Genomic DNA, 137,179 nt, shown 5'->3' on the forward strand with positions numbered 1-137,179 from the left:
TGGGTCCCCAATCTGTACGTACATTGTACATACACCATATACCAAATTCCTTTATTAATATCTGTATCTAACGTGTATATGGTTTTTAAATGAGAATTTAATTAGATACTATTTTGTAGGAGTAACTTTATTTCGTGTTGAGTAAAAACATTTTCTATGTATGTACACCTGATACTTTAAATAATTATTTTTAACTTAGTAGTTACGTTTTAAGTGCTTTTTATATTGAGGAAAAGTACGTATCTTTGCATTATCTATTATGTCTGGGTTATATTTCATTTTGCTCAACCAACGCAACATGTTATACCTATATATGTAGAACAAGGCCATAAAAACTTATACACGCCTTAAAATGTCTGGAGTATTTTTTACGTTTATTTTTAAATAAAAATATATATTTTGATTAGATAATGGAAGTTTTATTTCGTTCTGTACTAAACACGTTAAAGAGAATAAAACTTTGGTTAATAGATTATTGACTCCTTTGTATTTCCAAGACTAAAAATAAGTCCGCTCCCATGAATGCATTGAAAGCAATGGCTTTCTAATTTATTAAATACTGAAAAAAAATTCTCTTTATAATGTCAATTAACTGTCTATTGTCTTTCTTTCTCTCTCCTGACACATTTACTGACTCATAACTAGTAGTAGATACTCATTAATAAAAAAATGCCTTGAAAGTGTGTGGTAATATCGTGTAGTAACTTTCGGTCCACTGCATGCATAAAAAAATCATTCAAATATAGGCTCTGCGACAAAAAAAAAGAAGTTTCATATTCTTTTTATTGTATTCTAAACAATATTCAATTCTAAATTTATTTAGGAAAATATGAAATTTACACTTTTTTTTTTTACTTCTTTTAGTTGACAACAACTTTACAATCTTGGTGATGCTCTTTTATTTGACTGTCATATTTGCATTTTTATTAAACCATTTATATCTATAAACAAATAAAAAAAATATTTTTCATACTTTTTAAAACACATATCTTCAATAATTGAACAAAATATTGAATTATATGTCAACATTGGCAAATATCTGAAGTTCATGCATTGAATAAGCATTGTTGACTTTAAACAGTCCTCTTAAAAGCTACATTGTATATTTATTCACATTTATAGAGACAGTGTAAGATTAAACTACTTTTAAATGTTAAATAATTACTTATGACATATAATACAAATTCAAATACAATTTAGATGTAATACCGTTTGAAGTGGGTCAGTACTTTGGTACCCATATAATATCAAAAGATGGGGAAGATTTTAAGCAACATATTAAATGGCTACCCATTTTTTTAAAACCATTTTATTACACCTATTTATAAAATACCAACGAATATAAAAATAGCAGAACTTTAATTACACAACTTAAATATTGATATCCATTATATTTTGTTTAATGAAAAAGACATGGTCATAATTTTTCAAATATATGTAATAATGTGTTCCTGTTTTTCGTTATTTTTACTATTCAATGGTTTCAAACGCTTAATGTCGAACATTAGGACAAACAATACCAATATTTTTCAAAAGGGATTTAAGGATTTCTAAAATCGTTTTTATATTAACTTTATTGTGCTTAGAACTTAAAGTATATTTGTTCGAATAATAAAACTGAAACATTGTCTTCCTAGGTTTGTAACTCCAAAAAGAGGAATGTAAGCAAGTGTAAAATTATATCAATTGATAACTGAAAGGCTGAACACTAATTAAAAAGTTGAAAATACTTTATGTTTCCAGTTTACCATTGAAATATTTAAAGAATAAATCTAGTTTTTGAAGGAATTTGTATTAAAAAAGTCAACTTATTAGCATGTCCGATTTTTTGTTTAGATCTCGTATAAATTGAAAGTTTTGGGAAGTAAATTATCTTTTTTGAAATGTAAGCTATTAATGTTATTACATAATTAATAGTGTATGTAAATACAGAAAAAGGCATTATGTTATTATTTTATTTCATTGAGAGAAAAAATAATACATCAACTAATCGCATAAGCCAATTCGATGCTTATTGACGAACTGACAGCTCACAAAAAATGCTTGGTAAATTGTCTTGTTAATGGGATACAACATCTAGTTACCATTTCAGATTATCAATATATTATAATACAAGTTCTATAAATCCGATATTAACTTATCAATATCATGTTATGGAACGACGAAGCTTAAAAGACAATTCGCTCGGGAGAAATTAATATCTAGAACTGAGCCTACGCAATTTTGAACACGGTCGTTTCTAGATAAGGAAATATACTTAATGTACCGGGTGGTCCATTTAAATACTAACACTTACTTATTCAATAATTAATTAAGGTTGAGTGATGGAAGTTAATTTATATTTAGATATATTAAAGCATAAGCAATTCGTTATAAAACAGAACACATTTGAACTCTCTAGCTTAGGTATAAGTCGAGAAAATGACACTTGAACGTGATTAATGAATTTTCATTCGCGCACAACAAGCAGTTGGGCGTCTCAAGGACCACCGTCAACGCCGTCAGCAATTCCAAAACGTTAGAAAGAACGAAGGGTTCCATCAAAAAGGCCCATTGGAACCGGAGGAGTTAAAGAAACCCGCTCAAAACGATCCCATCAAGTCCATGAGGGCCCATACAAGAGATCTCAGGGTTTTAACCAGACCTCCAGAGAGCTATCAAAAAAGTGAGAGTAATAAAATAACAAAGAAATTGTTATCTGTATATGATTTGCATAACAAAATATTTTAAAGCATTAAAAACATTCCTCAAAAAATATATATAGCAACACAAGGTCAAGTGTCGAATGTTATCCATTTGATAAACATTGAATTATATTTGCATTATAAGTATTATGTACGTTGAATTAGATTCAATAAATAAATATGTTGTGACAAATTTTTAATTGACAGCAATGTCATTTGATTGCTTTGAATTGTAAACTAATTTTAAGTTGAGTTATATAATACTATTTATTTTCTGTCTGCATCGCTCCTTTCAGAGAAATCAATATGTCTCAATAAGAATAAATTTCATACCGACCCAGTTCATTAAATTAAGGGTATACAAAGTAGCAGTGTTAAGAGTTTTTTTAACATATTTAAAACCAGTCAATGTTGCCCGTCACGTCCTAATCTTAGCTAGAGTAGAAAAGAAAGTCAATTGACTCAGCTTGCCCAATATACAAAAAGGCTTTTTTGACCACCCTAGACAATAAATAGGACATTATTTTATAACCTATATATGAGCCGTATCAGAAGTATGCACAAAATTAAATGCAATAAAATTGGCAAGAGAACTCCTAATTCAATTTTTTTTTAATCTTTGCAGGAATAGTAATTTATGTATAGGACAAATAAAAATAAAATTAGTATGCCAATTGTTGTACTGCAATTACTAAATTCAAGTTCAATACTAAATCTTATAATGATAGGGTTGAATGGAACATAAGGATTATATAACTTAAGAAAAGATAATTTTTTAGCCTTTTACTCCGAAAAAAAGGAGAGGATTATTACCACAACTTTTACAAAGGCTCATCATATTTTGTATACAATACGTGCCTCCGTGGCTTATGATATATCCTTTCTTTTAGCCGTTGTGAAACTTTACCTATATTTTATAGGCATTTTTTTTAAAAAAACTCTAACATTCAGTATTTTTGACAAGCTTTAATCTTATTTTTGCTCGATATTTAAACAATTTTTTATTCTATCCCTTTGATTCAATTTTAGTGCCTTTTTATTTTAGTGAACGTATACATAGATATACCAGGTGGGTTCAAATAGTAAGATGACTTTGTATTTTTAGGAAAATATATTAATTCATTCATCAATATTTATGTTGTTCCCTTCAAAGTTATTCCCCTCAGATACAATACACTTGTGCCATAGCTTTTTCCAATCCTTAAAACACATCTCATAAGTATAAGGCATAGCCTTGAGCTCTTCCAGCGATGCAGTCTTTATCTCTTCAATCGTTACAATTCTCCGTCCGTTCATATGTCTCTACAGTTTTGGGAACAGTCAAATTGGGTCAAATCAGTGGAATCAACTCTTAGGGAATTTAATCTGTCGTAGGGATAAGTTATATTATTAAAGGAAAATAATTCCCTACTCTTATCCCTACGTAGGAATAAATTATCTTTACTTTTTCTTTATCAACTAGGAATGTGAATCCCCACAGAACCTCGTAGAGTAAAAATACTTCATAATTCATAACTATGAGAGGGAAGTGTTTGAATTGAGTGGCTCCGTAGTTTTGGTTTAACGGTGATTTATATGGATATGTTCGACAGAACATTCGTATAATAGATCTTTATCCAGCCATTGTTTCAATGAATCCATATCTTCTCATTTTAATATCCTCGGAATACGCCTTGATTTTCAGGGATTCGGAGCAAAATCTTTGTCCCACTCATTGGCTCTAATCTCCTTTAATGGGTGGATCATTCAATGTGGATATACATTTTAACATAGATTCCAGATATAGTGACTTCCAATCTTGTAGATCATCACTTCAAAAATGCATCTGTCGATCAAGTTTTTTTTATGGAATCCTTTAATACTGATGAATTTCTATATAGAGCAAGAATAATCAAATAATTGACCCGATAAGGAACTCAGGGAGTTATCTTCCTCTATTCAAAACTACTTCATTGAAAATCCTGGGTATATTAATCATAAACTTACTTCTATTTTGTATTCTAGTCTTTTGAAGGAACCTTGATGTGTCTTTAATAAACATAACAAACAAATTACTCATCTCTAACACAATGATTAAGGGTATCAATTTCCTTTAGATGGCGGAACGTTTAATGGAAATATAAGTCATATTAGAGGAAAGAGTTTGAATTGAGTTACTCGGTAGTTCTAGTTTATCCATCATGTAAATGGATTTTTTTTTGGTAAATTAAAATATAGGTAAATGGATTTTTTTTTCGGTAAATTAAAATATAGGTATATGCAATTGCTCCATTACAAATTAACATCAAGCATCGTGATAGTGATTTCAAACCTGTCTCAAGAATAATTATACATGTATTCACTCCAGAGCTATTTTTATGTCCAATATAGGAACTATCTCCTACCTCAGCTATTTTAATAATAATAATTAAAGTTATTATATGAAAACCATATCTTAGTTTGGAAAAACTACTAATAGAAGACTTATATTTTTGAAAATTATTGATTATTAATTAAATTAAGCGTTTATAATTATACACATCATTAGATGCCCAAAGAAATTAAACTCTTCTGTTATTTTTATAGAAGATTTTATAAAGAATTAATAACACTAAAAGCTATCATCACGGATTGTATCGAGAGATTTACTTAACTTCCGTGTAACAGATTGTATTGTGATTTTGTTTTAGATCCATGGGAACTACATTCATTTGAAATGACGTTCTCCAAGCCAGAGAAACCATCGTCCATAATTGTAATGATAAACAGTGTAATATTAAGACGATATTTCTTATATTAAAAGTTCAAGATCCCCATGGATAATAATCGGCAATCTAAATTAATGGAATTTAACTCTGACTGACACTGAGGATGTGTTTAAAACCTTACCAATCAACTTTTTTCAATTAGTTAGCGTTGAAATAGTTGTACCCCTTCTGGTAGCTATTGTTCATCAAACCAAAATTAAGATTTAATATGCTAAACTGCCAATAAATGGTATATTTATGTATTTCTTTCTCTATAAGGCAACACATCTCACGCCAAAAGTAAATAACTTGAGGTAAAGAGAGGAAACTATGATTATAATTAATATTAATCAAAATCAAATGCAAAGCCGTGTGGTAACTTTGGGTTTCTAATAAATAAAAAGAATTGACACTGATGCTATTTTGAGAATGTTTAAAAATAATTTAAGAAGAGTATCTAATTAATATCAAAAAAAATTATTATATGAAGAATAGAAAACATAAACTTGGAATAGACAAAATTTATAGCAGCATACAATTTTAAGCCAATCAGAAAATAACAAATCTAAAAATAAATTTACTGAGTGAACCTGCCATCTATTTTCCTAAATATTTTATTCAACTAGACTCGAATAGAAACCTTTTATGACCAGAAATGTTAATAATTTTTATCAAATGATAATAAACTTATGTATATTTAAGAGGAAAAATTTAGATTAGCTTAGTTTATGAGCTTTTGAACATGAACTATAGCTTTCTTCTCTATTATTCGTATTTATCAATTAATGTTCAAGTTTGTTCATAAACTAGGTTTCTAATAAAATATCTTGAAAAAATAATATCTGGTACGTTCAGAATATGTTACTTCAAGTTTTAATTTATAGTTATTTAAATGAAATTTATAACGTCTTTTAATAATTATTCTATCTTAAAATCTATATTTTTTTATAATCATATGTATATTTTTAGGTTATTTTGATTCATTATAATTACACTAAGATTTCTTTTAACCTATTAATCAAGGCTTGAATAGTTTTAAAGGGTTCTATACAAAGGCTGCTTTCTATCTGATAAATATTTCCTTAGGCAAAGACATTCTATATCTTTAAAAAAATTGATACTTTTGATTATTCCATAATTAGAAATTTATATTTATATTTGCAAATATATATAATCATGTTGCATTATTTAAATTTATGCCAAAATTTATTCAAACAATCAATTGAAGCTAAAAAATGTAGGATTTAACTAAGTAATATATATATAATATATATTTTTAGATGTATGTATTAATATTTCAATAATGTTTAGTGGGTCTTATTAGAAATACAAATAGTAATCGTAAGAAAAAGCAAAGATAAACCGTGGCTTAGAAATTTTCTTCCTTGTCAGGATTTCAAAAAATGTATCTGTGCGTCAGTAAAAATATGATGGTCTAGATATATATAGTAATAAATAAAGGAGTAATTTCAATGCATTTTGTAGTTGGCAATCTGAGTAGGGTTTTTATTTTCCAGAGCTACTTTTAATCCTTAAAGAGAGATCGTAGGAGGACTACTCCACTTGCCCTCAAGTAAAAAGGAACAAGGCTTTTTGGACCACCAATTATCTAGCTAAAAAATAGAAACTTCAGCACATATTTTCTACGAGTGTAATTGTGTGAGTCCTTTGGTAAGAATGTGTGAAGAAAAATTAAAAGAAGAACTAGAAGTCTCAACGTCAGAGACCGATTGGGTAGTGGCCACCGATCCGAATCTTCTCAAGGCTTTTAATGTGGACGCCATCATCAGTATAGTGCAGGTTATAATATATTCTTGCAGAGTTATATAAAAAAACCACATCAACAAATTTGGAAGGTTTAATGGAATTTATTTTGAATCTTTTCAAAATCAACGTTTAACTCGTATCGTCGTTTTGGAGAGTATTACACCAAGATATTCTAAATATAACTACAGATAAATATTAAATAAAATTATTTCTGTTATTATTTAACTGTGAGAGACTTGCACAAACATAATCCTATTTCTCATTTTAATCCCATAAAATATTCCAAACATAGAATAATTTAAAAAAAAGCATAATGGATATAATTTATTTATAGTGTTTTGTACACCAATGTAAATGCTGTTGTACCATAAATTGCTTTCTAAATCTTACTTTTTCTGCAAAGAAACAAATCTTGTTTAGAACAAAATTACTCCCTCAAGTGCCTCTAACTTTTTTTTCTACCTCCATCCACTGGAATATATTACTTGTACAATAACTTTTATTCATTGTTAATTCAAAATTCAATTGCACCATCTATGTAATTCTCAAGGGGCCAGTAGCTCTCAAGCTATGATACCCGAGCTCAGTATAGTCAGTATATGTGTTGGAAAGTCATATGTATAAGGTTAAGTTTCTGGATATTATATTTATGTATGTCCACTTTGTTAGTTCTTAGTGTTTTTTTTTGTTTTTGTGGCAACAACTGTATTCAATTTGAAACCCACTGTATTTGTCTATCAATTGCAATTTTTGGGCAAAATACCTCAAGTAGAGTGAAACTCTTCTGTTTAATATATTTATTTAAAATGCAAATAATATTATAGTGAAAAATTCATTTACCAGATTAAGGCTTACACTCATAAATATTCATAAATCTAATTTTAAAGCATTAGCATCTCATAAAAAAATATTCATAAAATACTAACTGTATCAAAATCAAACAAAAAGACATACTTCAATTATGATATCAATTCCATTCAAAACAGAAAAAAAACCAAAAAAAAAAAAAAAAAAAAACCAGCCATTAAAATATCCATATGTAATAGTAATCTTAATTTCGAACACTCCTTAATAAAGGGATTCAGACACCGGTGAAGTCTCAATAATTAATTCATACAGATAAGTTTTAATAATTATTCATTAGAAATGCTGATTTTATGTCCAACTGCGACTCAATTATTTTGGATATTAGAAAAAATGGATATTATATTATATTATAATATATATTATATATTGTACTATTTTATTATAATATTAAATGGATAAAATATAGATATTAAAAAAATGGACTGGATGGTCCATTGAAATCTGAAAACTTACTAATTGAATAATTAATGAAGGTTCTGTGATTGAAAATGATTCATATTTCAATATATTAAAGCATAAACTATTTGTTACGAAACAGCCCTGAGCTCTCTAGCTTACGTACAAGTAGAAAAAATGACATTTGAACGTGATTTTCGAATTTCCATTCACGCACTCCAAACAGTTGGCATCTCCAGGACTACTATCTACGCCGTCAGCAAGTCCAAAACGTTGGAAAAGAAAAATGGGTTTGTCAACAAAAAAAACATCTCCTCTGTTGCAAGACTCTTTTGAGATTTTTGGAACTCTTTTTTGACATTTTTGGCCCCACTACAGCCCTGATGCTAACCCCCTCAATATGTCTAGGGGAAGGCCTAGAGTGTCCGTCATCCAAACACAAAGGTCCATAAAGCCACTTGTCATTTTCCATGGCAGAGGGCTACATCTGCTGCGGGTGCAAGGTATTAGGCCACCTGGAAGCCCTCACTGCCACTATGAGCGGCTACATTAACGATTAAGAGAGCACCATACATCTATTTATTGTAGTAATTGTGCTGAAATTCTATGGTTAATTAATAAATTGTATTTTGTAGAAGTTTCTAAAGTCAAAGTGTTTAGATTTTTATTGACCACTTGTTAGATAGAGTCGTCTAAATTAAAAAGTGGTACATACAACTCCTGATATTCTACTATGTTTCATATTACTAATTTTCATTAAATACTCCTCAAACAGTTAATTTAGATTTATTGCTAGTTTTCGAATATACAAGCAATATTTATTTTGGTGATGCTTTATTTACTTATTCATTTGGTTGAGTGGGGCAAATGGGTCTATTTTAGTTTTTTGACTTATTACTCTTCCGTTTCAAAAAATATAACATTTTTTTAAATTTAGCCTTCATTGTATGTTTTTTGGGTCAATATATGCTTTAATTTTTTTTTTCCAGAAATTAAAAAAATATATATATATTCTTTCAATAATAACACTTATCCCTACGACTGGCAGCACTGTAAAGGACGCTCTCGTGTTAGAAGTCCAAATAGGTTATACCAAAACGTTGAATATGAAGAAATTTTAAAAGATTAATATGCTTCGTAATAACCTGCATTATTCATTGAATTTATGTATTTTAAGTTATAAAATAGGCATAACAATTAGAAATGTCCAATTTTTTACCTATATGATGACTAAATGAGCTTCGCTTATAGATAAGATATACTTGAATAATGCAAAGAAAAGTAAATATACATGGATTCAAAAGGTATTCTTAGTTCTTACTTTAGACAGATGTAATACATATATTACAATAAATGAGATCCTTTAAACTCTTTTTGGTGATGAAAAAGAACATAAATTAGATACGTAGAAATGTGAACTTGTTTTCTTATATTAGCGGTCCATTTCTTGTTACCTTTATATAGAAAAAAATATGTATAATTTATTATCTCTGAACTATTATGTCCCATTTGTGAATGTCTTTGAAATATTTGTTAGTATAATGAGAAAAGATGTGAAAATGCACACGTTATTAAGAGTGAGACGATCCAATTGTACATTTTTTTTGTACAAGATACAACTGCTTAAAAATTCGTGTATTTTCATATTTCTATAGAATATAAGCACACAACTTGTAGTAGCATTCAATTAGGATTTGTAATAACAAGATTTCCTTGTTCAACCAAAGGACAGCTGAAACAAAAATGAGCTCGTTTTTGTATGTCTCTTTGCTTAAAAATGTCGGAATAACTACAAAAAATGCAATATCCTCTACGGCGGTGTCAGCGCCAAAAAAGCTGCATATCCCGATAGGACCTTTACCGGGACTGCTTAGAATATCAAGAGCTCCCTTACTAATACATATAGCCAAGAAAACTCAAAAATTATGCAGTAACAATATGGCTCGTCTCTAGCCCTGACCTGAACCCTCTCAACTAAGAAGTACCTATATCCAAATTTGGATTCTCTCTAAGCTACCATCGTGGTACGCTATGGGCACGGCCTTGTGATCAAGATCTGCAATATGGTCGCCAGTGTGTCGAGGCTGTTATTGTCCTCGTGAAGGAGGACATACTGAATAAAGAATATAGCCAAATATAGTATTTAAACATATCACAAGTGGTGATTCCATATAAATGACGTTATTCATAATTTAATTATGCTACTGCAAGTTTTGGGTCCCCATATTGTAGGCTTAGAGTAGAATAATGATAACAGTTTCTATGTAAAATCGGTCAAATAATTATAAATATCATCATTATATTAATAATCCACAATTCAGTTATTGATGGTGATGTGAAAATTGTCAAGTATACGCTATTAACTGGAAGATGTTAGTGCTTTATAGTGATCTCTCTCAGCAGATATGTCGTCCATCAAATATTTTTGTCACATCTTCTGTCTGTGACTTACTGTACCGTAATAAAAAAAGTTGGTATCGTCAAATACTATTTTTATTTTGCATTTTATTCCTCAAAAACAAGAAAATAACCAATAAAAGGGCCAAAAAAAAAAATGATCCTTCATGGATGTGTTTTGATTTGAAAATCTTTTAAATGTAAAAAAAAAACATTGATCGTGAACGTTACCAAAAATAATTTTACCAAGTTTCCCTATATATAATAAATAAACGCATAATAAAGTTCATATATATTATACATATAATCTAGTCCTTCTGAAAACGAGTTTTATCCATTTTCAAGACCAGCAAGTTCAATTATTATGTGAATTACCGTGTTCTACTATCAAGCTCTAAGCAAGAATTCGAGATATCAAAAATAAGAGATATATAAGTCATTGGGGAGATTATTTTTAGCGAAAAAAAAATGATTTAATGTTTTAATAATTTTTGTATACATAGATTATGAAAATAAAAATATGCTTAATAAGAATAAATCAACCCCAGAAATATTAGGTAAAATGTCGTATTTTTAGTAGTTTAATAGATGGTTTTCAGAGTTTAAAATTTGGCATAAATCAGCAACGAAAATATATTTCATAATGATATGTATGTCAGACATTTGTTTCAAAACATTATATTTGAATAATAAAATGACGATAAACATGAAAATAAATGTTCATAATACACAGCACTAAAATAAAATATTTATTTATTGCAAAAAATTAAACTTGAGTGATAAAAATGAAAAGAAACTTGAAAATACATCCGCGTAATACGCGGTACCAAAAGATAATATTTATTTATTGGAAGAATGTTTGGAACTAAAATACTCATACTATAAGACAAGTAAGATAAACATAATCAAAATATTGTTGCAAAATATAGGTTTCATCTATAATACTTAATAAAATAAAAATCCTGTTACAGGATTCAAATCGATAATTTTAAAGAAACATGTTTGGAACTAAAATACTGATTTTATGAGATAAGTAAGATAAAGATAATTAAAATATTGTTGCAAAATATATGTTTCATCTATAATACTTAATAAAATAAAAATCCTGTTACAGGATTCATATCGATAATTTTAAATAAACAATGTAATAATGTCATTTGACGTAACAGGGTTATTTTCTTGTTTAGAGGAATAAGATCCAAATTTCCAATTTTTGTAATTACGGTACAGCCTAATTTATATATATAAAAGACGGAAAAGTTTGCAGGCTCACATAATAAAAGGGAAAGATTTATGAATAGAAACTTGGAGTACAAAGGAAAAACTCATTCAAAGAGAGCCATAAAATTAATGAAATATACGAAGAAATCAAATTTATGAATTGAATGTGTTCAAAATTCAAGAACAATCTACAACTGACACATTGAATCCGATTAATACAAGATAAATACTCCTAATACATATGATCAGTACTTAGCATTTCTTAGAGCACCGGGAGAAGACAGGAGCTATTTATGTGGTACAACTGAATAAGACCTAAGTAACATCAGCTGCCTGTTATTTGGGATAAGTCTACTTTCAACACTTTGCTCTACAAAAAAACCAAGACATTTGATGATCATATAACAAAAGTCTTGCAAATATGTTATTAATTGACAGGTATTCCAGGACATCTCTGACCCTAAAATGACTGCAAACCTGAGTCCATAGAAAAATTAGTCGAGTCCGGACTATAATACTACATACATTTTTGTCATTACTTAACTTATGCAATGACTTTATTTCTTTTTAAATCTATCCGGAGGGCATTACTTGACAAGAAAAAGAATTTAAAAAGATTTACATCACTAAATTACTCTTCCTTTAATTATTTTTTATATGGTCATCATATTTTTACCATATCTTCAGGCATTTTATTTTAACATATTGTATGTTACGTGTTACACAAATGAATGCTATACTAGATTTATATATAGGATTTTTTATAGAGTAATAGCAATATATATATAATTCCTTCTCACAAATTTAGTTTAGTAGCAATATTGATTTATTTTTTAATACAGTATTTTTACAATTCTTTGATAATAAGTTATATTATATTAATAGAAAAAATAAATAAATACAAATAGGTAAACGATGGTGTTTTTAAGCATTAATACTCTTATATCAAACTCGATTAATTTTTGCATTAAAAATCATTTATTTAAAAATTACAAAAGCTTTTCAAGGATGAATATCTTTATTTACCAGCATTTCTTAAAGTGGGGGCTGAGGTACACAATGGAGTATTATTAAGGCTAATCTTTTAGGCTGGATGTTTTGTCTTGGAGACTTCCAAAAGGTTTCTAGAGTTATCTTCAAAGCAGACATCCCTATTATTTTATTTATTAATGACAATATTCATAGTGAATATCTTCTCATCACTTTAAAATATGATCCTACTTCCATTGTGTTTGATATCATTTATTATCCTCTTGAGCATTTCAAGCAGAAATCCATTTGATTTTGAGTTATCAAAGGCCATTCAACATATATCCCTCAAAGATCTCAATTGCTGAAATGTTTTTACACTTGAAATACTTTCATTCCACATTCTTACCTAACATCTATATATGATATGTCTTTATTGCATAAAGAGTGCAAATGAGATTTCCATTTGAACTAACGTGTGATTCAAATAAGCAATTAATTCATTAAACTCTAAATACCTGGAACAAAAAGCACATTACTTACCATGGAGATTGTATAATATATTTATTACCAAAGAATTACATATAAAAATGTAGCTAAATACAAATTATGAACTGAGTACTTTAAGTGTATAAAATTTTATTTAAGAAGAAATATATAAATATATATGACTCCCGGGGGAATTCCATGAATGGGCAACTTCTACAAATTGATTGACTAAATACTATAATTAAGACATTGATCTCATTAAACAGCAGGGTATGTTTGAAGAATACTCAATGGACCATTTAAATTTGTTATTAAACTGAAAATGTACTAAAATCCACAATTAACAAAATCTATATTTTGAGCTTGTGAAGACTACCAAGAATTATAAACAAGGTTTAACCTTTGATAGCATAATGAATACAAATTTAATTATCTAAGAATCTAATGAAGAATTACCAAAAATAGCACTGTGAACAAACAGACAGAAAAGTCTATAGAAAATGAAATGATAGGATCTATGATTAAAATGAAGTAAAGGCTTATTTAATATAACATAAATGGTAAGATCTTCTTTAAAGATCTGTAAAAAATCTCTTATATATCTGAAAAATTCACTATATTGAGAATTAAAAAAATAACTATATCAAATGATCCTCTACATCTTATAAGACATGCAACAAATGTTTTCCCTAAAATGTATTCGTGTCAAAGTTGCTGTGAAAGAGTCACATGCAATTTCTGTGAGTCCTCCCGATTTCAAAAGATTCATTCCTTAATAAAATTTAAAAAGGAAGGAGAATAGAAGGAAAGAGAGAAACAACAAATAGGTAAATATTCAGTCCCTATATCTGTAGAAAATTTATGACGTATATTATTACTTACAAAAAAGTTTAATTATCTGGGTACCTCAGGTTTTTCCATTGAATACTCTCAGAAGTTCGCCTTATTCTTCAGCACAATACTAGTATCATGCTTTGAAGAATTTTGTTAAAAGAATAAGTGACATTCTTTATTAACTCAGGTATATTAACGTTAATACATAAAAAAAGGAAGGGATGCAATTAGCTTAAAGAATTAACTACCAAAATCACTTTAACGCATCTTTTAAAATACTTAGGAGAACATTAAATCAAAGACTACTGACAAGCAGGATTCGTAAAAAATCAGGCACACTGATGATAACCGGAGCAGTATTTGAGACGCAATTATCGAATCCAATAGAAAAATAATAAATTATAACACAATTTTTAGACATTGAAAAAGCTTATGATAGCGTCTCACATAAATTTATCTAGGAACAAGTTATATTATATAAAATTCCTGGAAATTTGAAAAATATGATGTTATCTATGATGGGGACAACTATATCTACATCAACATTCCAGAAGTAAAACCAGGTATTAATTTTGTTGAAATTCTAATGTTAATTAATAAATTATATCTTGTTGAAGTTTAAAATTCAAAGTGTTCAGATTTTAATGAAGCACTCAGTATTTAAATGTATTGTATTATTTTACAAATTCTTGCTCTAAAATATATTATAGAAAGTTTAAAATGATTGGAAGCCATATAAGATAAAAGTAATTAAAAATTATTGTTTCAATCATGTTATTTTTTACTTTTAGATTGTTTTAACCCTATAGCAGTATACGTATTATATTGGATCCATGAGTTCTCAAATCGTCGATTTAAGCAGTTTGACAATTCTTCTAGATAGGAAAAAAGGAAAATTCATACTTATGACCTTAACATGTAACAGAAGTATTGCTTCATGGAGAAAAAAACTACAACCCCGTGTTTGTTGAAAAATTATTCTTTTTTTTTTATAAATATCAGCAAAAACATGTCAGTTCGTTAATTTGAATATTAAAAAAAATCTAAATTTCTACCCAATAAATCAAAAATCTTCGATTTTGACCAATCGAAAATAAAAAACTTTTCTAGTAAATGGAAAAGGATTCTAATTTCAAAAAGTCATAGAAATATAACCGCTGTTAAAGAAAAATATACAACTTAATATCATATAATAATTTGTAATAACCTTGTAGACGTTATAGGGTTAAAGAAAAATATACAACTTAATATCATATAATAATTTGTACAAAATACCCTTATATTAATCTGAGACTAAATAGGAGAGTTGATAGAACTTGAGATAATGAAAGACGGAGAATAACACGGAAGATCTTTAGCATGTATGTAACATCATTTTTTCTGCGGTCTAAAATCAACAAGCCTAGATTTGGCCGTTAAACCTATTTTAACAACCAAATTTTTAGGTTGAAATTGTGATTTAGAGCCATAGCAAATTGCTTGAATAGTCCCGGGCATTAAACATAGATGATTCTATCTTTATTCATCTCATTTTCAGTTTGTACCAATCTTCAAAAGAAAGCTGTGAAAATTCGATGACAATATTTTCTTTCGTTGGTGGGTTATTGTGTTAAGTGTGATACTACTTTTATCCTTCCCAAATAATGGATCAAAAACAGTTTTTGTTATAACTCAAACTGCTTTTAGATGGGACAAAATACCATTCAATCTAAGCAATGACCTGAAGTGATGATGTGAAGATATGTGCTCCTGAATTAAAGGTTCAGGTTGAAGAGATGCCTTGAACTGTCGACATTGTGTGCATGATTCAACTTTTTTCTTTATATCATATGTATATCCCGTGCAAAAAAACAGTTTGCCTTGCTTTTCATTTTATTTTTCCTTGGCGGCTTAAGTGTAGTTTCTTAAAGACATCGTCTATCAGTCTAGGAGATATAACAATCTGACATCCACGCAGGACTAAATTGTCATCCACAAAGAGTTCATACTTAATTGTTGAAAAAAATTGACGTAAGGATTTTCATATATTTTGATGTAAAACTTCGTATAGCTTCGACAAGTCTACATTAATTTATATCTATACCTTCTTTTTTTTTTTTTTGTGAAAATGACTTATAAACATATCATTGTCATGTTTTTTATTAGGAAGTCGTTGTAGTTCATCAGGACTCAAATTAGTATTAATGAATTCAATTGAGTTTAAAACGATTGTTCCACAATTAAATATGTAAACTGTGTCTTCATCATCCGGACCACTAATAGAATGACGAGTTAGTGCATCTGGAATACAGTGTTCCATTCAACTGTATGTAAATAATTAAGAATTTTAGTTTGGTAGTTAAAAACTCTCGGTTTATCAATAGCTCCAATGTGAATTTGAAAAGTAATTATTCAAGGGGCTTATGACCTGTTATAACTAAAAAATGTGGCATTCCTGCAATGTAAACATAACCTTTATGAATGGCCCAAAAATATGCTAAAAATTCAAGTTTGAGCATGGCATATTCCATTTCGGTTTGTTGAAGGTATTTACTACCGCATTGGATTACTTTTCATTCTTTAGAGTCGTATTGTTTTTGTAGAAGCACAAATCCACTTATCCTTCAAACATGAATTTGTAGGTGAGCTTCAGTGTTTGTATTAAACATGGTTAATAACTGGAAGAGATATGAACATTTTCTTGTTTATTTCAAAAGCTTTGGTATGGTCTGATAACCATTGGAATTCGTTTTTGACCTTGAGGAGGTCACAGGATAGGGAATATTTATCATATTTAGTTCAAGACAAAATCCACCAAGTTGATTTGTTAATCCCATAAATGACCTAAGGTCAGTTGGGGTGTAGGAATAGGGAATTCAGATATCGGTGAAGTTTTCTTAAAATCTGCTCTGATCGAGTTCTCTGAAATTTAATATTCAACAAGTTATTATTTTAACATATAAAACTGATGTAGACTCATTTTGTAGTAATCCATGTCTTGAATATATCTCCAACGTTTCACAAACTAGAGTGATGAATTTATTAAGCTTGGATTTTCCCATTTTCATATCATCAACAACCTTGTTAATGGCTAATCAATCAATGACAATATCTCCTTTATAGAGGAAGGAATCTCCTCTAAAAATAAATCTCAAGTGTAATATTATGAATTTTTATCTTCCGTAAGGAGTAATGAATGTTGTCAATTCTTGGGAATCGGAATGTAGAAGAATCTGCCAATTTACTTTTTCTAAATCTATTTAAGTTATATAAGGATCTTGCTTAATAAATCCAGAAATAGCTTCAGCAGGGATTTTTGTATGATATGACGGACGCAAGACTTGATAATTGAGTTTTGCTACATCCACACAAAATCTAATATTCGCATTTAAGTTGGGAACTTGACTATTGAGTGATACTACTGAATGAGAATATCTCCTTTTCTTTTTTTCAAAATCTTCTAAGGTGTACTTAACCTTGTCTCGGAGTGAATAAGGTATTTTACGAGTAGAATTAATATCAAGCAGCTTAGTATCACACTTCAGTGTGATATCTTCATTGTGCCCCCAACATATTGACCTTTCATAAGTTTAAGCTCATTAGTTTCATCAAAAACACAACTGTATACTAAATCTAATTTAATTTCTAGTAACTTAAATAGTTCTGAATCATCTGTGTGTGATGAGAAACTCTTGATCCGACCATGTTTTTCTGTCCAAAATGAGGGGTTGGCATTTTTTGGAAAATAAATTCACATTTTTGGACATAGGGCAAGCGAAATTATCATGTATCATATTGAAATTTTTATAGATCTTATGGTAAAAGTAAAAACCATTTTGACAAACAACAATCAGTGAAAAAGATTTTGGTTTATCAACACAGATATTTTGACAAAATGTCTACATTCATCTAAAGTTTGATTATTCACTGAAATTATGTCTTCCATTATTCTGGGCTTTAAATTAATTTTATTTTTTTAATAAATTATCTTCTGATATATTTCTATCCCCATCACAGAATTATCTGCCCCAGTATCTGGGACTTCAAAAGTTTTACTAATAAAGTTGTATCCGTCGAGGTTCATCACAATGCATTACCACGAACATCCAACCCTTTTGTCACTCCAGCGCTTAGAAAATTGCAAGAGTCTCCAATAATTTTCCATCAGAGGCTTCCAACGGATAAATTATAGTAAATTAGTGTCCTGGTCTATAATAGATTGATATTCAGTTTCTGTATATCTGGCTTTGATATATTTGATTCATTTAATGTATTAATTTTGAGGCTTTGAGTTCTACAAAATTTGTATAATTTCTTTGCTTCGAAATCTCTACGAAGTAAAACAATGTGTTATATGACTTGAAGAAAACCTTCCAATTTTCTGGGATTTGTCTCCTACGTTATGAATTTCTTAATATTGTCGAATATTGTTTCAAATCCGAGTGGAATGTGCATTCAAGCCTATCCTAGAGGTCTTGAATTTTTCATTTAACTCACAGGGATCATGGATAATTTCACATAAAGAGTTTATAGTAAAGTGGACAAATAACTAATAATATAGTAGTTCACTACATAGAGAAGAAAAAAACTAGTTAAGACTTAAGTGTATTTAATTGTTTATATTGATGAGTCCTTAATGGAAATAAATCTATCAGACTGAATTCCAAGGAATATTCAAGGGTTATTCGTTGATACTTCACAGATAAAGTTCGTTGCGGACCGACTGCACCATAGTATGATCGTATGTGAGAATTAATAAAGACAAAAGTATTAAAATAAAAACTACTTTATTATTTAATACTATCTTGTATGAAAAATAGAATAGGACTGAATAAGAAGAGGAAATGAAGCAGTTACTATTCTAAGACCAGCATATTAACTTGATCATTCTACACACTAGTGATTATGCTATATTTCGATGTTCTCTCTCTTCAAGAGTTAAAGAATAATGATAACAATCATATTTGTCAAATAAAAAAACAGTTATCTGATACCCAACCAAATTTTTAACGTTTTAAATCATATTTTCTACAACTCTAACAAGAAAATTCAAAACGACAACATTTGCTACAACTATCCCTTTTGTACTAAACATTACAATATTTCTAATTTATCATCAATGAGTGAGTTTTGAATATAAATAAATATTTAGCAACGGATAACAAAAGAATCAGGTCCTCAAACTTAATTCAAATTTAAAGAATTTAAAGAAAAAAATTGTATTACATTTTTACAAAAATATTGTTCCTCCAAAATTACTTTTGATCCTTAAAATCAATTTTTATAGAATATCTTGAAGAAAAGTGGACAAAAATCATGGATTTTTTTACAATAAGCTTCACATTATATTATACAATTATAACGTAAATTTTGTGGATGAAGTTTTATTGATGTTCCATAAAAAGAGCTTGTTGTAACTGCCCTAGATTTTCCCTAATTAATATATATACAAGGGAGCAAGCTCACCTACGTTATCTATAAAATATATACAAAAAAGATTAATAAAATTGCTTAAGTACCATAATAGAACAAAGTTAATTTTATAATATGCTAATGTACATTTTGATTTGATTTATTAAAAACAAGTGTTTTTAATCATCTCGCATGACGCATGACACAAAGTAAGTTTTTTTTTTAACTGACCAATAAAAGAATAGTTTTAATATATGTTGATCATATTTTCAGTGTATATAATTCTACTCACGATATAATCAGTGTGCTAATCTATATACTTTTGTAATATATTTTGTGTTTTTATGGAATAAAAATGCAATGATGGTAAGTTTAATTCTACCTATTTAGAACATTTTAATTTAATTAACATTTCAAAAAATATCAACTATATATATATATTTTTTTTTTACAAAAGTATATAATTATTTATCCGTCATGTACGCTTAAGTTTTGAAAAGAACAGATAATAAATTTAATCATCTTTCTGAACATAATACAAAATATTCACTATCAAATACAATGCAAAATAAAATAAATGAAGATTATGTTTCAATTTTCTTAAGTCTTTTTTTTTTTTTTTTTTTTTTTGGGGTTAACTTTTTATACTTTATGCATCAACATTCTAAACATTATAAATATATGAATCCACACATAAATCCATATTTAAATTGGATAACTTATGATATTTTTGTAATAATTCTCGAAGAAAAAGGCAATGATTCATGCATCAATTGTATTCCCTTTTTACTTTCTTTCAATGTGAGTTACTAAGTAAAATAATCAATATCTTCAATAGTTTATTAATAATTTGTTTGTTATTACTGCATGAATATTAAAGTTAGATTGCAAACAGTAAGCCTCTAGCCCCAACTAAAATTTTATAATGTTAAAAATGTAGAATAGTTAAGAGCAGAAGAAAATATATATTTGTCATTCCATACGAAATTTTTATGAAGAAAGGGATTTGAGAAAAAATTTGATATGGGATATTGTTGACAGTATCCCAGCTCGAATTTTGAATCTAAATCAAACTCAGAGTACTAAGGCTTTAAAAATGAATGCACTCAAATATTTTGATAAGTATTTGATAAGCAATATATCGTATCCAAAGCAATAATAGGCAATTAAAGTTCATCACAAAAAAGATGTGAGTAACTCACCAAAAATTATGTTATAAATTATTTTGACTTTTGTTATGGAAAAAATATTAAACCATGACTTTGTTTTTAACTATAAATTTTTCAAGGGATATGGTCTTTGATTTTTACCATATAAAGCCCTTATAAATTTAAAAAAAAAACTGTTGAGTAGAAAAGTTATGGAATAAGAAGTGCTGGTGTGATTGATAAAAGTCATAACTTCAGTTATATAGTATTTTTGGTACATTTATTATTTTTTTTTATGGAAAAGGTTTATGTTCAATTTAACTGTTTCCGTTCCAATACTGTTTCTTCCTGAAAATTGGTCATGAAATGACCAATATATATATATATATTAAGTATATTACTAATAAAAATAATATTGCCAAAGAAATAAATACCATGTATTTTATATTTACAAAAAAGACATCCAGAAAATATGTCTTTTAAAAATTAAAAAACAAGTTCAAATTTGTAGTCTTGAAGTATACTTTTTAGAACTTTACCCAAAAGTAATTCTTTTTCCACCGCCGAAGATCCTCCAAGACACAAACTTGAATAAAAAATAATTTCAATGCTATAAAATCAGAATATAAAACATTTATTCGCCAATATTGACGATTTTTGTTGTTGCATATTTAAAGAAATGAATAAATTATGTCAATCTCAATTATACAAAGCTGTGCTAAATAATATGATATTTTAATTTGCTTGTCTCTTATTTTTTATGCACATTCCACCAATAAGCATTTTTAATGCATCAACCTATGAAGGAAGGAAGATGCCTTCATTCGAATGAATTTGAAACTTTCTAATAAATGAGTGTCAAAGTTATTTGATGAAAATTTATTTGACATAAAAAACATTTTGTTTAAACTGTGGAGAGTAAACCCATTTTTAAAATAGTCAATTTTTGTCCGAAAAAATAATATATTGCTTATTAAATTGACATTATTTTGCAAGAATTGCTTGTGTGTTAAAAAATCTGACTGGGCTTGTAGCAAAAATCAAAAAAATAATAGTCGAGTAATTTGTTTAATTTAAGTATCATGGGAAAAATAAGGTCTTTTCCAAATGGGAAAATTCCATTTTTTCGCTCAAAGAACTAACCTTTTCTTTCTTTTTCTAATTCCATGTAAAACATATGTACATGAGTATATTTACTGATGAAAACTCACTCCATTTTTTAGCTCGTCCACTTTTTTTGGATTTGCTAATCTAAGGAATAAATGTTCTATGTCAATAGTGTTACGTCAGTCCGTATTTGTTTGTGCCAGTATTTGGACCGTTCCTTCAGTCCTTGGGACCTGTCCTTAAGAGTGCCTGTCCTTCATACTCTCAGTACTAGAACTGATTAAAAATAGAAGAAAAAAAAGTTGAGTGGCGTCATCAATGAACTGTATAAATTTTTGGAAATGAAATCCAGGACTGAATTGGACTGGACCGAGACTGAACAGGAATCGGTTTCAGTCTTCCGTCCTAAATAAGGACTGACACATCACTAGCTGTCGTTAATATTCATCTACTGAGTAGTGTACTTCATTTTCCACCTCATTCAATGCCTGATTTGAACATTCCTGTGTTTCATAAAGGAGGGAGAGTAACCTTCAAGATTTGTTGCAGAGTTATAATTGTAAGTACATGTTGGACTCAGAGTAGAATTGAGGATCGACATCGGAGTAATTCTTGCCAATGTTATTGTCTTTTTTTTTTATTCCTCGTCAAAACTAATATTAGCTGATCTAATGAAACATCTTAACAACTAGGTCATACTCTTCCAAAAAAAAAAATTATAATTGTCAGGGTTACAATATTGACTTTTGATTTTTTTTTTTTTTAAACATGCATAAAATACACACAATTTTCATCACTAGGTATATTCCCTTTACTGACGCATATTCTAACTTCTTATATTTGATGATTTGACAAGAAAATATTGATAATATAATTAGAATAATTCTCTAAAAAAATATAGAATCTTTATTCAAATCTTTCGCACGTTCAAAAAAAAAACAAAAAAAAAAAAACTGCATAATCATTTTATATTTTAATAATAACATGTAAACTTATTATTTTCAAATCTAGAAGAAAAAGTACACTAAAAGTCATGTGTCAGAACAAAGTTGTACGATAATATCACATATGTTACATAAAATTTGATTACTCATATAAAATAAATTATTTTTAAGCGACGTAACTCACTAGACAACGTGCTCAGAAGAAGTTATTCTCTTGAACTCACTGTATGAAGGTTCGATTCAAGATTGCTCCTACAGAAGGAAATGTACATTTTGACTATTAACTTCACAGACAATTTCTAGGTTAGATGGAGCAATTGTAATACTATCATGTTTACTAATACTTAGTCAGTGCTACTGGGCATATGATAAAAATAAAGGTGAAAAGATTTGCCTCAAAAATAATGATAATTGCTTATTATCCATTTTAATTATTGTATATGCATATCAATTATATTTAATTTTGTAATTTGTATTGTTGTTTAACAGTAAGGGAGTTCTTTGTTTTTATTTTTTAAAGTTTAACAAAAATAAATATTACTGGATATTATATATATTTTTATAAATACCTACTCCAAAAGTCAATTCCACTGTCGCTGACCCAGATGACATTATTTCATCTCTTCTGCAAGGCAGTGTACTTGGACTCGCACTCTTTTACGTTTACATTTACGGTCTAACGTGTAATTTTTCGGAAGATATATTCTTATACGCGGATGATAACAAAAAACATCTGCTCCGATTTAAACTCTGAAGGTGATATTTATTTCAAATTTCTGAACTGGAGTCTTACTTGGAGAATGCATATCAATGTTAATAAATGTATCATGCTTCCTTTTTCCAAAAAATAGTTCGTCTACCCAAATCATATGGGGGTGGATGATCAATTAGACTTAGGAAATTACATCTCTCGTGATCTGAGATTTAAGAATCACTACATTATAAGGACGGTCAATCGAAACTTGGGAATTATTAAAAGAAGGTTCAAAACTTGTTGCCCTTTGTTCATGGTAAAACTTTATAAACTGTTTATCCTCTTGATCTGAATGTTTCCTTTCGGACACTACCTTATTAAGTCCTTAGAAAAGGTTCAAACTAGATTTCTGTCCTTTTTTCCTTCATTGGGAGATAACGATGTTAATTTTAGAACTATCCAATAATGATTCTCCTCTCTTAGTACCTAGTGCTAGAGAGGGCGACGTTCCAACTGGTTTAGTAAACTACTAAAACTCCAACATCTCCCTCCTTAGTTCAAATTCTTTTGAACTCTCAGCGATCTTCGTAATTCATTGCATTTATGAATGTCGATCATCTTCTTAGGTTTACAGACTCCATATTTCACTCTCAAAAATCTCCGGTTTCTCCAAAATATTTTCTCAGACTCAAATCAGATGCGGTAGCATCTAATGACTCCTTTTACAAGAACTTCACCTACATCTGACCATCTTCTAATTCATTAATTTTGTACTTTTACATTATTTCCCACATCTAACTCAGGTAAGTATCTTGTATATAAATTGTAATAATATATTTCCTTTTCCCTACGTCTCTCCTCATCCACAGATTGGGTCCGGACCGTTGTATCATAACTTCTCAAATGTTCTGCTAGATCGTATTTGATTACCAAATAACATTTCATAATGTGATTTTCCATCAGTCTTCGGTGTATTTCTAAACTCAAGTAATCCTAGACAAAACTCTTCTGACACATAATTTCCATTTACTTTTTCTAATAGTGCCATCATTGACTTTACTACACTTTCAGTGTGCCGTTACTTTGAGGATACTGAGGAGATGATGGTCCCCATGTCATTTTCCATCTCGTCAAAAGTTCCTTAAATTCTTTAGAATTAAATTTTGGAGTTTAATCCATCCTTAACTTTGTAGGATTTCCAGACTCCGAAAATATCTTCCTCAACACTACAATTACATCCTTAGAATTAGGAACTCTCTTAAATTCTTCTAGGTATGGGTACCCCGATAGTCTCTCACCATTAACAATATAGTGTTTACCTTTACTCTCAAACAGGTCAGCAGATGCAATTTCGAACGGTCTTATTGGAGTCGGATCACACAAAAGTGATTCATTTGGTAAAGATGGTAACCTTTCTATACAGTTCCTACATAACTGTACCATTTCTTGAATTTCCATATTCATTCTCGGCCAATAAACCATTTTTCTTGCTCTTCTCTTTGTCTGTTCTATTCCTTGATATAAACAATGAAGCTTTTCTAAAATCTCTTTTCGTTTACCTTTTGGAATTATCAAACTATTTTTATATTGAACAAGGCCTCCCTCAGTGCTCAATTCAGGTAAAATTTTGATGTATGGTTTCACTCCATCTCTAATTACACTGTTTTCAATTGCATTTACTATGTCGATATACTCTTGATCTCTTAAAGACTCCTCACGAATATATTCTACGTATGGATCAACTAGTTTATCTTCTTCTTCTTATTGACTCATTTTAATCATTTAAACCCGTATTACTTCGTCTATTTGATAACCAACTTCTTCTTCAATATTTTCATTAACTTCTAGAGATGACACAAGTGCCCTTGATAATGTGTCGGGGATTTCATGATATTTTTCTTTCCTTCATTCTGCCCTAAATTGATACATGGAAAACTTAAGTTTATACCTGATCCATCTCGCATTTTCAACCATATCTATAGTGTAACTATTTAAAACAAGGATAAGAGTTATAACTGTAAATGTAGGTAATCCAGCCAAAAATATAGGGTACTTCTTAATTGCCCGCCAAATTCCCAAGCACTCTAATTTGATTATAGCATATCTAGTGTCTACATTAGACAAAAATCGAGATCCACATTGTTTTAACATTTTCACATATAATAACAGTTTCTTCTACTCGCACATTATTTAACACAAATGTTAGTTGTATTTTCCCCATAATTCTCAACTTCGACCCATGATAATTGTTCTTCAACAGTGTTTTCTAGCATTTTGGACCATAATCCCATACTTTTCAAATTATCAATACTGGCAACAGTTATTTCAGCCCCAGTATCCGGCACTGTTCTTATCTTTTTAACTTTTCTTTGTCTGTACGTTACTTCCAGGGATATCATTCTATCACCTACATTCTTCCTTACACTGCTAACTTTTACTACATTAGATTTGAAAAATACTCTCTTTGATTTACACATTAGTTTAAGATGACCTATTTTTTGACACTGATTACATTACTTCCCGTATGCAGGACATTTCTCTCCATTTCTTTGATTATTTATTCCACAATAAGAACATCTTTGCTTATTATCTGCTCCTTTTTATGATTAGTTTTTAAACTTGATATCTTGATATATTCGCTCCGGCAAATTGATATAACCTCTAAGAGTGACAACTCAAGTGATTTAGACAACAGGTATTTTTTTGTTTTTTCACTATTTATTCCAATTATAATTAGTGTTGATATCCAATCTTCAAATCCTTTAATCCAGCATTTTTTGCTTGGCAACATAAAGCCGTGTAAAATGAATCAAAGCACTCACCTTCACTCTGCTTCTTTCCCACTAACTTGACCCGTTCCAATGCTACATTAATTTCCTTCTTAGGGTAATTTTCAATTTGATCCAAGAATTTTCTCAATCCATTTTGATATACATGGTATACTCTATCTTATCTTTCCGGACAACACAATGACATAAAAATTGTCATTTCCTCTCATTCATTTGAATCTCCAAATCCAAGAGATAACACATAATTATCTCATAAAGTCTTCCAATTTACAAATTCTTTATATTCTATGTTTTCTTTATCCTGAGGTGGAGATTTTGTAAGTATTTCCTTTCTTGATTTATTTTTGTGACACTTTCTTCCTCCAAAGGTCGTTTTTCTATTCTGTCACAATTTTTACAACTAAATGCTTTAAACATTCTTTCCACCATTTCACGGTGATGTTCATCTCTTGAGATGGACTCTTCACGAGCTCGCTTTTGCTCTTCGATCAAGATCATCATCATTCTCCTCGTCGGATCATTCTTCTTATTTTCCTTCTAACATTTTGACCTTATCTATCAAACCTCGATGTTCTTCTTCTAATTCATCCTTCGTATGCATTCTTAAATGTTTCTGTTAACTCAATCTTCAAAACTGCGCCCTGTTATGCTTAGAACGATCCAATAATGATTATCCTGTACCAGTACCAAGTCCTAGAGAGGGCTACGTTCTAACTGGTTGAGTAAACTACTAAAGCCCCAACAAAGGACAACTATCAATGTAAAATCCAAAGATTTGGCCTCATTACTCTGTATCATAGACACCAAATATAGACATTTTCAAGCATAGTTTTTATTATACTGGGCCAATCGTTATTATTTAGTCATCTCTATGTATTACGTAAATTTTGAGAGGTTAAGAATCATTTTTTTACAACTTTCCTATGAGCAATGTTGTAGAACACATAATTGAGATAGTAGCGCTTCTGCAGATTAGAATGTTTTACGATTTACAATGTCTTCCATGAATGGAAGACATTGTAAATCGACATCCTCAAGGCCTATTCTGCTCCTGATGGCATTTTGGGACAATTCTGCGTGAAGGCGTGCTACTATCGTTTCTCTTCTCATACTGTGAGTTCATTGTGACGACTAGGACAATATTTTTCTGATCAATTAACAGCTAATTATGTGTTCTACAGTATTTTTCATAGGAATATTATAAAAAATAACCCTCAAAATTTGCACAATAAAGACAAAAATAAATATTAAGTATTTGAAGTACATGCGTTATTTAAGGCTTCTTGGTAAACAATATTTCATTAATTTGTAGTAGATTACAGGAAAAAATACAAATTACTTAGATTCCCCACTTGCACTATTCCAAATTATTACTTTGGAGGGAATATGTACAGCTTTAATCAATATTATCTAACTATATTATATAAATGTCATCTATTCCAAAGAATTCCAATATATGTACATTGTATATATATTGTAAAAGTGTAATATAGTTTTAAATATCTTATTATAAATGGTATGTATGATTATACACGGGGGGGACCCCACAAAAATCAACCCTTTTGAAATAAAATTTTTGTCGAATTTTGAAGACGTTATAATCTCTAAATGAAATATAGGCAGACATAAAAAAGTATACTATAAATATTCAGAGCTTTTTTTTTTTTTTTTCAATTAAAAAAATAGATTACTTTTTCTTTATAAGATATTCTGGCGTCAGAATATTCAGATCTACAAAGGAGAGTTAATTAGATTTATAATTATTCACTTTTTCATTTTCATTTCTTACACATTTTGGTTCATTAGTAAAATAAAGAGTAAAAAACGAATACAAGGTGTAACAACAAAATCCGGCGTTATTGATTTTAGGATTTTCCGGTAATATAATGGAAAAATTGAGCAATGTTTTTTATGGGGGAGTAAAATGTACATATAATATATTTAACTTAGTAGCCAAATCACCGGCATGGACAGGCCTATCATATTTTCAAAGGCAGAACGTAAATGCGCTGTTGTGATGATTTTGGGGAAGAACGATATGCATGGGCGTCCGCACATTATATTTTGAGGGGAGTTTGAATTATATAATTTTCTTACAAAAAATTAAAAATTTTTGGAAAGTACTTTCAAATATTAAATTTTTTGGGGAAATTTTTTCGACAATCTAAAGCTATACGATTAAATTTACTTTTTATAAAAAAAATCAAAAATCCACAATTGTTGCTAGAAAATTAAATTTTTGGAATTTTTTTTTCAAATTCAACAATTTTTTTAATAAAAATTTCAAATATTACATTTTTTGAAGAAAAATTTCCAAAATTAAATTTTGAATATTTTTTTTTTTTTTTTTCAAAAATTCCTAAGTATTCATAAAAAATTAAATTTTTGGGAAAAAAATTTGAAATTTAATATTAAAAATCGAATTAAACATTAATTTTTTTGTGAAATATCAAGTATATTCGAATTCAACCAATCAACTTTCACAACACTAATAAGAGACAACTATGAAGAAGTCAAAAGCCGACAAAAATGCATATTTACATGGTCATTTTGAATATTTATCATATTTTCATGCTATAAATAACAAAATATAGAGCTACAAATATATGATCTCAGAGGGTCATAATACTTGTTGTATTTGCAACCTGAACTGGTTTATTTATTTTCCAAAGTTTTCATCATTATTCTTTATTTCTTAAGGAAGGAATACCCAAGTATAAAGTGCATGTGCTCATGAATGACCAAGAGAAAGAATGATGATTTCTTCAGGAGTTATATAATTAAGTCCTGTTATGACTCGGAGTAGAATTGAAAATCGATATCCGAGTAATTTTTGCTTATGTCCTTGCTAGGAACGGAGTGGGATTTGTATATATTTCCTTCATCTCATAGCTGTTCAGCTAAGCTGCTCTCCTTTCACAGATAATTCAAATTGACTGATTTACAATGTTAATTTTTGGTATTTTTTAATAGCAATATGTCATTTTTTTACAACTCTTTTTTACAAACATTCACACGTACAACCAGTGCTGCCACTCGTAGGGACTTTAATCTGTCGTAGGGATAAGTTATATTATTATATTATTGAAGGAAAAGAATCCCTACACTTATCCCAAGGATATTTTATTTTTACTTTTTCTTTATTAACTACGAATGTGAATCCTCACGGAACCTCGTAGAGTAAAAATACTTAATAATTCATAGCATAACTATGAGAGGGAAGAGTTTGAATTAAGTGGCTCCGTAGTTTTGGTTTAACGGTGATGTTCGACAGAACATTCGTATAATAGATCTTTATCCAGCCATTGTTTCAATGAATCCATATCTTCTCATTTTAATATCCTCGGAATACGCCTTGATTTTCAGGGATTCGGAGCAAAATCTTTGTCTCACTTATTGGCTTTCATCTCCTTTAACGGGCGGATTATTCAATGAGGATATACATTTTAACATAGATTCCAGATATAGTGACTTCCAATCTTGTAGATCATCACTTCAAAAATGCATCTGTCGATCAAGTTTTTTTTATGGAATCCTTTTATACTGATGAATTTCTATATAGAGCAAGAATAATCAAATAATTGACCCGATAAGGAACTCAGGGAGTTATCTTCCTCTATTCAAAACTACTTCATTGAAAATCCTGGGTATATTAATCATAAACTTACTTCTATTTTGTATTCTAGTCTTTTGAAGGAACCTTGATGTGTCTTTAATAAACATAACAAACAAATTACTCATCTCTAACACAATGATTAAGGGTATCAATTTCCTTTAGATGGCGGAACGTTTAATGGAAATATAAGTCATATTAGAGGAAAGAGTTTGAATTGAGTTACTCGGTAGTTCTAGTTTATCCATCATGTAAATGGATTTTTTTTTGGTAAATTAAAATATAGGTAAATGGATTTTTTTTTCGGTAAATTAAAATATAGGTATATGCAATTGCTCCATTACAAATTAACATCAAGGATCGGGATAGTGATTTCAAACCTGTCTCAAGAATAATTATACATGTATTCACTCCAGAGCTATTTTTATGTCCAATATAGGAAATATCTCCTACCTCAGCTATTTTTAATAATAATAATTAAAGTTATTATATGACAACTATCTCTTAGTTTGGAAAAACTACCCCAACATTCTGCTCCCAGGACATCCATCCTCCCCCCTATTGACTTCTAAGACATGAATTCTCAAAGCTCACGTTAACAATTAATTCCCCTTTCCTCTTTGTACCCCTTTTGATTCGTTCTTTTAATTAATTAAAGTACCTGTTTATAATAAAAGGATCCGTAATTCTCAATCTTGAAATTGAAATTTAAATAATTCACACAGCGTACTTATAATATTCGTCCTGGCTATATTACTAGGGTAAATAGTCTTGATTCCTTTATATTTTCTATCTCTTCTACTCTAAATTATACATGTACATTAAAATAATTCTTAATTTTCTTTTCGAAATTTCTTTATCATGCTTAAATGTTTATCTAAATAAAATATATGAATTTACATATTATATTGTTTAAATCAAATTAGCAAAATAATTAATAAAGTATACCTCCGAATTCTTTAAATCAATATATCAATGAATTTACTTTTAAGTTTACCTTAGTGTTTTAAACATTACTACTTGCTTACTTGTGGAAGTAGACCACAAGTAATAAAGAAATATTTTTATAACCTCATTATGAGGTTATAGGTAAGGTATATTTACCCACCTTTTAAAAAATAGAGTAAGTTACTCCAACTAACACCACCATTAATTTTGTTATGTAGTTTAGTTTTGGAATGGATTTTTTTTTTAAACTAGGAAGTGACCTTTTAGTCTCGATAACAGTGATTTGGCTACATAGCCAGAAAGGACGAACGCAATGGAAATTTCCGTAAAAGTAACTTCATTATACTACTCTTCCATGATATATATAATTTTATTATAAGTGAAAATATCTTCTCGGCAAATTTTTGGGTTCTTTTTTCTGTCATAATGTCATGGATAAGCATGAGGCTTAATTTGAAATTATATTGATACAAAGAACAGATTCTTTTTAACATTGACATAAAAAAAGAATGGAATGAGTTCTAGAGATAATTCTAGCAAGTGGTAAAATTAAAGTAAGTCTTCAGTTTTATTATTGAATTAATGTTACTTGGAAGCGTTGAATTGACAATTTCAGCAATACTTATTGAAATCAATTACACAGTCCTCTAGGACAAAATATTGCTCTGTTTGAATGATAGCTTTCTTTTCACTTGATATCATAGCAGAAGTAGCGGCTTAGAAGCAAATCTTCGACGTTTACGTGCCTGAATGGAGCTATATTTTGAAAGATTTGCTAAAACAGCAACAGGCACCAAATAATGTTATTGAAGTTTGTTCTTCAATCCCTGTGGCTGTATCTTGTATTTTTGAACTCTTCATTTGTTAATACTCTCACAGACAAATCCCTATGCTAAAAAAAGAGTGAGCAAACCCTTGAATAATCAGAAGGTATATCGTCGTCTAAGAATAATTCTTAGCCAGGAACTTTTAGAAAATTCGTTCTGGGGGAAGGAATGAAGTGATCAGTAGAGATTCGTGAATCAGTTTCATAACCAAAATATAGCACTCACCCTGATTGAGGACTGTATTTTTTTCTTTTCCCGGAAAAAAAGTCATCCATCTTCCATTCACTTAGAATTCCGTGGTATTTTATTCAATGATATTAATATAATTTAAATATTCGGACATAAAAATATTAGTTTCTGTTTATACGTGCTGGCGTAATTCAAATATTGGAGCAATTTGTTTTCTAAACAAACACATTTATGTGGTAATGTATGCGTAGAGATATGTATGGATTTTTAGTTGGAGCCCTGCATGCAACCAGGATATTGTACAAAAGGATTTTTTTAAATAAAACGTTTAAATCGGTTACATTTGTATATACCGAGTGGTCCATTGAAATCTGAACACTTTGTAATTCAATAATTAATTAAGGTTGAGTGATTGAAATTAATTTATATTTTGATATATTAAAGCATAAGAAATAAATTATAAAACTAAAAAAACCTTAGCTCTCCAGCTTACGTACAAGTTGAGACTATGACACTTAAACATGATCAACGAATTTCCATTTTCACCCTCCAAGCAGTTGGGTGTCTCCAGAACCACCGTCTACGCCGTCAGCAAGTCCGAAACGATGGAGAAGAAGAAGGGCACTCTCAAAAAGGCCCAACTAAACGCGGAGAATTTAAAAAAAACAGTGAGGGGCAATCCCCTAAAGTGTATTAGGACCATGCAAGAGATCTTGTGGATTCACACCAGACTGTTTACAGAGCTATCAAAAAAGTGGGGGCAAAGAGCCTTGTAGAGAGGCCACTTTTGACACCAGCAATAAAATTCATCCATCTCCTCCATTTTAAGATTCTTTTGAATGATTCTTTTGAGTTCTTTTAAACTCTTTTTTGACACTTTTGGCCACCTATAGGCCTGATGTTAACTCCCTCGACTACACCTTTGAGTGCATGTGAAGAGAAAAGCATACAGTGTCTGTAATCCAAACACCGAGGACCTCAAAGCTGATGTCCGCTGGGACACCATGACAGAGGATTACATTTGCAGCGGGTGCCAGGTCTTTCACCCCCTCGTCCCATCATTTCCGCTCAGGCTGGCTATATTAACGATTAAGAAAGCTAGCTCAGACACATATCTATTTTTAATATTCTTTTAAATAATAATATTATTGTTAATTAATCAATCTTGTTGAAGTTTAAAATTCAAAGTGTTCAGATTTTAATGCACCACTCAGTATAGTATTGAAATACGTGTGCAAAAAATATATTAGAATCATTTGATGACGAAATTACTATAATATATATGTTATGAAAATGAAGAAGGGGGGGAACTGATTTAATATGGAGATATGAATATCGATAAACGGTCAATAAATACTTTTTAGCATAATCTGATTATGAAAGATAAAAAGAAAAGAACAAAAAATTATACTTTAAGTTACATGTATAGAATATTTTTTTAAATATAAATTTTCAAATAAATACATAATTTAAAAGAAATTGAATTGCATACGTACATGACACAAAGCAATTATAAATCTGTTAAATATGATTTACTTTGAAATATTGTATGTGTATTTTTACATCTTTTGAGCTTGACTATATTGAAACAAGTATTTGAAAATAAGGAAATTCTTAAATCAATGGCTAAATATCTATGTTATACTTTAGTATAGTTAGCCCAAAATGAAAGAAACGCAAAACTACCTATTTTACATTTTACATTCCAACCTGCTACAAGTGCCTTGAATGTCAAAAAGTGACTAAATATGAAAGGGGCACCGTCTAAGATGTATGTAATCCATTGAAGGCGAGTATGGGCTTTCTAATTCCTCATTTTGTTCACACAAAGCCAAAATCGGACTAGCCCCTTCCTGGTTAGGCTCAAGAGATCCATCAAGTCAAATCCGGACATCTCATGCTCAGAGAAGGTATATCAATTGAAAAATATTTTGGTTAGGGTCATAAAGAAAGACCTTGGCTTCAAGTCATACATCAGAGGAAGGTGTCACCGTCTTATCACGCAGATGAAGAACATCAGGATGCAAAGAGGCAAGAAACTCCACCAAATTTGTAAATCAAACATAAGCATCATAAAAATATTCAGTGATGAGTCAAACTTCACCTTGGACTCTGCCTAAAACCCAAGAAGGACCACTGTTAAACAAAGGACAGATGTAATGTTCCTCCTGTGATGAAAAACAACTTCCCGTCAAGATAATAGAGTTTGGCTTGATCACCAGTGAATAATGTCATACATATAATAAAGGCCTGTTTGCCCTTTATGTCTCGTTTACAGTTGGCAATCTATGCCGAGGGTGATCATATTCAATGATATAACATCTAACTGTTTAATTTAAATTTCATATCTAATACATTTTCTCTTAAAATATCATCAACTATTATTTAAACTTACTTGAAAATATTGTCTGAATACTTCTGACTACTCCTTTATATATACCCATAGATGTGTACACGCAGGATAGATGTGGTAACTTACATTTATAGATCACAAAAATACTTATTTATTAGGAACAACGACTTATAAGTCTTTGATCATACTCTAAATATTTTAAGTGGCAATATCACGATACTACTAGCAACAATATGTATTCAAGGGGGGGGGGGTGAGTAGGATGTTCTCTACATATTTTGATAGAAGACTGATTAGGAATGTCATTATATTATATGGTAAATTCTTCATACATATACTTACATAATATCTAATATGTAAATGACTTGATTTGGAAATAAAAATCTATTTGAACTAGCATTTAAACAAGATAAGGTTAAACATGTGCAGTGTGTGTACATATATTAATATATATATGTAGATAGCAATCCATGCAAAGTTCAAGAGCATCAAATACCAAATTCAATCGTCGAGTAGGATTGATCCATGTGAATGCAAAGTACAAGCGCCATAATCTTTCCGGCCGATACTTCGATTCAAACGAATTCTAAGCAGAAAGAAATAGACCAATCTGGCTAAAAGTTGATGTGTATTCTTCTAAAAGATGTTTCAAACTAAACATAACCTCAATAAGCTCCAGTAGTGTCATTTCTCGATCTTTGTACAGACTTTTCAAAAGACCGTCCTATATTACTCGATCCTTCAAAGCAAGAAATAGAATATACGTACAGTAGAACCTTGGACCTTGGCGGCACCAGTACTCAATATGTTCGGAGGAGTTTGACACAAAAGGTTTGTATAACTCTGCTTCTGAGCTGAAATACAACTTTGAAATTTGATTCAAAAAATAGTTTTTATTTCGATCACATGCCTCTAGATACCATTGTTTTTTTGGTTTTTTGAAGAGTTGATTAAAAAGTACAGTGCTTAACGTCAAGAACTACAAGAAGAGCAGTATAATATTTTGAGCAAGGAAAAAGATGAATTGAAGAAATAATCGACTTTTTCATAAATTATAGAAATATTGCTCAATTGGTAGAAAGTGGAACAATTTTTAAAAAGACAGACCTGTAGGGAAAATGGGTGACCAAACAGCAAATTTTCCGTGCATATTTTGTCTTTTTACATCCTGTACGGTGAGTTTTTTTGACAAATTAAAAAAAAATGTCTGCTTTTATGAAGGACAAATTCTCGACATACAGAGAAAATATATTCTAACTAAAGAAAGATAAAATAATAAAAAAATTTGCATTAAAGATGTAAAAGATCAGTCACTAAAAAAAATCAAAATGGTGTCACTAATAGAAACAAGATACATAATATATTCTCTATATAATAAATAATAATGATAATACTTGATTCTTAAATAGATTAATTTCAAAATATAAAAATCATATCCTCAATCAATTGCCATTTTTTTTAGTGATCAAAATATGGTCAATTTCTTCTTCTTTATTTAGTAATAAATTGTCTTCATTAGTTCATAGTTAATCTGATGAGTTTAAAAAATCCACGTTTTAAACTCTAATAAGGGACATGAGTACATAGTAACCAAATTGACAGCTTACAAACAGAGTTTATTTTCATTTTCAAGGAGTAATTTTGCAAACAAGTGAAAATATCCCATTTATAATAAGTTACATATCGTTTTGTTATAAGTATCTTTCATTTTAAAGATCTCCAATATGTACAACACACTATTTACCTAAATGTTGTATTTGAAAGCAACATGGCCTTTCATTGATAATGAAAAAGCTGTATTTATTTGTAGGGGATATTTAATTCTTGATATTACAATTAATGCATATTTTGTAACAAAGCAACTTGATGAATATACACATATAAATATGTGTATATTCATCATGTTCACTTTTTTTACACAGCTGATTCAAATTTATAAATGATATACATTTAGAAAGGTGTGCATGTATCTACATATAAATATATTTAAAAAAGTAATACAAATTTGAGTTTAAAATTAGTCATATGAACATATTTAATTCGTTACTTTCCTATATTCATATAATGTGTACGACTGATTTTCTTTAAGAAGATTTTGAAAGAAATTTAGTTAGTGATATTTTAACGGTGTTTTCTGAATAAATTATTTGCTAAAAAAGTAACTTTTATTGAGCTCATGAATCACTGTTATTTTTGAGGAAAAAGTGCTTCGAAACTACTAAAAATTAATGGATCATTACTTTTGAGCGTAAAAAGAACAAATATTTGTTTTATAGACAAAAATCTTACAAATCAAAAAATATATATTTACAATACAACTATAAGCCCTTGTTTCAAGGGCTTTTTTATTATGAGAAATTGAGCTTGCATTTACTAATTAATCCAATTGCAATGCTAACTTTTCATTTATTTTTGGGTATACCTAAAACCGTGCAATCTACATCCTATGCTTGAAACCCTTACCCAGTATTTTTTACATATCAAAATGTCATTGAAGTTTCGTGATTTATTGACTATGTTTGCTGACTATTTTTTAGAGTTTATTATATAAAAATATCTTACCCTATTTTTTTGCGTGAAATCATGCAAAAAAAAAAAGTAAAAAAGGAGTGGGGGGAATGAGGGATTTTCCTCCAACTAGTATGTAATATATTCTTTTTAAAAAGAGCCAAATAAAACAGTGCGTAGCGCTTTGAGAAACTCCTTGTTATAGTTAAAAAAATATTAGTAAAAGAGAAGGTTAGTCTACGTAGTAAGATGATACTGAAAGACTAGACTTGAAGAAGGAAGGAAGAAGAAAGTACTGAATGAGTCTTTCCTTCCTCATCAACCTGGAACGATAGCAACAACAATATTATTGGTAATCCACAAGGATGGTGTGAAAAATAGAACTAGGAAGATGTTTTTGAAATATTGGACAAATTCTAAATTTAAAAAAAACAAACATTTATAGAGAAAAAAAACAGGTCGGTAATTTCCACGTATTTCCTACATAATTTTTACGCGTTATATATGTACAATTCATTAGAGTATCGCAAAATTAAGTAAATATAAATCAAAGATCATTAATTTTAAAGAAACAAGATGACAGTATATGATTATAAATCAGAGTAATATTGATTAGAAATTGATCAAAATACTGATCTGTTTTTTAATTAATTCCAACAATATATTTTGAATTTAAATTAAATAATATTATACTGATATTTGAATTAAATAAAAGGAATATTAACTAAAAATCTCGGAAAATGTGTATAAATATATTTTTTCGATTTGGGACAAGAAAAGTAGGAGGATAATTTATTCTATTGTAACTGTTAACTTATTGTCCACATTTTGGAAATAAGATCTTATTTTTAATGCATATGAATTTTTGGTGTATTATAAAACTAGCCATTAGAGGGATAGATTTTTGATAGACAGTAATGTTTAAATCCTTTTATTTGGTGGTCCCATTTTGACATTCAATCATTCACTATTTTCTTTCATATGAAGGAAAAGAGAGTTTCTATTATTAGAAAACTTGGTTGCTTAATGTCCCAAAAATGCAACATCAACAATGCTTATTTTTACATGATAACGTAATCACATACTTACATCATCAATGATTAAAAGTTAAAGTGTGTCAAATTACATTCATAAAAAGTTAGAATTCAAATTTTTATACTTCACTCTAAACATCAATATTTTTAGTAATTGAATAAATTGAGGTTTCAAATTTAACAATAAATTGAGATCGAAATGAGATCCCATATTTTTGTAGTTTTTTTACGTTTTCGTAAATGCATCTTTTTTTATATATATTATACAGACCACAATTGTCCTATATCCATGACTTTTTGATGCAATTATTTTTCCCTATCTGGCGTTTAATTTACACTTCCTTGTTTGACTTCAGTCCTAGAACCCTCACTCTAGTATTCATAATAAAATGTAAAAAGTTAGGGTATTGAACTATAAGAAGATTTTATGAGGCTCTCTGATGACTCATCATTACATAGAAATTTGCCGTAACAAGTTAGAATCAAGTCAAAATCATGGATCAAAACAATTTTGGTAAACAAGTTATGGCATTTTCTAGAGCTACTTAATTCTAACAGAGTGGGATTTAATGTATATCAGCTATTAAATCAGCAAAAATATCAAATTTTTATTTCCCACATATAATATTTGCATTCTTTTAAAGCTTTTTAAACATTTGCTCAATAAATTTTTTGAGTAAAAAAACAGTCAAAATTCTACAAAAACGTCTGTTTTTACACATATTTATATGTTTAAAAGTCAAGTAATACAATAATATCATCTTTTAAAGGTAAACTTTACTTGACGTTGCTATAATTATTTCATCAAATATATTTAATTCCATTATTTCCATAATTATATTTGTATTCATTTCCTATTTTTAATTGTAAAAATCAACATTTAGAAAAACGTGTTTCTTTTGTTTTTCTAAAGAAAACAATATTAATTTTAGAACAAAACCTATAAAAAACAGAATTTCTTACTTTTACATTACTTTTATTTGAGTTATTATGTTATATCAAAGGGTCATTTTTTCTAAAAATACATTAAATAAGTCAAATTTATTAGGAATTTTTAATCTTTTTTTTTTTTTTAAATCAACGAAAATCGAAAAGACTTAAAAACCCTATTTTTTTATGTAAAAAATAATTACAGATTTTTTTTAAAGTTCAACTAGGTGGATGCTCAAACTTTTGAATTATTGTAAAAATAAAACTACCCTGATATACAAATAACTTTGTAGTAGGCACATATTATTGATAGTTTTCCCTGTGGATGGAGTTTAAATAATGTCTTATTATGTTTTAACAAATATACCTAGTAAAGTTATGAAATGATTATTGCAATCATGTAAATACCCTAGTCTTAATTGATATCAGTTTTTGTCAAGGTTATTTTATTAAAATTGACGAAAACTTATGTTATATGTATTGATTTGCATTAATTTTAATATCATATTTAAACTAATAGACTATAACACACTTAAATATTGAGCCGGCATAACTAATTAGAATTTCACACATATGCAATTATTATTATGATTTATTAGGTTTCTTCAAGGTTTTTCATTTCCTATGAAATTGTTGTTGAGGGGGATCCCAGGTTTTTTTATTTTTTTATTTCAGGGAAAGGTAAAAAATTTCAAATACTTTTTTAATTTTTATATTTCAAGAAAAATGAAGACATTTTAAACTAATCGTGCTTTTATATAGTGTTGCTCCTATTCTTATTTATTCGGTCTAGTCCATTCTAGCCTTAAGACCGATCCTAATAGCCCTTGGTACCGGTCTTGATATTACTTGGCACCAGTCCTTGTCATTCTGTCCTTATTTTCTCAAGATTGGATGATTGAATATAAAATGTAAGCAAATATTATTATCTTTGAAAAAAATGAATTAGTAGGTAGATTATTAATTTTTAGTCTCAAATCTATAAATAAGGTAATTAAAATTGAATCAAAAAATTTCAACACTCAGATTTTATACGACAAAAATAATGACAGACTCGTGATCATTGCATTAACTGCTCCTAAAATCAAGTGGTGTATAGAATTTAAAATATTTTGAAAAAACTAATTTTTGTTGACTTCTGTAATGAAAAGAGCTTCAGCTAGCCTGTGGTTAGTAAAAAAAACAATTGGGCTAGCGCAGAATGCCTTATATTTGTTTACTTAATGGCATACCATAAATACTGCATATACAGAGGCAATTTTGGGTTTAAAAGACAAACTTTGCAAAATAAATTTTTAGTTGGCTTTGATTAAGTATTCATTGTGTTTTCACAGAAAATATATGATTTTTTTGCATCCAAAATTTACATTATTTTAAAGCAAAAATACCTATAAAATAGTTATGAGCTAGTCAAAAAATGATCCTATAATTGTGGTATTCTGGGCTACTAAATTATTTACAGAGCTAAAAAAAATTAGCTATACTGTTGGGTAGTGACTAATTTCAACGACCGTCAAGGTTTGGTTGTATATGATTAATATTACCTATGAAATAGTTAAATGCGGGATTTACCGTAAGTGTAAAACCCCTAAAAACCCTGATAGATAAGTCCTAGTTTCTTCATCGACTGCATAATATATATTTTTTGCCAAAATCTGAATAACCATAGAATATTTCGATTTCAAATAAATGAATAAAAATAATCATTATAATAATCAAGTATAATAACTTTAAATGTCTAAAATAGTAAAATAGGGAAAAAAGAACTGAACAATAATTTGCTATCAGGTAAAATTATTTTGCAAAATAAAGCTATGTCCATTTAAGAGCAAATCACCTTATAACTTTTTTCTCTAATCAATTTTTTTAAGAATAAAATAACAAACTTTTTTATAAACAACTTCGTATAACAGCATTTTTATATAAACCATCCAAAACAGAGAAATTTCTATTTCTAGTAGACATAAATTTCAAAATATCAATATGAAAAATTCATCAAATTTGCAAATATGTGTGTTTTAACATATTTACACAATTCTGTCATAAATTTCCCCTCTATACCTCCCCCCATAAAATGGTACTATTCTAATCTGATATTGAAATTTATTTCTTTCAGACCCATTACATCATAACCAAATTGTCCCGCCAATGACGAAATTCCTCCAAAACTATGAGTTAATAATGTCATCATATTTATGTGCGACTTACAGCAAATCCCCTCTGTACTCCCATATGTAAGGACATGTGAACTGTCCTCGACGCAATTTTTGTTGTAAATATATTTTTAGCAGAATAATTATCGAAAAGTATCAAAATATCCGATACTTACTTTGTTAACGAAACTTGTACACAAATACTATAATAGTTACAACACTACCATGACGACTAAACTTATAGGAATTAGGTTCTTTCTTTCTTTTTTACAGAATAAAGATACTGCTTAGCTCTGAAATTTCTTAAAACTTTATATAAATTAGTCAGTTTATTTAATAGATATTTGTGTCTAAAGGCAGCAAAATTAAATATATTTTCTTCAAAAAAAAAGACCATGAAATTTTACAATATTTTCACTTCAATATCAATGAATTTATCAATTTTTCTTCAATTATACTGTAGATTCATTAATCCTTAATTTATTATTTATTTTTTTCGACACAAAATGATTTTATCAAGGGAAAAACGTTTAATAGAAGTAATATAACGGGGAAAAATTATATTAACTCATATTTTCATCCAGCATTCATTTTTGCTAAATTTATATATCCATATCTTTGGAATGAATGAACCTATTGATCTCAAATTTTCAAATACTTCATATCTTAGTAGCATCTACATTGATAAAAAATGCGTTTATTTTTCGTAGAACCTAATATTTATTCGTCGATATCAATATTTAAATTTACAATAAATACATAAATGGCCATAGATGTTTTTATTAGTTTTTGTAAAATGATATGAAACAATAATTCTTTTATTAAATAAAACAAAAAAAAAGTCAATTTTTAGATCAGATAGAGAGGAGATAGAGAGGAAGAAAGATATGGCTTTCTTTAATGCATCAGTCGGGATATAATCAAATGGTATAATAATAATCCTTATTATGGTTGAAATACAGCGTGGTTAATAACTAACTATCTGAAAGTATGACATATTGTAGAAAATCGGAAAGGAGAGCACATTTCTATTGAAAACAATCGCTGGAGACATCCAAATATTTTTTTTCGAGTGTACTCATATGTAGTTATTATAGTTGAGTAATTAATTGATTTTTCTTTTCATATATTAAATTGAGGCTTGGGCTTAATTATCTTTCTTATTTTTACAACAGTTGAGTTGAATAAAAAATTAATTATACTACTGTAAACAATTTCCTATAAATAAGTTCAGATAACTAAAAACACAATTACCTAAGGATTTTACTTAAATAAAAAAGTGCATCTAGAAAATGAAATAACTTATTAATAATTGTAAAAAATAGATGTGTCAACACTCCCTCTGATGAATATATTTCTTCAAGCATACATCCTTTTCGAATTGAGTGACTGGATGGAAAACTTTTTTAATATTTTGATAAATCTATTTATTTGTACATTATAAATTACAGTCAGAGTAAAGAATTACAATTAGTACTAATTGTTGGTAGAATTATTTTCCAACTCCATTTAAAACTCCACTACTCCTCCAATATGAATTATTCAGGATTTTCTTTAAATGAGTGTTATAAACGCATTTACCGGTCGTGATTATCATCAACTTAATTTGATTCATGTAACACATGGGATGAAAAGTCCCGGGCTTTATATATTGATGGCCTATTTTTTTTTTAAATCACTTCATTTTCAGTTAGTACCAACCTTCAAAAAACAGCTGTCAAAATTTCATGACAATTTGTGTTTTAGTTTGTGAGTTATTGTGCTAAATATGACACTTCTTTTGAGTACAATGGAAACAACGGATCAAAAGCAGTTTCTTCTTTGGATTTTACACTGCTTCTTAATGGAAAAAAATCTGTTCAAGCTAAGCAATGGCTTGAAAAGTGCTATGTGAACTTAGCCCCATAGAGCAATTAAAAGTTATAAATAAATATATTTTAAAAAGCCAATTTAAAACAGACAAAATGGTGTTTCTTTGTTAAGCCTTGTACTTTTCAGCCCATGTGTTAGTTTTTCTCAAGGAGTATTTTTACTATTATTAGAATCAATTATATAATTCTGAATATATTCCGACGAATTGTTCAGCAATAGTTATTTCTAAGATTTACATTATCCAATGACCCTACAGCATATTCACCAAAATATATTCCATATTCAATTAATAAACTTTATTGAAAAAAAAGGCCTTATTTTATGCATTAAATAAGTTGTAATTTAATTAAAATTGTACACATATTCTGTTAGACGTGCATTTTCAAATGGAATTTTTATTATAAAAAACAGTATATTTCGTTATAATGAGCTTATTGTCAGATTGGTATAATCGATGAATATGTTACTCTAACAAGCACTTCTTTTTTTCCTTCCTTTTTTTTTAAAGATTAATTGATTAAAATAGCTTTATTTATGACTTAAAGTAAATAAACCCAACAAAAAAATATTACAACTCTCTAAGACACTGAAAACACGATTATTTTACTTCAATTTCCTCTTTAATTTTCTTTACGGTTCTATTATACAAATCGCCCTTTTTTAACTAACTACGGCGGAAAGGAGGAAATGAAAAGGAGTCCATTTTCCATGTATAGAGTATTCCTTGGCTGAATGGTCAAATTTGAATTTATGAAAAAGAATGCATTTTTTAGATTAGACGACATTGGGGGATTTCAGCTCTAATTTTGAGCTCTTACATATATAATTTGACATTATGAAAGATGAAATGATTATGTTATCAAAACAGAGCTTGATAATAAAATTTTGTCTAAAATCAATTAAAGTAATAACTTAAATTACTCATTTGAATGGTACATGCATTTGGCTGGTATCTAATCATTTTTATGAAGAACTGAATAAGAGTTTGAGGATAAATATAAAGATATGTATGCAAAGTTGAAGAGCGAACATGATGTCTTGAAGGGACCTTTTGAGTATTAAATATATAAGATTCATTTATGTATTTTAAAAAGTACTTAATAATTATTTAGACTGGGATAGTTCTTTAAATACATTTGTAGAATCATTCTATTTTATGTATGTAAATTTTATGAGAATTGATGCATATAACTACATAAATATGTATGGAAAGAGAAAAAGCTATAAAGCTGCAATACTTGGCAAGTTTTTGATAAAATGAAGCGGATGTATTCTCCGGACATGTCTTCATTTATCAACCCCCTGATAGTTGAGGTTGTTGTAGCACATCATTTTTCGGATGATGTATTATTTTGGTGTTTGTTTTTATATATTACTCTGAAATTATGGATACTTTTATGATGATAGCTTAATTACGAATATTTATCTGCCTTCTTTCAATGTTTATAATAAATTACGAATGTACATTTTTCACAATTCACATTCATTTATAATTATACAAATTTAAGCAATTGGTGTGCAAAGAGAAAAGTCATCGAGTAATGTCGAACCCTCCTCCCGATTCGCTGGAACAATCCAACGAAATAATGAAGACAACAGCTTTTTTTGTGGAAGGAATAGCTCTTCTGCTTGTGGGAATTATAGGGATAGTTGGAAACATGGCGGCTGTTTGTGTCTTTTCTAGACAAAAAGTACAAAGAAACTTTCATTGTCTCATGATGGCACTTGCATTATTTGATATGAGCTATATCCTCGTATCCATCCTCGTCTTTAGTCTACCCCAATTCTCTGAAAATTACCACACCTCCGCTGGATATTTTTATCTACTCCCTTGGGCACTCCCCATTCTGCAGATTGGAATAACTGGAAGTATTTACTGCACTGTGGCAATTACTATTGAAAGATATTTCACCGTATGTCATCCCTTTTACCGTGTGAGCCACTCATGGCCTGCCGCCTACTATTTAACCCCAATATGTATTTTCACGCTCTTCTATAATATCCCAAAATTCTTTGAGCTCACTACTAAAGTTCCAGATGAAATCTTATCAGAGACTGATAATTCATCTCTTCAAGTCGTTGACTACGACACAGAGATCGTCATTCCAAATGATCCGAATGCCTACGGAATTAATCCCACAAAGCTAAGGCTCAACCCTTATTACGTACAAATATACTGTATGTGGCTAAACTTTATTCTCATGGGTATTGGACCTTTCCTTCTTCTCGTCATACTAAATAGTCTCACACTACGAAAGCTCACAACCATGGCACAAGAAACAAATTTCAGTTTCCGAACTTGTCACAATGGCCAATCCTCCAATGTTCACTCATATAAAAGGAAGGAAATCATTTTGGCCAAAGTCAGTCTAGCAATTGTGTTTGTCTTTTTTATTTGTCACTCTGTCAAATGGATACCCAACATTTATGAGCTGATTCAGGTAAGTGTATTTTTTTTGTACCATAATATGCACAGCAACCCTATATAAAACTCCATCCTTCAAATGCCTTGCTATTGAAAATAATCATTTTTATGTAGCTATGTGCCAAATATTATAAATATTCTTTAGACATGTAAATACATAATGTATGTACAATATATATACAGAAATTACTTCTATTTAGAGTGGGTAAAATTTAATGCAAATATCAATGGTTTTGTATATAGAACAAGGACTCCATTTGATAAGCACGAGGATGGTACAGACATGTGTTTGTATTTGTCCATTACAATTAACAATGGTCCTATTAAATAGAAATTAATCCATTTGAGCCTTAATCCATTTTTTGCAAATAGGTGTATGATTAGAAAATATATCGTCAGTAATTCCAATCATATTATAATGTTAGTAACGACTTATGAATGCGTTTAGAACGAAATTAGATTCGTTAATATGTTTACTAGATTTACATACTTTTCACTCAATTTAGAAAGTTGTTTTTTTTTTCTTTTTGTTTTACAGCTGAGGATTTAAAAGTAGCATATATATAATGTACATTGTACTCATAAATATGGGAGAAAAACTACATTCTGCATATTGTTCCATATTTTTATTAATATATCAAAAATAAATTTGTTGATTTTCTCCTTTCTCTGAATAAACATATTTAAACTGAAAATGGAAAAATGAGTTTTCAGGTGTACAGATTAGTATTCATTATATTCATGAAAAGTTAATTAGTTATAACCAAGGATTGAGGTTTCTGGAATTAAAATTAAAAAAAATTAAATTCAAGGAATATAGTTATTTGTTTTCCTTTCGTATAACATTAAAGTATACTTCACATTCAAAACCTATGTTAAATAGTATGAAATAAGAATAGTTAGATATGTATCTTTTATTTCATAAACACTGTTGTAAATCCTAAGCCTTTTTCTAGCATGCAAATTATTTTGTTATTACCAAATAAAGAGTGTTTTATAAAGTTTGCTAATGAATGACGGAGAGTAACACTGATCATTTCTTGGGGAGTTATACGTGTGATTCCTCTGAGTATCATTAATTTATTACGTTGCAACACATATCGACAACGTATCTTGACAATATTCGATATTATACATTGTTAGTTTGTTGTTAAAAGATACAAAAATTAGCAAAAAGGGGTCATTTGCAAAATAGTGACGAATAAATAACGTCTGACAACACTAGCTAATTTTACTTGGAAGAAAATTTGCCATTTTTAAGCCTCTTACATCGTACCAAATATTTTAATAATAGTTGAAGGAAAGGACATACAAATTTCTATTTTTATTCCTCAAAATACGTCTCTTGCAATGCAATATTCTACTATTGTAAAAATGGAATAAAGAAATCAATTATGGGGAAAATTCTCTATAAATTTAAAGTAGTAATTTCTTTCAAAATTCTATATTTTGAAGAATAAAAATCGTATAAAAGGGTTTAAAGAATTTTGGGAAAGTAATTTCTCGAAAATATAAAATTTATATGGTGGACAGAAGGGGATTTGGGATGAATGGACGGTTATTAATATTTGCCAACTAATCTGAAAAAACCAAAAAACTGACCACAAATATGTCCGATAAGAAAATTAATATAAATCTAACCCTATCAAAAGAGGATCGTTTCCAATATAACTTGAAATTAAATTATTCACACATTTACAAATAATATATAATTTCCGTATAAATAACTATTTATAAGTTTAGATCATATTCTGTAAAATTACAGATAAAATATAATGACAGTTAATTAGAGATCATCAAACGCATCAATACCAGAATCTTTAGACTTAATTAATTAACTATTCATGAATATAATGTAAGCTAATCTTTAGTTCAAAAAACTTCTTTTTTTTCCTTTTTATATTGACGCTCCCAATTATAGAAAAAGAATTTCTAGTTGGTAGATTTATCCAATATAACCCCTAAATTCCTATTCCCTATGTACTACGAGACAATTAAATATAACCCTATAATTAGTTTTTTTATTATATGTAATCCAAGCGTTTCTCTGAATAATACTTGGATTCAGGGTATAGAGCAACCTTTTTTACCTTATTATTTTGTGAAAATATTGTTGTTTAACCAGAATCCAAGTATTATTCCGAAAAACGCTTGAATTACATATAATTTAAAAAAATTACATGGATTGAAACAATTCCTAAAAAGTTCCAATCCATGAGGAAATAAAAATTTATTTGATTTCACTCTTCAATTTTTTTTATGAAATGCAACTTTAAAATAATTTAATTAGGAATTGAAAACAACATCCTATTCTACAAGGTGAACCCTAAATACTGTAAATATAACTTTTTTATTTCCATAATTAGAAATCTAAAATTTTGCATAAATGTTAGTGAAAATCATATCAATAATTGGCAAAAAAAAAAAGTATAAGTGGTCCTCTTTTTCAGAATCTACAGCCTTGAGGCTATACTCAAGGCATTACAGTAGGCACGGGCTATCTCCATAGCAATGTTTCCCAATTCCCTAATTAGGGGAGCTTTCAGTGCATTCAAATTAAGAGAAATTTCTTGCAGACATTGTCCTCCAAAATGAACCATATTTAAAATTGATCAGATTCCAATTCTATCGGTGTGGAGGGTAAAAATTGCTACTCTAAAAACTACGGAAATTAGTCTCATACCACATTTGCTTCATATGTAACATGAAAGAGTGATTAGCATTCTGCTGAGAGGTATAGATATATCTTACCCGAAATGAGAATTGCCACATGGCAGTAGACTTTTCTCCTAGATGATACCCACATACTTAATGCAGTTAATTTTGTCCCATTTAGGTTATACAGATAAGGTACACCTTACCAGAACTGCTGATGGGGACCTATACCATCAATGACTCTGGTTTTTGTATCCAATAGATCCTACAGGTTGAATTAGGCTTTTATGGACCAAAATCTGATCATTTAGTCAGATTTAGTAGAGCCTCAATAGAAAAAAGCTTAGCATCACCAAAACAAGTAGTCTAACATCAAAAAACATAGAAATGTCTTGTATCTCCTTACTTTCTTTTATCTCATATTTAAAAAATGACCAACAAATGTCTTAAGCAAACTTTGCAAATAATTAATCAATAATTTATCACGAATTTATTTAGAATGAGATTTGTAAGTATCTACGAGCTAGTTAAGTTTAATTTGAAGATATTTTTTATAGTATTTAGGGTCCACCTTGTACATATATATTATGTAAACATATATTGAATAACAAATATTAAATAAATTATGTATGAAAATTGTGAAGAAATTCACAATTTATTCAGAACTACGTAATATATGAACATCCATAGGTAAATGCAGATACTTGTTTCCTTTTTAAACAAGTTTTAACTTTCAAAGGGCAAAGAGTAAACAGAATGTCTCTTTTTTTTATTCAAAAAACAGATATTTATATAGCTGTTAGATCCCAGCAATAAATTTGATACGCTTGATACAAATCTAAACCTATTGAACATCCACCCACTTAGTTATTATGATTTAATAATCTCCATGTTATTCATATAGTATGTAAATGGTTTTGAAAAGGTTTGAAAATTTATAAATCAATTAATAAAGATTATGAATAGATTGATCTTACATATTAAAATAAGTATTAAAAGGTGTCAGAAATGGAAAATGTTACAATATAAAATATTTCAGTTTGTTGATGTGATAAAGCAATTAACATATTGACAAAATTTTGGTCACTATACTTCCTTTAATCTTTTTTAAACCAAGTATAATACTTCTTTTTGTAAACATTTTAAAAGTTTCTGATTAAATTTTTGATCGTTATTGATTTTTTTTTTTGTTGACTTTTTGTTAGGGCATATCTAAACTCAATATATTATTACAACCTCATATTAAAATTAACCAAAATCTGTCAAATGGCTCTAGTAAGTTTTTGAAAGACTTAAAGGGAAGCCAAAACTATTTTCTAATCTTTGGGCATACCGCATTCACTCTGTAAATGGGCATTATCATTGGGGTGTATCAAACGTCTTCCAGTATAGAAAAAGTGATCCAATCTTAATGTGCCCTCACCAAGGTGTACCTTTTCCTTCAAGAACAGATTGTGCAAAATTTCATATGTATTTATTAATCTCAAAAGGACACATCACCGTTAATTGAATAATAGTTTTGTAATTTAAGATAATTCAAGACTTTGACCTTATTCAATGCATTTTTAACCATTAATAGATAATTCCATTAATTTTCTATTTATATACTTTTTTATTAGAATTATTTTCCATTAATTCTTAACTAAATGCATTTTCTGAATATCGAAGATTCATAAGGAACTTGAAAGTTCTGATACATAGTTCCTTTGTAAGATTTTTCATCGTTCCATTCAGAAACAAGGATTTGAATAAATCTACTATTCCAAACGCTGAAAAAAAGAAGCATCTAACGTTGTTGATAAAATTTGATAAATTTATTTCAACAAATCCTTTTTGGATCGAAGGAAACTTTAGTTAACCAAAATATGGACCAATTTTTGTTTTTTTAAGTACATTAAATTATTGGTGGGAAAACACCGCTTTTCTTTTATAGTTACACTATCTGATAACAGTGTCAATGGAACAAGTTCCTCTGTCAAATAATAAAAGTGTGTCTTGAAGGCATCGAAAGTGCACAATAGATATCCCAAACAATTTTAAATTTTCATTTCCTGAAATAAACACAGGGAATCTGTCCCCTGTTTTGTTTTTTGATTTTAATAAGGTCATCATTTTCCCATTCCAGTGGACAGGTACAAATTGAGGAGTTTTCCGTTGTCAATTGATAATTGTTTTATGTGGTTTAGCCAGTGACTTTTCAGAACATCATGAGGTACAAATAGATTATGTAGCATCCTAGCACTTTGTAGTGGGATTATCTGCATGTAAATACTCAATGCTTCACTGCCTTTTTTTCTATCTTTTTCTTTTCTTTATAATTTTTGGAAAATATAGCAACTTTTGCTTTTCTACCTGCCATCATTGATGTTAAATCATTCTTGTCTTCTGTTGGAAAGCGTCATCTGCCCATAGAAGCTACGTCATATCCATAAACATGGAATAATTTTCTACATCCTAAGCTCAGCGTCCTTTATCTTCTGAATTGAATATATTATTCCATTTTCTTTCCAAGTTTTTTTTTTCTTTTTATGAATATGACGTTGACACTCTTATAACACTACATGACCATATATATATTTGACTTGTTCACTTATGATTTTGACAACTTGTATTAGACCTGATTGAGACTGGATGTATTTATTTTATCTGCCCTCATATATTTCGGGTTCATTAGCACAATTCTCATCGCAGGCAATTTAGAAACAGGCAAATGCAAATCATTTTCAAACAAAGCGTGTCCTATTCTTTAAACTAATGATAATTTGTTAGAATTCCTTGCTTATTAGAAAATAAATTTAATATATATAGTTACTTGTGATACACATGTCGGGTTTGTTTATTAAACATTCCATTATGATAAATAAATTAAATTAAGCCAATCCAAGGTACTCACCATTTGATTCGAGTCAAAAAATCATCGAATCATTTAGAGTCTATAATTGTTGGCGTCAATATAACACTACAATAAACATATGTGAATAAGTTGAATGATTTTTACCATTATTTCTTATACGGGTAAAATATGAATTCATAGTCTAAAACAGTAGTTTTTGAAAATAATATTCACTTTTGTAGACTATAAAGGATAGATTGTTCACAAATTAATCAATTATTATCAAACTGGAGATGTTTTATATATAGCATAAGATATCTCCAATTCCCCTCATATTTAAAGATTCATCATTGCATTATACAAATAATAAGATTTATCAAAACGTTCTTCAAAACGTCCGTAATTAATTGAATAATTTGTTAATAACTCAGAAACTAATCATCCCTAAAAAATTGAGTATAAGAAATATATAACAAATTAAAAATGAGTATAGAAGGTAGATCAAAAAAATAGTACACATAGAATATATCAATCACTGCAGCAGATAATCATCTCAAGGATGTAACAGGGGGTTAAAAGAATTTCCATTTCTAAATAAAGGTTTCTTTAATTTATGGTTGTTCCGAATATCGATCAAATGATAAATAAATGGAGAAAAAGTCATCTGACAAATGTTTATACTATGTCATGCTTTAATTAATGATAAAGAGCGCGCAAGTAACCTATCCCCGGGCATTTTTCAGACTATAAACATAAAAAAGCTATCATCAAATATTACTTTATTATTTATAAACTTTATAACTGAGTACGTAAACGTGTTTTTTTTATTATATAACGGTCTACTATCAAGGACAACTAAGAACAAACGACAAAAGTTTATTAAATCAATAGAAAGAAAGAGAGAGGAACAATACCCCACTACAGTAGCTGATTTCAGGGCACAATTTAAAAATATTTTGATGAAAACCTAACAAAGCTAAACTGGGGTGGTCATGCTATTAAAATAATACTAAATTTAGAAAGTAAGATTATCGAAAGAAATGCTAAAATATACTTACCAGATCTGGTCTTTGAACATATATGTATATATAATCAATAAATTAACAAAATGCTTAATTGAAATCATGGATACTTTTTTCATCTGACCTTAAAGTCAATACAAATGTGTTAAAGGACAAGGAGCCCTACCCTTATAAAGTTTTCAGTAGTTCTAAAATCTTATGACCTACCGGTAAAAGGAAAAAAAGAAATCAAAAATTGGCATGGTAATTATAAAGATTTGAAGAATATTTGAAGGGAATGACTGCTAAGCTTTCATGACGTTACATTCGATAAGTTTCAAACATTTTAAAGGGGAAGGAAGGAAAAAAATCCTAATCAGTATTCAGAAAGGACATGGACATAAATTACTCAGATGTCGATTCTCGATTCTACTCTGAGTCCAACAAGAACATACACTTACAACCCATCAATATTACTCTCCTTCCTTCTTGAACACTCGTGAATACTTTATACAAAAACTGTTCAAATTGCCAAGTTAATAAAAATTCAAACACACCTAAGGATTATAATTATATCTGTGAACAGATATTTTGTCTCTCAAAGTTACCATATTTTAAATTTTTCGTGACATTTTACTTGGCGTAATTTTTAAACTCTCTCTAATCCTTTATATACATAATATCGGACATATGATCGTCCATATAAATAGAAAAGTATATGCGTAGGCTTGGACTTCATCCATACTTAGAAAGGACAAGGTTTGTGCAAGACGGAAACATGGTATTAATCTAAACAGAGAGAGAGAAAAAAAAATGTTTAAAGATGACACGATAATTTGTTTTTGAATAATTTTAGTACCTATTTCAATTGAAATACAATTAATTCTTCACACAGCTGAGTTTTTATTACTACACGTCTTAAGGGCACGTCGATGGGATACCAGGTCTCTCCAATACCACGGAAAGTCCCATTTAATGCGGCAACCAGACTAACGTATACCACAAACACTGAGATATATTTTCACATATGAAACAATAAGAATTTATAAAAACAAAAGAGGACCCTAAAATAGCTTATTAGAATAGCAGCACAGCACCAAATTTAAAAACGTCATTAAAATAAGGGTTTTTTGAAGGTATCCATGAAGAGTAAGAAATATTTTTTATCCATGTTTTTATTGAACCCAGGTGTTCCATATATATTTCTCTTTTTCTATTTTCTAGTGCACAGCCCTCTTCCTATATGTTTGATTGGAGTCTCTGTCTTATCTCCACATAGTCTTAGCTTTCAGTTTCTTTACATACATGCTTCCTTAAGGGAATATGGCCTATAATGAAGTCAATTATAATTCTGGTAGATGATATTTTGTTTTTTTTAAAGTATCCACTCAAAACTAGTTCCCTCCAAATATAGTTTTGTCTATCACTATGTTTTGCTTTCTATCCAATCCTCTTTCCAAGTCTTCCTTATGTACTTATCAATCACAAATAATACTGAAGTTTTGGGAAGGCTACTTCAGATTCCTCAGGCATAATAGTTACCCCATTCTTGGGAAGGATATCAGCATAATCATTAATTGTGTAAATACAATGGTTTTCTATCTATGTTATAGTTAATTTTCTGTGTATATGGTTAGACATTGTGAATGAAAACAACTCCTTCGACTATTCCATATTTTTTCTTTCTCTAAGCTGTTAATGAAAAAAAATTATAAGTTAGTTTCTGCATAACAATACTTAATAATAGATCTCTGAAATACATACATGCCTTATTGTAATGATACACTACTTTATAATTATGTTGAAAAACATTGTAATTAAGAATTAAGGGGTTGTTGGAGAGTTTGGAAAATAAGATACATATTATGATATTTGAAATTTTTGTTTGCAATGACATTAATGCTAAAAATAGTAAAACAACCAGGGTTTGATTAAAGTATTATGATTTACACATAAATATAATTGTTTAGATATACAATCCATGATCTATTATTTTGCAACTAAAGTATTGTAAGAAGGATTTTTGAGCAATTGTAACTAAGATTATGCAACTTTTAAATATCACTTCCAAAGCCATTTATACTCGTATATACATAATGCTTTAATTTACTAGATATGGGAATATTGTATAAATTAAAGAAAACGTAAAAATCACCTCAATGAGAGAATGTCATAAAAATATGGTAATTTTGAGAGAACAGAAATGTCTTGAAACTGTAGTAATCCTTGCTCACTGATACGATGGAATTTTCAAATATGGCGAATAATTAATGAAAACATTATTACTTGCTCTTACCAATATATTTCTTTTTTTTTAATTTACATCCTGTGTGATTACATAGGTATATTTAACATTCAATTTAAATTTATATTATGAAATATAAGGATATATTTAGCTACTTCACTCTTATCAATATACAGGGTATGTGGAAAGTTCTGTTAAATGTGTATCATGTTGTACTAATTATATAAAATGTATATAATTATGGATTTAGATTGAAACAAGTTCAAAAACATATGGCATAACTTCCAAGCGAAATGGTCACCTTTAGCCCGAAGTCTCTCTGGAAAGGACTTGCGTGCTACACGCACCGTGTCTACGGGGCTGGAGTCCCAGGCAGCCACCAGTTTGGCCTTCAGTTCGTCTAAATTATTGCTGGGGGTCACAGAGGCTTGCTCTCAAGAATGGACAACATGGAGTAATCCATGACGTCTAGGTCGTGGCTGGAGGGGGCCACACTGTATTTTCTTTGAAACCACTCAAATTGCCTTCACACCACTGCTGTGTCTTTTTGGATGTGTGGCACTATCCTGCTGAAAGGTCTATGGCTCATTCTAGAAATGTTGTTGTGCCTAGGGAATAAGAATTCCTCCAGTATGGTGCTGATGTACTCCTTGGTGTTGATTTTCAAATCGGTTGTTACAAACACCAAGAGGGACTTCCCTGTCTTAGTCACAAACTCCCAAACCATCACAGACAGTGGGTTCTGCACTCAATTAACTCCATGGTCACCCAGCTCACCTTTTTTGGCCAGAATCCGATCATTATGGGGGTGAAACCCTATTCCACGGTGAAAATCTTCCCTTCACTGAACACAATTTTGGGAGCCGTGCTAGTTCTCCGCTTCTCAAGAATGGCATTGCTTCACTCAAGTCTTTTAGCCTTGAGCTTACTTGACAGGTGGTGTTGTCTCTTCCATCTGTAGGGGTACATCCCAAGGCCATCTTGGATAAGTTTATCATTGTTGTTGCACCTGTGTTGAAATCCATGGTCGTCTTGGTGAGTTTTCTCCTGGAATTTCTTGCAATCCTTGCCTTGACCGGGCGTCCTTTTTGACCTTGGTATACTCTTTGATTATACCCTTTCTCTTGGCTTCCATTGTGGTTAGCAAAACTGTTAGTTTTGATATAGTTTCTACCCTACTAGAGTTTAAACATAATATCTTACAACCTTACATATGTTTCTATGATATAAAATTCATTCAACAGGACTTTCCGTGGACCATGTATAACCAATGACGTATTTATTCATAACTAGTAGACTTTTCTGATGTATCTAGAATTAATTTATACTTAAAATATAAAATCAGATATCAAAGAATAAACATTCACAACACTCTTTCCATGGGTCATTGTGATATACAGTTCCATTATCTAATAATTACGTCACTATATCGATATATTGACTTTAATTAAAAGAGGGCATTTACTTAATATTGATTAGTTATGGTCTACCGCGTGCGTAATTGGAAAATAAAACATTGATACAAAAGTTATTTGTTTCCCCAATAAGGATTAAAATACAGTATAAATCATTATTTTGCATTAATAAATTATAATAGACATTATTCTAAAATAAAAAAACTTCTAAAGCTTCACTATGGAGCAAACAGAGAGAATATTATAAAAAAAGTTGTTTTTTCCTTTTTTTTTAAATATAAAAAAAGTATGAGCGCAAGGGGAAAATTTCAGAAAAAAAACTTGTAGCACTTTTTATAGGTTAAAAAATTGTCTTTCAAAATTATTTAATGGAAAATAACAAAGAATTTCCTCTTAGTTTCTAAATTGATTAATTAAAGACTTTTCGCTTTTTTTCATAATTTGATCAGGATGTGCAACCTAAAGATGAATTTTTGCATAGCCCATTTTCATACTATACACCAACTTTTCCGCACTAGCTGGAATCAACTTTTTACAAATCAAACCGCTTTACTGTGTAAACTTTGCTGTGTTTGCCGAAGTATTCTCAACCCAATCCAGTCCCTCGTCCAGGTAATCAACTTAGTCCTCAACATGTCAACGTAATCAGTAAGTTGAGCGAGTATCCTGTTTTGAACCAGATGGCTGGCTTTCCCAGTCCATTGGTTGAAACATATTCCAAGCTCATCACCGATACTTAGAACTTGTTAGTCATCCGGTTGCAGGCTTTCTCTCAATGACAATACCGGCATTAATGGCCCTCTTAATATTGTAAATATTGCTTGTTTACCTTAGTCAAGTTTTGGACATCTGTTGGAGTGTGTTTCGTTTGAAGTAGAGCAGAAATCTCGATTCTTTTGTCTCATTGTCAGGGCATTTTTCGATTGATCGTGTTAGTTTCTGGAGGGAGCGTCAATAAATACAGCTTGTTAGCTGATAAGATGAATTATTCAGTCATCTTATGTGGTTTTCCTATTCTTATTCATCTCTTTTATAAGTGTCGATATTTCTCATACGCACCCCATATATGTAATTACGTATATTTATTATCGATCCTATATCTGTATGTACATACATATTTATAGCTGATTTTAAAATACACATGTATAGATTTATATTAAGTGACATCTCTTTATATGAGTTTCTATTCCTTATATGACAATTTTTTAGGAAGAAATTAAACATATAATCCTTTTGATACATAAAATCAATCTAAGAAAAGGAATAACATACAAAAGCTAGAAAGTCAGTTTAGTTGTATAAATGGAATTATTTTCAGATGATCTTTTTAGAATAAAAGAATGTTATGTATATCTATATCTTAAATACAAAGTGTTTGTGCGTGGGAGGAAGGTGATTGTCCGGGAATCCCACTCAAACTAATGAATGGATTTTGCTGAAATTTTTGATGTAGGTTTTTAAGGCTCAATCAATGGCTCTGGTAAGAACTTTTTGGCTTTCAAGAGCATGGCAGGCTTTAAATAGCATTTTCAAAAAACGAACTTTTCGACTAAAAAACTTAATATTAAGCAAAAAACAAAGAACGTAAAATTTTAAGAATTATTCTCTCTACATGTTGATATGTATGTTTGCATACTTTTTTTAAGAAGATTATAAGGCTTAAAGAAGAAAAAAAGAAGAGAGAATAAGCAATATAATTTTTGGCTATAATATGAAAGAGAAGCGAACGTTTAATGTTTTTTCTTCACTAAACCTTATAATCACCTTAAAAAACGAACTGGTCAGAATTATTTATAATTTCTTAATGTCTGGAGCTACACAGGGCAAATATACTCTATCTCCTTTTAAAAAAGAGTGCAAAGATACATACCAATACTAACATGCAGCGAAAATAATCTTTAAAGTTTTTAAAAATTCTTTTTTTTTGTTTTATATAAAGCGGAAGAGTTCAGAATTAATTTTAATTTCTGTATGTATAATATGTACTTACATAAATAATATACATGTATGTGCATACTTATAAAAACTCTTAGTTTTTATAAGTATATGGTAATCACATTAAATAAAAAAACTTCGACTATAATAAGCATATTAAAAAAATTATGGGCCAATAAAAATATGGATGTACAAGTGATAGTAATAAATTTGCCTTCACAAGTTATTCATTTTAAAGTTTACTCTTAATGGAGTTTTACAATAAATACTATAAAAAGACTTGATAATTGCTCGATAAGTATTCATTAATTTATATTCTATTTTGTCACTTAGTTATATCATTTCTTCATCATAACGTTACTTCAGTAACACAAACAATTAGACTTAATTGTCAGTTGTAGATGTTTCTACCTCTTTTCCACCTATCAATGTTCTGAACGACTTTGATTTGTTGATCTCTAATTTGCTCTCACTAAACTGTGAACAATTCCGAACAATGATTAAATACTAAAATACTAGTGGGCTATAGAAATTTGGAATTTGTTTATTTATATATATTATAATTTTAGTTATGACAAATGGAAAATTATAAAGATACTAGCGGCAGTACTTGTCATTCCCGTAAATTATTAATAGGGCTCAACAAACACACATATTTTGCTTTCAAAATATGAAAGATAATTTCCTAACAAATCCTCAATGCCACTCACATGAGAACACTCAAACATAGTTACTAAATACTTAGTCAGTATAAGAATAAAAATATAATAATAATAAAGAGAAGATTTTTTTAACTTAAACTTTACATGAAGTACTTGCTTCTTTTTTTTTTTTAATGAGTCTTAATACGTGATGAAGAATCCCCTTGAAAAAATGAGAGTTCTGATCTACAATGTCAAATTTCGTATAGGTATGGGGAAGCAAACGTCAGAAGAAATAAGGGATTTGTAGTTGGTATGGGAAAAAATTGCTATAAAATACAGTCGTAAAATAGCGATGAAGAAAAAAAGAAAGCTCATAAATATTATTAAGCTAGGACAAGATAGTGGAAGTCGGAAATTAATTAATTTTCTCTTGAATGATAATTATCGTGAAACGAAATCAGAAGTTAAGAAAAAGTCGACCCAACCATTTAGGAAAGGATGCTATCTCGGGATAAAGTCCCTTTACCATTTTCATAGTTCAGGATATGAGATGAATTAATAGGACTCTGATGAAGTGTTCAAGTACGAAGAATTGTGCAGATGTCGAGACTGTGTATTAACTGCTAAGACCAAAAAGTGTATACTAAATAATGCTGCTTATATTTTTGTTGACCCTCCAGAATACATACTGTTGCCTGTTAGGCAAATTGAGAAGCACTTCTCAGAGGAAGAAATTGGTTATGCAATGAGAATATGTAGTAAAAAGGGTAAATCACTTGGCTTATCAGGATTTGGTTTTAAAAAATATCAACTTTATCCTGGTGATTTATTTGATGGGTTCCTTTCTATCATAGACAAATAATGTTTTACTGATTATAATACCCAAAAAAAAAAAAAAAAGGATAATAGATTCATTAAGAATTTGAGGCCACTCACACTTAAAAAAACTTTGTACAATGTACTTTCACATGTATTTGTATGAGAAATATTTAAAAGGACACTACAAGATACAGTCCATGGGTAACTTACATCGAGGATTTATGGAAGGTAGACGAATAGAACTTCACAATAAACAGCATTCAATAATTTTGCAAATTGTATCAAATCAATCAAATTGTTTCAAAATCATTGACTCTATCTCTCATCTTCACATTATAAAAACACTGATAACTGAGTTCATGATAAGAGCTGTGGCAACCATGCATGTAAACTCCAATACACATTATCGTTGAGGAAGCATAGTAAGATCTTTCTGAGCAGAACATGAATGCAATCATTGGGATCCTGTAGCGGCAATTATTTTAAAAGTTCCTGTGGATACCTTATTTTTACAGAAAAGGATAACGAGATGTTAAAAAAAAAACGATTAATGTCAAACCATGTATGTTTATGCAGATGACACTTGAGCAGTTATAGTGGCTGAAAAATCTTTAACAATTATTGAATTATTGAACTTCTGTCATGGATCGAGATTTTGTCGGGTCTGAAAAATGAAGTAGAAAAATCTGAGCTGATAACATGTAATGATTACATCTACTCAATATATACCCAACAGGGTGGAGCTTATTTTTTAAATTTCAGAAATATTGAACTGCGAGGGTCGCCAATTTTTCCTTTTAGACTAAAGACATCTTATAAAAATTTTCAACGATTTTAAAAAATAGTTCGAGAAAGCTCATTGGAAATTTTACGATTTTTTTTCAAAAGTGCGTGTTTTTATCCAAATATCATATAAACATTTTTTGTCACAACAAATCTAATGATACCAGAAATTTAGATAAAAATTTGCTATCAAAAATTTATTACAGTTTTTTCAACAACATTTTGTGTTCATTGGTGAAAAATAGCAAAGACTATCATAACTTATATTTCTTACTGCATATCCGTCTGATGCTCGTTAAAATAAATGAAATCCATATTAACAACTAATGTGTTCCAAGTTATTAACAATTGTTAACTTATTACTCGAAATAGAAAAATAAGAGCAAATTAGGATAAATTTTACCTTTTTCCGACTTTTTTTTCGAATAAAAAGACTTAATAAGCTAAAACAGTTTAATGATTCCTAATTGAGTATTGTGAAACTGAGCTTGGAGTTGGTCTCATTAAAAAATATTTTCGTGGTCAACTAACATCTGATGAATCTCCACTACAATTTCTCCTCTAAGTGTTCGAAGATGATGGAAGCTTATATAGCCTTGATTCAAGCAAAAAAAAAAAAAAATTATTTTATTTAATAACATATGTGCAATGAAATTACTATATCTTTACAACATTATATTCAAAATTTAGATGAATTATAAATTAGGAAAATATATGTAAGTTACATCATTGAAAAAAAATATTTTCTTTACGTTGAGATATTTCTAATGCTGACATCATAATAATCTTGCTTTAATATGATAATTTTTCAACTAAAACTACGCCAGAATAGTTTTAATTATAACTACTACGAAGATTTTGAATATACATATAAGATTAATTTAGATTATAAAGGCTTTTTTTATATACAAATGTTCAGTTAAGAGTCAAATTTGTGGTAATTTAACCTTCTATGTCTACTTCAAGCATTAAATTGACCATTGCTAATGATTTTGGAAACATAAATAGTAAATATGGATAATATTTATTTTAGGTGCAGACAGATAGACATATAACAAAAATGCAAGTAATGGGAATCTTTGCACTATTTGAACAATTTAGAACCCAACGTTTGTAAAAAAAATTATAGAATATTATCGATTGTAAATATATTTAACTAATTTTCTTGTGTTTCAGATTTGCTGTAACACCAAAGGTTTAGTTGAAAAACTTTTTTTTAAACTGTAAAATTTCAAAACTTTGAACACGTTCAACTACCTCTAAATATTTTTCAAACCCGTTCAAAATTAATATACGATGTCTTTCGCTTAAAAGAAAAAAATTGCGACCCTCGTAACCTAACACTTCTCAAGTTAAATAATAAGCTCCACCTTACCATAACGCATTCTAAATCAAGGATCAAGGTAATTGGAGTTGTTATTGGGAATGATTCAATGGACTACTATAAACAAGATATTATTTCGAAGATAAACTTAAATACCTACGTCTCATAGCTTTCATTTGGAATTCATATATAGTTCCAAAAGTAGCCCATCTTTTACGAATATGTGTGTTTCACAACAAAATATCCTCAGAAGTCAATAGTTCAGAGATGAAGTTCCTAAACCTTCAACACAAGAGAAATATTTCAATAAAAAGAGCTACTACTCCCAAAAGCCTGGGGAGGCATTGAGCAATAGATTTCAGAAGCTTTTGGAAATCTCTTTTGGCGGAAATATTTAAAAGGAAAATAATTTTGAAATCCTACGGTATCTTCCAAGTTTTTAAATCTCCCATATTTCAAATATGGGCTATGTTCAATAATAAGTTATATATGCTAGCTCAAATATTGGAATTCCCTCCTTAATACCGTGAGGGACACTTTTTATACCCTTTTATTCACGCTCCTCTCCATAAGATGTCAGTTTTATTCTTGGAATGTCTTCTTCAGTACATAAATGATATTTTACCTTCGATAACGTATAAAAAATTTCTAAAATGCAGAAGTTGAGACATTGTCAATATTATGCTTTAACCACGGAGTGGGATTTAAGACAACATTTTGCCTGAGATTAAAGTACCGATTATTACCGATGATTAAAAAAATTTTAAAGGGAAAAAACATACGTTTAACTGAAGGACAAGCTTGTAATAATTTTCAGAATCCATTATTAACTCCTCCTGAAAAATGGTTTTCTTACCATATAATTACGGGTACACAGGAAGTCTCAGATTTTTTAAGTAACGATACACTTTGCTACTTTTGTAGGGAAAAAAAGAAATAATATCGTACCTCTTTTATAAATATAAAGCACTATGGCCATATATTGGCAGTAGAACTAGGAGTCATATTTGGAAGACCATTAGAAAGGGAGGATTTTTGTCTTCACATCAAAAAGTAAGCTAAAAGTTTTTAGAAAAATGAAAATGAAAATTGGTAGATTTATTTTATAAGAGATTATTTAAAACAATTATGAGCTATGGTTTTGGTTTGTTTTGCTTTTTTGAATAATTTAATAGTTTATTTTTATTAATTTGATTTATAATTTTTATTTTGTTTTAGATATTTTTACTGTTAAGATATTGTTACTAACTGAGTACAATTAAAATTAGATATTAAATTTAATTGGAGACTTATGTTTTTTTAGGAGAAATACCAATAAGTTAGACAATTTTTTAGGAATAGTTCTAAAGTCGTTTATAATCGGCTAGCTAATAAATTCGAGGCCGAAGTATATATTTTGTAATTTTTAATAAGATATCATTATATACTAATACTAATTCAATATTTTTAAAGATTTAATCACTGTAATATATATAAAACGTCATCTGTATAATATAAAATGCGGGATAATATAAATTCAATTGCTCAAGTTTTATTCGCAGATGTAAATAATAGCCATACTTATTTATCATACAACCTGGAATAGTTTTTTTATTCATTACCAGGTGTAACGAAAAACTTATACACTTTCACTTCGTCAAGAACAATAAGCCATAGAAAATAAATACATTGAAATTGATTATTTTTATACTTTAAATAGAAGACGAAAAAAATAGATTCCCTCAATATAGCCTCTATTTGGTCCACAAACAGAATATAATCTCTTCTAGAAATCTTTACAGATAGTATAAATATTGGACATTCTAGCCCATTTCTCTATGCCTGTCTTCTACAGAGCATCAATAATTAGGTGGCAAGGTCTACCTACTTTCTTCTCAATTTGCGACACTCTGGCATAATACAGAGGGTTGAGATTCAGGCTAGGGGTTTTTTTTTAAAATTTTTGTTATATTTCAAATAAGCACCTTGTCCTCAAATAACTTCTGAGCCTTTTTTAAGGTGTAAAAATTTCACTTGTATATTATGGTTTTGGATACTTTCATTTTAAAATCATTGAAGATCCATGTATTGGCTGCATACTCTTCAGTAAGGTGGCCTTGACAGTCTCTTGCAAAAACATTGGGATCTTATTTAGACTTTCTGCTAGAGCCAGGATAGATAATCTTTCTCGGCTGCCATCCTCATTTTTAAATTAAAAACAGTGGCCCAAATTGTTCCTACCCATCTCTGTAGATGCAGTTCCTGCGTGGAAAAATGTTTCAATGCAATTTTTTGTAGCGTTCTTTGGACATTTTAAATCGGACAAACATTTTTATTCGATACAATATCCTGCTTATATGTATCCTCTTCAATTAATTTTACCCCTTCGTTAGTAAAATGAGAATTTTTATACCCCAAATTTGATAAAAATATAATTAATTAATCTTCAAAATTAATAAGTACTTATTTTCTACTCAAAATTTGTAAGAAATAATGAATAGTTCATAAGCATAAATAAAATTAAAATATCTTAATCTTGACAATAAAAATATATATCTTGTTAAGACCCCAAACTAATACTGTTACGATTAAATTTTATAGGAAAAGATATACTTTTTAGCAATGCCTTGAGCTCTTTCATTCAAACTTAAATAGTATAACTTTGCATCTCTGTTGATTTTGTATGGTGTAATATAATTTATTTTATTGTTGTAATAACCTTTTACACAAGTTTACTGTCTTGAAAAAAAGGGATGTTGACTAATGGATGGCTAAGAAAAAAAAATCATTTTACGAGTGTAATTTTTTCTCTCGTTATATCCTTTACCTAATGATGTGTACCTTAAAGGTTGCCGAATCATTGTGTAATTTTTAAATTACATATCTTTTCTTTTTCTACAATAAAAAGAATATTTTCATTCTTATATAATATTCCCCTTTCAAACAAGGTATTAAAATATGTTCTAGAAATTTATTTTGTATCCCATAAGCTTTTAAATTAGAGATAAATAGTATGAATTTAATTAAAAACCAATTAAGTACTTTGATAATACAGTCAAACCTAGGCTCACAGTCACTTGATTTAAGTGTGGTTCTCCTTAAGCAGTCATATCTAGTTCCCAAGCAGGAGTTTCATAAGTCATCATTAACATACTGGAAACTGAATCTGTCGGGAGTATCTCTGCAATCCCCAGCCAGAAGTCACGGAAATAATTACATAGCCTTTATTTAGGTTCATACACGAACCTACTTTTAACGGTCACTTTTTTAAACTTACATCGACCGTTGAGTACAAAATAAAGAGGGAGTGATCAGTTATAGACCCCTCTTCACGAATTATAATAAATCAAATATGCATGCATGTACACATAAATTAATTGGTCAAACTCCATTAAATATGACGTGCCGGTATGTATAAATGAAATAAACAGAAAATACAAGTGGTCACACGGACAATTTGAAGAATGATTGGAAGAACGGCAGCTTTGTTGTCATGACGTTTTAGTAGATCAGCTGGTAGAGGAAGAAAATAATCTTCAAATTCAATTCCTCATATAGCAAGGACATATAGGCTTGAATAACTCCATTTTCGATCTTCAATTTTACTCCGAGTAGAATAAGGACTTGCATTTATAACCCTTGTGCAAGCCTTAATTTTTACTCTTCATTTTTCATGAGCACATGCACTAGTTATTACTTCATACATATATGTTCTGTCTTCAAGAAATTGTCTTCATTGAAATCTGAACACTTCCTAATTCAATAATAAATGAAGGTTGAGTGATATAAATTAATTTATATTTTTATATATTAAACAATAAACAATTAGTTACAATTCAAAATAAATCTGAGCTCACTAGCTCGCTTACAAATGGAGAAAAGGACACTTAAAAGTTATCGACAAATTTCTATTTGTGCACTCCAACCAGTTGGAGTCTCCAGGACCACCGTCTACACCTTCAGCAAGTCCAAACGTTGGAGAGGAAAAAGGGCTCTGTCAAAAAGACCAAACTGGGCCCGGAGGAGTTAAAGAAAACAGCCCAGGCAAATCCCATCAATTCATGAGGACCCATGCAAGAGTTTTTGGAGTTTCACACCAGACTCAGAGAGCTATCAAAAAGTGGGTAGAAAGAGCCTTGTTAGGATAGAGAGGACACTATTGACACCAGCATTGAAAGAACCCTATTTTGTTCAATGCAAGGCTCTTTTGAACGAGACTTTTGAGTTCTTTTGAACTCTTTTTTGACCCTCTATAGCCCTAATCCCAATCCCCTCGACTACACCTTTTGTGCGTATATCGAAGGAAAGGCATGCAGTGTCACCCATCCAAATATCGAGTCCCTTTAAACCTACTTTCAATCATCACTGGGATACCAAGACAAAGGACTACATCCACAAAGGGTGCCAGGCATTCCACCGCCGCCTAAGAGCATTGCTGCTAAGGACAGCTATATTAATGATTAAGAGAGCTCATAGACACATCTATTTATAGTATTATTTTTGTTGAAACTATATTGTTTATTAATAAATTATATCTTTTGAAGTTATAAATTCAAATTGTTCAGATTTTAATAGACCACTTGGTATAATGACAAAAACTATCGAAAATAAAAAATTCAGTTACGATTATTAACTAGAAAAATCAATTCCCGCTTTCTAGGACATACTTTATACAACTTCATAAATGAGTGCGTTCCCCACAATTATGCCTTTCCTTCCCTCCCTCCCTATCTGAGAATGAATGTTATCCCAATACTGCCCAGACGTAAATTTTAACAATTTACAATTTTCAGTTTTCCTTGTTAGGCAGCTTATTACAGGTTTTGTTTTATGTATGTTGAAGGAAATATGAGGCAGATATAGTAAGATAGTTGATATCAATCAGACTTTATCTAAAAATTTATCAATTTTATATCAAGAAAAAAGTCAATTTTGTAGAGTAGGGTTTCTATTTTCTGATTTTATCTTTATCATATAGAAAAATAATTGAAAAATAATAGAAAAAAGTCTCATTTGAAATAATTGTTTTCTTGAAAAATAATCATATAACAAATGAAAATAAATTATACATAATTAATTCCCAAATGGCTTAATTTTCTATATATACCTAGGTGTTTTATAATAAGTAAAATGAATCATTTAGGTCATTTTAACCTTCCTTTTGAGAAACCCCAAAGGTTAAGTTGTAGTACTAATACTATTATTTTAAAAATTAGATAGTCATTCTATATGACTCGTGAAAATAGTTAACATGTAAAGTAACATACTCGTATGTAGTATTGATAATTTCATTTCATAATAAAGCCAACACTCTTAGTAATGTTGGATCAGTCTTCTTTTTAAAGCCCCTTTCAGTCTTTTTTTTTTATCAGTTCGATCATTTTTACCATTTAAAGGTCTTAAAGACATACACATCGGTTTTTCAGTACAACGGTCCTAGCTATATTTATATTCTCTTTACTCTTAGCTAGAATTGAAGAATATAAGAACTAAAAAAATAATGAATTATAGCTAGAACGTATAGTAATACGTTCTATTCACACCTCTTCTACAGGTATCTTATCTCTTTGAAAGAGGTAATGAATTATAATGAAACTTGAGCGACTAAAATGACGTAGTTAGTAGTAACTATGTTATTTCAGCTATTGTAGTTTCTACAAATAAACCCTAAAGACTGGTCCTTGGACTGACAAATTTTATTAGAAAGGGCTGATAGGCCTGCAGTCTTTTTAGTTTTTTATACCGATATAACATTAACTATTTGTAGTAAATTCATTGTAATACAGATGTATTAGATATAATTATTTGTACACTTTAAAATTGCTTAAGTTGTACTAGTAAGCATTAATGGAAGGAAAGAAATGTTACAATGAAAATAATAGAAGAATCAATGTACTGCCAATTATTTGCTACACGAGTATCAAAACTAATTAAAAAGTAACTTTGATTAATGAATTTTACATCACATTTATAAGATTTCTCATTAACGTTCCAAACTATTATAACACAAGTTTTTAAATTGTAAATAATTCATGAGAAATAAATGAAGGAGAAGGGATTACGTAAATTAATGTTGCCTAAGCATTATAAATATGCCACAAAGCAAAAACAACTAAATAAAATCCGTTAGTATACAAAATTCGGAAGACACTTATAAGTACACAACAAGAAAAGAAAAATAAACCTTGGGAATAAGAATAATACGTCATAAATAATGTTTATAAAATATTTTTTTATAAGATTTGTAATACCAGTACAATCCACCTTAACAGGTCTAAATATTTTGCTGATTTTGAATTAGCAACATGGGTGATGCTTGCTTTTATCCTTGGAGGAGCTTAGCCTAAAAAATTATTGATGGGATGAATAATTTTAAATCAAGGATTTACAGTACTTGGGATGAGGATAGTCGACACATTAAAAGTGTTGTTTTCGACTATTTAAAGACAAATTACTAAAATATAAGTATTCTGTGCCACATTATAAAGTTACAATGCCCACAGTTATATTACTCATAAATACATACTAACCATATAATTTTAATAGATCAAAATGAAAGGATATTAGAGATGAATAATTTGTAATTAACCAATGTTGTAATCAAATAATGCATTTTAAGACGAAGAAATTGTAACTCGTAAAATTTGGTTATACAAGTTTCAACTTGTAAATTATATATATATATGGCTAAAATGTTGGAGAGAAGGGAGCTAGTGACGTTATTGATTAGCACCATATTTCCATCCAGATCCAGGGTTGTCCAAAACTAACAAAGACATGCAGTATATCCTACAATAGTTAGAATTCAAAAAAGCTCATTGCAACTCATGTGCCTTTTCTTGGGATATATTTCGTTTTGAAAGTCAAAAAAAAATTCAAACCTTTCGTGAATTTTGATTCTGGGTCATTCAATCCCATTATTTTTATGGCTATAAATTTTTTTTAAGTTCGAACACTGGGGCAATCCATGAAAGTGTGTTTAAAAAAGCTTAAAGTGTTTTTGCAGTCATGACAAGGAGCGTTACATAAAGTATGAACAGTCGAGATTTGAAACTGAGCAGTACATTTTTTGTCACCACAAGTAAGGATCACAGTAAGGATCTCCCAATTTTTTTATACCAAGATGTCAGGAGGTCGAAATATTTTCTAAAATGTTCACATATTTCAGTATGATTATTCTTAAAGTCTATCGAATATAGCATTTTTTTTAAACGTGGAAAGAATTGGTTTTTAAGCAGTTTTCTAAGTGAAAAACAGAATTTACTGGATTCCCGGGTATTCAGACCGAATGCAACTGACATTATAAAATCATTTAAAAAAATCATACATTTTGTTCTATGGGCCCATTAAAGTTACGGTATCTTTTTGATTACGATTCCTCAAAGTATTAGTCTTGCCTTAATCCCTGATATGGTGATTTTGGTCAAACTACTATCTACACTACCAGTAATTACGGGGCAGTGTCAAATATAATGTTATAATGCGTACATATAACAGGTGAAGTAAAAAGTTCTGACCGTTTTTTCGCTTTATTTTGAATATAAAATTAACACAGTTAGGATTATCCGATTTACATGGTCCCAAACGATTCTCTGGATAATCTTCATTTCCTGGGAAATGGAATAGGTGCTCACACGCCAGTCCAACTCGACCATTTCCATTACTTTATCGGCATCTTCGACGTTAATAGAATCGTTGAATAATCTGTTTGCAGTTGCATTCGGTACTGCGTTTGGTTAATGAGCAGCACATTTTTCCCCACTTGCTCCACCTTTTCACCTTAGTAATATTGATACTGAAGAATGTATCGAATTTTATCTTTCTTTTTCATGCATTTTGGAATGCTGTAATACACAACTGGCTCCACCAAACACAAAGCTGTAAGTAAACTTTTTTACAGTGTACGTTTAATCTTTATGCATATTTTAAGCTTTTTTTGATAGAATGTATTGGTTTTCTGGTATAGCTCACTAAAAGCATCGAGCGAAAAATGCTCAAATTTTTTTATTTAACCTAATATTTAAAGGAAAATTAAATTAATAATCTTTTTGTACAAACACTTTTGAAAAGGTTTCAAATTTTCCCACTTGGATATTCATGTAACAAATCAAATATAGGATGTTCTATTTATTATTATTATATATTTTTTCAAAATGCTCTCAAGTACGATTTATGTTTATTTTTCGAGGGGAGGGGATTTACTTATAGCTGTCACTGGATATAACAATAGAACATTTTGTATGCTGTATGCAGACTTGAATTCAATAACCCATTGAAATGTTTTAGTCTCCTCCATTGAGGTTATTAATATATCTTCTCTTTTTAATAGCATTCTAAATTTCTATTATACAAAGCATACAAAAATACTCAATAAGTAGGTATAATAAGAAAAAACGAAACAATTGTCTAGACACTCTCTACTTATAAACATTCTAATTTAAAATTATTAGTCCGATATAGAGTTTCAGCTAGGTTATTGAATAAAAAAATAGAACATGACATGAACAAAAACCAAAACTAATAATCATATATATTTTTTTGATTTTTTATGACTTTGCTTAAAATAATAGGGGAAATAAAAAATTCTGAGCGTTTTTCTTTTTATTGTGACAATAATCCTAACATAGTTAGGATTATCCGATTTACATGCTTCAAAATGGTTTTCTGGCTAATTTTCAATTCCTACATAATGAAATAAGGGATCACATGCCGGTCCAACTTGACGATTTCCATTATTCTATCGACATTAGCGACGTCCATATTACCAGAACAGAATAATTGTAACCACCCCTATGCTGTTGCATTCGATATTGTATTGGATCCATAAACAGCACAAATTTTTCGCCCGCCTTCTCCGCCTTTTCACCTTGTCAAAAATCATTTTGTTTACTTAAATTTTGTATTAATCGTGGCATATAGCTCACTAAAGACATCTAGCAAAAAATGCTCATAACTTTTTACCTTACCTAATATTACTTTGTCTTAATGATGTTGACAAAAATATATTGGATTTCCTCTGGTGTTATTGTCAAAGAATTATTGCTTATTAGTTAAATTATTAAAGGAAAGGCAATATATCGAGCAGAAACAACTAAGATAATACTCTGTACCTCTTCTTTTTTTCAATTTGTTTATAACTTTTAAGTCTGCTTATTTTATTATTGTTCCGGAATTAAGGTTAGATAAATCCATTGCTTTTGTCCTTACTGAGGGTTTTCCATGAAATTCCAAACAAATTTATCCCTTTGATATACCTTTCTTTACTCCTCGCCAAACTCTTCAAGCTTATGCAAACAAAAAATTTAGGAATTTCTGCAATAAAAAAGTAATGTTAGGTAGACTAGAGTCTCAACCCTAAAAATGCCACTTTTAAGATAAAATCTCAAAAGTGGTGTATGAAACATATCCCACAAATATAAGAGTAATTTTATAACAATTTATACATCCTATTTTTATTTTTGATCTCAGCTACAATGGGTGACAGGTAAAATTATTGTGGAATTAACGTTGCAGACAAAATCGTTGGGGTCTTTTTTTCTTTTTGACGTTGGGGCAGGAGTGGCCTCTCAATTCTTGAAAGCAACCTGCATCCTGTCTATTGAATGGCCTTGCCCTCAGTAGACCATTGTACCTTCTTCTTCTTCTTGGCGTACTCTGACATTTTCAAAATTGAATTAGCCTGCATTACGTCTTCAAGCTTCACTTTGGTGGGTCTTCCACTCTCGGGTTTGTCGTTTCCGTTGTCCTCATCAGCCAAACGATGTATGACTCGACAGACTGAGGCCTTGGTGACGTTTAAGCCCTTCATGATGTCCAAAGTGGTCCTCCCGGCACGGATTAAATTACCTCTGATGGTTCTTCTTCCCTCCATTGTGACATATACAAAATTTTGTTTACAACATGTGCATCAATCAAAGGTTTAGAATCTAAGCTATTCAAAAATGACCGGGGCTTTAAGATTTAATCAACAAGACCTATTGAAAACTGTATTTTTAGAATGTATCATTACTTTTTCCTATACCCAGTAAGTTTTGTTTAATTAATTTTCCTTTTGGCTAATAGGGTAACCGTTGGTGATACTACAATATAAACTTGATGTGTAAAAATTTGATTTGTTCAATCTGAATCATCCGACTTTGAACAAAAAAATACTTTATATGGTTTTAGACACAATAATGTACAAGCAATTTATTTAAATCTTTCACATTTTATATAAAATATTAATTATAATATTCATTGTCCTAGTATACATATGTACAAAGACATTTATGTTGTTAATTTTTCAGGATTTTTCCCTTTGATCACAAAATACATTTTGCTTTTATCTACGTATATATAGGAATTTGAAAAATAGATTATAATTTGACAATTTTCTATTCATCTTTTACTAATGGGCATACAGCCTAATTTTCCTACTATTAAGCTATGTTTTTGATCAATTATGGTCCTATTAAATAAGATAATCAGTTGTGGACAAAGCATTTAAGATAATAACAAAGATTTTTTTTAAAACCTGCTTGTTTGCTCCCATGTACCCGTACAAAAAAAGAACATTGTTGATTAGGTATATTTAAACAAAAGTCACATGATCTTTTTGTATATGTCTTGCAAAAATAGATACGTACATATGTAGATCTGAAAATTTTTAGAAATGGATAATTCCCTAAAGGAAGGAAATTAACAATTGAAAGTCTTATTTAAAGGAATATTTTACATCTAAAATTTTACAGCATTTTGACAAATCGAATGTTTATTCAAATCAAATGAAGCTTGAAAATATTATAACTTTGTTTGGTCCTTATTTCTTATCTAAAAGTATAATGACACTTCAAAATATGTACCTAATTTGTAGACGTAGATACATATTGTGAATATTTTTACTACAACTACATACCTATAGACTCTCTTAAATATAGGGTATCACTAAGAAATTGACATAAAATGTCGTTTTTTAAGATTTATTCAAAAACAAAAACTGAAAAGCAGATACAATCATTGAGAATATATCTCATTCAATGTAGCATCTGTTGGTCTCAATAACGACCTCAATACGTGTCCTGAACCGCACACAGGCCTTGGAAACTAGAACTTGATCTAAAGTCTTGCATTCATGAACAATTGAGTCGATCCCGGACTTCTTGGTGGTGGGACAACCTCTGTTAATATTTGACCCAAGGTAGTTCTATACAAAATAATCCATCAAATTTAGGCTGGGGGATCTAGGAGGCCAAATAACACCCAGTCGTAGTAGTGCTCCTCTAGCCAATCTGGAGTCGTTTCAGTGCTGTCCAAGGGGATAAAGTCCTGTTGCAAGACGCATTGACTCTTTGAGAACTCAGTGCTGCTAATATTCAGATTGTTGTTTACCAAAATGAATTACCTTCGTTCTTCCTTTGAGAATGTAATTGGCTTGAAATCTTCTGCTGTTCTTCCATGACGATTTTTTTTGGGTACTTAGTGAAACGTTTATATGTAACAACACAAAAAAGCAATGCTCCATTTCGTCAACATATATGCCGTAACAAAATTCAAATCTGAATAGCCGGGTTTCACTGTCTGTAATAATTTTACTAGTCTTATCTTTAACTTTAAATGACAAATATTTGAATATTATGTATTCAAAGAATAATATTTTGAATAATTTTTGTTCTTAAAAATCATTCACGATACAAAAGAAGTAGGTTTTTAACTTCATTACCATTTTACACTTTCCAAATCCCAAAGATGCATTAGTAAGCCATTGTTTTTTTGTTGTTGTTTTTTTTTAAGTTCTTCTTTAAACAAATCTAAAAGCTATACACTGTACACATTTATCTCAACAAAGCAGTTAATTTTACAGTTTCTGGAGTACAATATTTTGATCGATATGCCAGGCTCTATAAAGTAGGGATAGATTTAATCAAATTACTTTTATTAATTTATGTCCTTTTAAGTAGAGAATGAACCAACTATTATTCATTATATTTTTTGATATTTTACGCTCAATTGACCCATTTCATTCTTATAGCTTTCTTTTCCACGGAGTTCGCTCTTTATCTAATTACCCACGAATGAAAGCGTTTTGTTAATACAAAGTAATTGTCTTTAGATGATTACCTATATATTTTGTAGGTATAAGAATAAGGAGTGTACCTAAAAATATGTTATTTGTATTATTTTTACAAAACTATTCAGATCATATTCATAAATGGATATATTAGTAGGTGGGAGGGCGTGTTAAAATCAAATTCAATTTCAGCTCAACTTTTTTGATGCAAAACGATCTTTTAAGCACTCTGGAAAAAAAAATTGTCCCCAATATATTATTATCTTTCTACTGGAAATTAAAAGATAAATAAAAATCAACTGGAGCAACTGTTTTATTTTTTTGATCAATTTGATAAAAATAAACAATCATTTCTATTTGAATAGTTAACCTTAATGTGCATTATGAAAATAAAATTGTATAACGATGTGATAACATATTTTGTATGTTATCATTTTAGGGTCAGATTTATAATAAAACTAGGCAATAGAGGGGTACATTTTTGATAGACAGTAAGGTTTATGTCATTTTATTGGTTGGCTTCCATTTTGGCATCCAATAGTGTACTATTTTATTTCATATTAATAAAAAAAGGTTAATATTTTTATGAAACATGGTTTTTTAGTTCCCCAAAATAGTTAAGATCAACAATACTAATGGCACATGAGAAAATCTCTGTTCAAATATATTTATATCAGACGATTCTCTTTAAACAAAAAATAAATCTTGTATTGCGTAAAATAAACTAAAGTATAGAGCAAAATAAATATTGGCATTGTAACTTAATGGTTGAACAACGTTTCGTTATAATAAGATTACGATCTTTTCTTGTGAACTCGAAAATTGCTCAATGATGCAATATACAGCAATTCTGATTTTTTTATACATAATATGTACATTATATAATGAAATCAAATGTATTTATCAAGAAAGAAATAACCAGTAATTTTCCAAATAAAATAAAGTCAAAAATCGATTTAATATATTAAATGAACCTTTTTATTTAATCTTAATTAATTATTCATGCAAAATTCTACATTTTAAATCAGTTTTTGAATTACAGGATGGACTCTAAATACTGTAAAAGTTGAAACTAATATTAAACTCATAACTCATAGAGCTGAGAGATACCGGGTGGTCCATTGAAATATGAACACTAATTAATTCTATAGTTTAAGAAGAATGATTGATTGAAATTAATTCATATTTCGATATATTAAAGAATAATCCATTGGTTACAATACCTGAGCTCTCTAGCTTACGTACAAGACGAGAAAATGACACTTAAATGTGATCATAGAATTTATATTCTGGCACAAGTCTCCAGGACGACTGTCTACTGCATCAGCAAGTCCAAATTTTGGAAAGGAAGAATTGATCTGTCAAAAAAAGCAACCTTGGATCTGGATGAGTTAAAGAAAACAGCCCAGGTCAATCCCCTCAAGTTCCATGAGGTTCCATGCAAGAGATCTCGCAGTTTCACACCAGACTGCCAAGAGAGTTTCTAAAAAAAGTGAGTGGAAAAAGCCTTTTAAAGGGCCACTTTTGACAACCAGCAATGAAAAAGAACCATTTATTCCGTTATAAGAATTTTGAATTAGTCTTTTGAGTTCTTTTGAACTCTTTTTGACACTTTTGGCCACTCTATAACCTAATAACAATCCCTTGACTACATCTTTTGGGTGCATATCGAAGGGAAAGCCTGCAGTGTCTATGACCCAAACACAGAGGCCCTCAAAGCCACTCTCTACCAGCACTTGGACGCCATGACAGAGGACTACAAATACACTGGATGTCAGACTTCCACCGTCTGGAAGCCATCATTGCAGCTAAGGGAAGCTATATTAATGATTAAGAGAGCTCATACACATATCTATTTATAGTACAGGATGCGTGGACAAAATCTGCCGCTTCAAAAAAACAACAACTACAAGCTTATTTTATGATATTTCTTGATAAAATAAAACGAATATCTTTATTAGGATATAGAGCAGCTATCTATTCAATGTAGCCACCGTCTGCGACCAAGCCCCGCTCAATGCGACTACGAAACTGAGAACAGGCATTTTGGATCTATGCTGCTTCTATCTCACTGCATTTCTCCTTGATGCAGGTGATGAGAGACTGCTTGGTGTTATGGGAGGAGCGGTTGGTCATGTTCTCCACGTAGGACCAGGCAAAGTAGTCCAACGGGTTCAAATCCGATGATGAGGGAGACCAAGAGGAGAAGGTTACGAATGCAAAAGAAGAAAAAAATCAGAGAAGAACCAGAGCATGTTTGGTGACTTTGGGTTCTTCAAGATGCTCAGCAGCCTGAAGCTTTTGAGTAGCCGCAACCCTTGAGTCTTTTCAGTCAGAAGTTGGGATGTCTGACGCCTGTATGACTTGCACCTTAAGTCCCCCTTCACACAAGCCCTCACGGTCCACTCGGTCACACTCAGGTCCCTCACCATGGCTCTCATGGAACGCTGGGAGTCCTCGTCAATGATGTCCCTTACCTTGTTGATGAAGGTGACGTCCCGGACAATCCTGGTGCTCTACTCCTCCTTCTTATTCCCGTCAAAAACGTCCATCCGATGACTCCTCCAGCTGCTTCCTGAGACTTCTGACCGTTCTAACTGCCATTGACAGAAAGCCAGAGATGTCAGCATTGCTTAATTTCATGTGATCACTAAGCATAATCTGAATAGCTGCGCACCTACGATCTCTCCCATTGAACATAATGACTTTTCTTGGGCACTTAAAATGATGCTATCGCTACAAGTGGTAACAATATGTGAAGCCTATGAGCGGGAAAAAATTTTAACACCAAAAACAGACGGATCAGACATCAGCTGATGGTGTAATGTTGTCTTTAAAATGTGGCAGATTTTGCCCACGCTCCCTGTATTAATTTTGCTGAAATTCTATTGTGAATTGATAGATTATATCTTGTTGAGTTTTATAATTTAAAATGTTCCGATTTTGATGGACCACTCGGTATCATTGTCAAAAAATTTGTAATACATAGTAAATTAAACGTTAATAATTAATGTTTGTTCAAAACTTTTTTTAGTGATCCTTCACTTATGATAAAAAAGTGCATAAGCAGTAACTCCTCCATTTGCTAAAGTCTGGCATGCATCTTGATATTATTTCTTTGTGATGTTGAAGTTTTACTGTGAACATCATATTCCAATAACAAAATGATCGTATTTTGATCAAAAAAGGATCTGATTTTCCATATAGGATATATTGAAAACAAAAATCAGAGTCATTGATGGTTTTGGGTGCTATGAGTCGGTCCTGTAAGATGCAAATTATCTTTGTGCTCTCGGGGTTCAAAATTAACAACATTGATTACATGAGCACATTCCTTAAGATATGTCTCTATGCATCGACCAATTCTCCTTCAACCGAAGAGTATACCGTTCAACAAGGTAGTGCTCCCTCTAAAACATTCAATATGATGTAAAAAAGTTGGGACATTCATTTTCCTAGTTTTTGGAGCAACAACTTTGGGCTCCATCCACTTTGTATTTAAATTTGACAGATTTTAGATTATGGTCAAATTCAGTGGATATAGTCACCAAAAAGCCCAATATAAATTTGGATTTACTGACAGCCTCCCTAATTAGGAATTGTGAAAATATTTACACGGAAGTGGTCCGTGGCTACTGTTATACCTTATCTAACAGAATCAAGGGTGTAATTTCAGCAAATGTATATCATTTTGGATATTTTTTGTCTCATATAGATATGACATCCATTAATGTACATACAACATTTTAGATTTCTAATAATAGAAATAAAACAATCATATGTGATTATTAATTTTACAGGAATTAAGTTCAACCCTGTACATACATATGTTGCAAATTTTTTGCAGGCTAAAAGATAGTCGTTGCATATTTAAAAAGATTTATTATTTTTTATGAGAACAATGAAATAATTTAACTTCAACAATCCTTTTATCTGGTTTGGTTTCATAATAAAATCGATCCTTACTCATACAATGACTATAGAGAAAAGAACTTGACTTTTACACATATAATGACCATTTTTCCAACTATAACATACTAATTACAAGTTCTTCATCAACATTAAATGGGATTAATTATAATGAAATAAGGTTTTATCTTCTCCTATGAGATTTACTCTACAGAGAATATATACATTTCGATTTTTCGATCAAAAGCTTTGTTTAATCATAGATTACTTAACATGTGATGTAATTCAGGATTTACTTTACATGTGAAGTAAGTCAGGATTTACTAAACATTAATACGTCGTTTATTCTCCCATGACGTCATATGTAATTAAGATAATATATCTTTAAATTCCCTTTCATCACAGTCTATGTATTCTATGATCATTAATATTGTTAACTATTATCCATTATTGAACATATATATATTATAAATCTACTATAATATAATATTATAGTATGTCCGTGGATTTGCAGGTATTCTTATTATGTGCATAATAAAATAATTCGTAATAAAGGAAAGAAGAGGATTAGCAAGTTTCTCTTAGTATGTACATAATAAAATAATTTGTAATAAAATATATAATACGGGTATTCCCTAGTTATAATATAATATTGTAGTAGATGTATGTCCACTCATAAAAACCCATAACCAGGGTATTTATTTCAGAAAAGGAGATAAATACAGGCCTTAGACATAAAAGTTATTCAGAATTCTGAGCTACGTACTTAAGGTTATGTTTCATTCTGATCAGACCAGATTCTTTGACTCTGGAGTGCAAGTTTTTTTCCCCAAAATGCATCAAAAAAATTCAAAATTCAAAAAACGACTTATTGAACAATTGGAAAAATGGAGAACATATATTAATTAAGAATTAAAAAAGAGAATTAGGAAGAGGATTAGAAAGTCATTCTTAATATCTTTATTATGGCTCAAGGAAGAACATATTTCTAATTATTATGTTTTCTATCCACAAGTTTACTAAATTCTAGAGTTATTTAAAGCATTAATTAAATGACAATACTACGTGTACGTCCTAGTACATATATAATATAATCCATCAATAGTCAAAATTTTGAACTCCATTATTTGACTATGACGTATATTAGAATATGGTATTGATTAATTGATCCATTAATTTGATTAGTGAACTCCAATAAGTAACGTCAAGACGTGATTGGATAAATTAATGTTTTTGTAAGCCAACGTTATATTATTTTGTATTTTTTTATGTAGAAAAGCTTTGTATATATCAATCCTTCTTTCTTTCGGCGATTGGAGAACCCGTTAATTGTGTGAATACATATATACCTAAATCTCACAAAATAATTTATCAATTAGTAGAACATTTAAGTTATATGGATACATGATCAAAAGAGGGATCTGTATAAAGAAAAAACTAAGATAAGAGATTAGAAAAGGAAAAAAGTGTTTTTGGGTGTTCTCCTTCTTCTTATTGATCATTATTTAATCAGGAGTGGTAGTGTTGATTTTTCCCTTCTGAAATGAGCATTCTCGCCAATCTCTAATGTAAATAGTTTTAAAAATGCATAATATATATGAATTGAAATATAATTCTCTACACAAATGTTATTTTAAATGTAGAAGGGCCTGCTCTTTATAACAATAATTCATTTTCTCCCTCCAAAATCGTATAAAAGGCAGCTGATATTAGCAAAGGTCTTAATTCAGATATACCATATGTCTAAATCCCACCTTCTCTTCGCACTTTTGCAAAAATCTCACCTCTATTCATGATCATATGTTATACGTTGAGTAGTTTGTAATGAAAAAATGTAGATGAAGATGGCGAGAATGAGGCATATGGTACACCTGAATTAATACTCTTGTTAATATTAGCTGCTTGAAATTAAGTGAACACTTCGAAGATCAAAAAAGAAGAAAGGGAACATGTGACATTGTGTTTTCTCTTTCTAATTTTTAAAGGTAGTTTTTTCATTAGAAACTACTCATCTATAGTTTACGTAAGATTCAAAAAGAAAAAAGATTTTTGTTTCTTTTTTATTTTGGTGGGGGGAGGGGTGTCATTATATATTTTGTTAGTCTTGGTTTAAATATTCAACAGGGATTTTGTCATGTTCTTACATATTTTGCGATTAATTCTCTTATTTTTATAAATTTAAAACACTTTATGTAGTTTATTCGCTCCCCTTTAGATCTTTCTCTTATAGTAAGAGGAGTACGATTACATATTTATATTCTTCATTCTTAAAAGTATTTATTTATATATATTACATACATGTATTGTATACCTATATACATAAGTTGGTATATAAAAATCCTAAGCCAAAATGTTAAATATGTTTTGAGTATTATTACAAAAACTTTTCATCTTTATCTACAAACTTTAGGTAATGCAGAACATTATCATCTTAAAGGACGTGAATTTATTGTTTTTTTGTACATAAGTGGAACTTTTTGATTTATGTATTTTCTTATATAGGTATATGGGGCATTTTTTGTACCAAATTTTATTTTTTGAACTTTATTTATTTTATGAATACTCAGTATTATTTTGTCAAACAAACTGGAAATATGGTGGGTGGGAGCGAATCGTGTAGTAATTTATTCTGGTGTACAATTTCGCCGAGATTTACGAAAATAAAAGTCGAGGCATTGAAATTTCTACTGGTTAATTAGGGATTTCAGTAGCTATATCATTTCTTAAACTGGCCTCCCTAGAGCACCAGCAGGGCCTCGATCCTGGAGAAGAAGGCCAAGTACGTCTTTCTCATAAAGTCTTCGTACATGTCCTCCCACTCCTTGTATACTGCAGCCTTCAGGGACTCCACATTGGGTTGAGAGGTCGCACAATCCTTCCTCTCAATTTTTTCCCCCACACTCCATAGTCCAGGGGTTTCAGGTACGGGCTTGACGGCGGTCAAAAGTCTTTTGACCTTCAGGGACGTCCTCAGGATTATAAATTGCAGGGGTTTTTGGATTTTCTTTTTCTTTTTAAATTCAAATATAACATTTCAAATATTTCATTTTTTTGAAAAAAAAAAAAAAATGCATAGCTAATTACAGAAAATTATTTTTTTTTGTAAATAAAATTTCAAATATATCTTTTTAATTTAAAAATTGGCAATCTTTCTCATACTCTTCTTCGGACTCTTGTCTATCTTGTCCATCACTGAGTCCAAAAAGGCTGGAGACCAAATTTTGTTGAGACTACGGCTGCAAAGACTCTGTGCTAGGGTCATGCCATCCTTTTTCAACTTCAAGACGAGCCTCTGAGCAGCTGACGATCCTGACAATTTCTGCCACCTTGACATGGGCGTCGAGCAAGTAGAATATCATTTTTCTTTGAACCTCCATCGTCACTCTTGATTGCAATACGAATGAGTTTTGTTGTTTTTTTAAATATTTTAATTGGATTATAGAATTTATAGAATTAGCTCATCCAACTTAAAATAGTTCAAAATAAGGGGTACGAGCTCAAAACAAGTTTTAATCCAACTACATTATTCGTTGCCGCATACTGCACATATATATATTTATTTTTTTATTTTGTTTTGGTAATTCTAAACAAATTCTAGATTCCAAGTAATGTTATATTTTGAACTCATATTATATAAGTGGTCCTATTTTTTTAGGACAACGAATTTCATGGGTACATTCTGTAAGTTTGCCCACACGTCATACTTTCTCTTTCTATATCGGATTTGGAGACACGGATAGCAGATACTTAAAATTCAAATACCCCAACTTTTTAATAATAAGGAAATAACTTCGCAAAGTGAAAAAAATATTATTGGACTAGGAGGAGAGAGATCTCGACCAAATTCTTCACAATGGCTCGTATAAGTTTCCATGTAGGATTTAGACCATTATTATTATTTACAAAGTATATTGATATTTATAATATAAATATACTAAAGAAGCATTTTATTTTGATCCAATGCTATAAATGTATCATTTCTTGTAGAGGAGAGATAACATATTTGTTAAGTAAGAAACATAGTTTTACTATAATTTATGGCACCATAGGAAATTCCATTCGAAACTTTATACATATATTACAGAAATTACTATAAAGTTTATAGTAATTTTCTGTTACAGGAGTTCATTGATTTGATGCAATGGAATTTCTTCTCTAAGATATATATTACATCCATGCTGCCTGTAATTATACTGTAATGGTTCATTATAGATACAAAAAAAGTTGTAGTGTTTTACTTAATAAGATGGCATCATCCCTCAGTCCATGGATCGACTCCAAGTCCAACCTCCTCCCCTGAATACTTGATAAGACAACCTCCTCCTCCTCATAATGAGACCTTCCATTTACTTTCATGATCCTTCAGGGTACTAAATGTACGAATATCTCGAAAAAGTCGAGATCCTCTCCATCTACGTCAAATATATATTTTTCTCTTTAAAAGTTATTACCTTAATATTAAAAGGTTACGATAATAGAGTTTCAACTATCTGTTGTAGCTGTATACAAGATAGAAAGAGAAAGTAGGACGTGTGGGTAAACTTATCCAATGTACTACCCAAATTCCATAATGAATTCCTAGAGCATATTTGGGTTTGGTTTAAGCACTACCACATCTTTAATTAGTAGACTTAGCACTACATTTGGCGTAAAATCGCTTTTTCACGCTTTTTATAACATCTAGATCCTTTCATGTAATTCCATCCTTAAACCACCAGAGAAAAAACATTTTAAGTAAGGATGACACGAGACACCTTTGAAAGTATGAGAGCCTAGTTATTTATTCAGAAACAGAGAGATATCAAGATACTTTATAAATTTTATGTGGAACTTACCTTTTTCATTGGATCAGCATTGGATTTACAATTTTTGTAAAACACACTAACAATTAAAACCTTTTAAAAACAACCAGCCAATAAGCAACATAAAATGATACTTTGAGATTGAGACTTATTTAATTACAATCATCATATTTAATAGCATATAATTCAAAAAGTTCTTAGATCATAGTAAGTATAAAATTGTATACATACTAAGTGATCCATTAAAATCTGAACACTTTGAATTTTATAATTTAACAAGATATAATTTATTAATTAAAAATAGAATTCTTGCGAAATTAATACTTTAAATAGATGTATGTATGAGCTCTATTAATCATTAATGTAGCCGCCCTTAGCAACAATAAGGGCTTCTAGATGGCGTTGGAATGCCTGGCACCCTCTGTGGATGTAGTCCTTTGCCATGGTGTTCCGGTGATGACTGACAGTGGGCTTAAAGGGCCTCGATGTTTGGATGACGGACACTGCAGGCCTTCCCCTTGATATACGCGTAAAAGTTGTAGTCGAGGCTTAAGGTGTCAAAAAAGATTTCAAAAGAACTCTAACAACGAATCATTCAAAAGAGTATTGCAAAGCAAAAGATGGGGTTCTTTCATTGCTAGTGTCAAAAGGAGCCTCTTTAACTTGACAAGGCTTTTCCACCCTCTTTTTGATAGCTCTATGGACAGCTGGGTGAGAAACACCAAGACCTCTTACATGGACCCTCATGGACTTGAGGGGATTGACCTGGGCTGTTTTCTTTAACTTCCTTGGATATCCAGTTTGGCCTTTTTGACAGATCACTTCTGCCTCTCCAACGTTTTGGACTTGCTGACGGCGTTGACAGTTGTCCTGGAGACACATTACTGCTTGGAGTGCGAGAATTAAAAATTGTAATTAACGTTCAGGTGTCATTTTCTCAACTTGTACGTATACTGTGGAACTCAGGTTTTTTTTTTTTTTGTAACTAATTGCTTATTCTTTAATATATCAAAATAAAAATAATTTCAATCACTATACCTTCGTAAATTATTGAATTAGTAAGTGTTCAAATTTCAATGGACCACTCGGTATATGTATAATTAATTCATTAGTAATTTTATTTTATTTAAAGATAAAAATCACATGGTTGACATTTTATAAAAAAAATTCATATAATAACTTTCAAACTTTTTTGATCGGGCAAGAAGTTCAAATAAGATAATTTAATTAACCCTTTGTTATACTATTTTTACAATTAATTTCATCTCATTCCCCACTTGGAAATAAAGTTTTCTTCAATTTCGTAATGATGCTCTTTTTGAAGTATGATTTTATTTATACATGTGTCACGTTTCGAATGGAATATCTTATGGTGCCATAAATTATAGTAAAACTAGGTTTTTTTTATATAATAAATATTTCATCACTCCTCAACAAAAAACATATTTTACATATATAGAATTGAATGAAAACAAAATGTGTTCTAGTTAAACTGCTGAAAAATAGGGAAATTATTAAATTTTTGAGTCAGAATATAACTATTGCTAAATAAATAATTTCTACAAAAAAAACCATTCCATATACTGTATCAAATAGGGATTTTGTAAAAGGTAAAAATTAGACAAACAGCTTTAAAAGCAGAATTTATAGTTCATATACGGATAATAATGTTATGGTTAATATTCCAATTGATATTTATAGTTGATTACAACTACATAATATAATGTTCGTAAAACTTATGTTCAAAATGAATAAATCATAGGTAAATACATAATCTACAAAGTGATAATCTTCACAGCTAACCATGTTTACTCACTATTGCATTAACTTTCTTTTGCGTAATCCTATTTGTTTCTACTACATGTAAAACATTTTGAAAATGTTTTTCTAATTTAGCGACACCAGTAAAGTCCGAGCTTAGTTTTACACCTCTTTTACCACAGTCATTCATGATGTTAATGGAATTGATCTTTGATTTGTAGATATATAAGGCGAAAAATGTATCCACTCTGTGACTTTTTTTTGCCAGGAAGTTAGTCTCAAAGCCCAGCAATGTAAAGACGACCCAGGAGTAGCATGAAAATAAATCAGTGAGTTTCGTAGACTGTGTCATGTCAATTAGAAAACGTGTTTTCCAAAAACATGTACCAAAGCAATATATATGTATGTCCTTTCTGTGACCGAGTGCATATCTCATTACTATTAGCCTCTTAACCATATTGTGTCGCTCACTTTATGGAGTTAAATCACTTATGAGTGATGGTGGTACTATTTCTGCGTTTAAATACTACAGATGACTAGATAGAGCAGATCTACTCTTAGACAGGCTTGCATTAATTACTATATATTGCAGGGATTTCTTGCACAGACACAAATCATTCCAAGAAGTATCCGCGGCAAAAATCCTTGTTTCAGAGGGCATATAAATACAACACGCATAGTTCAAAGAATTCCTTGTAATCTTCATGCAGATCTTATGTAGATACTTTTGACAAACTGAAGTGCTTCATTTCACCATTTGTACCACAGTCTCAATTTCATCCATGAACTTAAATCAAAGAGTGTCAACTTTTTTTTTTCGTGGGCAACTCACACTTTCAACAATATTTTGGAGATGGTTACTTCTGGTGATTTCGACGTTTCTATTTTCAGGTCTCTGAATATCTGTGCCAGCATCAACCCGCCAATGTTATGACGACAGGGTGCCCAGAGTAACGTCCGTCCCAAGAATTGTAGAAGACAAATATAAGCAGCAAAAACATGAACTGTGTTAGAGGCATTTGTGTCAAACACACTCGACACAACTGATTTTTCAGATTTTCATAGTTTCAGCATTACCATTCTTTTCATAGTTATATTTCTTTTCTGAGTGTCGGTCAGTTCCTATTTTGTAAAATGGAATCCTAAGGAGCTTCGTTCACATCATCGATGATTACAGTCAACCACTTTTGCTTATTTGTCAAAGTACTCATAAGTTTTAAATCTCACTGAAGTGACGGAATTTCTTATGCTATTAATGCAATATTTCTAGATAAGTAACCATGTATCCCTTGCTCAATAAAATTAAAACAATATATTTTTGAGGAAGTGCAAGTTAACAATAATAGTATTAAATACATAATTCTTGAAAAAGCACATACAAATGTTTGGCATTGCTAACCATAATAATATAACCATATACTATAATATTCTCATTTCAAAATGCTTAATGTGGGCCCGGAAGAGTTTATTTAATTTAAAAATATTTCATACGGTGTGTTTTTATTATAGGTAGAACATTTTTATTATACTAAGAAGGAAATATTTTATTACTTGAGGAAGGGGGGAGGTATGATGCACTTTAATGTATGCGTATGTGTAGTTAGTATAAATGAATGAGTAATATGAATCGATCAATAACAAATTATATCACATATTTGTAGTTGGGTAAAATTAATTTTGAACAAACCTTGTAAAAACTTTTCTAGTAAATATTATTATCTAATCATCAGCTAAGTCGTTACCTTTATTGGATCCCTCAACCTTTCCTCCGAAAAGAACCCCAAAAAAAAACCCCAAATCAGTAGTTAGCCTTATAAGTTCATCAAACCAACTGCAATTTATCTCTTAATTACTCCCAGACTATCATTCCAATATTATTTTTCCACAATTTTCAAAATTATTATTATTATATATATATGGTATATATTGCATAATATTAAAATCCTACATAGTACTTTATTCGATACTATAATATGATATTGCTAAGTAATATTTTATTATAAGCGTAGGTATGTATTTGTAATATTATCGTTTATGATAGCCAAAATTTATTTATAGAAATAATAAAATGGTCAATATTATATATATATATAAATATGCAACGACAAGAAATTGAAATCCTCTCCCTTTGGAAAGAACCATATATGGTATATAAATAACTTATTGCTTCATTTATTTATCATTAAGAATAGATTAGGAAATAGCCCCGATGTATCAAGTGAGACGAGGGATTTGACAGCTGACTGCAAAATACATAGGGTATTTTTGTGTTAGTATGGTAAAACCGTGCAGAAGTTAAATATATTTTAAACTCGGAACCTTGTGAAAGACTTTTGGGATAAAACTTAAAGGGAATTAGACAGTAATATGTTCATATTTCCCAAAATTATCTAAAAGGAAAACTAAAGCTATTTTTTGTCTGCTGTCGTTAGTGTTCTGAACATTGATTTGCTAAACAACAATTATCTCTTGTTAAGCTAACTATAAAATAAAAAATATGTGTCCAAAATTTGGAAGGATTGACGTAATTGGCATACTACAAGTTAAGCTCTTTAGAGCATTATTTTTTTCTCTTTTTGGAAGAATGGTTAATGATTCCTTGATAGCATAATTCAATATTTTTCTCGAAAAAAAGAAAGAAATCATGCCTAGTCGTGAAAATCGTGTGTTGTTACTATTAAATAAACACAATAATGATTTATATATATTTCAACTCTGGGAATTGGAAATATATTCTGTTCAATTACTTGGGGCACAAGATCTCATAGAATGTCCAAATATAATTTTATTCCATGATTTATCATCTACTCTCGGAGGGTTCTGATATTTAAGTTAGCACACGAATGATTGTCGAACATTTATTTCCCATTTACTTTCTCGATGAGCATTTGTATAGCTTGAAGCATACTTTTGACATATTCTAAATAATGAGAAGAAGATGACTAGTCCGTTTATAAAAAGACATAAAGGGCACTTGTCCCAGTGCCCAGTTCTTGACTAGGGCCCACTGCGGATAGCTCTGCATTGTATTTTCTAAAATAAAATTTTATATAAGGAAAGAAAAAAAAGAGCTCACACATTTATATTTGCCCCAGGTCCCACTCATACTAAAACCAACTTGGCATATGTAGGAACTCCATTTTTCAAATCCAGAATTTCCATTAGTTAAATTGAATACTCAAATGAAGTTAATAATCTGGATTAAAAGATTAGTTATTAAGAAAGCATAATCTAATATGGATGTCATAGATTATTGATTTTAATCAATAGTTTTTATTCTGATTAATATCAAATCAATGATAGCTTTTTGAAGGTTATACACAATATTCTTTAGTATGAGGTTCTTTATATATTATAAGGTATTAATATTTTTAGTTGGCTTTTTTATTAATATACATATGTAGTTCTGGAAATGAAGTTAATTGAAACCAAGATTTAGAAAATCAAGATATGTAGGTCCAAAACCAAGATATTGAGGGATCCATACCATTTTTTGAAAGTCACTTGGTCTTGGTCCATTTGGTCAAATCAGGTGCAATATTATAATTTTTTGAAACAGAAATTCGTTGAAATTATGTACATAAATTTTAAAATTCTCTGATTAATAATAAGATTTACGATTTTTGAGTATTTTTTTTTTTTTTTTTGTCAAAATGAGCAAAAAACACTTAATTTTTGAAAAATAAGTACCGAAATATAAAATTCGAGCAATTTCTATTTAAAGAAAAAGTTGTTTTTATAAGGATGATTTAATGTCATTTGTTTGTTTTTTTTATATTTATCATAATTTATTGTTCAATTTTGCTATATAATATCGACAAATCGAGATTTTATACAGATTTTCTTTCGATAATTTTTCTATTCAATCAATAATGGTAGTTTTAAACATGCTTAAAACCTTTTAACGTCCATATTTGTAGTTGGAGCTAATTTGAGGTTGCCAAGGTCTTCAGGAGTCTTGTTAGATGGATGTATCTCATCATCACCACCACTGATTATAACAACAACCTTTTGCATAAATGGAAGATCAAGATTTTTGTGAATGAAAGAAGTCATTTTTCTCTTAAGTATTTTCCTTTTTTTCAGAAATTATCTTAATCTTTTTTTCGGCTTCAGAAAGTGTATTCATAGAATCATACTTGAGTTTGCTTTCTGCTTCAATATTTGTAATAGTTTCCAGTAAAAATAACATAATTAGCTTTGATGAAAGGCTTCCCGGGACTGGATCTTTAAGAACTTGCTAGCAATTTTTAATCGCAAGTGCCTCTTGTTGATTCAATTCTCATACAATTTACTTTAACTCTTCAAATAGGTTGTAGTATATGGTAACCTTTATCCGTGACTACTAACAAATTGAAGTGAAGTTGCACAATAGTCAATGATAGTTAGGAATAATTTGGCGCAAAAGTATTTCTCCTTTGTTACAAGGTTCAATGGTGACTATTCAATAGTAATTTTACGTCAAAATTTTCTCTTTCTCTCGTAAGATGTTGTCGGAATCTGGCTTCCCACATATACGATCATGTAATCATAAAACTTATTGCCTCATATGCGTGGTTTTCCTTTCAAATGAAAGAGGGGTTTGCAGGTGAATTTTCCCTCCAAAAATATCCTCCAAGAAGTTGTTTAATCTAATTAGAATCCAAATTTGCTCAATTTATTTAATACCAAGCTTAAAAAATGAGCGATTTCAGCCACATAGGTCAAAACTTGCAATTTTTGAGCGATTGCCCAATCGCTCACAAATCCTAAGTCTAGTAATTATCAATTATTATGTAATATGCAAGAAGTTTAATAAATACAAATCTAAATAGGAACACAATGAAGTTTTATTTCTCAACCTAGAAAAAATTTTGTTCAAAAATTAATATGAAATTATTAATATTAATAAAATCGACATTAGGAGCAAATACTCAATTATGAATAAGAAAACAATTATTTATACTTCAAATAAACTTCTTTATGTAATGTATTGTATAAAGAATACCTAAGTAGTAAAGTACTTAGTCTATTAATTATGATTAAAATTCATGAGTAGTGATGTGTCTCTAGCAGGATTTTTTTATGTTCATACATTTAATATAATTAGGATACTGATCAAAGCAGAGTATTTCTACTTTGATCTATAAAACTATAAGCTGATGACTAATTAAATATAAAATATACGAGGTGTGTATACAAAAAAAAAAGGTGAATTTACATATTTGCAGGCAACGAACATATGGTATGCTCTTTTTTTTTATTTCAGTACATTCGCCACAAACATGTATTCAATATTTCATCTATGTAGTACATATGTTTTGTTTTTTTTGTTTTTTTTTTTGAGAGGTAATACGGTTAGAAGTATTTTGCGTGTTGAGCGATTTTTTGCTATTCAAAAATATGGGTCAAAGAATTTGCATCAAATTTTGTGTAAAAATAAATTAATTACTCCAAAACACTTGAAATGTTGGCAGTGGGTTACGGTGAAACTGTATTGATTAAAAAAATGCTTACAAGTGGTACAAACTCTTCCAAGAGTGACGGAAAGATGGAAATGACAAGCTTTGCTTTTGGACGTTTTGATCACTTTTTGTTCGACTACCTTGACAAAGTGCATCAGGAGTTCTTACGATATGGTCGTACGGGCAATTAAGAGTATTATTTAGAAGTTGTGCATCACTTGTGAGGAGGAATACGAAGAAAATGTCCGGAATTGTGGAAAAATATTTCATAGCTTTTGCATCACAATAATGCCCCTACTCACTGCTATTTGTCTGTGAGATATTTTTTTGCCAACAAACAACACCACAATCGAGATTTGCAAAGATTGATGTGATAAAGACTGTTTCGCTGGAAGAGCTCAAGGCTCTTAAGCAAAGTTCTTATTATAAGTGTTTTGAGGATTGGAAAAATAATTATTTTTTCCTAACAATACAATGTTACTTTACTCTTTAAACACAAATTATATGTAATTAGCTATATCTAGTCCCAATTTTAAGGGAGATTATTGGAATCAAATAAGGGTAGTAGCACTTTAAATTAATAATATATATATATTCGTTATGTAATCGCCAAAAGTGAATTTAATTGTATCAATAATTTTCTTACACAAAAAAAAAGAAATAAGAACTATGATATTTATATAAAAAAAGTCAATCAAAAAAAATGTCCAAAAGGGTCTAATTTAACATTAACACAAAAAAAAATGTAATTCCAAATTTGAAAAAAAAAATATTTACGTTTACCTTCTCACCAAAGAAAAATACAAGTTATGATCCATAAAGGATCCCACATTTATCTTTGTCTCAAACCCCGCTCACGGTAAACCCGAGCCTAGGTATAACTATATATGATAAAAAATCAGTTTTATGCATAATTTATAAGCTTATCTTCACTAGACACGGTGATATCCAATTAACATACAAATTTACACTGTACTTGGTGAATAACTGTTGTCTGTATTAGTCGTACAAAAATAATTGGATTTTTTTTTAGAATATTAAATAATTCCCTCCTTATAATAAAGTAGTGAATTATAATTTAGTAATTATTTTGATTCATTTGCAGTCTATATGGTATTCTAGCAATAGTATCCGGCATTGCACGGAGTTATTAGGCGTCGACGAAAAGTTAAATTTTGTTTTCCTACAATAGATTTGCTTTATTTATGTATATATAAGATAACTCTCCAAAAAAGATCGAAGAATTACTCGCTGTTTTTCACACTCTCACGTAGTTACACAATACTTCGATGTTCTCCCTTCAAGAATGAAATAATATTGAAAACAACTTTAGAAAATAAAAAAAATCAGGTTGCCAGCAACAAAAAAACTCGAACACTGAAAAATGCTTACGATCTACAACCAAATATATATTTACTCCTATTTTCCTTTCCTTTTTAATACATGGTACTGAGAGTATAGACTCTCTTTGCTAAACCTAATAATTAATATGAAATTTAGCTACAATTAGAATTGCAAAGGGGTGGAAAGTTTCCAAAAAATTGGTTTGGGAATTTTTAAATGAGTAGGTTATGTGACTTTGAAATGTTTTACATACATTTAAAAGACAATATTTTAGTAGGAAAATCCTCAAATAAATGATGAATAATCACACAGAAGTAGTGTGGGATTGGTCAAAAAGGAACTAAAAAGACGGCAGTCCAATATGTCCAGTACAAATAAAAAATTTCAGTCCTAGGCCCATGTACTTATTGGTCTTTTATGATAACTAGAACAGCTAAATGACTTAGTTTACGAATTACGTCATACGAGGTGTGTGAGTAGAACGTATAAAACTCATGTATAACACATACTAAAAATCATTCATTAGTATTTTCTTTAATAATAGCTAGTACGGATGAAAATATAAAAATAGCTAAGACCATAAGACTGAAAAACGGACTAATCAATCCTAAAGACTTGTAGCCCCCCCCCCCCTTCCTAAAGAAGAAAAATATATATATATATATCCAAATTTACCAAAATGTAATTCTAAAAAATTTTAGATTCCAAATTTTTGTCCAAAAAATTGTATATAGGCATTTTTTTTCAAACAAATTTAATTTTTTGTGAATAACTATAGATTTTTGAAAAAAATTCTTGAAAATTTAACATTTGAAATTTAATTTCTGATTTATTTTTAAACGAAATTTAATTTTTGATATTTTAAGGATTTTAGACATTTTTTGAAAAAATTTGAATTTTTGGATTTTTTTTTTTCAAAGAAATTCCACAAAAAACAAGCCCACCTTAAAATATAATCCTGCGGAAGCCCCCATTAAAATATTGGATTAATAAAAAAAAGACTGAAAGAGGTTGGAGACTAATTAGGAAATCTGTCCTATGACCCATCCAACACTTCACAGAAGGGAAAAATTGATTCCTTACCTTTTTTCTCCCTGTTTTTGGAAGAAAGCTTGAGAAATGCGATAGAGATCATATCTATCATTTATTTTTTTTAACAATATTTATTGGCACAATTTTGTATTATTCATTGTATCGGCCAGTTTTATCAGGGTAGTTAATAGTATTTTTCTTAAAGGCCAATGTACATATTCACAACCTTTGTTTTTAAAACATACTTTTATTCATTTATATTATCTTTATTTTTTGCAGGTCGGAACTGGACGCCTCGTCTGGCCTCATTGGATTGAAACAATCACAAATGTATCTCATTTACTGACAACATTTAATAGCTCCGTCAACTTCTACATCTATTTTGCAAAGCACTACAAATCCATTCTCCCAGAGTTTTGTTCCCCGCGAAATCGAAGATCCTTATCGGATACAACAGTTGGACGGCCAACTACTTACACTGTCGTGCAACTTGAGGATCATAATGGAGGGAATCTTGAGTCCTCAAAAACAAATCCCTCTTTCGACTACAAAAGAAACTCTTTTATGCTTACACATTCCAATTTAAGTCCTAACAATAATAATAACAATGAAACAAATGAAGATGATTCTCATATTCGATCCGAAGTGACGACAGAGTTTTAAGAAGTTCCTACGTACTTAAAACAAGGTGTAAAAATTAATTAACCATTTATGTATTTACCTATTTATTTGTCTTAAAAATAAATGTATTTAATGTACTATATATTTACATATATGTATGTTATATAAATGTATCTTATAAAACAACATGTTTATTTTTGTTAGAGTTTAAATTCAAATGCAATAAAAATATTATAAAAATTATGTTTGCATATATTGCTACGTGTCAAATATATATGTGAATACTTCACAGGTATATCAATCTTACATTTATGCAACTACTTTAAATGAGCTTCAAACAATTTTCAATACTATTATTTTTGTAACGAAGGGCCTCGTCATCATCATTCAAATTATTCTTATTTATTATTTTTCAACAAGCAACCATATTTTAATGTCATCGTTGGACTCATTTTAGATCGAAGAAACATACAACATGAAGAAAATTTAATCAAAATTGAAAAAAAAAACTTGCAAAAACTTCCGAAAATGACTCGAATTGATTAAAATATGTTTTTGCTAAATTAGACTATAATTGAACTCGAATAATCAAAAATCGAAAGATTTTAGTTAAAATTTATATATATTATATTACTCATTGCGACAGTAAAAAACTACTACAGGCTCAAAGATCAGGGGCGTCTCCAAGATTATATTTTGGGAAGGGCCAAGGTTTTATAATTTTCGTAAAAAAATTTCAAAAATAAACAGCCATTAACAAATAATAAACTCATTCAAAAAGAATTTAAAATACTACGTTTTATGAAAAAAAAATCAAAGCCCCACAGCTGTTTATAAGAAATTTAATTTTTTGGAAAAGAAATTGAAAAACTATATTTAAAATCTAAATTTTTTTTTAATTTCAAATATTATATTTTTTGGAGAAAAATTGAAATATTAAATTTCTTGGAAAAAAATTTCAAGCATAAAATTTTTTCGGAGAAAAATTTGAAAAAACAAATTAAATATCAAATATCAAACTTTCTTATAAGAAGAAAAATATCTTTAATTTGGGGAGGGACTACAGTCCCTCTAGCCTACCCCCTGTGGACGCCTTTGAAGATAATCAAAAGAAGAGTTGTTGATATTGTATTAAAAGTTGTATGCTTTTTTTTTTTAGCCTGAAAATAATTTTATTAGTGATAAACGTTTCACAGAAGTAATACAAAAAAAAAAGATTTCTATTATTTTTTTTTTTTTTCTTATTACTAATTACTTACTTAGCGTGATTTCTAATGCAAAATTATACTAAAATCTCATCGCACTTACCAACAGTGTTGTTTTAAATATTTAAAAAAGTTGCAATTTGACAAATTTTAGATAAATATTTTATAAAAATGTGTTTTTATTGTTGTTGTTTTTTATGGTATGGTGCATATTGCGACAAAAAGCATTTAAGGTTAAAAAAGAGATATGTCATTGCAAATGTGAAAATTTTGTGAAAAAGTGTTTAATTTTAAGCCAGAATAGCAAAACTCAGTAGCAAATATTATAAATGAAAGTCAAAATTATTCAATCTTTATTTTTTTGGTTTTTTTAAAATATAGATTAAACTTTTCTTTTTTGCATTTCTTCAGTACAACATTTTCCTCAACAAAAGAGCAATGCAATAACAATACTTCTATGCATATAATCATTTACTCCTAATAAAACTTACAATACTACAAAGTTTAAAATGATTTCCGTACGCCATTCAATCACATGCTCCTCACATTCCCTTTTCCCCTTCATTTCACCTAATATATATTTCTTCTTTTTTAGAGAGCGAGAGGTTACGTTAAAAGCTCCAGAATCTACTAGAAGGGCTGAGGAAAATAACCCCAGAGGAATAAGATTTGCATTTAAAATATAGAACGTTTTCACGTGACGTTATAATTATTGATGTGAGCCATTATGGGGGCCTAAACAACAAAGTTTTACAACAATGAAAACCCTTTTTACATTAATCTTAAGGAATCTACAAACAAAAGGGCTTAAACCTTGCCCTCCATAAAATTTTTACCTATTCATTGCCTAAGTTTTATTATACATATCACCCTAAAATATATTAAAAATATGTTATTACATGGTTAAACAATCTTGTAGACAATAATTAAAGATTACTAGGGAAAGTATAATACATTATTCTCTAACTATCTTACTTTAAGTGTCCCTAATCAATTAACAACAAAAATTGTATAAATTTAGCCATTTTTATAGATTTTTATTACATGTTACTTAAAGAAAATATCAACGTATTTTATGGAGAAATGGAGATGAAAGAGCGAATCCGAAAACATATGAATATACACGTCTGATATTTGGAGATACGCCTAGTCTTGACTTATCTCAAAGCGCCGTCGGATTTATTGCTGAAAAATATGTGAATGAGTACGCAGAAGCTAGACGAGTCTTATTTGAAGATACTTATATTGATGACATTGCTACATCCGTGGAAAGTGGCTAGTAAAATAATGATGGATGAAGATCGTGTTCTGCATTGTGGAGGTTTTAAAATTAAAAGATGGTATTCCAGTGCGTTAAGCTCAGGAGAACCTTGTGCGGTGATTCCAGTTCTTGTACATAATTGGGACGTAGAGTCGGATTATATACGACTAGGAGTAAGAGAAGGCCAAATTTAATCAAAGTTAACAAGAGAACGATTTTGTCAGCTATTGCTCGAATATGGGATCCCCTCGGAATAGTTACTCCTGTTTTGATTGAGTTGAGAATAGCTTTTCAATCTTTGTGGGAACGAGGAATAGATTGGAACACAGTTCTAGAAGAAAAAGAAGCAGAAGTATGGAAGACAAAAATCAAATCACTGGAACTGTTGAAGGAAGTACAAATAATAAGATCATTACGTCCAAAAAATGTAGTAGGATGACCTTAAATTCATAAATTTGCTGTTGGAGGAGGATAATTAGCTTATGGAGCTTGTGCGTTTGTTCGATGGAGACTGGGACGGAAGTTTTGAAGTCAAGTTTATAGAGGCAAAGTCTTACGTAACTCCTATTCGAATCAAAAGCATACCTAGAATGGAACTAAATGGATTATTGATCATGACAGGACTGATGAAGTCTATTATAAACGCGTTACAATGGGAAACAGAAAAGGTTTATATGTGGAGTGATTCAAAAACAGCATTTAACTGGATTCAAAATGATAAAGACTCTTTTAAGGCTCATGTGCAAGCTCATGTGTCAGAGATTCAAGAGACTTTTTCGCAAGAATTGTTTTGTTTCGTTCCAGGAAAGCAAAACCTGGCGGATGCTCTCACAAAACATACAGGGAGCGGGGATCAAACTGTCGCCTATTTTAAACCTTGATAACTTGAAGACGACATTATCAAATAAAAAACCGGTTACCAAATAGGAAAGCTATTCATGTCAGCGGACGATACGTAGTTAAGTTAGCATCATGCCGTCATCATATGAGGAGATAAAGAGCTATAAGTGGAACGAGGAGCTTTCGAGGTCCGCCATAGTCATGGCATTGGTTAATAATGGAAGTGAAACCTCCAATTCAACGATTGCTTCAACCTTAGGAGTGAATTTACGGACTGTTCCGCGTATCTGTAAGAAGCTAGAGGACACCTGGGATGTTGATGCCACCATAAAGAGGGCACCCAAGGAGGAGGGCGCCGACAGGAAGGTCAGGGACACCGACTTTGTCGACAAGGTGAAGAATATGGTTGAGGATGACCCTACCAGGTCAATGAAGGCCGGAGACAGGCCTTGGGTGTGGCAACAGGACTCAGCACCCTGCCATGTGTCCAAAATATCCATGCAGTGGTTAACCGAGAACTGTTATGACGTCGTAACCAAGGATTTGTGGCCTCCGAACTCTCCCAACCTTAATCCTTTGGACTATTTTGTCTGGGGCTATGTCGAGAGACATACCAACAGACATCCCCATAGCACCAAGGCCAGCCTGATGGACTCCATGAAGGAGGTATTCGGCAACATGGACAATGAGATGGTCAGAAGAGCCTGCGGCCGGTTCAGAGGTCGTATTGAGGCTGTTATTGATGCCAACGGTGATTATATCATATGAATGGCTACTCTATACCTATATGCTCGTCATAATTTTGATTTTCAATAAAAAAGTTAAAAAATGTATATTTTGTGTTGTTTTTTGTAGAAAAATATTTTGGCGACAATTTGATCCCCGCTGCCTTTATAACCGTTAATGACTTTAAAATTTGGCATCACAGTGAAGACTGGCCAGAAGATCCCCAAAATATCTATATGAATGTTCGTAACGATCCGGAAATCAAAAAGACTAAACGTATAGGAAGAAAATGTAGGGGAATATAAGAACATTTTGTATGGATTTTGAAGAAAACTTAAGACTTTGGGATTAAAGTTAGAAGACAGTTTTTGTGTGGAAAGATGTGCTTAATAAAGTACATAGAGAAGATAATATGGGAGCAAAATTGAAGGTCGTTAGAGCCTTTTAAGGGAATGTGGATTTTAAGAAGAAATAATTTAGAAGGTTATGTCAGGTCTATGATGCAATAGACGAAGTTTATAGAGCTGATTGGCGTCTGAAGAAAATAGATTGAATGGCAAAAGAACAAAAATCGCCTATGATTATTCCTGGAGGCATAGTTGCAAAATGTATCGTACAACATCACCATGAGAAGGTTTATCACGGGGAATCAAGACGAACACTGCATCTATTTTACATGATGGGTTGTGGATAATTGGACTATCACGTATAGTATGGAAAGTTATAAATACTTGTATCGATTGTAGAATTGCAAATCTGCCCGCTATGGCTCAACAGTTGGGACAATTGCCTGGTATTTGTATGGCGAAATAACAAAGTCCGTTTGAATGTATATCTGTGGATGTTTTTGGACCTTTGTTGGTGAAAGTCTCTAGAAATAAAAGTGTAGAAGGACAGGCAGTCATTTTCTCCTGTTTAACCTCTACGGCTATTCATTTAGAATTTACTTATGATTTATGTAGTGGAGGAAAAGGATTCTCATCAGAAAAGTTACTCTCAGCGTTCAGGAGGTGTGTGACTTTGCGGGGAGTACGAGTAGGAGTAACGTATCCCAATCAGGGAAAGAATTTAGTTGGAGCTCACAAAGAAATTAAGAAAATATGTGATAATTTGAGTGAGTTGATGAAAAATGAAACAGTACGAACTAAGGATTTGGAGTGGAACTGGAACTGCCCTCTCACTAGTCACATGAATGGAGCTGTAGAAAGTTTAATAAAAAGTGTAAGAAAGGCTTTTAACGGAATTATGTATTATAAAAACGTAATGTTAACCCCAGATGAATGGTCTACAATATTGTACGAAATAACGTATATGGTAAATTCGAGGCCATTATTTCCTAATAATTCAGCCAATCCTTTGGACGAAGCAGGTTTCATTACACCGAACAGCCTCTAATACGCGGAAGGAATAATAGTGGACCAAGTAGATGAAGCCGAATCTAGTTATCTTCAAAAGAGATTCCAACTTATTAAAAGGAAAAGTGATATGTTCTAGAAATTATGTATAAGATACATATATGCCTCCTCAGTTAATATTGAGGACAGAATGGTTCAAAACGAAGAAAATATTAACAAATGTGAGTATGGGATGGAAAAAAGTATAAAACCTGGAGGAATCATGTCTAAAGGGGTCTGGAAAGGGGGTATCGTCACAAAAACATATCTTGGAGAAGACGGCTTAGTTAGAAAAGTGAAGATCATGACATCAACGGGAGAATATTATTGCCCTATTTCAAAATTATGTTTGTTAGCTACAGGAAGGGAATTGGAAAAGAAATTTAAGAAAAAACTTGAAGAAAGACTCTCTGTTTAATTGCTATTGTGAATTTGTTTTATTGGTATCGGTTTGGTTTTCAGTATTAATTTATATCAAGTGTATGACGTATTCCTGTAATGATAAATCAAATACCGATGATTTATCCCTGGATCGACGTCACTCATTTTCTATTAACCTGTTGATACTTGTTTTTCCTTTTCTTACTTTTCAAATATATAAAATCATAAGTGTACTGAGTAAAAGAGGAGATGTGACTCCGCTAAAAGTTTTTAACAAATTTAATAAAATAGATGTATATAAGTAATGTTTGTTTTATTATAACAATTAACTAAGGAGCTAAAAAAACGGACGAGTCCTAAAGATCACGGAACGTTCATTCTAGTAATGATAGAAAATGAGTATTTATAATAACTCATTCCTTACGAGGCTGTACAAAACACACACATACACACTTTTAGGAAATATAAAACTAACATATATCAGAACAAAATATGAGTATTTTTGAAATTTCATTTATTGCCCCAATGACCCCTCCACCTTCAAAAAAAGTACACGGAGTTTCACAAATAAAAATAATTGAACAGATAAATTTGTAATATCATACTTTCTTAAATGTAATGTTATGGTCGAGGTTGAGAAAATAAACATAGCATAAAAAATATATAATAATTTATAAATGGATCATTAATTTGAACACAGTGTAGTTGAGTTATTTTCTCCATTTATTCAGAAAAACAAAGGCCATACTTTTTAATTACTTTGTTTCATGTTGTATGAAAAGCAGTATATTTATAGATTAATAGAATATATTTTTCGTCACGTGAATAAATATAGTTATTGAAATAAATAGTAGCATTAATCTAATTGCACAAGTAATTATATTTTTGTACTTTTAACATATTTGTTATATGAGCAAAGATTGCAGCCGAAATTAAAGCAATTAAATTGTGAGAAAATTTCAAGTTTATTAGTGTGTTAAATTACAAAATAATTATCACTAATTATACGAGTTCCTCTAAATACTTCCTGCAAGATATATTTCGTAGTCCATTGAATATGTATAAATATAAAATTAAATTAACTTAATAAAACATTTCTTTTATAGTTGAATAACATGAGTGAGTTCGCAGTAGAATGTTTGTAATTTTTTACCCTGATTAGTTATTTGAATTCAGACGTTTGAGGGGATTTTTGTAGTATGAGCTCAATGTGAGGTTTGATGTCCTTCGATTTCAAATATCTGGGTATTTACTTTACAAATTTATATATTTTGGAACAAATAAAATGAATGATAATCAGGGGTGTCCACAGGGGGGGAGGGGTATTGGAGGGGATGTAGCCCCCCTATCAAATTAAAAGATTTGTATTGTTACTAGAAAATGTAATATCTAGAATATTAATTGGTTGAATTTTATTAAACTGGGAACAATTATTGAATAATAATTCCATAGTCTGACAGAATTGGCTGATTACCAAATTGATTTTGGACTTTTTCTCTGTTTTTTGATGTTGTTTTTTGACACAATAATAGTAAAATAAAAATGTATTGCTTCGCTACAAAAATCCCATTCATAAGTTATAATATTCTTCCATTGACATGCTTATCGCCTCATTCCTTATAATCTTTTTGGAAATAAAATTTCAGATATTAATTCTTTTGGAAAAAATTTAGGTTAGTAATGTAAATACTTTAAAAAATGAACGAGAAATTAGAAATGACTGTAAAAATAATGTTCAACCTAGTTTTAAAAATATGACTATGAGATTGGCTGTTAATAAAATAAAATAAATATTTTTATTTTGTTCTGTTAAATCATGTCATTCCTAATACCTATTCATATTTTCCTGTGACACGAATTACTTATATCTTGTATAATATACATGTTGATGTTATTTTAAAAAGCTCATCCGAAGAGATATTTTAAAGAGATATTTGTTTAACCGCGATTATTTTTAGGTAGTTAGGTTCTAAGTTGAATTTAAAAAGAGTTTTATGAATCCCACAACTCAAAATTGAGTAATTAGAAAGAGTTCCGTTAAGGGATGAGAAAGTATGATTAAAATACATTCAGAGATGATCGAGTATGTTTGAAAGTCTGAAACCAATGATAGAACACTTCCTGCTTCTTCCAACTATATTTTTTTCTAAACTAGAAAAAAGAATATCTAAATTGATTATGATATTTACGTTTATTCTTATATAAGTAACTATAACTACATGTCAAAGTGTACATAAAACTATTCATTGGAAAATTAATTATGAGTTGAGCTATTATTGTATTCATAAACAGAAAATATGTATATATATATATGTAATTATATTCTTCATATACATGGCTTAGAAGTATAAATCACGGCCACATTATATGCCATACCTCTAAAAGGGAATATAAATAACTTATGTATGTCCAAAATGATTTTTATTGCAGTCTTCAAATCTTAATACAAGTGACGTAAGCTTATTTATTGTTTCTCTGGAGGAAAAAAAATTTGGACGTTAAGCTATAATTGGTTATTAATGAAAATAAAAAAATTTAATTCTAGTAAGGGAGCTTCATTCATTTATCAGTAAATGAATGACGTTAGCAGAAAATATTTTTGGTGAAAAAAATAAATTCCTTAATTACCTTCTTACAACGAATAAAGTATCGTTAAGGATGTGATAATGCAAGTACAATATTGTACCTACATGAAAAATTAAATTGTGCGTAATTTGTAATAAATAAAATCATAAAACGCACACATTGTTGTGTAATTTGTAGTGATGGGATTTGCATAAGATTACAATGAAAAGGTGAGATAGAGTCATGCACACACGTACATATTGGCAACCCCACATTTTTACTTAGTTACTCTATTATTAAAACCAAAAAAAAAACACAATAAGATAAAATAAGAAGAAGAAGAAATGCTTATTGATAACACCATACAACAGCATTTTGTTTTGTTTTTTTATTTTCGATTATATTCCATATTAATTTCTCAAATCTATCCCTATATATAGCCTCCCATCATGTTCTCATTATAAGACACTTGGTACCGCTGCTCAAACTGGAGCCTAATTCGCCGTGCTATTCAGAACACATCACCATATTTTCTTTAAAATTTTCCAAATGAGATTTTAACATAAACAGCTTGTGGAACATCCTACACTCCATCTTTCTACCTCACATAGTTTTAATTTTTTGTATTATCCAAAAATCATTCACAACTTTAGTGAAACTATTCCATGATCATCTTCCTTTTTTCTTGAGCTTCTTCGGGAACTCTTTACAATTGATGATTTATCTTATTTGAGGGCCTGTAAACAATCCAGCCTCTTTTCTTCTTCTTCTTTTTTTTTTTTTTGTTGGTATTAGGGCAGGGAAAAATCATTGATGTAGAGGAAGGCTTTAGACTTCTTATCTAAAGTTTTCACGAATTGCTTCTTTAAACCAAGTTTCAAATAAAGTGGTGGAAACAAAACTTTTTTTTTTTTCTATCAATGGCTCCCGTTAAACATTTTTCTTTCCCACAGTAAATTCGAGTCGCTTTGACTAGATCTTCTTACAATAATGTGCAGAGTTCTCTTTGCTATCCCAGAGCAAAACCCCATAAAAATGCTACCAAAGATTTTGAATAGGATGGAGGTTTTGATTGAAAGAAGACCAGTGCCAAATCTTAATCATACTCCTTTGAAACCACTAGGATGCAAATATGCTGTAATGCTTTGGATCATCGTTCTATTGGAATAACATCCTACGACCAAGAACTAAATGTTTTTGTGGAGGATTTCAAATTTTCGAAAAAAAATATTAACAAATTTTACTCATTGCGGCTAACCGGAAACAAATACACTCATATGAACCTGAGTAATTATCTTATAGTCTTTACATATAAATATTTAATTAATTTAGTTTCATAGAATAGAGACAAAATTATTTACTTAAAAAGGACATAGTTAACATTTGCGGAGAAACGAAAGCGTACTGTTATACATATGTATACATACCGTACTTATAAAAAGTATTTCAACACTTCAAAATCATATTAATATGTTTTTATAGCAATATAATCGACATACAGAGTGGTTCGGAAGCAAAACGTAGGTACATTTTTCTGGATTCAAAAAATTTTATAATTATAATTTTAGTATCTTTGTCTAATCCGGATAAAATATCTTATAAGTACAAAAAAAATGACAAAAATGGACTCTTTCTTTAAAAATCTAATAAATTCCTTATTTTTAATCACATTGGTAAAAATCCTACTTTTTCATAAAGGAAAAACATACCACTTCTTTATAAATAAAAAAAAAGCTCCTAAATAGTAATATTTTGAATGTTATTTAAAATTTGTTGCTTGAAAAATATTATTTTTATATTTATTAAGTTCTCTAAGTTTATTGACAGTATATGAAATGTTGCTCTTTTTAGGGCATATAACCATCATTTTTGGGTAATAAAGCTCATTTTCATGTTTCTCGAGGTAAAAGCTAATCAGGAACATATCATTTCACTACAATAGCTAAATTTGTTGACTAGTGTAACACAAGAGAACAGTTAGGGGAAGCGGGGGGAGGTATTTTGTAGAAATGAATCAAAGACAATAATCGAATTTACCTAAGAGTGCAGAAACCAAAATTGATCGTAGTTTTCCTATAAGTCATCTGAATTCTGAAATATCTGGGATTATAGTAATTCGGGACTATTATCGTTCAGAGTCATTTTTGCCCATAAAACAATTCTTAAACTAAAAGTGGATTATTAAAACTTATGTAAAAGGGTTTTTTATGATTCAAAAGGGTTTTTATTGATTCTATATCTTGCTTTGAACTCGATATATTTCCATTTTTAGGCTGAAAAATGATTAAAAACGACACTCTTCTTGAGATATTTACAACTTATTTATAATACATAATGATGAGGAATATATAGCCTTATAGAAAAATATTCAATATATAATTTTAAAAAATGATATATATAAAAAAATATGCATCTTCAAAGATTGATGTTCCAATTTTGTAGTGATCCCATTTCTATGGGGGTGTACTAGCAAATAGTCACCATTATCATCATATTTTTTCTGATTGCAAAATATTGTAAATTAGGCTAGGAAGGTAAACTTTTAAACAATGTTCTTTGTAAGAATTGCCCTTTTAATAGTCTCGTTGTACTCGTCTCAAGTGCCCCACAGTACAAGGAAGGGGAATTGCTAAGTGTTCCTTTCATAACAAGTTCCACCAGACTTCGACAATGCAAGGTTTACATTGGATCTATTAGAAAAATGGAACCTGAAAAACAAGGTTTTTGGTCTAGGATTTGACACAACAGCTAGCAATAGTGGCATTAACAACGGTGCAGTAAAACTGATTGAAGACAAACTTGGGCGAAAAGTTTTCTACTTCGCTTGTAGACATCATATATATCAGATGTGGTAATTGGAGGAACATGTGAGGCAACTTTTGGCAAGCGTCAGGGCACGGACAATACAATGTTTGATAAATTAATAGAAATTTGTTACATGCTAGATAAGGACAATCCAAGAATTTTAGCCAATGTTGAAAAAGATTCGGACCCCATGAAGAAAAAAATCAATTATTTCTATAAACAGTTTTCTAGAGAAGATATCTTCAAATGCAGACTTCAGAGAAGTAGCAGAGTTGTGCTTGATTATTCTCGGTTAGAAACCTGGTTGAGTTATTCATTAGACCAAGCCTGTTGGATGAAAAAGAATATATATGCAATGAAAAGTTCAATTTTTTCAAATGGACTAAAATACGAAAAGGGTACCATCATTAAACTAGAGAGAATAAATAAATTCCTGGTTGTATTTTATACAAAGCACTCGTTAGTAGAAAATCTGCCGCAGATGCTCCTATCTACGATTTGCAATTGATTAAAAACATGCTTCACTATTAACATATTGATCTGCATCCTTTGTTCTGTTATATTGTATTGTTTTTTAATATAGAGTTATTAGCTTTGTTCAAGAAAAAAAATGATTTTTTTTGTATTTTATTCTATTGTATTATATTTTTGTATAGATATACGTCAAGATAATAATGACTTGGAAGAATACCTGAAAAGACAGGGAAAAATTGAAAAAATATGAAAAACAAGCATTTTTGTACATCTTTGGTAAAATTTACCCATGAGCACAAACAAAGGGTTAATAACATATTTGTAGAACTTGAAGTAGAGTTTATTGGCCTTAAATTTATACTCCTATCAATGCTTTGCTATACGATAAACCATTGCGAAACTATAGTCAAAAGAATACAAATAATATGGGGGGTCCTTTTTTTTAGAGCCACCAACATTAAATTTGCAGGGCCCATGCGGCAGACATAACCGTCGTCCAAAATCCAAATGACTGGTATACTTAATTTTATAGATCTTGGAGAATGGGAAAAGTAACATATTCAAATGTATGAAAAAAATGTTAAAATTTGAAGAGGTCTATTGGAGGTGCATATTTTTTAAACATATATTTTTTCTTAAATTATACATTGAATATTTTCTATAATATAAGCTATAATATTCTTTATGACTATGTATTATGAATAAGTTATAAGGGTCTAAAAAAGAGTATAGTTTTATATTATTTTCAGCTTAAAAATGTAAATATATCGAGTTCAGAACAAGATACAGGATCATTAAAACCCTTTTACATAAGTTTTATTAATCTTACTTTTAATTTGGGGATTACTTTAAGGGTTAAAATGACTCTGAACGACAATAGTACCCAATTAATATAATCCAAGTAATCTCGGAATTCAAATCACTGCGACAACAATTGAGATCAATTTTAGATACTGATCTCCTTTTTTGTCTTGAATTAATTTGTACAAAAGAGGAGAAACATAATTTTTAAAGAGTTACGAGTAAATACTCGCATTTTTGACACAAAAACCGATTTGTTCGTGTCTCTTTTATGTTAACTTCATAAAACTCGAGGACCAATTTACGAGTTTTTCTCTTAGCACCTCACAATTTTTTTAATAGTGAACTTATAGACATTTTTATTACTTGAAATGTGTAATCAATACAAAATTATCAGTGAGTTAGATATTAATAATAAAATTTAACCATTATATAAGGTAAAAATCCTTCTAGATGTATCTTCTTAATTTATTTTGTTGTAAAATAGCCTTTAAGTTGCTAGATGAGACAAAATGCTCTAAATATATGAATTAGTTATCTCAAACATTTAATGTGAAGAGAAAAAATTATTTAACTATACATATTTATGTTAAAATACACTTTAAGAAATTGTTATCTTTTTCATCCTAAAAAAGTTTTTTGGCAGTAAAATTTACTGTAAAACAAGTTTTGGTATCTTCTAAAAAAAAGTAATTTGTAAAATCTGACATTTATATATATTTTTTTTAAACGTTATGTCATTGTCAAAAAAAAAGCTCATCACTCAATCCCCCCTCCTCCATCCCACCCTTAAGAAAAATCCTAGTCATAACTAGGGATAAACATCTGGTGTTTTTGTATTTTTTGGTTTTTTTTTTTTCAGAATTGGTAACATTAAGATTGAATTTTCTTTTCCTCAGCTATTGCCATAATTATTAAACTCCTGACTACATTCAATTATTTTCAAAATATGATTATATCTTCGAGTGTGCTCAGACAAGACGTAGAGCATCCTTGAGAATTGGTTGCGGAAATATAATTTCCTAAGTCTTTGTTGGAATTAGAATAGAATTGAGGATCGATATCCGAGTCATTCTATGCCAATTCTCTTATTTATTATCTTCTCACCCTCCCTTCTTGTCACAGTTGATTGTAACTGATCTGATGAAACGTCAGGACAGCTAATATGCTTTCTTCTAAAACATTCTCCAAATTCTCAGGGTTACTATGTTTATTTTTGATTTATTTTTTTAACATTTTAAATTTAAATTAAATTTGGGGTGTTGAAATATATTTAGCAAAAGTTGTCTCTAGAACAACAAGGTAGTGCGACTACTTTAAAATAATTTATTTATTTTGTAAACACGATGTAAAGTTTTAAAAGATACAGTTGACTATAGTTTTTTTGTTTTTTTTGTTGTTGTTTTTTTAACACATACAAGTATTATATCTATGAGTCAGTAAACTCCATCAAAGCTTTAATAAAAACAATTAAAAACTTTTCTATGCCAAAAAATTTATATAAAACTTTTCTATTGATTTATTCATTTTGAAAGTTTATGTATTGCAGCTATTTATAAAGTTTTCGGTTTTTTTTAAATAATCAAGATAATTAGAGATTTTTCAACAACTTCATATTTTAATTGAAATCTATCATAATTAAAAGCTAGCGGTGATATTTTATTGACAATAACAGATAGGTATAAGTTTAACCCTTTAACGGATTTTACACGATATATTTCGTTTTCAATTTATACTTTTTCATTGCGGCAGAAGTGATATCAAGTCATAAAAAGACAAATTAGATAATATCAATTTGAAATCATTTGAGTGAGCGTAAACTGGGATTAGGGTACTAAAAAAGTTCTTAAGTCTCCCTTTCCTCTTTAGAAAAGAAGCACCCTTTCTCCCCCTATTGTTTGACAGAAATAGGATATTTTTGTCAAGAGATTCGTTTGCATATAAATTTAACATTTAAAAAATGATTTTTTAATTAAAATACCTGTATTTTCTTAATGATTTTTCAACTTTCTTAATTTTTTTCTCTTTTATTCATCAAACGTCAATTTTCAATTTTTAAGAAAAAATATCACAATCAATGCATTTTGGACATAAAATAGTAGACCTTAACAGTAACATGTAGAAATTTTATTTCCTACAACATTTTATTACATAATTTTTTCAATACTTGGCAAAAAATAAACCTGTTATTGACATTATTCTCATAATCTTTTTTTTTTATTTGCAAGTACGAAAAAAAATATCGTTATTTTTGTGTTTCTCTTTACAATGCCAATAAATCATATTTACTTTTTTTTTCAAAATTATTGCAAAACGGTTTTTTACAATTCTCTTTGTAAATTTTTTGGCTATGCATATAAGATCGACTTCTTAACTAGATAATTTTTTTCATATATATATATATTGGTAAGTTACAGGAAGTTTATAATATATTTGTTTTGTTTTTTTTAAATTCATAATAATATATATATATATGTATAATTCCATATAAAATGCAGGTTATCATAGTGCCATAGTGTTTCCATTTTCAGTAACATGGTGATTATCATCATCAACGAAAAGATATGGGCCAGTGAGTTCAACACATACAAACTGTGTTATATTTTTATAGATGCATACGTTGAGTGTTGTGTGAACCCTCATTTAGGATCCCTCTAGCATGAGGTACACACCTAACAGTAATTTTTTTGGGATGCAATAATGCTTTGTGAAGAACTTATGGATTGCTGCCTGACCAATAATGTATATTTAGCTTATTGACAAAGTCATTTAGCCAAAAATGAAATTCATCACTGAAGATAACAATCAATGATGAAAATCAGCATCATTTTCAAATCGTTATTGAGCCCAATTATGAATCTACGGCACTTCAAATGATCAAAAGGTTTTACCTTTTGTGTTTATTTGATCTAACAATAATGTAAGTTAAGATCATTTAATAAAATTTGGGCCAATGATGTCACAGATATACCCAACGTCTGAGAGCACTGTGTAAGAGACAAATACTTGGTCCAACTGATGTGGTAGCAGAATCAATATTATCTATGCTACGTGCAATTCTTCGTCTAACTGGCTTTGAAATCTCAGGTAGCATATGGCTTGATTCAAATTTTGCCAGTTAATGAGTATTTTTCAAACGTGCATGCTTGTTAAATACCTAGACCTTAAAATTGCCGTAATGCTCTTAAAGTTACGATAGTTGAACGGGTTTTTATTATAAATTTGGATAATTTGGTATCGCTGATTAAGTGTATATCGCTCCATTATTAAATGTATAGAATACGAATGAAGTTTCTAAATGTCAAAGGAAGAAAATAAGTATAACGTCATTTTTTCCCTAGCGGAAATTATTTTTGAAGTGTCCCTCATGAAAAACCCCTTTATATATGTATGTACATGCTATATAAGGTGTGTGATTCGTGTATATTGTCCTTGATCTCACAACTACTTGCAAACATCGAGAAGGCTTAGCCGCTTTCATCTTAAACATTATTCAAATTTTATTTTTTTTGACAAAAGGATGACGAGACGGAATGTATTAAAACAAATTTGAGGAAACATGACGGAATTCACACATTTGTAGAAATTGTTTGAAATTATATGTTATTGTATTGTGTGTTTTGCTGAGCACAATAGATTATAAGCATACAGAAGTTTTTATTGTATTGTTCTGGGGTTGTGAAAAAAGGTTCTGAAGAAATGCTCGAAAGAAAAGTTCGATCCATATCGGGAGAAAAATCTATCTCATAACATTTGAATATTATATATTCATTTAAAAAATAATTGATTTTTTTATATTTCATTAATAATTGATTAATTATTATTTGCCGCTAAATTTTTCGTGGATATTAATTGAGACTACAGAGTAATTCAAAGGATTACTTTCATCATATCATATCATATATTTGTTTCAAAAATTAAATACCAATTATTAAACTTAATGGATTTTTTTTTTTTTTTCAAAAGTTCGAAGCTATTCACCAAAAATTTAATGTTTTGAAGAAAAAAAATTCAAAAATATACAGCTCCTCACAAAAACATTAATTTTTGTTATTAAAAATTTAAAGTTAAAAACAGTTTTAAAAAAAACTATATTAACCTAAGCCAGAATAATATTACTCACACACGTACGCTATTTTCCTTGACTTTTTATGTACGCACGATCGAGTTTCCCTGTTGTTATTTTTGTTTTCCCTCCACACCTCAAAACTAAAGAACGGAAGACAAAAAAAAAATAAAAAAAAATAAAAAAGAAAGAACGCCCGCTGCACTAAGCAATTACTCGTAGTGAAGATAATTTCAACTAAACACAACACAATTCGCATCATACATGAATCCAATAATATAAAAAAATAAACAATGTTTAAAATGAAAAAACCCACAATAAAAAAATTAAGTTTAGCAATCCCAATCACCACATTCCCATCACATTAACTGAATTCAAAAAACCTATAGCTATTTACAAAAAAAAAAATTCAAATATTACTTTTGGGAAATAAAAGTCAAAAATTAAATTTCAAAATTTTTTTTTTTTTCATTATTCATCCCAGTGTTTCAGACATTTTTATGAAAAATATTTAAATATAACAAATGAAAAAAAAACAAATGATTAATAATTAATAGAACATAAGATAGCTTTAATCAATAATTGAGGCGTTCACATTTCTTGTTGGGAGGATTCAGTGCTTCTTCTGGAATTATTTAACCAATTTTTTTTTCTTTTTTAAAGAAGCTTTGTGAAATTGGGTTGTCAAGTAGGAACCATATTCCTTCATTAAAACATCCTATTGAAATGCGGTAAAAAGTCAGGTGACATTTCAGTTGCTCCAAAGGCCTCGTGTATCCATCCATTGAAATAATCATTATTGATTTTTTAATTAAATCTAATAAATGTCTTGCTATAACCGCCTCCCTGCCTCCTTCCATAGATTCGAAAATGATTGTCCACGCCCTTTCCCTTGATTTTAATTTCGCAAGGATCTTAGCTGCAAGATGCATTAAGTCTTTCGTCATTTTACACGACGTATAAATATGAAGTTGCGTGTCGATTTGACCAAATTTAAAAGAACACAGCCTTACCTCCTTGGTTTTTCCAACAAAATTATTGTATAAAAGTGCCATGCAGTATATATGAGCTTGAAGGTTTCTACCTACTATGTCTTTAACACTTTTTAAAGATTCAATAATATTTTTTAAAATTCCTTTTCGTCTTTCTCCTCGAGTCCTGTCCAGTCCAATCTAAATAACGGACATGAGACAGTCTTATTATCTTAAAATCTTTTAAACTTAGATATCTCTTAGTCCAAGCTACAGCTCTTGGTAGGAATATATAAAAAGATTTTTTCGATTTTTTTAAGTATGGATATTCAGTTTCTTTAGCATTTTCGCAATTTGATAGGCTAGGAGTTTATTAGGGCCGTCTTCCTTGAATTTGAACTTTCAATTGGTGCCCTCTCCTGTACTCCCACGCTCATTCTTCCATCTCCTCTTCGCCAAAATCTCCTTTACCCTCACAAACAAAGGGGGATCGTCTTCCTGCACTTTTTGGCCCATATGGTGGTGTCTTCCAAAGTATAAAATGTCCTCGTCTTCCAATCACGACGATAAAAAAGGATCTCAAAACCATATAAAATTAGTCTAAAATCATGTTTATTTTTAAAATTTGTCATCCAAAGTCCATCCTCTTGTAAAATTCGTAGAAGCATTTTAGAAAAGATCTTCGTAATTATTATCTTTGGAGAATTGAACCAAAACTTCCCATGATTTTAGGAAGTTCCAATTTTTTGATATTTTCTCTAGGAAATAAAAATTTCTTATACTTTGGAAACTTTTCCCAATACAAAGGATACCTTTCCAGTCTCCAGTTTGGAAATATATGAACTTGGAGTTCACATAAAAGTTCCACCTGCATACCCTCTTGGAGAAGTTTATATTGGCAGTTTTGATTATTTTTGGGTTGAATTCAATCTTTCTCATGTTTTCCATTAAATATTTTGTGTCTTTTCCTAGACTTGAGAATGTTATCCCCAACTGTTTTATATAGTTGACGAATTCACATCCAGTCATGGATTTCAAATTACGCTTATTGGAACCACTATCAAGGATTTAGTTTTATCATTGTTGATATGAATACCAAATATCTTTTTAAAACGTTTGTACAGTCACAAGCATAGCTTTGCTTTATTCTTCAGTTCCATTCCGAAGCGCTTTCTAAAAAAATATAATTGTCATCTGTGTAAAATTGACATGAAACTTACTTCACTCCAAAATTGATTCCAAGCATTTGATTGTTTTTTACTTTGTCCATGCGGTGCACAAGTGACAAATTAAAAAAAAATGTTAAAAATTAAATATCAAATATTAAACTTTTTGAAAAAAAATTTCAAAAATCTATTGCTATTTACTAAAAATTTAATTTTTTAGAAAACAATTTCAATATTAGTTTTAGAAAAAAAATCATAAATTAAATTTCAAATATTAAATTTTTGGAAAAAAAAAAAAAAAAATACATAGCTATTCATAAAAAATTTAATTTTCGGGAAAAAATTTCAAATATTAAATTTTTTGCTCTGCTCTATAATTTGACAGAATGATCTTTTTTGAAAATATATCTTTAAAAAAAAAAATCACAATTATTGCGTAATTTTTTTTATTCTGGCGAAAAAAAAATCCAATAAGAAGCAAAAATTCCTTAATTTGGGGGACTACAGCCCCTCCAGCCTACCTCCTGTGGACGCCCCTTGTATAGAATAATGAAAATAGAAAATCTGGGCTTTTATAATATATATCAGTTTAATTAAGATGCAAATTATAATGGAATAGCGTCAATTTATAATCCCTATCAATGTGTATCTTTGATTGCAAAACTACTGATTTAAGTTATTTAAAATCATGTATTACTATTATTTTTGTACAAGAACGTAATGCCTCTGTATGACGGTTCATCTACTTCCAAAGGCTTTGAAAGAAGTTGCCTAGTCTGACATATTAAATATGCTCAGTAAAGATACATAGGTGATATAAGTTTAAAAAAATATAAGGAAATACATAAAACGTAAATATTATATTAGAAATACTTATAATCATTTGCGCAGAGAAAAACTTAAAGTACTGCATAATTTGAAAATATTTCTGCATGTTACATATTCCTTTTTTTCTTTTTACTTTCATTTAAGATACCGGTGTGCGCGTCTAAAACTGAAAACTCCTTTAAATTTTAGGTGTTTTTCCTTGTCTACAGGCTTGAAGGCTTGACGGGGGATTCCCTTGTAGACCTTAAGGCCAAGATCTTTCTTAACTAGCCGGTCCATGATCCTTCTGCTGACGATGAACTCCCTGGAGAGGCCGCTGACGGTGACCTTGCCTCTCTTGTCATCGACTGACTTTTTCACGGCAGCAACCATTTTGCCCGACCTTTCGAGGCATTGACTTCGATACTGTGGTCGCCTCAGGAGTCCATTTGGCTACCACGTTGTAAACGGTGGTGCGGCTGCAGTTCAGAACCTTGACAATTTCAGTGGAGTTTTTCCCCGCGCGGAAAGTTCCAAAATTGCGACTCGACGTCTCTCCATATTATCGGTTGTTGTTTCACTGTTGCTATTTAAATTTTGCTGGATTTTTGTTTATAACTAGTCAAGAACCTTGCCTTGGTGTATAAATCGGTTTCAACTCAATAAAATCACGAATATGTGCATGGCGTAAAATTTAAAGGAGTGTTCAGTTTTAGATGCGTACACCTGTATAAGAGCTTTCGTTAAAAGTTTCAGAAACAGAGGTTGAGATAAATTACACTGAATGAATAGTAATAACAAAAAGAAGCATATTTTTCCTCTGAAAATATACTTGAAGAAGTTTATTTTGTGAAGGTGTTTATGTTTAGGATATATTCAGTAAAAATATTTAGGTTGAAAATTAGGTATTTTCAAAAAGATGGTTTTTTGAAATTTTTATATTTGAATTTTGATGTAGAAAAGTATATTTAAATAAGTATTTTTGTTTATGTCTATTTTGAAGAAACTAATAAAATTTATATTAAATATACAACCATAACAATTCTTATGTAAATTTTTTATTAGATCTTTACTTGTTGCTGTAGTTATCCTGATGTACCCACATTCTATCACGTTCATTCAATTTGCTCACCTTTTTGGTTTACATTTTTGTATTAAAAAACAACTGAACCCTCCAGTTGGAGAGAAAACGCATGACGGTGATAAACCACCACCAAAGTTGTATATACATTTACAGAGTACACTAAGTATAATCCCATCAAAAAGTGCAATCTCTTGAGTTGTAAGAATAACTAAGATTGTTGATGCTCAATGAAGCGGTGGTGGTGGCTAATGACCTTTCCGACCAGCTGACCAGTGGTTCACTTGCACAACCCATGGGTAGGGATATATTATAAGACATTTAAAGGGGTTCCTTGATGCTCAGGGAAGCGGTAATGATCCACCTTTTGAACGAGTGATTGACTTACACAACCCAAAGGTTGGGGTGTATCATATAATATTAGAAAGGTTCCTTAATACTCAGGATAGTTGTTGCGATATGGTTGATCTCCTTGATGGACAAGCGGTTCACTTGCATAACCCGTGGCTTGGGTATATTATAGGAGTCCTTGATGGAGTTATAGGAGGCCTTGATGCTGAGGGAAGTGCTGGGTAATGATCCGCCTTTTGGACCAGTGGTTCACTTGCACAGCTCGTGGGCCGGGGTGTATCATAGGATATTAGAAGAGGCTTTGATACTCAGGATATCGGTGGTGATAGGTTTTAATCTTCCTGAGGAACCAGCTGTCCACCTGCACAACGTTTTGGCCGAGGTATATTTTGCAAAATAGAATTGAATCTCTCGTTACAATTTCTTATCATACAATAGTTTGATTGTCTGAATACAATATAAATTTCAATAAAAATAAACTAGAGTATCAAATTACTTCCAATGAAATTCTATCATCATCAAATCCTTAATGATAAAATTGTTTAGCAATGAATTGTTTAATAATCAAATTACCCACAATCATTTCCCTTGACAATGTAAATAAAGTTAAAATGACCGTGGACCACTCTATTGGAAATTTTATAGATTGCCTGGGCAGTTTGCGCATTCGTAACATATATATTTTTAATTTCCGACCCATAGTGTATGAGCAAACTAAAAAATATATATTATCTCCAAGGGGGTGTAACATTCTGTAGCTTTTTTTTTTTTTTTTTTTTTTAACGGGACATAACCTCGGACAGCTGTTTAAGGTACATCACGTCGTTACCTTTATTGTATCACGCAGCTTTTCCTACGAAAAGAAACAAAATAAGACTCAAAATCATACGGTAGTTAGTCAAATAAGTCAATCATACCAACTGCTATATATCTCTTCTTACTCCCAGACTATCACAGTGATATTACTTCTTCCCCATTTTTAAAATGAATTATATAGATATACTTTGTAACATTAAAGTATAAATAATATATTATTCTATACTGTATTATAATATTGCTTAGTGATATTCTATTAAAAGCGTAGATATAAATTTGTATTTCTAAAGGGTGTCCACGATAAATTGGATCTACTTTAAACTTCATCCAGATCCATAATGTGGATATTCGGGGTTAAATCATATTAATATAAAAGGTTGCGTGAACAATACATTATAACTTCCACCACAATTGTTTTGACAACAATCAATAGTCATCATGGAACAAGCAAGGAGAGACGCCATCTTCGAATTGGATCGCGCGGGACACAAGCCCTCTGCTATCTACAAGCTTCTTAACTTCCCCAAGACCACGGTGTACCGGATCTTCAATACCTGGGAGGTTGAAGGGAAGGTCTGCCGCAAGGCCCACAACATGAGAAGTGACTGAATCCGCACTCCCCGCTTCCTTGAAGGCCTCTGGAAGTCCATCAAGGCTTCGCCGGGGACTTCCTTGTCCAGGTTGGCCAAGCACCGTGGAGTGAGCAATTAGCTGGTCTCAAAGGCTGTTAATGAGGACCCTCGGGTATAGGTCATACCGAATGGCCAAACAACACATCCTCATGGCATCCATGAAGGCCACCAGGCTCACCAACGGTAAGTGTCTCCTCAATGACCTGAAGAGCCATGGAGGAAGAATCATCTTCTTCTCTGACGAGAAGAACTAGACTGTCGACAGAAGCTACAACGTCCAGAATGACAGGTGGCTTGTCAAGGAGAGAGAAGAGGTCCCTGCGGTTTTCACCACAAAGTTCCCGGCCTCCGTGATGACCCTGGGTGTCATCTGCAGCGCCGGTGAGGTGATGCCTCCTTTCCTCTTCAATCCCAAGGAAAGGGTTAACACGATAAGGTACTGCGAAGTTATGGAGGAGTTCGTCATCCCTTGGATGAAGGATACGGCCGCTGGGAAGGAGTTCATATTCCAACAAGACTCAGTGCCCGCACACTTCGCCATGAGAACCACTAACCTCTTCAACTCCCACGACATCACTTTCTGGGACCGCAACACCTGGCCCTCCAACTCACCCGACCTCAATCCGTGTGATAACTACTGGTAGGGGAAGTTGGAGAGGGAGGTGTGCAAGGTCAGCCACAAGAGCATCGCGGCCCTGAAGGGTTCCATTACGAGGGAGTGGAATGCTGTCGATTCCACGGAAGTCATCAGGTCATCAAATTCCATTTTTATCAAGCAGGTTGAATTTTAACGTAGTTCCAATTTATCGTGGACACCCTGTACATGGTAACCAAATTTATTCATAGAAGTAATAAGATCGCCAATATATATATATATATTTTGCAGTTCAAGTATGAAACCTGTTAATATGTAAATAAATAGTTCATGAGTATAATAACTGAACTAAAACATTAATGTGCAAAATAACTAAGTAACATGCATAATAACTGAAAAGACTGTTAATGTGTATAATAACTGAAAAGACCGTTAATGTGTAAAATAACTAAAAAGACCGTTAATGTATATAATAACTGAAAAGACCGTTAATGTGTATAATAACCAGCTAATGTGCATAATAAATAGGAAAAGATAGTTAATGTACAAAATCATTAAATTCATAAATTTTACATTATCTTCTGAGACCTTTCCAGAGGCACAAATTTATGCTCGGCTCATGGAATATGCAGCATGTCCACAGGGATTGATTAAGTGTAAGCACCCATCGTCAATTCATGTATTACAATCAGGTACGCCATCCACTGTAACCCCGGACGATATCCCGCCCTACGGATTGTGTTACACGCCAACGCGATTAAGAAACGTGTTGGAACCCACCACCAACTCATGTAATATTATCAGAGACACTTTCTACTTTAATACCCGTTGATATCCTGGCCCACGGGTTTTTGTTACGTTCCAATGCGGCTAACAAACGGGTACAACCCCTTCGCCAATTCAGGTAATGTTATCAGGGACGCCATCCACTTGCACACCGGTTGATATCCTGGTCCATATGCTGTGTTGCGTACCAACGTGAGTAACAAACGTGTTGTAACCCACCACCAACTTATGTAATATCATCAGAAACGGCATCCACTATAGCTACAGTTAATATCCCAGCCCACGGGCTGTCTTGTGTGCCAATGTGGCTAACAAACGGGTTGTAATCCACCGCCAATTCATGCAATCTCATCAGAGACGCCATTCCAATAGACACGGTTGATATCCCGGCCACAGGTTTTGTTGCGTGCTAACTCAACTAAAAAAACGGGTTGTACCCCGCTGCCAACTCATGTGATATCATGTTAATTATTATATACGAAATTTTAGGTCAATTTTAACATAAACCCAAAAAATTTAATTTATCAAAATAAACTATAAATATAAATGCACATTTTTTTCTAATCAATAGAATTATATCTGCTAGCCAAATGTTCGGTAAACAGGAGTACTAAGTAAATGGTTAGGCTCTATATTTAGTAAGGTGTTTGTTTCTTTACAGGAAGCTAAGTTTAGGGCCATTGGAAAACAAACAACATATTTTTTTTTATTCTTCTAATATATTGCCTATACCAAAAGACTAATTAGTTCCTTGAAATGGAGGAAAAGAAATGAAATATTTATTCACATCACTGTGTTCATTTATGGTTATCTCTTTATATTTTTAAAATAAGAAGAAAACATTTAATTCATTATTATTAAATGTATATTATTTAGTTTTTGCAACATAAAATACAGGATTTCCCATTATTTTCTATTGTTTTATAGCCAAGCACCTTGAAAATGAAACATTTTTAAGTACAGTTTCAATTCAAAATTAAAGGGATAATAAGTTACAAAAAAAAAAAATTGAGCATACGAAATGAGTTCAAAAAGTAAGATGACTTTTCAAATTTTGCAGGCATGGTAAATTTGGTATGCTCGATTTGTTGATTTCTTTTATATTAGTACACTCACCACAACATATACGTATTTAATGTTTCAGCTATATAACATGTTTATTTTGTTTGCCCGAATTTACATCAAATTTCGTGCAAAAAATGAAATTAATTGCTCTAAAATAATTGAAATTTTACAATGGCATTCGGTAAGACTGTTCTGAGTAAAAAAAAATGTTCAAAATTGGCGTATAAACTCTTTAAGATGGCCGGCAAGATCCCAATGACAAGGCTCACTGTGGACACCCAAACAAGTTAACAACCGATGAAAACCGTCGAATCACAATCGGAGAAGTTGTTGAGGATATTTACATATCGGTTGGCTCGTGCCATAAAAATTTTTCGAACATTTTGTGGATGAGATACCAACATCATGCCTTTAGCTTCAATATTTAGGAAGTTATGACTTATGAGAGTTATGACCAATTTATCATCAGCATTGCACGCCTTTTTTTCGTTTTGTTAAATCTGTTTATGTTATAACTAAGGGTGATAATTTTGGTAAGAATAGAAAAGCGGATTTATGAAAATGGAGGCCCAGGAATTTGGAAAATACTTACCGGATGAGAAACAAATGGTTTGTCGATATAAATGTGCCTTTAGTCCCCTGTCTAGAATTACACGCCACTCATTATCCTCATCTCATAACAAGAGTATGGATATTCATCTATAAAATCAATTTGACGATGAATATATCAAGTCAGACTTTAACTTTGATCTCACAACGATGCTTATTGCATGTAATATAACCTTATCCATTGCTAATCATCTACGTTCAAAAAATTTATGGAGAAATACAAGGGTAAACATATCCCTTCCCGAGGAACCATCATTAAATTAATGGAGGATGTTGTTACTGATGTCATTTATAGAAATACATATAAAAATGTTTTGAGTCATCCACACCAAATGACGATCAAGTTATCAGTAAAAAGTATTTACGAATATCGAAATGGAACTCTGAATTTTGTACTATCTCACAGTAAGTATTCAATTTTTTTAAATCTAACCATAAAATATGATTCTATTTTAGCTAAACATATCAAGAATTATGATACACAACTCAGTAAAGGGCAAAAACAACTACTTAAATGGTCACAACAACGGGGGTAGTAGCTTTGGATGGTTTGCAACTAGTTTGTCTGAGACTACTTACTTCGCTTTAAGACTTGGGTATGATAATTAGGTTTTCCAATATTACATAGTCAATAAATATTACTTTTTTATCACTAAAGGCTTAGCTATGGTTGATGGGCTCCAAGAAATGGTGTTCAGAAAACTCATAAAAGGCAAAAACAACTGTTTAAATGGTCACAACAACGAGGGTAGTTACATTGGGTGTTGCATTATAATTAACAATTGTGTATATCCATCATGATAATAGTATGTTGTTATATAAGCATACCTAAATAACGGGGGAAAATCTTTTTGATGCTCTTAATAGGGAGTAATATCGCCGGACATTACTACATAATTAGCTTTTGCTCTAAATCTTTACGATGAATTTATTTATAACATTTTTTTATTAGTATATTTATTGTCTAATTTTATGATTTTGACATTTACTTTATTATTAATAATTAGTTAGATCTCATCGGTAGAGATATATCTATCCTGTGCACAATTGTATATAGCAACTTCCACATGAAGAAGACGGGTGATTATCTTTTTGATTAAACTCCACGTCTCGCTTGTGTATTGCAACCTAAAGTTATGACATATTTAACTGAATTCCGATGTTAAAACAGGAAAAAATTATCTGGATCAATCTATTATTTCAATATTCTGTATTTATAATTTATTATTATTAATAGTTATATGACTTTAATTGTTTAATTTTGTATATTTAACTTAAATGTTTAATGGTTTATTTTTTAGTATGTAGATTATATTTAATTAAAGCCTTCTTTTTTAAACTTTGAGCTTCAAATATATTTCAAATACTCTACTTTGTCGTCTCATTAGCTATTATTCTGAGAATAAGGTTCATAATGAATTACAATTTCATGGAGTGTGGCGTTTTCAAATCTACTGTAACGGATAAAAAACGTCGAAGTCAATTATACGTAGTATATCTTCATTAAACATTTTGCTAATTAATACATTCGCTATACCCTCAAAAATCATAATAAAGCAGGCAGATGATAATCACATCAGTATTTTAAACAATGATACCATATGTCTTTTTTCCCCTCCTCCTTGCACGCATTTTTCTCTACAATATTATCAACTATAGTGATAACCTACACAAAAATCTGTGAGCCAATCAAATAGGATATTTCAATAAAACAACAAACATAAAGAAAATTGATTGAAATATTCACGGATTACAGAGTATAGTATTGTGGAAAATATTATATTTTTAAATACCTGCAATTGAATTGTATAATATGAAATTCAAGTATATGAATATCTTCCCTCACTCTCCAGAAAATTAATTATAGCTATTGAAAAAAAGGAGACGTTAAAAATTAAGACAAAGTACTTTGATATTGCAAAGCAATAAAGATAGAAGGTGCTAATGTCGGGTTAAAATTCATGTACGTCGCATAAACATATTTCTTTAAAACTTTACAAGATACTAGAAAAATAAATGTTTTTAATGTCAGTTATATTTTTATTTGGCCCGTTATACTTTATTTGTAGTTTTAAAGACTATCTTGAAATATTTTATTAGTTTCAGCTGCAATAATACTACGACTTTACTTTGAGGGGGTGTTATTGATGTAAAAATCGATCACAACCTCGTTTAATTTTGTTTTAGATAGATCTGTTCCATTAATGAAGTATTTTGTAACAGGGAAGAATAATTATCCATATATTACGTTTTTTCCTTTACGGCTTTAATTGAATTTGAGCAAGGTTAATAGTATACCATAAGTTCATAACTCATGTACAACTGATGTTTGACTTCCATCACGCTTTTAACATTGACGTTATAGTAAATGAGTGGTTGCGTGTTTCGTTAAAATTTGTTTTTCTTGCCCAACAATTGGTACGATACATTAAATTGAAAATTCTATCAATAATGACATCGGTTGCGTGTTTTGTCCAAATCTGTTATCTTGCCCAACAGTCGGTATAATACATTATATTGAAAATTCTAGCAAGCCCGATTACACGATGGTATAACTAAGGGTGATAATTTTGGTAAGAATACAAAAGCGTGCGAGGAGAAAAGAAGAATTACTTATGGCATCATTGATTAAATAATATACATCTTCTTCTATCAATCATAAACGTTATCATTCCCGCCTTTATTATTCAATATTAATATAATATGAGTTATGAGATGGTGATAGTCGATAGAGAACTGAATAAAATCCCCAAAATGACGTCGCCTTCTGTCTGGATTTATGAAAATGGAGGCCTAGGAATTTGGAAAATACTTACCGGATGAGAAACAGATGGTTTGTCGGATTTGTCGATATAAATGTGCCTTTAGTCCCCTGTCTAGAATTACACGCCACTCATTATCCTCATCTCATAACAAGAGTATGGATATTCATCTATAAAATCAATTTAACGATGAATACATCAAGTCAGACTTTAACTCTGATCTCACAACGATGTATTGCATGTAATATAACTTATCCATTGCTAATCATCTACGTTCAAAAAATTTATGGAGAAATACAAGGGTAAACATATCCCTTCCCGAGGAACCATCATTAAATTAATGGAGGATGTTGTTACTGATGTCATTTATAGAAATACATAAAAAATGTTTTGAGTCATCCACACCAAATGACGATCAAGTTATCAGTAAAAAGTATTTACGAATATCGAAATGGAACTCTGAATTTTGTACTATCTCACAGTAAGTATTCAATTTTTTTTAAATCTAACCATAAAATATGATTCTATTTTAGCTAAACATATCAAGAATTATGATACACAACTCAGTAAAGGGCAAAAACAACTGCTTAAATGGTCACAACAACGGGGTAGTAGCTTTGGATGGTTTGCAACAAGTTTGTCTGAGACTACTTACTTCGTTTAAGACTTGGGTATGATAATTAGGTTTTCCAATATTACATAGTCATTAAATATTACTTTTTTATCACTAAAGGCTTAGCTATGGTTGATGGGCTCCAAGAAATGGTGTTCAGAAAACTCATAAAAGGCAAAAACAACTGTTTAAATGGTCACAACAACGAGGGTAGTTACATTGGGTGTTGCATTATAATTAACAATTGTTATATCCTTCATGATAATAGTATGTTGTTATATAAGCATACCTAAATAACGGGGAAAATATTTTTTGATGCTCTTAATAAGGAGTAATATCGCCGGACATTACTACATAATTAGCTTTTGCTCTAAATCTTTAAGATGAATTTATTTCTAACATTTTTTTATTAATATATTTATTGTCTAATTTTATGATTTTGACATTTACTTTATTATGAATAATTAGTTAGATCTCATCGGTAGAGATATATCTATCCTGTGCACAATTGTATATAGCAACTTCCACATGAAGAAGAGGGGTGATTATCTTTTTGATTAAACTCTACGTCTCGCTTGTGTATTGCAACCTAAAGTTATGACATATTTAACTGAATTCCGATGTTAGAACAAGAAAAAATTATCTGGATCAATCTATTATTTCAATATTCTTTATTTATAATTTATTATTATTAATAGTTATATGATTTTAATTGTTTAATTTTGTATATTTAACTTAAATGTTTAATGGTTTATTTTTTAGTATGTAGATTATATTTCATTAAAGCCTTCTTTTTTAAACTTTGAGCTTCAAATATATTTCAAATACTCTACTTTGTCGTTTCATTAGCTATTATTCTGAGAATAAGGTTCATAATGAATTACAATTTCATGGAGTGTGACGTTTTCAAATCTACTGTAACGGATAAAAACGTCGAAGTCAATTATACGTAGTATATCTTCATTAAACATTTTGCTAATAAATACATTCGTTATACCCTCAAAAATCATAATAAAGCAGGCAGATGATAATCACATCAGTATTTTAAACAATGATACCATATATCTTTTTCCCCCTCCTCCTCGCACGCGTTTTCTCTACAATATTATCAACTATGGTATAACCTTGTATTTCTATTAACCTTGGAATTTGCGCATATTTATTGGTAATTATTCTTCCCTTTTTACTTGGTACAATCGAACAGTCTATTTTTTCTATAATTTTCATTATCGTTCTTGTGAAGGGATATTCTTTTATTTGTATTGTTTCTTCACGGCTTTACCTCACTACCACAAAAATACCCTATGTATTTTGTCAGCTGTAGATTCGCTCATCTCGTTTGATACGTCATAATAGCTCTCTCAAAATTTATTCTTATTGAAATATAAACAAAGTAACGAGTTATTCTATTCTTATGCTCCGTTTCCAAAAGAACAGGAATACAATTTCATGTTGATACCTTTACTTAATTAGCCATTTCATTATTTATATTAATACATTTTGGCTATCATATAGAAATGCAAATTTATAGCTACACTTTCAATAGAATATTACTAAGCAATATTATAATACAGTATAGAATAAAATACTATGGAGATTTTAATATTTAAAAATAGATATAAAGTTCACTTTGAAAATGGTGAAGAAGTAATGTGACGGTGATGGTTATCTATAACAGTTGGTATGATTGACTTATTTGGCTAACTACCACATGATTTCTGGGCTTTTTTCTACTTCTATTCAGAGGAAAGGCTGCGTAATACTATAAAGATAACTACGTGTCTTCTGATAAATTGGTGTACACCCATTTTAATGAATTGTCTCCTTTATTCCCAAATTGATATAACCATATTAAATATATTTAAATTTATAAAAAGTAATGGAGAATGCATGTAGTACATACTCATCTTAATGTATAAGTTGTGTAGTTGTTTTTCTTGTCTTCCCAATGGTCAAGGATGTGTTAGGATATTCATGGAAAATATGAGAGAAAACCCTTATATTAGTTAGATTTTATAATATCAGTTTTGTAAAATATTATCTGACCTCAGACGGTAATAAGTAAATTGAATTATTATCGATTATTCAGACGAATGTATGTATAAATCAGAAAGGAACATTTGTGCTTGATTAAATATAACGGCAATTCTGCCAAATATTCAAATTACTATTAAGGGCCATTATTAAATTGATAGAAGGAACATTACCACAAGCAAATCAGATAAAACTAAGTGCTAATGGCGGCAGTGGTTTCCAAACGTTGTATCTCGAGGTAAGTCCAATTTTGCTGTACGATTTATGACAACCATGCATTATTTGCAATAGCTTATAATAATCAATATCATTTGTTTAATCAAAATCGGTGTGTCAAGAAATGTTCATTTGTCTTTTGGTGTGTATTGGCCGCAAAAAGTTTGGGAACCACTGTCTTAGGGGACATGTAATTATGAAGTATCTTACAATTTCCTCCAATTAAGCCTGATAACTAGTTTGAGATTAAACACAGGGTTCTCAAGTTTTTTAACCTAGGCTACCGTGAGATTTTGAGATGTTATGTCAATTTACAACATGAATATATTAGAAAATCATAATTCTCTTGGGAAAATTCTTTTTAGAAAAAAACACGATTTATTTTCCAACGTGATTTCCACAAACAAAAGAGATTATTTCTGAGTTTCAGAGGGAACTAATGTCTGAGTCTTCATAGAGTGAACAGCTACATGAAAGGCAAACTAGTCAACTGAAGAGAAGGAAGCGCCACAGATGCAGAAAAATGAAAAAGCCATCCAAATTTATATAAATGAGCGAAAATTCGTTCTCCTAAAATGGTGAGCGCGCTCCCACTCGTTATTCAAAACTATGAGCGTGATCTTGTTCAACAATTTTGAGCGGCGCTCACTAATGCTTTAGACGAGTTTCAGCGAAGTTTGTTTTGGAACTGCTTAATTTTTCCCAAAAGAATCGTCGAGATTTTTTGGCCAAAAACAACACTACAATCATGCTTCAGCCATCATATTTACCGGATTTGGCCCTATGAGACTGTTTTTGGTTCCCAAAACTCAAAAGACTTATAAAAGGAAGGAGATTTGTAACGATTGAGGCGATAAAGACTCAATCGCTGGAAGAGCCCAATGCTATATCGAAAAGTGCTTATGAGAAATGTTTTGAGGATTGGAAAAAGCTTTGGCACAAATCTATTGTATCTGAGGGGATTACTTTGAAGAAGACAACATAAATATTGATGAATAAGTAAATATTTTTTCGTAAAAATACAAAGTCACCTTACTTTTTGAACTTTTTTGAAGTATATCTTTATAATAGGTAGGTATTTTTTATGAATTTAAGATGTAAGTAGTAAATTAGGTATACTTTTGCATATATTTACTACATATTTATATATAAATTTCATAATTATTCCTGTTCCTAATGATTAATATTTCTTACAAACAAGTACAGCTCTCTCTTTATACGTATAAAAGGAAATGCGAAATGCAGTAATGTAATAATAGTACCTATTATTATTTTTAAGTTATTCTTTATATTGAAGTTTAACAAGGACAAAACCTCACATATTTCTACTTTCCTCTCCAATAACATGATCTCTAGCACAAGATGCAGTAGGTATTTTAAATAATTTATATCTTATACTTCATCTAGGCTTCAGTAAATACGTTGTAAACTTTATTATATCTCGCAACCTTTCCTTGAAAAGGAAAAGGCACCTAATTTGCACCTAGTTGTTAGGCAATTTTTCTCAACTGTAGTGTTATTATTCAATAAAAATTGGTGGAAATTCTTCACAGTTAAACATAGATAAATTTAACTAATCTACGGTTAGAACACTAATAAGAAGAAAATAAGCAGAAAAATCACGCTTACAACAAAATACGGACTACATTTTGAGTCAATTTTGGTGAAGTAGACGAATAGAAATAAAATACATAGATTGATGATGTGAAAAAGTATTTGACACCTTTAAAAAAAAAAATAGTTTACCAAAACATTCGAATCGTAATAGTTAATTAGGTTTGTTAAAACCATCGAAGGTGCTTCAAATATTATTGAAGTTTTTAAATGTTTATTTTAATAATAATAATTTACTACCACAATTATATCAATTTAGATGTCAATAGGTTAATAAAGTATTTTTAAACACATTTTTTTTTAAATTTAGATATAATTGTATATTTAATCTAGCATATTAATATTCTATTAGATTTTTTAAATTTAAATATAATTGTATACATTTCACCTTTTAAAATATTAGTAATGGATTTAGGAGATTATTCTAACCATAATTTAATTCAAAAATCAACTATTTTTTACTCTTAAATTAAATAAGATTTGAGTACGGCTTTATTCACTCTTATCTTTTTACTTTAGTTATGTCATTATTTCCTATATTTTAGTCTATAGTATTATTTTTGACATAGAATATCACATCAAATTTCGTCAAATGATACATGAAACATTTTTGTTTGTAAAAAAAATTCAAAAAAAAAAAAATACTTTAAAAAATGAGAGAGATCTCTACCAAATATTATTTCAATATTGAAATTTATAGAAAATACTTCCCCCTCCTTCAACAGGAAAAAATATTTGAAGTTAGAATACCTACTAAAATGAAGTAAGAAATTACAAAAAGCTGGGAATGGATTCATCTTGAAGAGTTTAATCCTAATTATTATAGTTGAGTACTATGTAAATATTATATCAAGAACTACTTGTATAATGTTCACATTTAAATCCATTTAATTCCAGTATAATTCTTTTGGGCTATTTAGTATTTGATTTAGAGGCAGAAATAGGATTTTTAAATTAGGGAGGCACTATATGTTTACACATAGTTTATAAAATCTGGGAGAGACGGGCGAATTAGGATAATTATATTCGTTAATATATAAAAAATGATTTATAAAGAATTGAGTGTACATAACAAATGTGTTCAAATATTATATACATAATGTATGTCATGTACATGAAGAAGTTGTAACCCTCCCCCACCAAATTAAGAAATTTTTACTGTATAATCTAATATTTGAAATTTAATTTAATTTTTCAAATTTTTTTTCCAAAAAATTAATTTTCTGTGAATAACAATAGATTTTTGAAATTGCTTTCCAAAAAAATTAATTTTTTCTTAACAGCTCTGGAATTTTGATTTTTTTTTTTCCAAAAAATTTAATTTTTTATGAATAGCTGTCGATTTTTTAATTTTTTTTCAAAAATTTATTTCTTGACATATTTATTCATTTTTGAATTTTATTTTTCAATAAAAATCCAAAAACCAAGCCCCCCCCCCTCTCCCAAAAAAAAGTATAATCCTGTGGTCTCTGTCATGTAGTAAATTGTATAAGCAAATTTTAGAAATTGATTTTTTTAAAAATGAGATGAAAAATTTACAATATTTGTGATAAAACTATATTTTGATGGTGTAATTTTTTACTTTAATTGAAAATGACTAATTAATAAGTAGTATTTGGCACATTCTAATACCCACAGTTATGTAATTCGTAAATACCTAATAACTAAAGTATATAATTTGAATCTGTCAAAATGAAATGATTGTAAGAATTAATAAATGATGACAAAAATTACTAATTTTGCCATCGAATAAGTCGTTATGGGACCTATAACATTGTTACTTGTACAATCTCAGGGGAGTCTACAAGGAATGGGCTAGAGTGTTCTGTATCCCTACCCAAATTAAAGAATTTTTGTTTTTTACTAGATAAATTAATATTTGAAATTTTATCCCCCAAAAATTTTATTTTTTGTGAATACCTGTGGATTTTCGAAATTTTTTTCCAAAAAAGAATTAATTTTAGGATATAAAAAAAAATCCATAACCCAAGACCCCCACCCCCTAAAAAAAAAAAAATCCTGCGGACGCCCCTGAATCTGTTTATACAATTTGCAACTTATACAAAATTGCTACTTATACACAACATATATTATGAAGAATACAGCATACAACAGTCTACATATAGTTGCCTTCTATTGTACAATGTACACAGCGAAAACTTAACCGAAAATATTTCCTGGGAGTTATTATAACTAAGCAATCCTATGCATTCACAAGTGCTGCGTATACAGGATGAGTATGACAATGAGAAGCCATAATAAGACAACATACAAAACAAAAGGCTCGCCTTCAAATCCTGTCGGCATCTAGGGTTTACCTAGAAAGAATGTTATATGACAGTCAGACTATCATCGCATGAGAGGGAAATAGTTAAATTCAGTGTGGAGCTCGATTTGAATTCGATCAAGTTTTTAAATAAATCTTTATTGAACAACATAATATACTTCCTTGCATCTTCAAAAGGACATTATAACCCTACCGGTAAATTGTGGCAACTATAAAATTTATGTTTGTATTTAACACATAATCAATACTCTACAATCTATGTACATACTTTCTTTGAATCTCTTCCAAATAATTTTATCTTCTGATCTCCAATAATTTTCCTACATGTATGCACATAATGCAATAATCTTCTTTCCTTTCATTATTGATTTTTTTTCGAAATTACAATAGCTCTTTAATTACATTTATTATTACATATAAAAGTAATTTCAAACATATTAGTAGAAATGTTTTTTTCTTATAAAATATTTATATTTTAAATAAAATTCGTAATTCTATCATTTGTTCAAGGACGCTTTGAAGGATTTAGACATATCTTAAGTTTTTATCGGTAAGGTGCATTATAAAATTAATAGGTTTAATTATGTGATAACATACGACTTTTAAAACTATTTGATTTTTATGCTAATAATGTAACTTATTTTCAGTAGTTCAATTTTATGTATATACTTTTTTTGTTAAGTAAGTCACAAGGGAGTTTTTCTAAATTAAATGTTTTAATGTCAATTCAAAGGGGTTTCTTAAGATTTGACCAAGCACAATAAAAAACGAAATTCCTCTTTACAAATCGAATTTTGCTGCTTCAAAGTAGTATATATCCATTCAAGTTCATTTTTTTAAATAAATAATATTGTATTTATTTGTATTTTTATTCTAGTTTGTGCCTCTCAAAATAAGAATTTCGTCATACATAAGTTCATGATGAGAAATTATGATGTTAAAAATCTTAATTTGAAGAATGTCACTAGTTTCTTAAGTGTTGGTTTGATAAAACTGATTGTGTTGACCTGGGATTTACTCGTCTCCCCGATATATTACCTCATTTATCAGCCATGGAAAAAGGGCAATCAAAAACTTTCTACGATTCAAACTCTTCTTCAGAATGACAGTACCATTGTATATCGGTCGTTAGATAATAATTTTAACGAGGACCGAAGGAAGATAGAATACGGTGATACATTGGTTGATTTGATAGATTATGCTGCAAAGGCCAACATGTCCAAAAATTGCTTTGGAACAAGGCGTATTTTTAATGTAGAACAAATTGTTACAAAGGAGAATAACACCATGACAAAGTATGATCAAGGTGAATATGAATGGCTTACCTATGAGGATGTCAATACAATTAGTAGAAACTTTTCCAAAGGCTTGAGACATTTGAAATTTCTTCCAAAAGACAAAATATTGCTTTATGCTGAATCTAGTGCTAAATGGCTTGTATCGGCGTTTGGTTGTTTTAAAAACTCAATGACTGTGGTCACTATTTACACTAACCTCGGAGATGAGGGTGTTTACCATTGTATAGAACAAACTGATGCTAAAGTTATAATAACTTCTCAAAATTTGCTCAAAAGGCTTCAAAAAAATACTTGCTTCTAAAGGGGGCTTAATTCAAACCATTATATATTTGGAAAAGGAGGAATTCTCGTTAGCTCAAACGACTCCTGAACAAGATGTGAATGTGTATAGCTTCAATGAAATCTTGGAGAAAGGGCTTAAAAGTTATTCTCAAAATGATAATGAAGAGGATTGGAGGCCAAATTCGGAAGATATTGCTGTTATAATGTATACATCGGGTTCGAGTGGCGTTCCTAAAGGAGTCGTCCTTTCCCATTTCAACATTATGTCAAATATTTTTGGTATTATGTCTTTTCTCAATCAAAATTTTGTTAGACTCGACAAAGAATCATATATAGGATATCTTCCTCTAGCTCACATATTTGAACTCTCCGTGGAAATTGCTTTATTTGGTAAAGGAATACCAATTGGGTTTTCAGGTCCAAATACACTAATGAACTCAGGCTCCATGGTGAAGGAAGGGCAACTCGGAGATATATGTGAATTAAAACCTACATACATGGCAGTAGTTCCTCTTATTGCTGATAGAATTTATAAAATAATTATACAAAAAGGTATCAGAAAATGGTCCATTTTCTGAGTTACTCTTCAATTTTTGCTATGAATATAAGTCCAAGTGGAGAAAATTGGGGATGAACACACCCATCATAAACTTATTATTCTTCAAAAAAATTCAACAATTTTTGGGTGGAAACGTTTCAACAATTGTGTCAGGAGGAGCTCCTCTATCAGCACAAGCACATGAGTTTATGGAAATTGTCTTCGATTTAAAACTCAGTCAAGGTTATGGATTAACAGAGACATGTGGAGGATTTATATTGGGTCGAAAAGAGGATTTTAGTCTCGGAGAAGTCGGGCATCCTTTTCCCGGACCCTTTGTCAAACTCACCAATTGGGATGAAGGAGAGTATACTGTGAAAGATAAACCATACCCTAGAGGAGAAATTCATGTCGGAGGGGGATTAATTGCAATGGGCTATTTTGAATTGATGGATGAAACAGAAGAAAACTTTTATGAAGAAAATGGTGTTCGTTGGTTCAAAACAGGAGATATTGGTCAGCTCCAATCCTCTGGAGCTTTAAAAATCATTGACCGCAAGAAAGATATTATAAAGTTACAAAACGGGGAATATGTTTCTTTGGGAAAGGTGGAAACATACCTAGGCACACATCCTTTGGTTGATATTATCTGTGTTTATGGAGAGCCTGAGAGAAATTGCATCGTGGGTCTCATCATTCCGAACGAAAAAAGTATTAAGATATTAAAAGAGTCTTTGGGCTTGAGGAACGAAAGCGTATATGATAATAATTTACTTAGAAGCCAAGTACGTCAAGCATTAGCTAACCATTCTGAAGCCAAACTTTTAAAATTTGAAATACCGAAGGCCGTTTGGCTTATTCATGGACCTTGGACGGCGGAAAATGGTTTAATTACAACATCGTATAAATTAAAGAGGAAAGCAATACAAAACAAATACCAGGAAAAGATAAATATTATGTATAATGAGATCAATGGAGAAGTATATTAACCATCCATATCTCGATAATTTAATCCAAAAAAATCACTTAATAGTCGACAAAATAGACTTGAGTATGGTTTTTTTTATTATGATTATAACTTGAATTAATGATAAAATATCACTAAGTTGAATTCGAAGTTATATAAAGTTTTCAGAAAATACATATCATTTAAAATGAAATAAGAAATTCAATGCGTCCTCCATTCTTTTGTACGATCAATGCTGATATAAATGTCATTAAAAAGCGACTATAAATAGTAAAAATACTATACATATACATAGATATATATCATAAAAATCAAAGAGAAAATGATGCTGTAGAAAATACATTTTTAACAATCGTAGAAAAGATAATATGAAAAATTGTAGAAATAAACTTATATGTATAAGCAAATATCTTCATTTTACAAACATGAGATTACAACACAACATTGAGGGGAAAAGTTGGGCTGAAAAGATGGTTTAACACTAAAGTTGATCCAAATTATTTTTATTTTTGCGAGGGAGGAGAGAGAAATGTGTAGTATAATTATATTATTCATGTTGCAAAGTAATTTGAAGAGACAAACTTGCAATATCTGATTTGTTCTGGTTTGAACTCTTGCAAAGCAAGATCATAACAATCATGAATATTATTTTTTAAGGAAAACTACAACATACGTTGAAAATACATATCAAATAGACTTGTTCCCTGTATTAATTTTAAGGAAGTAGTCATTAAGTTTGCAAAATGAAGGTTCTAAGTTCGTATAAATAAATATATATTTATTATATAAAGGTAAATATAAGTTAGAAAAATGATGCTTCGGGCAAAAAGTTTAATTTTGCGGTAGTTAGCTGCATTTAGCCACCTGGAGTAAAAACGTTAAACACTGGTAGAAATATACGGTTTATAAATATCTGAATGAATCTTCTCCTGATATATTAGTTAAAAACGAAATCAATATAGGAAGTTAAATTAATCGACTCGAGGTATAGTTCCATTAACAGAATTGACTGGAACTGAGTATTCGTATTCTCCATCTTTGTTAAGATATAGATCGACATAGTCTGATAGGATACGATAAATAAATTTGTAATGATCCTAGAAAAAAAAGGAAAATGTTAACAATAAGTAAATTATTAAGTCAAGTATTTACAAGTTCTTGAATCATTCCTTGACGTTGAGATCTCAACTTCCGAACTACTGTGAAAATATCTGCACGAGATTCAATTTTAATTTGTTGTATGAGACAACAAGTTGCAACATATACGGAGCTTCGATTAGATCCATACCTACAATACAAATTTGAAGAAATCCATGGTCATTTCAAAATGGGAAAATTGACATTAAAAGGAAAAAGAGACAAACCTGCAATGAACAGCAACAGGTCCAGAGAGTTTTGCTTCAACCTTATAGGCCATTGAGTGTTCAGCTAGATCTAAGAAACCATGAGTTATGGGGGGGAGGCTTTTTTCAGTCCCCACCCAAGCACTATATTCAAAATGAGTTAATTTGATTTCCTCTTCAGCCTGAAAGTCAAATAAATATATTTATTTAAATAGTAATGATGAATAAGAGTAATAACATATGTAAATGTCTCACCCTAGAATTAAAAACACTAAACTCTCGCTTTACATAGGAGGTCAAAGGTTCCTTAGAATGAAGTGTTATTTTGAGGCTGCCGAATTCTTTGGTTACACCTATATTGTCGTCCCAGTAAATAATTGATGCATTGTCACCAGATAGCATGACCATTACTGATATATTGTGCTCGGTAACCATGCGCCAAAAATCTTCCATCGTACCGGGTAATGGATCCTATTTATATGTTTTTAAATATTTGAAATACAATCTCAACATTTGCTTACCTGAGTGATTATGAATGACTCGTCATTATGATATCCTTCGATGAAAGAGGCATTGATATAAGTTGAATGTGGTTTAAGTCCGTCAGGAGTGAGAATGACGCGGTTTCGATCAAATGGAATTATATGCTCACTTTGGTTTTTATACTTATTTTCATCATTGGAGCCAACACTCAACGCCTTCCGATCATCTACAACTTTGGTCAACAGATTAAATTCTTCATCAAAATTTTTGTTATTGTCAGTCCATTTTCCTTTAATTTCCGGGGCTTTTAACTCAGTATCTCCAAATTGAGCCATTTCCATGATAGCACGATATACAAACATGTATTGTTTCTATTGAAAAGAAAGAGTAATTAAAGTTTTAAATAAACACAAAAACAATTTATCCGCAAATTTTAAATAACTCACCACTGATTGAACTAAATAATTCCTTTGATGTCGCAGGTCTGAAACCATTTGAAAAATAGTGACACTTCCTTCATCTCGTAATTGTTCAATTAAGGAATCAATTGCAATTAAAGTTCCCGATCTTCCTACTCCAGCAGAACAATGTACACACATAGGCGCAACACCTGATGATGCTTCATTAATTCGTTTTACAAATCTAAATAGAGATACGATCAGCGTTATTAATAAGACTAATTATATAATTAATTTATAAATTCTAGTATAATAATCAATAAACCTCAGCATCCCTGGCGCATGTTCTGGGGCATTAAAGTCTTTCCATTGAAGGTAATGATAATGATAGACAGTCCTAGATTCAGTTTCATTTTTTTCTTCTCCACCTTTGTTCATACTAATGGATAACTCCCGAACAACATAGTCAGAATATCTTTTTTCGGTACAAAACCGAATGACAGCGTTACCATAGGTCGAATCACCTGCTCCAGGCCAATACTGAGCACACTTAACTCTGTTGTACTCTTCTAAATTTGTTAACATGATAACAATTTCTACACCTTGTTCCCAAATCATTTTCCAAAAATCAGTTATTGTGTGTTCTAGAGGACCCTGAGCACAGACCCAACGTTTTCGCTCTTTATATCCAACAACAAAATTAGAATTAATATAATCTGATCCCTCAACACCTTCAATAGGAGTCAACTTTACTCGAGTCTGGTCATATGACTTTATGTCAGGGTACCTGTTTTTGACTCTATTGATAGGCATTTCACAATTTAAGGTTGTTCGATCAGGGAATTTGTCAGGAAGTAATTCAAATTCAGCTTGAAATCCATAATCACTATCTTTATGCCTTTCTTTGAACGCTGCAACCAAATCGTCCTTTGAAATAGGTTTTATTTCTGGAGGTGAAGTCTCAGGCGTTATGAGATATTGCGAATGATCTCTTCTCCCAACGCCCCCTCTACCCCATGTAGAACAGAAATGTCGGAAACTACGCCTCAGATCCATTTCTACTCCTTGATTGACAGCAACTTCCTTGGAATACCTTTTCAAAAGGAAGAAAGCAACAAACAAAAACAAGGCGACAAGAATGAGTCCAGAAAGTACTCCTAACGCACTGACAAGGATTGCGTTGACAGGAGACACCATTACAGACGGAGATTCCCCAGGTCTTCGAATACTCATAAATCCACTTCGTCCAATTTCATCACCCACCACAATAACTTCGACAAATGCTGTGTAATTATGATCTTCCGATAAGAATCCATCTTCTACGAGCAATCCTTCTGTTTCAGGAACTTTGTCAAATCTCTTGGTAAGTCTTCTAGGAGTCTTACTTCTTTCATTAAGAAGATAGAATCTTTTGTTTGCCTTTGAAGATTCTCGAAGGAGTTGAGCTCTTACGCCTGTTTGGCAACTTGGACATGAACCAATATTTGTAGAGACGACATTTTCACCATCACCAACAAGTATATCCTGTCCTATGTTATCAGAACCAATAATTTCAGCAATATATGCCCCGCCTTCTTGATTTTGAACAGTACTATAAGTCGATATTTGTAATGCAGATTGATGAGGAAGTTGTAACACAGTTTGACCTCGTTTGAGTTTGACAACTATCACTCTAGCACAACAAATTTTTCCACTACGTTCAGAAAGCTTAGGAATTCGAAGACGGAACACTCCTCGTCCATCAATATTACTATCTGCAAACCACTGAAATCTGTTCAATATTTCAGGCCTTGGAGGGGTTGATTTCATCATGCAGGACTTAGATAAGACTTGGCCACATTGTTTTCTCCGTGTTATCGCACATACTTTAACCGAATAATTTGTATTTGAGGGTAGAAAATCAAAACGAGTATGAAAAATGGAGGAGTCTTCTGTTTTGTGCTTTGGGCCCCAATCATCACGAATTATATTCCCATTTTGATCAACATAATCCGCTCGACCATTTAAATGAACCTAAACAAATATATATATATATAGCTACGAGCATAAATGATACGATGAACCTACATTATAGAACTGAATTTTCCCATATTTCTTTTCAGGCTCACTCCATTTTACATCTACAAAGCTAGTTCCAGAAATGTTATCATAGCGACAATATATCTCAACTTTAGCTGGAGGGCCAGATAACCCATCCTCAGTCGTTCCTTTAACTACAGAGGAAGGAAATCCACATCTACGTGTATATGAATTACAAGCTGAAACTGTAAATGAGTACTCAGTGGCAGGGTCCAAGTGACGCCAAAGATAAGAAGGAGGTCGGCTTGAGGATTGATACATGTCAACCTGAAATAAGTAAATAATGACAAAATATCATGTGAAACATAACAAAGTATTTTATCGTAAATATTTACCTCGCTCTCATCAGTTTTTCGAGTTAATTTATACTGATGTATATGCTCTTTTTGCTTTATATTCTCTGGAGTGGTCCAACTAATTGATACAAAGTTCCAAGTTAGACCTTTAATTGATACTTCAGGAACAAAACTGGGATTGAAATCCAAAGTTGAAACTTTAGAATGATAGCGATTATATTCAGAAACTCCTATTGCATTTTTTGCAGCCAGTTCGATGTAATACGAGGAGTTAGAATCTAAGTCATTTATGACTACACTTGAAGCACTTGTAGGTATTTTTTCATCGATATAGAAAACCCAATTATCAGAACCAATTTTTCGATACTATTTGAATGAAATACAATTATTAAAACAATTATCTTCAAAAATAAAATCAATGAAAGGGCTACCTTCAAGAAGTAATCAATAATAGGAGAATTCCATGCTTTGGTGGTCCAGTTGAGATAAATACTCGACATCCCAACTGCTGTAACAAAATCTAAATCAACACTTGGTTTATCCAAAACCTCAACTATCATAATAGCAACAAAAGAGCCATGTTCATTTTCCCCATCACAGAGATATGTCCCATTATCTTCACGCTGAAGATTTAAAATTTTTAGATATGATATAATTTGAGAATCGGATCGTTCTTCAGATGAAATTTCGTATTTTAAAGAATCCTCTAAGATAATTTTTCCATCAAAGCTCAACCATTTGATATCAGGAAGAGGTTTCCCCGAGTAATGGCATGAAATTTCAGTAGAATTTCCTATGGATTCCCGCCCATTTGTTGTATCAATGACAGAGGGAGAAGCTATGTAAGAGAAAAATTACTATCCATGAACAAAGTATAATAATTTAGCATTGCATTAGAACATGTAAGTAGAGCATCATTCTATTAAAAATATGAATTGAACGCAAGGATATTTGAATGAACATATGCATGAAGTCACTTTCTATTTAGAAATTATTGTGATAAGAATAATAAAAAGTAAATTGTATTACGTCCTGAAAATGGAACCTACATATTATATTAATAAACAAATACTCTGATAATATAATAAGTAGTGTTGGAACGATTAATTGGAATCGGAAAATCGGGGTTTTTTTTTTCTGGAAACAGGATCGGGAAAATAATCTTTAATTTGCGATTTGGATTCTTATTAATTATTAGTTATTAGTGGTATCTTAACTATTACTTTTTTAAGTTATGAAAAAAAAAATCCCTTCACACAAATTAAGAAATTTTTCCTTTTTAGTAGAAAAATTTAATATTTGAAATTTAATTTGATTTTTCTAATTCTTTTCTAGAAAAATTTAATATTTGAATTTTTTTTTTTTTTTTTTTTTTTTTTTTTTTTTTTATATAAGAAATTTTTTTCCAAAAAAATTTTTCTTTTTGTTAATAACTGTGGATTTTTGAAATTTTTTGAGAATAGTTCAAGATTTTTGAAATTTTTTGAGAATAGCTAAAGATTTTTGAATTTTTTTTGCGAACAGTTGTGGATTTTTGAAATTTGTATAAATATCAAAATGTCTATTTGAAATTTTTTTCCAATAAATTTAATTTTTGGATTTTTTTCCAAAAAAATTCCAAAACCAAGCCCCCAAAATATAATCCTGTGGTTGCCCCCGATAGCAAAATGGTATTTTTTAACTATGTATTCAGAATATTAAAGAATCCGAATCGCTAATTTTCACTAGAATCGCATGGGGATTTTTTTTTTTTTTTTTTTTAAATCGTCCCATCACTAATAATAAGACATTTTAAGAAGAGATTTTTTTATTTTATTATTTTTTTTTTTGTCAGATATGAATGCTTCAAAAATGATTTTGTTTCTAACTGAATGCAAAACATTTATTCAGACTATTTTATCTCACAACTACCATAATTGTAATTGCATAACATACGGTACGTTCTACTCAATGAAAAAATAACGCCATACATTTGAAAAGTTATAACGATTGTTTGCCTTAGGCGTTGCGTAAGATAATATATGTATGTATGATTGTGTAAATAATACATAGAAGACTACTATTTACTACTTTTTCTAATAATAATCATGTCTAAAATATAATTTATATGTCGTGTACAAGTTGCAATTTCTTCGTCTTAAAATATATTATTTAATTGCAACACTGAAAATTCTAATTACAAGCTCTACATTGATACTATCATATTATTTTGATCGATTAAAAATACAAGGTATTATATAGTAATAAGTAATATAATTGTGGGCATTAGAACTTTATAATTTGCCTGATATTACTTATATTTTAGTAATTTGTAATGATATAGTCAAAAACTACACCAATAATATACGAATCCTCCATATAGCATTCAATTATTGCATGATCCTCATCCCAAGTACAGTAAATCCTTCATCTCATTTTTTGGTTGCAACTTGTCAATTTTCTTGTACAAGTTGTAAGTTATAAAAAATTGCAACTTGTATACAGTATAAATATATATATATGTAGACATATATTTTTTCTCATTCATGTAACATAACATTGTTTGGACGGACTCCAAATGTTGAGAGGGGGGATAGTTAACAAAGGATGATAATCTTACCAAAAACAGTCAAATTAATAGTGTCCTTATACAAAAGAGCCTCTCTTCCAGGTTCAAAGGCTATACAGGAATATTCACCTTGGTCATTCCAATCCACATCAAAAAC

General features: G+C 30.2%; 4 protein-coding genes and 2 long non-coding RNA genes across 7 annotated transcripts in view; 5 read left to right on the forward strand and 1 right to left on the reverse strand.

Moving 5' to 3' along the window:
* The first annotated feature begins 37,062 nt into the window (after positions 1–37,062).
* Positions 37,063–92,107, forward strand: LOC121128220 (FMRFamide receptor). The gene is made up of 3 exons (XM_040723791.2): positions 37,063–37,319; positions 44,359–45,291; positions 91,526–92,107. The coding sequence occupies exons 2-3, from the start codon at positions 44,392–44,394 to the stop codon at positions 91,907–91,909; spliced, it is 1,284 nt and encodes a 427-aa protein (XP_040579725.1). The 5' UTR covers positions 37,063–37,319; positions 44,359–44,391; the 3' UTR covers positions 91,910–92,107.
* Positions 92,108–94,815: 2,708 nt separating this feature from the next.
* On the forward strand, positions 94,816–95,214 carry LOC139907092 (uncharacterized). Its single transcript, XM_071893100.1, has one exon. The coding sequence runs from the start codon at positions 94,816–94,818 to the stop codon at positions 95,212–95,214; it is 399 nt and encodes a 132-aa protein (XP_071749201.1).
* A 21,998-nt stretch (positions 95,215–117,212) lies between these two features.
* Positions 117,213–118,635, forward strand: LOC139906953 (uncharacterized). Its single transcript, XR_011783218.1, has 3 exons — positions 117,213–117,669; positions 117,721–117,860; positions 117,923–118,635. It is a non-coding gene; the product is annotated as an uncharacterized lncRNA (long non-coding RNA).
* A 1,647-nt stretch (positions 118,636–120,282) lies between these two features.
* Positions 120,283–121,471, forward strand: LOC139907063 (uncharacterized). Its single transcript, XR_011783378.1, has 3 exons — positions 120,283–120,507; positions 120,560–120,697; positions 120,760–121,471. It is a non-coding gene; the product is annotated as an uncharacterized lncRNA (long non-coding RNA).
* Positions 121,472–128,005: 6,534 nt separating this feature from the next.
* LOC121127725 (long-chain-fatty-acid--CoA ligase 4-like) lies at positions 128,006–129,950 on the forward strand. The gene is given in 3 exon segments (XM_071893101.1): positions 128,006–128,297; positions 128,341–128,942; positions 128,944–129,950. Coding segments are annotated over 3 exon segments (1,848 nt in total). The 3' UTR covers positions 129,898–129,950.
* Positions 129,951–129,955: 5 nt separating this feature from the next.
* The window catches only part of Ptp69D (Protein tyrosine phosphatase 69D), a 9,002-nt gene continuing 1,778 nt past the window's right edge, over positions 129,956–137,179 (reverse strand). For both annotated transcript variants that reach the window (XM_071893099.1, XM_040724138.2), the window contains exons 2-12: positions 137,074–137,179; positions 134,906–135,312; positions 134,514–134,840; positions 134,167–134,445; positions 132,425–134,112; positions 132,148–132,343; positions 131,740–132,072; positions 131,474–131,689; positions 131,240–131,400; positions 131,028–131,163; positions 129,956–130,972 (exon numbers count right to left, since the gene is read on the reverse strand). The exon at positions 137,074–137,179 is cut by the window's right edge and continues 48 nt beyond it. In XM_071893099.1, the coding sequence (XP_071749200.1) occupies positions 130,847–130,972; positions 131,028–131,163; positions 131,240–131,400; positions 131,474–131,689; positions 131,740–132,072; positions 132,148–132,343; positions 132,425–134,112; positions 134,167–134,445; positions 134,514–134,840; positions 134,906–135,312; positions 137,074–137,179 (3,975 nt within the window). In that variant the 3' untranslated portion in view covers positions 129,956–130,846. The remainder of the gene's footprint in view (positions 130,973–131,027; positions 131,164–131,239; positions 131,401–131,473; positions 131,690–131,739; positions 132,073–132,147; positions 132,344–132,424; positions 134,113–134,166; positions 134,446–134,513; positions 134,841–134,905; positions 135,313–137,073) is intronic.

This window comes from Lepeophtheirus salmonis, chromosome 13 (assembly GCF_016086655.4).
Source record: "Lepeophtheirus salmonis chromosome 13, UVic_Lsal_1.4, whole genome shotgun sequence".
NCBI classification, from domain to species: Eukaryota; Metazoa; Arthropoda; class Copepoda; order Siphonostomatoida; family Caligidae; genus Lepeophtheirus; species Lepeophtheirus salmonis.

Coding starts and splice junctions, on each gene's coding strand:
- LOC139907092 (XM_071893100.1), top strand. CDS start 94,816: ATGGAGCTTGTGCGTTTGTTCGATGGAGACTGGGACGGAAGTTTTGAA.
- LOC121128220 (XM_040723791.2), top strand. CDS start 44,392: ATGTCGAACCCTCCTCCCGATTCGCTGGAACAATCCAACGAAATAATG. Junction 45,292..91,525: donor ACATTTATGAGCTGATTCAG/GTAAGTGTATTT, acceptor TATTTTTTGCAG/GTCGGAACTGGACGCCTCGT.